The sequence below is a fragment of the Lutjanus erythropterus genome, chromosome 14 (genome assembly GCF_056507025.1).
Source record: "Lutjanus erythropterus isolate fLutEry1 chromosome 14, fLutEry1.hap2, whole genome shotgun sequence".
NCBI lineage: Eukaryota > Metazoa > Chordata > Actinopteri > Lutjaniformes > Lutjanidae > Lutjanus > Lutjanus erythropterus.
Genome location: NC_139330.1, coordinates 14,726,570 through 14,862,754, shown reverse-complemented (window position 1 = coordinate 14,862,754; position 136,185 = coordinate 14,726,570). Strand labels below are relative to the sequence as shown.

The window sequence follows — 136,185 nt, the reverse complement described above, 5'->3', positions numbered from 1 at the left end:
TTCAAATTAGCCCTAAAAAAAAAGCCCACTAAATATAATAACTCATTTATTAAAAAGATGAAGGTCTATTTAATCTCACAAAACCTGCCCTGAAAGAAAATAAATAAATAAATAAAACTACCCAGAACCATTAAATATCCATGTCCACCCTACTCTGAAACACGACATAGCCTTTAAGTTAACCATAAAATATCAATAAATAATAATCATTCGCATCAGCATCTGCAGCTTGTGGAGAAAACAGGCTGCACACATGCACAAAAACACACAAACTCCAGCTGCTCTAATGGTCACTTCAACTCTGCAGTGTCAATCTCTCAGACTTCAAGGACATGCGTCTAGTTTTTAGTGGCATTAACTGGTGAGTTTGCTGACTGCAAATGCCTCGCCTCACTCTCCACGTCTAACGTGCAAAAGAAACTACAGTAACTAAGAAACTTGGCAAAAAACATGAAAGACCTTCTCTAGAATCAGTGTTTGATAGGGATGGGCATCCTTAGGATATTACTCTTACTCTAACCGATACTGCACATTGATCTACTTTATCAACATAGTTTAATGGAACTTTTATCGGTTCTTATATAATTGCTTTTTAAAAATATATATAATTTCAAGACCAGGAGTAGGACTGAATATTGAGAATATAACCAAATGCTCTTTCTAGAGCAGCAACAGTAATGGAAATATGCAACAGGTGTACTGATAAAGTATAGTCTTTTCACTCCTTAAGGTTTTATTGCACTTACTCACAGTAACATGCGTAGCTGTTGTCAGCTCGAATAATCTTCAAGTTACTTCACCTGGTTCACTTCACTGTCTCAACCGGCAGCTGCTCTGCTGTTCACTGATGTCACTCTGCGTGTGAGAGAGTAGGGGAGAGAGCCTGCAGCGTGAGAATAAATTACACCGAAACATTAAAAACTAAAAGAACCGATGTCATCAGAGCATATCAATACTCCAGTCTTTAATAATTTAATAGCAGTGCCCATTTTATACTGGATTTCAGTACTCATCCCTAGTGTTTGGTTTGTCTGTTCTGAGCAAGAAAGCGGTGGTGCAATATGGTGGGTTGAGTATCATTCAGAAATATTTGATACTGGTACTGATACGGGCTCCACAGCAATCATTTTTTCGACCCCCCAGTTACAAACATTTGAACTAAAAGAAAATTATATTACAGTACAATTTACTAAAAGGAAAGAGCTGGTGGCAAAAAAACAGAAAAATGACCACTCTCTCTTGGTGACAAAGTGTTTTTACTGCATGCATCTACATCTACATCTACATCATGTGACAGCCATTCAGCAACATTGTTAGATCATGGTACAAGTCTGCTGCTTAATGGCTCATTGAAATTGATTAGATTTAATCCTTAAGTATCAACATTTGGTAATAAATGACAATGCATTTTTCAATTGATAGCACTGGAGTAATTCAGTCTGCCATAAAAGTATCAGTTCAGTACTCAGCCCTGACATAATCTCTTATTTTCAGGTGATTATACACTAATGAAAACATACTTGAGAATATTATATTCCATTTCTGCCAATTACACCCACGTAAATATTACACACTGGACTTTTAAGTATAAGACACGAGGCTGTCATTGACTACAGATTAAAAACAAAGTTATTTAAACTCCTCAGTTGCTGATATTGCCAGCTGGCGTGAAATTCATGCTGTTCACCGACAAAAACAACATCAAAACTGTGGTGCAGATACGTGCATTGTATAAGTTCCAGGCAAAGCTTCACCGACGCACTTGTATTTATTACTGGACTTAATTAGTCAAATGAATGCAGCTGCTGGGGAACATCAAAGGAAACTTCCTCTGTGCACACCAGTGAACCAGTCACCACAAATCTGTCATTACAAAATACTTAAAGCATCTGTGTGACACCTCTGTCTAACCTGCAAGAAATACACTGACTAACAATTAGCAAAGCAATGATTACAAACTTTTTTAATGCTTATAAAAACACATTGCACAAAATAAACATTACCGGAGTGTAAGACAAGCTGCTGTCTTACCTGGAACAAGGTGTTTGGTCGCTTGTTTTGGTCCTCCTCAGTGTTGTGGCATGGCAACATCTTACTTTTCTTCTTTTTAATAAACAAATCCTGTAGCCAGCACGTGTCCACCAGCTTGGATTTGGTTTCCCCGCCAGGTGAAATGACCAGAACTACTTACATGATCATTACTGCGTGTGTGCAGCAGCGCCACCCTCTGGCGAGGAGGAAAAAACACACGTTTTGACATTAGGAAAAAAACAGGAGTAAATAACTCATTCAATTCATTTCCGTGGTGGAAGAGGTATGTGAGGTTTTACTCGAGTAAAAGTGGGATTAGTATGTACAAGCAAAAGTTCTGCATCTCTTACTTGCTGTATACCAGCTAAAACAAAACCATTTTTTACTAATCAAATGAGGAAATTTGCAGCAAAATAGAAAGAAGTATCAGTTTAAAAAATAATAAATAAATAAAGCATTATAAACAAAGGGGCAATAGGAAAAATATAAATATAAATTGATAAACTGATGTATATTTTACATTAATAATCAAAATTTGCATGGTAACTGGTAACTAATGCTATCAAATAATTAGTGGAGTAAAAATTTTAGAGGAATAAAAAGTCCAATATATGCCTCCAAAATCTGGTGGAGGAGAAGTGTACAGTAACATAAAATGGAAATACTAATACTAATACTAAAAACTAATAAGAAAATACAAGTACCTAGAAGCTGTACTTAAATAAAGTACTTGAGTAAATGTAGTTACTTTCCACCACTGATTTCCACTGAGCATAAATGACTAACTGGGATACTTAAATATAAGGTAGCTGTTAATGTTATTAGTCACACCTGTGCTTTTCATGTTATGACAAGTCAAAATTTCAATGGGAAAAACATTTATAGAGCAGTTTGAATGCCTTTAAAAATCAAGCATCACACATCCTTGGTGCTTTTTATTATCCGCCTACATTCATTCTGTGATGTGAAGCTTGTGAGTTATTATGAGGTATGTAACACATATGGAGGCACATTCAATCTCATTTTATTTATAACACAGCACCGTTTTCACAGCACACATCATGAGCATGTATAAATATCAAGCACAGGTGTAATTAGTGACATAAACGATGGCGCGCCTGCTTCAGGACCCTGGTATTCTGCATGCCGCCACACTGACAAGGCTTTTACTCACACACTTAAATGGAATGGATTCATGTTATTATAGCAACACCTGTGCTTCTCCTGCTATGACAAGTGAAAATGTCTGCAGTGAAAAACAGCTTATACAGTGAACCGCAAGTTTAACGGTGAATAGCTCATTATGAGGGCGAGTACAGTTAATTATTTAAAAGCATTATAATACATTACATCCTGATGCAATGGTATTTTAATGCCCTCGTTCACTGAGTCTTCGACTCAGCCAATGTCAATGAATTTTTATGTGATTGTAAAGCTATTCACATATGCCAATCAACCTCAGTGCTTGCACAAATCTCTCACATTTTCTTCAGGACATGCCTCTCTAGTTAAAACTGGCCATTCAGACCAAATATCCTTTTATCTCTAATATTGACCGTCTATCAGATATGTTTCATTAGGACAGATGGAGGTTACTTGGGGTGGCTGTGCTACCAAATTGAACATTTTTAAAAAATATTTTCAGATGTCATAAAAATAAAGCACAAATGCACATGGCAAGTTCCAAAGGAAAAAGTGTGTCAGAACATAGACTTGAAAAACAGAAAACCTACATTACATTTTACAGGATTTTTTTTGTTTTTCAGTTGTTAACATGCAGTGACCATTGAGGTCACATTGTCAGAATTCTTCACACAGTCAGTCTGTGAATCATTTTTCATTGCATCACACAAAAAATATTCAAATTACTACATTTTACAAAACCAATGAATTCATTCATACTCCGCCAGCTGCAAAGCGCTGTATATTTGCAGCACAATTTTTAAATAACTGTCACAAACACATTCAAAACAGAATGACGGCAAATTTCACGCATATTGAAAGTCTTACTACTGGATTATAAATCAATTTTATGGTGACAGAACATTTACAATAAAATGAAAGAATGATCATGCCAGTCTAATTACCAAACAGACAAAAGGCGATGGCTTTGGAATGATTTTGTTTGGAAACATGGATCAAGGAATGCAGGATTGTGGGAAAATTGAGAGTGGCAGGGAGAGAGAGAATGCAGGGAGAACAAGGGAGAGAAATACCAAGAATTACTGCAATTACAGCATTGTAATTGTTATTGTTTGTAGTAGTTATTATAAGCAGTATTATAGCAGCCTTGGAATGTCAAGAATCTTCTTCTTGTTCCATATTTTACAGTTAATAAAGTGAAATGTGTAATTCTTATGGAATGAAATACCAATAATGTTGAAATTATTTATATAATGCTTGTAATCAGTGGTGTTTTTTGTCAGTGTGTCAAACAAGCTTATTTGAAGAGTGTTTTGATGGTTCGGGTGAGTTTTGAAGGTAAGATTAAGTGTTTGGCCAAGAGGCATATTGGTGATGCAGACTGTATGAAAAGTTCTGAGAAAGTGGCTTCAGTATTGACTGACGCTTGAGGGCAATCGAAAAGAAAAGTGTGGAAGGAGAAACATATAAAACATGAACAAATAAACTCAGCTCATTAAAAAAAACAAAAGAGAAACAAACCCCATACCAGGAATAACATAAGCACATGTTAGTGTTCATTAAACATCCGACAGATTTTCAGGCTCCCTGTTATTTTCCACTTTCTCAGTTTTAAAATCATCGTCCCCAGAGAGAGAGGGCCAGGCAGCAGGAGGGAGAACAGAGGAGCGTCAAGAGACAGAGAGACAAGGGATGAGTCCACAGGGGAAATTGACAGACACCCAGAGATGAATCATCTTTGCACTGAGAATGAATTGGCTATTTAGCTCAGTGTGTGTGTGTTGAGTGGTGAAATTGTTTGTGTGCAAGTGTGTGTATGTGTGTGTGTGTGTGTGTGTGTGTGTGTGTGTGTGTGTGTGTGTGTGTGTGTGTGTGTGTGTGTGTGTGTGTGTGTCATGCCGGTGCTGGAGGAGACAGCAGCATTTGCCCTGTGACGAGGCCGTGCAGATTGGTGTGAAGTGAGAAGCCAGTTCAGATCTGCGTAGCAGCACTGTGTGTGTCACATTGGATCTGATGGCATTGAATTAAAAGGGAAACAGCGGCGCCGTCACATTTAACAGAGCCTCTGTTCTGCTGATGATGAGGGAGGGACGAGTCCAGCAGCACGCACTGTCCACAAGGACAAGCCAGAGGTGTCAACCTCTGCTGCTGCTGCTCACCACAAAGTGACAGAGACCAAAGTCATACCAAAAGCTATTGTATTTACATGTGCACATGCACCTTAAAACGATGACCTGAGGGTAACAGTTCACACTCTGACCAAATGGAGTATTCTTGGTTCCATAGAAGAGATTTTGACTGCCTGCTTGTTGTATAAGTCAGTCAGCTGGGCTTGGCTCCTCCCTCGCCACTTTGATGAGGCTGCCGAGGCTTGTTTCTGTACCAAGCAACAATACAAAACATTAAAACTGACTCCAAAGACTTCTATAAGAGAGTCACCGTCTCTGAGGAGACATTAAACGATTATATTTTTGTCAAGGAAAAAAGACACTGTCATAGAAGCAGCATGAGATTCAAAGTAAGTATGGGACTAGGAGAAGACTTTGTGAAACTGATAAACACGTCTTTAGTTTTTGACATGTTTAATTGGAGGAAGGCTTCTTCAGTCATTCCCTTCAGGAAGGCTTATTGTCACAAAATAACTTGTAAATTTGTTTGTGTAGCTGCTGTGACAGTCACTGGTATACAGGACGAAAAGTAGTGGAGAGAGACAGCAGCCTTGAGGAGAACCAGCTGAAGAGTGCCACTGTTTGGTCAAGTCAAGTGTCCAACCAACTAAATTATACAGTTTGTATATTATATAGTCTGTTATTTTTATTTTTTTTAATGTTTTTAAGGCTGTGATTGGTTGTTTGCTCAGGCATGGTTAATTCTTGCAAATGTCATCAGCAGCAGTAGGAGAAGCCAGGGGAACCTGATTTTTCCTCATATTATCTGTCTTATGCACTACAGTCAGGATACAGTGACAGCTCCAGCTATATGACAAGAAGTAATTTTTTATAGTTGTCAACAGTAACCTTAATAAAGTAAACAGAGACAAACTTTTCCCCCTCAGTGGATAAATGTGAAGGCAAACTTTTAGTTTTAAACTTAGTACACATATTTTTTTCTGCATAGTGTTGCTCAAACTCCCAAGTGAAGAAACGGAGCGGCGCGGAGCTGAAAGTAAAATTTTAAATTCATCGCTTTAACATTATTCATTTGCACTGTATTGATACTTTTACTTAAGCAAAGGGCACCCGCATATCCTATAACTGTATTAAGTGATTAATGTCTTATCTTTAAACTTTCAACTCTTAAGTCATATTTAGCAACATTAAGTAAAAGATTTTGAGTCAAATTGCTGAGAGATAAATGCGCATTTGTGGTATTTGTTATAGTCTTAGCTGTCAAAAGTGCAAGGGAGGGAAATTATGATGCAATTATGTGAAAGCTCACAGCTGTCAATCACACCTCTGACAGTGAGAAATGGAGAGGAGGTGGAGAGACAGACAGAAAGATGGAGAGGAAGTGATCAAAGAGGCATAGTGGAAGAAGATAGAGGGCGGAGGGGGCAGAGGAGAGCATCAGTTGTTATGCTGACTATTCAGATATGTACAGTGGAACACAACAAAATGCAAGGTTTTGAAATGAGGCAATGAGCCCCGCTGCCATGCAATCACATGCTGGTGAAAGGAAACCGCTGGCTGTGCTCTGCTGGTGTCATTGATCGGGGCTTGAGGCCTCAAGATCACTCTGATAGTGTTAGGAATAACAGACATCACACACAAATACAGATAAAAGTCGCTTCTTTTTTGTCTTTTCTTTCATTTTGAAACCACTTTTCCTGACAAACAGACCTCAGACAGTTCAGATCAGCAGCCTCACACCTCCTGCACTCAAAAGCCACGACTGCAGCCCCTGACATGGAGAGAACTCTGTTGTGAAGTTTGCAAATGACACAACCATCATCAGATGGATTTCAAACAACAATGAGACTTAAGATCAGGAGGAAATAAACAGTTTTGCAGAGTGGTGCACAGAAAACACCCTACTGCTCAAAGTCAGCACAACCAAGGAGATAATCGTTGATTTTCAGAGAAAGGAGGCAAACATGCAGAGGTGAAGTGAGGTGAAGCAGGTGAATGGTTTTAGGTTCAACATCACAAAGAACCTGTCAGGGCCAGCAGACATCTCCACCCTATCAAGGAAGGCTCAGAAACTGCCATATTCCTTAAGAAAAACTTAAGAAGGCAAAATTCCCATGCCTTGTTCTTGTCACTTCTACAGTGGAGCAATTGAAAGCATCCTCACTGGAAGCATCACAGATTGGCATCATGGGCATCAGTGAGGTGAAGTGGCTGTGCAGATCCCAGAGGATACAAGAAGACAACACCTACCCCAAACACAGCCTATTCACCCTGCTGCTATGTCATATTTAACTTTTAATTTATTTAACTTCTTCCTCTTGCTGACATTTTGTTCTGATGCTCTTCAAAGCTTTCCTTTATCTTTGGTTTTAGCTCAAAGCTAAAGGTAAGTTTTAGCTTTGTGTAGAAAAACAACCAGAAAAACAGTGTTATGCAACAGTGACACGCATCTTCAGAAACAGGAGTGAAATGCTATATTGTTAATAAGATGGTCAATATGACTGCTGTGGCCGTTCTAGGCAGAAATACTCAGAACTCTTTTGTGTTTTGTACTTTTAATATAGTAGCATTTAAGAAAAGTCAGGGTCCTATGGTGACATGTGTTATATTTCAACAAAGTTATTATATTGCAAAATTTAAAAACAGTTGAACTGACTGCCTTGGTAGCTCCCATGTTATTTCATCCTCAGCACTCCTCAATTTTGAATTAATTTATTCTATATTTTTATTTATCTCTTCAGCCAGTTCAGATCAGTCAATCCAAGAGGGAACTATTTGAAATCATTACACAACCTTGTTGCAAATGATAAATAAATCGCCTTGTGACCTTGTATTCTTTTTGTTTGTCTTGATTACAACATCATCCATAAACTTTTTTTTTTATGTGTCCTTCACAACTAAGCTGTTAGTTTCCAGCTCTCTACCTTGTGTTTGTTGTGTCCTCTTCTTTGCTGCTGGCTGAAACCCTCTCTCTGATTAAAGCATAAACAAAGTTGTGAATGAATGTAGCATCCTGGCTCCTGTGTGAATGCTAATGAAGAAAAAAGTTAAGTATTCGTGTTTGTTTGAAGACCCATGGTGATGCGTGCCCCTCGTCCATCATTTGACGACATCAGAGCAACTACCCAGATGGAGGGGTGCATTAAAATTTCCTGCTCTGCCCAAAAAACTTCCTAGAAACCCCGGAGATTTAATTAATCTTCATTTCCCCCCTGCTGGAGTGCGCTGTGTCCCCATCTCTCTTTGCAGCATCACCTCTCTCCATCTTGGAAATGAAGCCTCATGTGGAAGAATGTCCTGCTGAGCGAGGTTGACACAGTGTTCGTGTTTATGTGAAAAAGAACCAGCCTGCGTGCATGCATGGATTCACATCACCGACGTTGTGAACATGAGCCATTGGGTGTGAAGGAGTCATTTAAACCCACTTCTCTGGAAGAATTACAATCCTGGATCCAGTTCAACAACGCAAGGACTTTGTGTGCTCAGAACAGGAGAGAAACCAAACCCGGGTGGAAGTTATTACCTTGCTAACGTAAATAGCACCTGTCATCTGAGCGCAAGGGTTTAGTCATAACATCAATATGCATGTAGCTCTCAGGGGCTCAGTGTGTCCCACCACATTAACCATGAGGACAAGTGCAGAGCAACAGAATCAGATGAGCAAATCAGACTTGAAACTTTTTCTTTTGACACCAAAACGTCACGCCAATTCCTGTCAAGCTTCCTGACCTCTCACCTGTGCTTTCCTCACTACCACCTGGGGCACCTAAATACCCACCACATGTGATTTACAGCAAACCAGCGGGCCTCTCCCATAGCTGCATCCATCTCCCTGCCCTCTCAGCCTGTCATTGCCATCTCCAGTGTGGAGCCAGACTGAATAATTGAACATTGAACAGAAGATTCATGAAAAGATTGGCTGCCAGAGCGCTCCGGGGGCCCGATGCTCAACACAAATCTCCAGAAACTGTGAGAGAAAGCAACAAACTCATCCATATTTACTGTCTCATCACAGCGCTGTACTCTCGGTGAGGGAGAGGGCTGGAGGGCTTTGATGCCCATATAAATGTACAGGTGTGAGCCAAATAAAAAAATAAGGCTGTGGTTGCTTTGGAGTGCTGTACTGATGTTTGAAATGCCAGTGGAATAGTAGTGGTCCACTGCTATTAAAACACCCTCAAGACCGGAAAACCATCAAGTTAAGCAACATAAGAGGTTTACGGAGAGCGTATATGTGCATCAGAGGAGGACATAGGGAGGTGAAGACAGAAACAGCTACACAGTACAGTGTAGAGCCCCATCGGGAAACAGATGGTGAAGCACCTACTGCAGTGCCACCACAACCAGCAGAGATCGGCAAAGTTCTGCCAATGTTAACATGACTCCCACATACGTGCACATAGCTGAAATAAGATTTTAAACTGACACAGTTGTTCACTTGTGGCCTGTAGTGGCTGGTTAAGAAGGGTGAAAAGTCAACTGTCAATGTCTGTATAAATCAGAGCAGACACACAATAGAATTACTGTCTCACAGTTGTATGTCTCCACCAATCAGTCAAGTCGTAGTTTATTAAAACTTTGTGATTAAAAAAGTGTCTTCATTTTACAGTATGTAATTATTCTATAGATATTGATTTATAGTATTCAAATAAATACAGCAATGCCTTTTACTTTAGTTGAATAAGTGTTGTGATAAAAAAGAATACAGCATGCTGATATTACTGTAGTAACAGTTACAATACTGGGGTACTGCGATTAATTTACTGTAAGAGATTCTGGAGAAATAGTTATTATATTATATATATATATATATGTAGTTATTAAATAGTTGATTGTTTAGTCTCATTCCTAGGTTGTCTGGGAATGAGGCTCAACAGTACAAACCAAATCAAACCAAACCAAATCAACAATAAAAAAAATTAACCTGGTTCATGTAGGAAAGTGTGTCACTGGTAGCAGGAGGTAAATCATAGAAATATATACTACGCAGACAAAAAGTTCGCAAGGCTCCCTTCATTCTTGTTGTTTGCTTCACTGAGATACAAAAAAGTGGTGATTATAAGAGAAGGACTGAGAGACAGTGAGCAAATAAGTTGGAGACAGAGGGGTGAAAAAGAGAAGAAAAGGGATGGCATGAAGAGCGAGAGGGCAAACATCTTGCCAACCATTTGCTGATGTATTTGTTGACTCTGTTCTCCGCCTTCAACCCCTCTGTCTCCTCCCCTCGGTCTATACCCGGCTCTGCTCTGCACAGAAGAACCCCGCGATCAAAGTTCGGCCCCCTGAGTCTAATCCACAGCCACACAGGCCCAGTGTGACACACACACGTGCGCGCGCACACACACACACACACACACACACAGACAGCGTGAAAACCAGATCATCACACTGAGATTCAGCTGGTTACTTCTGAAGTTTCACAGGGCTTAATGAAGCAAAGTCAGAACACTAAATCACACACACACACACACACACACACACACACACACATACAGTAATGTGTGGTACAGCTATATGTTTCTGTGTAATTACAGCAAATCTGGTGTGCAGTGCCACAGTAATGGGTAGGTGTCATGACAGAGATTTAGGAGAAGGAGAGAGACAGTGAGACAGAGAAAAGGACAGGGAGAAGTGGGAGTGGTGACACAGTCATCCAACATCCTGTCTTTGGATCTGCAAATGTGAAGCCACTTATACACAGTTACTACTACTTGTAAAGCCAGCTCCCTGTCAAAGCTTAAACATGTTTTATTTTTAAGACATGCATGATAATAACACAAGCAAGTAACACAAGCTGTGTATTTGTGTTTCATTATCTCTATATGTGCCACTGCACTTAAAGCTGGGGCTGGCAGTTTATTTTTGGCATTATTTGGGAAAAAAACATAGTAATGTGATTCAAGGTGTCTGAGAGAAAACTAGACTTGTGCTCTTCCCCTTGCTCTGCTTTAGAAAATCTAACCTGTGACAGAAGACTTTGGCCGATCTCATGTCGGTAAGATAGTTCATTGTTGAATCTCATTCCCAAAATGTCAGTATTTGTCAATCTGGGACTGAGACTCAACAGTCAACTACCTTTCTTCAGAATTGCTTGTGGCTCCTTTAACCATCATTCACTGCAGTGTCTTCAATACCGTCAAGACAGACATGACAGCCACAAATATACTGCTCTTCAAAGTATGTAGAGTGTAAATATGTAGTTCGATTCCAGTTGGACGATCTGGACACTTTGAATCAATAACACATTAAATCAGTAAATCTGGACTACCTGTACTCTGGATGTTACTACAGTTTCCAGGGGTTTAGGGGAAAGACTGGACTAGCTCAGCCAATAGGAAAAATTAGGACACGTCCCACTAGTATTAATCATTAATTGATTAATCGCTGTTAAGAAATTGACTGATTAAACTTTTACTAACTGACAGTATGTATTTTATGTATCATTTCACTGGAGGTTTTCTCACGATTTGGTTTGGTCTGCCTTGTTAGTCTAGAAATTGCAGTAATTGCTGGCCAATACGACGTTGTTTTGTTTGACAGAGCTATATGTTGAATGAGGACAGCTGAACAAGAGCAGCTACTAAGCAAGAAGAGAAATCAAAATAGACAGTGAAAAATGTTGGAGATGTCCTGCAACCCCGTTTATAGATGATGGATGGATAGATGGCGTTTCCAGTTTTTGCCTCTCTTAAGTGCTGGTGAGTAAAAATGGAAACTGAAAAAAAAGATCAAGATACATTTACAGTTCCAGGATCATAATGTCATTTATAAGGAAAATAATGTCACAAGTCTATTAATTAACACTGCTGAAAAACCTCCAGTTTAAAATCTGTTCAAACGAGCACATTGTGAAGATGATGGCTTGTGTTGATAGCTCTACTGGAGTGCACCGGATGAAAAAGGTTTTGGAACCACTGCTTTAAATGATTTATTCATAGTGCACAGCGATGTTGACAGATATTTCTAATCTTTCTAACATGCAGACCTACATTCAGTGAGTGAACATGTTCTCTGTAGCTCATGCAAGTCAAGGACACTTCAATAGCGGTTCCACTAAACTGACTGCTGCCTGGCATTGAACATTTTGCACGTCTGTCTGAACACAAAGACACTGAATCATCCCAGAATCCTGTTTATAACTCCATTATATTATTAGCAAAGGGATAGTTCAGATTATTTGAAGTGTATGAGGTACTTCGTTAGTACTTCAGTACTCAGTAGTCACTGTGTCAGTTACAGTAGATGCCAGTCGACACGTCCCCGAGTTTGGAGAAGCAGAGAGGGGCATCAGCACGGAAACAAAGCAATGTACCGCTGTGGTGAAAACATATTTTTGACACTTAAAAAGTTCCACCTAAAAAAAAATCTTTATCATTTTAACTGTATGCCGTATTTAGAGTATTTTCACAGCTTTACTTTACTGTCAGACAGCACTTTAACCGAGCTGTTAATTTGTTTGTGTTATTGTGTGACTTCAGTGTTTTAAAAGGTTAGTTAGGATTCACAGAAATTATACAATAACAAAACAAACCAACAGATCAAGTCAGCAGTAAATGAGCGCCTCGTGTTCTGCAAGGTAAAATTACTGGTTTTGCCTCTGTAGTTTTGTACATTTGGTTTATATGATGGCGGTTTTCTGTCCAAAAACTGACAGTCTGACAGCAAGATGAAGTGATGAAAATATTCTAAATATAGCGTACACTTAAACTGATGCAGATTTTTTTTTATATCGCCCTTTTTTAAGTGGCTAAAACACCTTTTGTTGCTGACCCTGTCCACTGAAGTTTATTGCTTTGCTTCTGAGGTGATACTCCTCTTCGCCTCTCCAAACTGAGGTTGTGTCAACCAAACTCCATAGCAGGTAAGTACCATATAAAAACCCCAGTTTAAATAATACAAACTATCCCTTTAATTCTGTTTCAAGCCAAGAGTACAAAGTTCCGCACTTCATGCCATTTTCTTTTCTTTTTTGTGAGGTGATGTGTGAAAATCAACAATTATAAAGTCCTAAGTAAACTTGCTATTAACCAATCAATGCTACATGTCATTTTGGTAATTGTATTCTGCTCATCAGCCGCCTACTTGTTACTGTGTGAAAGAGGCCATCAGTCGCACACTATTGTGTTTCACAGGGCAATTCAAAAACATTCAATAACCCTCACAAAAGGTTTCTCTTTGCGTGTTTGATGGACTGAGTTAAACGTGACTGGATTTTTGAACGTCTGTGAAATAGGGGAATCTGATTACTTTTCAGCGACTGAAGAAGAAATTCTCCTGCTGGCTGGAGTGAGGCGGGGACACAGTTATTGCTCGAGTTGGTCTGAGCTCAATAAAGAGCCATTTTCACGATAAACTCAAATAAATGCTGCAAACCTCTCCAGGGCTAAAGTGAATAGAGATGAAAGAGGCTGATAAACGTGTACGGTGAAAATCAGCTAACCTTGAAAGCAGTGTGAGATGACAACCACCCTCCCCCCCACCTCTTCACCCTCTCATCTCACACTACACCTCCTGCTAATGTCCTGCTATCACAGTCTAATAATTGATTGATGCAGCTCGCTAAGGGATACAGAATGATAAAGTAATAATCATGACTAATGCAGGGATCCATTAGCACCGTCTGAAAGCGTCATAACACATCATGACAGTCCAGAGATCTGATGCATTAAAACTGGGTCGGACCAAAGGTGAGGCGGGTTAAACTGGGACATGACTTGCTGCCTTTGCAACTGATTTTCAAAATGTCCTGCAGATCTAAATCCTGATAAAAGTCAACAGCTGACAGCTGACTTTCTAACACGGCTGCTCAGTTTGTTTCCAGCCCTTCCTGTCACTCATTTATCAAACTGACCACTTTTTTCTCCTCATAACACATCACAACCAATTACATTTCCTGTACAACATGTGACATCTTGCCAACCTAGGCCCCTTACTGCCGTTTAAAAGCAATTTTTGGCACCAACCACCGACTTGTCTTTAGCGCTGCGTCTCAAATAAGTTCCCTCTCTCAAAGTGACAACGCCTGCAGGGAACCGTGTTCAGACGTATTTGCGTTCGTAGCGTTTGAATTAGCCCCTTTGAAGAGAGTAATGTGAATGCAAAGTGATGGAGGGGAAGACGCCTGTGAAGGTACAGGGTTTTATCTGCTGCACACGTTTCTTTATGTCCTCGCATCGGATCGGGAGGGTTAGAGGGCTTCAGGGGTCTTTTTCCATTAAGGATTTCATTCACTTTAGCGCTCTGTCACGTCCTCCCTGTGAGCAGACTGACTGACTTCAAAGGTGTTGGTGGAGACTTAACAGGGATCTATTATTGGCCTGCATCCTTTCAAGTGGTGGTTTAGCATGTCAAACAAAACATGCTCAAATCTTTTGCTCTTGTTCTAATTTCTGAAATTAGTGTGAAGACTTATGTGACAGGCAGAACGTTTATCATTACATATCTACCTGCATGTGAAGAATTTACTTCTTAGGACACAAGGACTGCCAGCTCAAATCAATTTTTTGGCACATCCAGATTGTATCCAGATTGATTTTTAGAAAGTCTGGGCAGCAAAAAACACAAAATTTGGAATTTGACTTGATTTGATTTATGCAGATTGGATCCATCGAAGTCACATTTGGAAGGAGTTTGAAATGTGAGTCCAATGGTTTCTCTGCAGACGCATACCAGCCCAGATGCTGTGGCCAGATTTCAAAGTGTCTTTTGTGTCACTCGCAACACAACACACCACAACTATGTCAAATCCAGAGTGATGGAAGTGCGTCAGTGCAGCTGAGCAGGGTCCATGTTGTTACCTGCAGAGCAGTATGGAGGACAACACAGAGAATAACAGTTCATGGACAGTGGAGTTTGTCTGGTGCAATAGATGAGTTAATAGAACGACTGTCTGGAGGACAAGATGCTGGAAAGCAGTGTGACCAGCATACATAGTTACTGATGCCTACATCACCACAGCAACCCATGTTGGCCATGGTTGCATGCTGGTGATGTCTGGTCACACAAATCTGATCTGATCATTTGCAAATAACAGTGTGGACAGTCTGTCTGAAAGATCTGATTTAGCTGCAGTACTCAGACACAATGGCGCTTTTAGGCAAATACAAACAATCTGCATGCCCACAGTGACCATGGTAATATGCTGAAATTAATCTGGTTTATTGTGTTCACCATCTTAGTTTAAAATATTGGCATGTTAATGTTGCTGGTAGTGGAAGTAATACAATAAATTACTATTTAGAGCTGCTAGTGGTGATCATTGCACTGGACCAGATTCAGATAAAAGACAGGAGGTAGAAAAGTTTTTTTTTTGTTGTTGTTTTTTTTTGCAATATTTAATGACCACACCAGAGACTGTTGACCAGTACTTTGTATTTTAGAAAGCTAATTTAAAAAAGATGAATGTCTTTATGTTTAGTTTTATAATATCTAATGTTCTGTTCAACTCTAATGTACCAAAATATACTCCTAACGAAGATTAATTTCAGTTGAGCACAACCACTCAGAGCTTTAAATGACTTTTCTGCTGGACTGAGTGCATCTTATTATCTGAACTTTAGAATTCTCAGTCACCTTTTATAAAGAAAAGAATTTAACTGTACAATGCATATATCTTTAAACAACCATAGAGGATAATATATGAACTATTTGGTGTAAACATTACACACGGTTTTATGTTGAGGTAAATTTCTTTTATTTTAAATAGAGATTAACTACACCACTGACAATGACTTAACTTAACATTGCACTTTGTGTGGATTTTATTAATTTATTTCTACTGCCACCCACTAATGTGAGTCTACAACACTTCTGCAAGCTCACAACACAGTGTAACTGTTACTGTTCATAGTTGAAAATGTTATATTGTGTTTTTGCTCTTTTCTATTTTTTTTGTTTGTTTGTTTGTTTGTTTTTTACTGTTCAGCAGCAAGTTTTCCACTGTCTAGTGAGCATGTGCATCTCTGCCCATGGTGCCATGAACCTGCATTCTGATGGCTAACATTTGCTAATTAGCACAAAACACAGATACAGCTGAGGCATGAGTCATGAGCAGTCAAAAACAAGTCAAAATTTCAATGCGGGATGAAAAGTGAGCCGAAAGTTATAACTAATGATAACTAATGTGAGCCTTGTAGTGATGCTAGAGGAAAACTTAGAGCATCAGCAAAGTTGTTAGGATTTGGCTTCTAGGGTCCATGAATGTCTGCATAAAATCTCATGGCAATTCATCCAGTGGTTGTTATAATATTTGAGTTTGGACTAGAGGCTGATATCTTCTTGGGAATCCTTTGGGATCAGAGTCAATTTCACCACTCATCATGGGACTGGGACAGGGCAAGGGAAAAAGTTGTGGTGGGAGTGGAGATCATAATAATAGGTCATAACAGGTCAGTTTTTATATACAGTATAGAAATACTCAGTTCTGATATAAATAAAGACTATTTTCTTTATTTTGAACATTTTTTGAACAGTGCATGTTGTGTGTGACTGCAGACTGGAGGTCTTGAGTCATTCTTTCAGGACTGGGATGTGACGTCTGTCTGGGATGGGACAGAAGCATTTTTGTGGAGTTACTCTCGTTTGCACCAAATTGGTGGACCGACAGACTGCATGACTTGTATGACTAAAAACAACAAATACACATTTTGATCTGTGCTTGTATATAAACCAACTCTGTTTTTGTACACTTTATCACCCCACACCAGCATGTAGCTCCGCACAGCAGAGATTGGGGAGTGGCCATAATAAATCCCTTGAAACTGCATACAAACTTTTCTATTTTTTTTTCTAGTTTTCTCATATATATATATTTTTTAATGTAGTTCCAGTCTTGCCAATGTGTTGGTTTTGTCCCTGTAAATATGCTCTTTCAGTGACACATTTAAGAGGTGCTCTGGGGTATACTACAGAAGGATTATGGGATGACAATGAAACCATTAATCTTTGTTCTTTTTCACTTTTTTTTTCTTTCTTTAATGTTCATCTTAATGCACTTGTGACTTTGATGTTCAGACCAGGATGGGGATGTTTAAAGTGATGGCTATATATAAATATCTGATGTATTAGTTCCAGGCTTTGTCTGATGGGGTGTGGGAATACTTTGAGGAGAAAGGGGGATAAATGAAAAATGAAATTCTCTGAGGAACTGCTCTTCATGTGCGCTGTTCTTTCTTCATAGAGATGCATTGCAAAAAAATAGAAGAAAAAGCATTAAAATGAGCCATCACACTATATCACTTGCGCCTGGCAGTAAGCACTTTTCTTTTCAACTATTCAGCACCACTTTTCTCTCTAAAAAACCCTAAATCATCACACCCACTGACCCAATGCAGAGCTGTTTTTGTACTCACAGAGAAGGGTTCAGTGTTGTGTCCCTTTGTGGTTAGGTCTGCATGCAAGCAGCATCGGCGTATGTGCGAGTGAACCTTGGTGTATTTAATGTTCCAAAGTATCCACATCCCTGAGTTTCTATAGTTGTGACAGACCCTGTGAAATTCAAAAAGGTCACCAAGCAAACTTCTGCCCTGTGTTCTGTCACATGTTGAACAGGTATCATCCTCCTCTGCAGGAGAATACGGGCCAAAAGGGCAGCACAGTGTCTCACAACATTCATGGGTTCACATTCCAGCTTGGTCAAGGCCTTTGTGTGTGGAGTCTGCATTTTCTCCCTGTGTTAGTGTTCTCCATGTGTTCCCCCAGCAATCAAAAACATGTATGTTGGGTTAATTATCCTGTCAGTGCCCTCGACCAAGTCAGTGAGTTGCAGTTAGTAGCACAGAAGCCGCCCACTGCTCCTAAATTAATTAAATGCAGGGAAAGGATTTCCCTACCGGGATCAATAAAGGATAAATTAACTTAACAGGGCTTAAAGCATAGTTTGGATTATTTGAAGTGGGGTTGTACGAGGTATTCATATCCATATCGATAGTCAGTGTAGTAGTATATGCTGGTCGACACACCTCCAGTTTGGAGAAGCAGAGATGATTACCAGCACAGAAGCTAAGTAATGTACTGCTGTGGACAGGGTCAGCAACAAAAGGTATTTTAGCCACTTAAAGAAAGCCCATCTAAAAAAAATCAATATCAGTTTGATGTACAACAGTACATTGCTTAGCTTCCTGCACCGGTACTCCTGCTGCTTCTCTAAACCGGGGGCTTGCTGACTGCCATCTACTACATGTAATACACTGACCGTGGATAAGTACCTCATGCAGCTCCACGTCAAATATTCTGAATGTTAAGGTAGATTGAACTCTTCCATGGCATTGGGATGTTAGCTGCATGATTTTAAGTCTGTGCAGCCATGCAAGTTGCTGCATGCGTGCAGCCAAAAGCACTGAGTCTGCATACACAGATGTGTGATATGTCTGAGGCCTGTTTTGAACTGAATTATTCAGATGTGCTTTCCCTCTTATTTCCGACCCAGTGGTACATGTTAATGTGAAATTGTACCCACTTTACCCTACTGATCTTTATGTGCACATGCTGTTTTTACATTTCACAATAAATCAGCCCCTGCAACCAGATCTCTGAATAAATCAAAGTCTCATCTTGTCAAGTTGTGTGAGTCAATGGGAGATGAGAGCAGAGTTTTCTCCCGGTGTTGTTTGAAACAATTTGCACTGATTGTGCCGGCATGCTGCACTGGAAATGTTTGTACACACGCAGTGAAGTATGTTAACTATTCACTACTATGTGCTTGAAATTACCATAAAAACAAACAAACACCAAGAAATGTAGTGTGAATTAAACTAAGATAACACAAGGGACTTCTTGCACTGCCCTCTGTGCTGCTATTTTACCAGGACCAACTCCACGTTTAATAAAAGCTAAAACTACAGTACAAACTGAGGCAGAGCCTCATTTTAATCTAGTTTTAACTATATGTGGTGCAGCTCAGGCACTATGTCATTGAAAGTTTTTGTGCCCCTTTCCAGATTGAGCAGTGTCACCTCAGCCATAAATCATAGAAACTGAAAGCCTTCCCTCTTTTGTGCTCCAATTTATATCTTTTCCTCTGAAAAAATATACCAGGACCTTGATTGTTTACAGTAAGGAGTACTAAAAAAAATCTGTACTCATATAGAAGTATTGTTGTTAATGAAATATTGCTCCAGTACAAGTCAAAGTGATGGTAAAAAGAGACCTATGTGCAGGTTTTTGTGGCGTCTAGTGGTGAGCTTGCAGATTATAAACACATTGCATCAGCCTCCCCTTCCAGGCGTATAGGAGAACCAATGGTGGCTAGCAGCTGTTCCTGTTTCTTTTGGGTTGATTTAGCCATTTTAATGCCAGAGCTTGCTTCCCTATGCGTCAGTGTTCCACCTAAACATGTTCCCTTGCAACACTATTTTGCAGCAGCACAGTTGCTGCATCCTGAGCTTAGCTCGGCCCACGATGATTGTGATCGCTTTAAAGAAATGCAAACAAAGCAGGGTATTTTTTCCCCTGTAGCAGTATGTGTATTTGAGGAGCCAGCCCTTTCTCCCACACTGAGCACTGTGGAGAGAGCTCTGGCTATGCAAGAGTAACTTAAGTCAGGCAAAATATTAGACACAAAAAATCTTAGGCCTAATCACAGTGACATGAGTTGTTGCTCCACCCGTGCATTGGATATCACAATAACACTAACCATTGGAAGTGTTTATGGCCTGTGCCGGGGTCAGCAACTTTTACCATCAAGGCTCACAAATTTGCAAAACATAAACAATATAAAGTGTATGATTTTGCTCCCAGCTTGTTAGTTGTTATTAAAATGAAAAGTTTTCTTGTTTATTTTTGATAAAACTTGGATACTTCGTAATTACTATTTATAAACCAGGGACCAACAACGAAAACCCAGATGGTCTTTGGAAAATATTCAACATGCATATTGCTCTTCTAAAATATGGAGAAAAAAATAGACCTGTACTGCCAAAAAGAACAAGAATATCTCTAGCGTGGGTTCAGAAAAAGGACAAAGAACAAAGGAGCGACATGATCATCTGACACGTGACCCTACCTATGAGGGTACATGGAGGCTGCTTTTAAAACTGCTTCCTCCCCTGTGCCTCTGTGAGTGTCTCGGGCTGCTGGTGTGGGCAGCGCAACATAATATGAAGTGATGTGAAGTTGGCTTTGCGTCCTGAAGGCAGGCAGAAAGGTCTCAGATGTGGAAATCAGTTTGACCTTGTGCATACGGCTTGAAGCTGGAGTCCGTTTTTATATCAGAGAGACAAGGTTCGACTTTCATTTCATGACCATGTGCCACTATTTCTTCTTGCACGTCACATGTCTCCTTTCATAGTTTGGAGGATGATCATTCTTTCCGCCACGTCAATAAAGTAGTTTTCATTTCTAAAGGTTCAATAAAGGGTTTTTGTACTTGAGTCCCTTTAAATTGAGTAAACTGAAAAGGTGCTGGCCTTGGCTCAGCGGGACACTCTTGTTGAATCATGTTTGATGTTGTGCTTTCACCTCAGAAGGAGGGCAGGGAGGCAGCATTGTTCCCATGTTTAGAGACTGAAGAAGCGAGCAAGAGCCTGAGCCGTACAGTACTGAGAATAAGAACAAAGCACTCGGTGACACAGAGGAAGGAATAACAATGAGTGCTGTGCTGCAGTGTTATGTGATTCTACCGTGAACAAAGACACAGAGTGTGGCACAGAGGTTGTGTGTGTGTGTGTGTGAGGGTTTGGGATTATTATCAGAGCACGAGGAGCATGTACTGTATATATCATTTCACTAATTACTGTTCCATGCTCTAATTACAATGCAGCAGGGACACATTCAACTCTCAGATCCTAGCTTATGTAAAATCTCTATACAGCTTCTGTTGTCAATCACACAGGCACAAGAAAAAAAACAAAACCTTGTTTCTTCTTCTCCCCGTCTTCCTTTTGAAAATCCGATCTGCTCCCCGTGCTCTCCATATATCTGTCACTCCTCTGTTTCTTCATCCTTTGTCAGCCTCGCCTTAACTCATCCTTGCTAAAATGTCTGGAAAGCAACAACAAAAAAAACATAGCAGACAAGCATATTCGAAATCTGAGAATAAGTTTCAGATTAAAGAGCATCATAAAAAGTTGTTGTCCCTCAACATGACAGTCATTGGGTGGATTTAGGTGACAGGCGGCAGTGTAAACGTAGTTTACGATCGCCACAAAAAAGAATTTAATCAAGATGCAAAGTAGATGCAAAGTTGATTGTCCGCTGCAGATTTTAAAGGATAAACTGTAAACTTGGCAGCCAGCCTTCTGCACATTTTGTTAACTTTATTGTGAAGAGGCTGTGCTGACCAGAGAAATGGAGCAATAGACATTTGTCACAACAATCGCCATGAAAGATCCAAGTGGTGAGTTTGATCTACTGTTTCTGGACAGTCCAGCTAATGAGCAGACAGCAGAAATGCAAATTTTTCCACCTACAAACACCAGAAACGGCCTGTATAACTGACTTTATGTCCCTGTATTAATCTGTATGAAAAGGAAAAAGACAGCAGCACAACCTGCAAACCTTTGTTTGGTTTATTTTTACCTACTTTGGTCCACAATGGCATTTTTACCACAAAGGACTGACCAGTGAGTGCCAGAAATACAAGATAATAGGACAGTACAGTTGTATGCTAAAACACAGGAATACATACATATGACCATGGGGAAAATGTAAAAAAAATGCAATAGAAAAAATGTGTAAAATACCATAAAAAAGATATGTAAACATATGTACAGATAAAGATATGTGCATGCCATTTATAAAACCAGTGCACAGAAAAAGCCTTCCTCTGTCATTTTCCATTAACTACTAAATTGGGTTCATAATTTTGGAAGCACATTCATTTATATGCACATAATTTAGAAAACTGCTAAGATGTGCATGTTGCCTGAAAGGCAACAATGTACCACAAAGGAATCTCAGCTTGCCACCATACTGCTGTTGTGTACAGAAGTATAATAGCTACAAGTACAAAAGTCAGCATGACTAGAGTCTTCCTGCAACTCTGTTATAATTTAACCTAGATTTAAAGCATTAGTGTCTAAGTGCAATGTTTTTTATTTAATGGCAAAGCAGAAAATATGGCCAGAATTTAAAATGTTCCTAAAATGGACTAATATCATCAGTGGTGTTACAGACTATGCAACTGGATTTTAGCCCTGATCTGGAGTGTGTAGCAGAGGAGACTGGATGGGTTTTCAGGAACACAGAAACAGCCAGGAGGTGTATTAGCTTACTGAGAAGCAGGCTAGCAGTTAGGACGTCCCTCAGACCAGGCCTCGGCAGTCCCTCCTGTTGTGAGCGGCGAACTCCACCTTGTTTCTTCAGTTCAGTTTTAGGTCGGTGTTGGATGGATCTGGAAGGTGGTGAAGCTAGAATGTGTCATCAGTGGAGGTTTCCACAAGCTGGCGTGAAAATATTCTGTTTCCCTGCTGCCTCTTTTGCTATTTAATTAAATTCAGTTCATTTCATTGGTTTTATTGGCATGACCGCATAAAAGACAGTGTTGCACATCTTTCCTGTCCCCACCTGCCGTCCTCATCACTCCTGAAGTCCTGGTAGGAGCAGTGTTACCTCTGGACAGTATTCCCTGCCATCAGTCTCGGAGGCTGCGTTCAGCTAGTTCATGCAGCTAGTAGGCCAACATGCTCCAACATCACAAACAACGGTGATTCTCTGAGCTATTATGCTTTAGACTAAACTTAGGAGCAGCTCCTGGTGGGTTTTTACTTTTCTAAGACCATAATGGGAGTCTTACTGAGTCACTCTTTGTCTGAGCCCTCATGTAAGACCAGTTCAGGTCTTTCTGTCTGATCCAGGCTTACTGTGGCCCATGAACCTCAACACCATAACCACTGGTGGAGACGAGCTGCAGATTCTTCACCCAAGTGAAAGTAAGAGTAGAGCATTGTAAAAATACTCCAGTACAACTAAAGATCCTCCATTCAAAACACAGAGCAAAGAGGTATTCTTAGCAAAATGCTTGTCTTAATTATTATTTTATTTTATCATATTATATCTTAGTATATATTTTTCTTTTAAATTGTTTTAATTTTCGTGTTTTATTAGTTTCACTGGTTGGTGGCTGGTCTTCATTTTATTTTTAAAATATCTTAATGGTTTTTAACTCATGTATTATTTATGCATCTATTTTTAATTGTCTTCACACCATCCACAGTTTTTGTGGCTGCAACTTTTGTGGCTCTCGCTCTGTGCAGCACATTATTTGCCCACCTGGAATTATATATAACTTTAAATAAATAAAGTTTTGCTTGCTTGCTCATTTAAATGAGCAATATGTAACAATTATGGGTCCAGAAATGAGTGCCGCAGTCCCGGTAGCAAGTCTGGGCTCTAGACAGTATATGAAATAGGTTTAAATTATTATTTAATAAACAGTCTACAGTTAAAAGGAGTTGTTCCCTTCCCCAGACTCGAGGAAGCTCAGGCAGGCTGCAAGAACACTGCAGGAGTGCAGGACAACTGCAACATTATAATTTGGCAATAACAAAGCGACGACAAGTCCTACACCGCAAGCTGATTGGCTGTTTAGAACTGTCACTTGTCTGTCAATGTAAAGCTAAGCCTGTTATCCTGAAAACAAAACCCGACTGCTCTGAAAGTAACTCTGTATTCACATATTTGTGACTAAATGTTTTGACATACTAGGGTTTTAAAAGACATTGTAGTGACACTTGCAAAGAGAGAGAGAGAGAGAGAGAGAGAGAGAGAGAGAGAGAGAGAGAGATTCTGCCAAAATTGTACTGTTGAGGTTTTCAGGAGGTCTCAAGTGTCAGTGAAATATTGACTGTGTCTGTATTTTGCACCAAGATTGTAGGTTTATCAGATGTTTAGTTTAAAATCTAATTTTAGTTACTATAGCTGCCAAATAAATGTGAGGGAGAAACATATTTTCAACTGAAATATAGTGAAGTGGAGGAATAAAGTAGCACAAAATGTATATTATGATATATACGGTAAATATGTAAGGGATGATGCACAGTCAGCAGGTCATTATTGCAAAACAAACCCAGATAGAGTGATGCCGGACTCCAAATCCATTATTTGGCTTATTACATGATTACTACCAAAAAAATTGACTCAAAATATTAATTTTAAATTTATTGTATTGTTCCTCCAGGGTCTATGATCAGAACTGTGTCCATAGTAATGAGCTGTCCTTCATAGGAACAGTCTGTTATACAGAAATATCAGACCTTAGAAAGCTGTAATTTTTTTTTATCAGAATCAAGTATTTAACAAACCCATGTAATAATCCTGATTACTTTCCACTGCTCACCGATGGTGTAGGAATGAGCTGAGGGACAAAGCAAACCACTACTGTAAATCCAGCTGCAGCTATATTATTGCTGGATCATCACACCACATTTCATGAGATTTATGGAGTGAATGAAAGGTTGAGATAACCTATACAGGCACTAAAATGAGGTTTTCTGTGCAATGAGCTTATTTTACACAACAAGGTGAGAAGCTCAGCAAATTGAGGATTACCTCAATCTGCTGCTTTCTCTGAACCAGGGGAGTCAGCTGGGGTTTCTGCCCTACAGATGCCTCGGTCTGCCATTGCACCAGCCAGGCACTGAGTACTGAGTAGATTCAGGATACACAGAAAGGACTTTATCTCCCAGATGATCTGTGAATCCCTCTGCATCACCCAGGAGGAGCTGGAGGAAACCGATGGGGAGGAAGACATCTGGCAGATGCTGGGTAATCCTAGTCCAAATATCCAACTTTACATGTTAACTAGAAGATAAAGTCCTTCCTGTATATCCTGATCTACTTAGCAGAGTTTCCTCGTTTCTCTTCTTGCTGACCTGACTGGGCAGTTAGAAACTGGATGGAAGGATGGATAAATTAAAATTTTTATTCCAAGCCTGTCACCATTTTAGAGACTTGTTGAAATAAATCAAATTCAATTTAATACATTGTTCTGCTATTACGTGACACTGCTTGAGGGTTTGGATATTTGCATTCAAGAGGAAAACTTTATCCACCACCACATATTCAAGTAATTTGCTAGAGCTGGCAGAACAAACAAGTCAAACAAGTGAGAAACATTAAGATGATCTATTTGTCTGTTAAAATGAGTCTGCCCTTTAAGATCACAGTTGCATACTCTGAATTCTTAAGTTTTCTGTGGGAAAGTCTTGCCATGCATGACCAATTTGAATCTTTCCTCGCTCTCTGTAGTGGTTTGCTATTTCAAACATAAAGCCTCCTGTGCCATCTAGTGACCACAAAGTAATTGAACGTGATGGCATCATTACTGCACATGACCACCAGAGGGCAGCATTTGTCTATATCTGCATGAAGCACACTGAATAGCCCCTGTGTATGAAATGTGCTATAATAATAATATAGCACATTTCATACCTGACATACTGCAGGTAAGAAAGCAAACAAATTTATTCATTTGAATAAATTTGTTTGCTTTATATGTCAGGCCTATTCGATTAGCAGCTCATGGGCCAAATCTGGCTTTTAAATTACCTCAATCCTGCCCTTTGATCATTTATAGCATGAAAAAGTGCATCACTGTGATTTTATTTTAAATAACCTGCTAATGTTGTAATTTTATGGGTGTTTATTATTATTGTTCATTGTTCAGAGGATCATCTTTTTTTCAGGAGCTGATAAACCCATTCAGTGGTTATCAATATAATATATACTATAATATAATCTGTTATTAAGCAGGGACACACCTTATTAAGAAGTTTTGAATTAAAGTAGTAAGTAAACTGTATGCACTTAATGTAGGACAACAGGGAAAATGAGCATCTAAAAGAACTGACTTCCCTCAGCTAAATGAAGTAGAAGCAGGAAGAGGAAGTGTTTTGTTTGTTTTTCTATTGTCTACATGTCACAAAGTTTCTGAACATCCAACACTGACATTCACTTTAAAACTGGGTAAAAACTGTCCCCAAATTATAAATGCAATTATTCTGTTAGGTAAAAAATGTATATTTAAAGCACAGTGAAGAACTTATCTGAACGCTGAGCTTCCTAAAAATATATTGCAAAACCAATTCCTTTTGGAAAAAATAATTGCTACAACCAATTAAAAAGTAGAACAATATAATATGAAATTGGAAAAAAGATTTATTCTAATGAATGGTGGGACTGAATGGGCTAGGTGTACTATTTTACATGACATATTACATCCTTTATTGTTATGAATTGAAGTTATAACCTGCACATGAATTTTGAAGGATTTTCAGCATTTTCTGAAGGACAGAAATGTTTTTCTGATTTTTAAAAGGTCACCATATTGTTATGTCTAAATAAAATCAAGGAAAAAGGCAAACAATACAAAGACTTCTTTATTACCATAAATCTAAAAATCACACATCAAACAGTATCAAAAAGCTTCATTGAGATTCCAGCAATCTGATAAGGTTGGTGACATACAGTTTTCACAGGCACAGCGGGTTTTCACACTGTTACCATGAACATTTTAATATGAGAACTTTGCTGTTTCAAGTTTGTCTTTCCCTGCACAGCAAGGGGTTTTTCTCAGGATTTTTACCCTGCAGCTATTATTTATTATTCCTGGTCTCTATGCAGAGTTGACCACCAGACACTGTCACTTTCAATAATTACAAACCAGTGACTGGCTTCATGTTGACTCAGAATCAGTATGTCTGAGGGCAACATGTCTAAATGTGAAGTGACGTCTGTTTGGGCCTGTATTTCTACACCTCATGACACGTAACACACCCATTTATAGTGTTTATAGTGTAACATAACACACACACACACACACACATAACCAGTGATATGGTGGGTAAACCTTAAACTTATCAAACCTAACAAAATCAAGACATTAACTTCTTTTCAAGCTAATATACATACAGTATATAATCTCACATGTGTATATCTATATGGATTTATATGGAAACAATTGATAAGTACATCCACACATAATCACAGTGAGGTCAGACAGAAAAATGGGTAAATTTTTTAAAGAAACTTGACTGTGCAGTGATTAATTACAGTTTTCCTCCTTTGCTTTGGCTCAATTTTTTGAATTAGAATTATTATTATTTTAAATAAAGTTAAAATCGAATTAGTTTGTTGTTCACAACTGATCCGATTTTTTCATTGCATGTATTTTGGCACATGTTTGCAAGAGTCCACGAAATTGTCTATAGTTTGCACAATAACAGTTAAATGAAAGATCAAATGTACATTTCTCTTCAGTGTACATGTAACACATTGCTACATAAATAAATATACTGTATGCACACAAATGCACGTATTCTTTTTCTGTGTACTACAGTATTGTACAGTACTGCCTTTTTCAAGTAAACCTTTACTCCAGTTGACATCAGAATCTAAAAAAAGCTCAGTGTGATACACAGCAGCATTCAGCAAGACAAAAGAGACGTTCTTGTACTGTGCAGTAAGAAGTCAGTATCAACGACAACAAAAAAATAGAACAAAACAGAGATTTGTACATAAGAAACATTTCCAGAGTTTACTGCCATGGTGAAGGGCCAATTTACTGACATGACTGGTTTTGAAGAACGTATGAAATGCTTTGGGCAAGTTACTAACCTCTGCCAACATATAATAGAGTTGTGATGTCTCGTGAAACAGTTGCCACAATTGTACTTACAGTTCAGAGAATTTTAGGTCTCAAAAAATGAGCCAAAGTGACTGAGGAAAAACTGTAAATAAAGAAATAATTACTAACTTGTTCACCTTTTGAGCTACACAACTGAACTCCAAAACTACTTCAAGTCACCTTATTATTATGCATGGTTAGTGTGAGTGTCGGGATGAATTTAGGGAAACACATAAGGCAGTTTATAGAGGCAATCACGATATAAAGGTGTGAGATACCAGAAGCCAATCAGAGGTTTGTGCTGCTGCCTTTATCATTCAGGTGGAGTTGTGTCTGCAATAAGCAACAGTGCAAAGCCAGTATACTGCCATCTGATCAGTGCCGTTAAAAGGCCGGAGAAACCATTCTATTGTTTTAACCTGCGATACAGTTTCATTTGTAACTGTGAAGGTGTTGAATGGTATTCAGCAGCTGGTAGACTCTCAGACGTACAGTCAGTTTTATCTTCTCAGAGGTCGAGTCAGTGGAGTATTCTGTGCAGGTATCTCTCTGGGTTGTTCTCTCCTCCTCTCCTCAGTCCTGAGCCGATTCTAACTGGTCTCTCAGATGTCCCTGCGGGGCCCTGGTTGTCTGTGGCCCCTGCACCTCTCCCTGTCGCCCCTACGGAGGAGTGTCGGTGTGGCTCTGGACTGCTGCGTGCTCCTGCCTCAGAATCGCTCTCCTCCCCGGGGTCCTTCCCCTGGCTGCTCGGCGAGCTCTCCCCGATCCTGAACAACATGAATAATAATAATCAAATAATCCAAACCATCTCTTTAAAAAGTCACTGTGATTAATGCTGTGACTGTATATGAAGTTGTAACAGGTTAGCAGTTTTTCTACCTGAGGTGATTGAAGGCTCGTAGCCAGTGTGAGCCCAGTGCGTCCCTCCCGTTAGTCCTCAGCCCTCTCCTGTGACCTCGGGCCCTCAATCCGATCAAGGCCTGAGCCAGTTCAGCCTCGTCTCTGTGGCCCCAAACCAGCTGAGCCCTCTGCTCTGCATCCTGGTCCCCCGCTGCCCTGAACAGTCTCTGGAGCTGCCAAAGATTTACGTTGCTGAAAATGTTCCCTGAGCCAGCCTTCCTGCTCCTCCTCTCAGCCAGCCGCCACAGAGAAGAAGGGCCCGCCACCATGGAGGATGGAGGGGGGGCGGGTCCGGTATCCATCCAGAGAAGGATGGGAAAAGGTGGCATACACTGGCTTTATTCTGTAGAGAAGCAAGAGTTTACATTTGTTATAATGTGTTCACAAAGAAGAAAGATTCATAAAGGAATAATGCACAATATTTCCCTAAAAATCAATGTACAGACTCTGCAGAGACTCAGCCTGCACCTGTATTTCCTTATTTTCTTATTATTCTGCTGTGCTTGAGACGCTTTACCAACACAACATGTTGGTATTTGACACCTGGGAATGAGACTCAACAATCAGCTGTTTCTGGTGCATTTACAAACAGCTCGCACAAATCCTATGAAATCTACCTTTTAGGGACACTTTACAAAATTAAATATACATATTTTTCCTCTGGTCTGTAGTGCTATTTATTAGGCATATAACAATCCATCAGTCTCAATCAATATAAATCGATTCAATGATCAACGATCCAATATTATTGATGAAAAGTGAAAACACTGATCCATAAAAGCATATTAGAGTTAAAATATATATTTTTTTGATTTTGGGGTGAACTGTCTCCTTAAGATTTGTGATTAAAATGTGACAGGAAACAACAAAGCAGACATATAAAGAACATGAGCACAGACTGCGTCACAACACCTATTGACAGCTGCCACAACTAAAACAGTCAGCCAGTCAGCTGCAGGTCTTGATTCTTTAATCCCTACTTGAGGAAGTGAGTGACGAGCTGTTCTTTAAAGCCCATTAAACTGCAGATGGCAACTTTATCTCTCTTTAGTCACATATGGTTTGAAGTGGGACACTAACAGCTGAATGACCAAGACCATGTGGGTCAGTGGCATTTAAACTGACACAACTTTCAGCTTAACAAAAGCTGCCATGAGATAGAACTTTATTCATCCTGAAGGGAAACTCTTGTGCCATAGATTGCTCCAAAGTTACAGTAATATAAGAATAAAACAATAGGGTATTAAATAGTAGGGTGTCATGATTCTCCAAATCCATGATCCAATTTGACTTTTGATTTTAAAGTCATGATTCAATTTAATAAAAAAAAAAAAAAAAAGCTGGATGGATATGCCGTTGTTAGACTATCAAGTTTTATTTTGTAAAGACCGACAAATTATTTTATTTATACCCTGATAGCTGTTATTCACAACACAAAATTCTCCTTTTTTATAAGGTATCAAGTTTGATATAACAGCTGGTAAACTATGCTGTGTCATCTTTAAAATGCTGTTTTTTTTCTCTGCAGATGCTGCAAATAGGCGAGGCCGGTGAGGAAAAAAATTACTGGGAAACACAAACAAACAAAAACGGAGGGAATTGTTGATTCTAGCACTCATTTTGATTATTGAAATTGAAAGCTCATGTTGATCAGTTTTTGATTTAATATTGAAATTCTGACACCCTTATTAAATATAAAATGGAATATAAATTGTAAAAGGAGTAAATGCACCAGCTGAGTGCCTAGAACCACAATAGAAGTTAAGACAACAAGATTAGATAATCTATAGTAAATCCTCATTTACTTGGTCAGCAGAAATGAAGTTTCTCTTTTAGTCATTTTCTTTCTACAGGCTCTCTCTCCCATCAGAAGTCCAGATCTCATTCTTTCTCTCCACACATTAACTATTTAGTCCCTTATGTTTGTTTTACAAGTCTAACCAGGAAAAGAAAGGAAAACAATCCAAGAATTTTCACTGTCCTGTGCATAACTCCTGTGGTACAGTATTTGAACACATGCATGTGATTTTTTGCTGGGAATTATCATCATTATGTGATGCAGCTCCCCACAGGCGGACGCTTAAGTAACGCCTTTCCTTTGCATTAGAAGTAGGTTAACATTAACGTCACAAACGTCACCACCGTGTCCCTCCCCTTGGTGTTTACATAGCAAACTGTTTCGGCTCGCTGGTGCAGAAATACCGGATCCCCGTCAACGCTAAAGATATGATTATGCCATTAAGAGTCTCTAAAAGGGGAAGTGGGTAACACATAACCTCTGACATGTTCGCGGTCCTTGTGGTAAATGCTGAGGTGGTTACACGCTTGTTGATCTGAAAACAGATGCACAACTCTCAGGCTGATGACAAAGAGGCAGATGGAGTGAACTTACTTGGGTTTTCTCCCCTCTACACCACTGCTTGTAAGAAAATGTGCAGTGACTTGCAGCACTGTGCAGCCCATGTTGGGTGCCATCAGGTTGCGGGGGGAAAAGGCAGTAAACACAGTCTTGTGAGAGTCATGTGAAAATGAAAGCACATCTGCTCACCCGGAGATGAAGCGTTGTGTCCAGCGGTCTCTGCTCCTACAGCATCTCCCTCTGCTACGTGTCCATCCCGGTTCTTTTTACAGTGAAGCGTCCACAACGGCCGCAACGTCTCAGGACAGTCTGTTTGTCCACCAGCGTCACCTGCAATCAATTTGTGTCCTTGAGCCGCCTGCCAATCACAAATCAAAGTCGGTCAAACGACCAATGAGGGTGGAGAAAGTTTGTGTCGCCTCCTGAAGGGGTTGGGAATGAGCTTTGTTTGGACCAATCGTGGATTTAGGGAGGAGGAGTAGGCTCCGCCTCCTGGCCACGTAGGGTGAAATCCATTGACGTCAATGAGCCTGGCTGGCACGAGAAGCGGCTGTCAATTATATGAGAGGGAGGCAACATGTGAGCATCTTGCGCTGCAGCACGCAAACAAGATGACGCACTGAGTCCTAAACATCTGGGCTGCTATATGGACAGACAGAGCTAATTTACTACACTGCTTCTTTGTTAGGTTTTTCTCCAGGAGGATAGAAAAAATATTTAATTACTGGCTTCAGTTAAAGTAGAAGAAACTTAGGTTTTGCCCAAATCTCTGGCTTGTTGTCTCTACAGACATTTACATTTTCCCACTGCACTTTCATAAACCCCAATTTTCTCCAAAAAGACAGGAAAGGAAAGGTACGGAAGCCCATCTCTGCCAGTAAAAGAAAAAGAAAATCCCCATGAAAAATCATAATTATGAGATAAAAAGTCAGAATTATGATAAAGCATAAAAATCATGCATGTAAAATGCTGTTAATTTTGAGCTAAAGTGTCATAATTCCGAAATTAAAAAGTCAGAATTACGAGATAAAGTTGAAATTATGAGATTAAAAAAACTAAAAGTCAAAATTATGCAGCAAGAGGACAGATTTTCGGTATAAAAGATCAAAATTGAGGAAAAAGGTCAGAATTATAAAATAAAAAAAAATCCATATTTCTTTATCTCATAATAAAACTTTTTTATGTCATAATTCTAACTTTTCATCTCAATTTTTCAAACATCTTTTTTTAATCTAACAACTTCTATTTTTTAAACTATCAAAATTTAATATATGATATCTTTATCTCACAATATATCTCAAAACAGTGAATTTCTTTATCACATTATTTCTTGTTTTTATCTCATAATTTTAAGTTTTCTTTTTTAATCTCATAACTGTGATTTATGTTTCACTGGCGGAAATGGGCTTCCACAGAAAGGTCACACCCCCCCAGAGGAAAGTGCTCCGTGGGGACATGCATTAGCAGATGAGTGTCCGCGGATGAATCCAGCAGTCCAGCAGAGGAGGAGCAGGCTTTGAGTTACAGGCCGCCCCCTCTCCATCACCCTGCCCCCCAGCACAGACGCTACATTCAACGGAGGAAACGGAAAAGACGAAACATACAACAAAGTTTTTCATTTCAAAACCCCGGGGCTGTGGAAAGAACAGAGAGTTCCTTTTTATCCCAAAAGTTGTCCGCTTTTGGCTTCATTGTTGGACCGCAAACCCGGCCTTCCATCCCGTTATTTCCGCTTTTTGCCCATCTTTTCCCCAGCTGTTTGCAGCTGGCAGAAAGCACCCGCCCTGCTCGGGAAAAAGGGACCGACGGTGACCGGAGGAGGAGAGAGATGCCAGACCAACCTACTCAGCCGCAGGTGAGGGAGAATATCCTGAAGTTCCTCAAAAGTTTTCTGGGAATCATCCGGATCCTGCAGATCGTGTTCGGAGCCGGGCTGTGGGTCACCATCGCCGCCAACAAATACGAGGGCTCCATCCACTTCGTCCTGTTCGTCGCGGTGCTCTTCTGGCTCCTCACCCTCGCCCTGTTCTTCCTCACCCTCCTGGACAAGCAGGACCTGGTCCCGCTGCTGGGAGGGGACCGCTGGTTGTGCACCAACCTGGCGCACGACGTGGCCGCCGCCGCGCTCTACCTGCCGGCCATCGGGGTCATGATCTTCAAGACGCATCGCCACTCCTACTGCAACCTGGAGCAGTACAAACACTACTGTCTGTACAAGGTCTACCTGACGGCCGCCGTGTTCGCCTGCCTGTGCTGCCTGGCTTACCTTCTGTCGGTTATTTATGGGGCGTGCAGGAAGTGTCGACGAGAACAAACGGTCATCTGATGAGACTGGAGGGGGGGTGACGGCAACAGGGACGCAGGGAGGGGGGGTATGGTATCCACAGCAAGATGAGGAATAGTTAACTTCACTGTAATTTAACTCAACAGCTACTCTAATAACAGCTTTATCTCTATTTTCTCCCCAGGATCATCCAAAGTTACTCCTTATTGTCAGTGTAGCTTATGCAGGAGTGGCTGACATGAAGCAGAGGCCTATAGCTACCAGGGATGGGACATTATTGTCCCCATTTATTAAGACACAAGTGATGCGTTTGTAGTTGTAGTTAATGCCATGCCTCCACCTTTCAAGTTTAAAGTGCTGCACAATATAGTTTTAAAAGCCATATAGCGATTATTTTGAAAGATATTGCCATCATGATGATTCAGGGTTTTTGCATAAAAAAAATCGCGATCGCTCATTTGTTGGGGTCTGCATTAGAGCTGCAACAATTAATCGATTAGTTGCCAACTATTATAAATTACATGGTGGCCATTTTCCTCTGACATCACACTCAGGGAGGCTCAAATGTTGTACTGCATTGCCACAGGTTGTAGGTCATTTGAACATATGAAATCTGACTAATTGTTATCATTTCACCGACTTTCAATTTATCAGCAGCTGAAAAGACAATGGACAGTGGACAATCTGGAGGGACATCGGGAAATATTTCAAGCTAACACAACATATTTGATAACACTGATTAGCTTTTAGCATTTTCGCCTAGCTAACTGTGCGGAATTGTTATGTATATGTTAAACAATACGACATAAAGTGTAAATTAATTCCTCCGCTGTCGTTCATGCTTTTCCTACTCTATCATGTATCATAACACTATCAAATAGTGCTGTTACCCAGGGGTTGAATGCTAACATTAGCTTTTGTCAGTGGTCAGTATGTTCTCTTAGCTTGAAATCTGGGCCCATGTGCCTCCAGATGTTCACGATCCATTGTCTTTTTGGTTTATGAAATTATAACAATCTGGCACATTTTGTTGTTTAAAGGCCTTACCACAGTGAGGATGATGTCACAGGAAAATCTTTGCCCTGAATATAGCGAATTGTGACTATTCTGATAATCAATTTATTGGTTGTAATGAATGAATGAAATGAAAAATGTCAAAATGTGAATATTTTCGGGTTTCTTTACTCTGGTATGACAGTAAACTGAATATCTTTGGGTTGTGGACAAAACAAGACATTTGAGGACGTCACCTTGGGCGTTGGCAAACACGGATCCACTTTTTTTTTTTTTTAAACCATTTTCTGTATAAAATAACTAATCAATTAATTGAGAAAATGATTGACAGTGAAAATAATCATTAATTACAGCTCACATCTGTAGGTCAGGATATCTCTGCAGCACTACAGCACTAATATAATGCTAATACATGTCACACATTTTAATCAAGACTTGCAGCTTCTGTGATTTGGATGTTGCAATTTGGATAATATTTTGATTAACTGTGCAGCCCTAATTAATTCCTAATTCCCTAATTTGCTCATAAAGAATCAGTATGAATGTCTTACAGTGTACCAGCAATATATTCAGTGTTAAGTTTACATTACAATGGCCTTAACTTTTGTAGATTTGTGTTGGTACTGGATCCTTCTAAAACCTCTTTAAGTATCACTACAGTGGTTTTCACAAGGGATTTTTTTCATTACCTTTTTTTAAAGTATATATTTTTTATGTGTTTTTGTACAACAGCAAACTATACTGAAGCGTGATGGACTAAAACACTTGTGGATATCCTTTTGACCGGCTCTGATTTTGTTTTGTCCGACTCGATCAGTTTTCTTACGAGTGCCTTCTGTCAGAATGCTGTATACTCAACAAGGTTGTGACAACAACAACAACAACAACAACAACAACCCCACATTACAGATGTGATTGGTGCTACAATGTGTATGCTGAACAAAAAAATATTCCTTAAGTGTTCATTATGTAAAGCCAAAGAGCAAAAAGCCTATGAATAAAGACCAGTAAGTGAGAGCCAGTGAGATGTTTCTTTGGTTGTCGGTACAAAGAAGTGTTTAGACAAGCTGCTTGAGAAAAATGTATTGTAAAATGCTTTGTTAATTTTGAGTTAAATTTAGAGAGAGAGCTGGGCTGCATGCTCATGTTGTGCTTTTGGTGGCTTTTCCCAAATGAGACACAGATTTAGAGGGACTGGTGACGGAAGCCCTCAGGAACTTCCTCATGGGAGATAAAAGGCCGATCAGCAGGGATCATTTATATGCTGCCACTTGACCACATGAAAGACATACAGATCCTTAGACCTATCTGTGGTCTAATACATGCACACACACACACAGAGACAATGTGTAATGCATGTGCTGTATGATGAGAGGATGCATGTGTTGCATGAGAGTTATCCCACTGTGAGTGTGTGTGTGTGTGTGTAATAATCTGGAAGGAGGCTTGTTCTTACCGGAACAGTCTGTTGGGGTTCTGGAGGTGGGCTAACATTCAGCCAATGAAAATGAAGCCAAGCAGTGGAAGATGATTCAGTGTCTCGTCTATTCCAGTCAGCACTCTTAACAACATGCTGCAGACAAGTTGCTTTTGGTTGCATTTATACAGTCAGCAGCACCAGTGCTATGTGTGAACAGCTGTGCAATTCTCTGGCAAATTCTTTGTATTTCCACTTTGCACGTTTGTTGCTGGCATGAGACGTGCATGCGGTGAGAGAAGCTGCAGATAGCTCATGCACATCTCTGTTTTTTTTTCGGCACTTGTTGAATGCGGAGAGTTATTCTTGGAGAGAGGCACCAGAGATAAAATGCTGCATTGTCAGGTCCAGATTTATAATCAAGAATCAAAACAATGTGAACAAAAATGCAGAGACTGGATTACAAAAGCAGCAGCAACACCATGAAAGTGATATAATAAGTGCAAAAGAGAAGTATCTATTCCTTCTTCTCAAGAATATCTGCTGTTAAATGATTCATCCTTGACTTACGTAGTGCCTACATTTCAGAGGCTCATTAAAAGTGACCATATAAAGACAGACAGAGACAGATCAGACTGCAAACAGAGAAACTACAAAACTTTGCCTGATTTGTACCTAATTTGGGTATTTTATTCAGTTTGTACTTGTGAGTTAATTTATGCTCAAAGAAAAACACTACAGTATGTCTTCCTTTGGGTCAGTGGTGGAAAGTAACTTAAGTACATTTACTCAATTATTGTACTTAAGTACAATTTAGAGGTACTTGCACTTTACATAAGTATGTTAATTTCATGCAACTCTATACTTTTACTCCAATTCATCTCAGAGGAAAGTTCACTACATTTTTTCTGGCAGCTTTATTTACCTCGCAGATTACATTTTTAACACCCTCCCTGCAGCAGAAAAGTACAACATACACAGTAATACAGCACTATTATTGGTCCAGAAACATCATATACAAGGACCATTTGTACTATACAGGATTCAACGAGAGGGCCTGCCTGCTTGCTCGGAGCAAGTAATATTCCATGTCAGGTTAGTAAATCTAGCAACTCAATTAAACAATTTCAATTATTGATTTATCTTTAAAGTAATTTTTCATGCAAAAAGGGGCAGTGTTGTTTTTAGACTCTCAAATACTGAGATGTCTGTTTTTCTCTGTTTAATCATATTAAACTAAATATCTTTTGGTTTTAGGCTGACAAAACAAGACATTTAAAGACATCATCTTGGACTTAGTGAAAAATGTCCATCCTAGTTTTTCTACTTTCTGAAATTTTGTAGACCAAATTGATTGATTGATCAATTAACCTGACAAATTTTGGGTTTATTAATCAATATTAAAAATCAGCATTAGTTGCAGCACCAAATTAAACATGGCAGTTAACTTTTGTCTTTGTTATTTGAAAGGGGCAAGTAAAAATTTACACTGGATTTATGATTTCTCATTTTGCTGAAAATACTTATTCTTTTACTTAAGTAAGTTTCTGAATGCAGGACTTTCACTTGTAGTAGAGTGTTTTCACAGGGTGGTATTCATACTTTTACACCAGTAAAGGGTCTGAATAAATAAATTTCTATGCAATGAGGACAGGAAGAAAAGTGTTTGTGTGTTGAGGTGACATCTGTGGCCAGAGTTACAGGAGTGGAAGGGTTAATGTTAACCAGCTGCAGCAGAGGAATATAAATCTAGCACTTCTAAAGGAGGAAGGAGCCCCCCCAACACTCCCACCCAGCCCTCCCTCCCCCCCGGGATTTTCACAGAAGTGTTGTCCTGTCCACGTGTCGGCGCCTGTGGAAACACACTGGTGTATACAACCAAATGGAGGCAGTACACAACACTGCATAAACAAAGCACTGACTCCAGGGCTCAGTTTGATATTGACAGTAACCATGGTGAATCATTTAAGTTTTTGGATGACTCACAACTATAACGTATGCTGACAATTAAAGCCAGGAAAGGATTCTCCACATTTACCCTGAAAATCTCTTTGAGCTTGCCACATTAATAGGCTCTTTATTATTACACAGGCTACACTTTATAGATGCTTCGTCTCTTCAGATTTTGGACATGAGCCCATTTTGGAATTTGATCCTCAAACATCACACCCCTGTCCACACAAGAAACCGTTGTAATCACAGGTAATAACACGAATTGGAATCTTTGCAAGTATAAGAAGGGTGTGGGCACCACAAGAGTGAGGTTGTTGTATTTCTTTCCAGCTTCACAGACTGTAAAGAAAACCGAGACAACTTAAGGATGTATAGAGCCAAGCGTTCCTCTGTAATGCCAACTGTGTGATATTTATGTTGGCTACTCAACCAAAGAGACATTTCCTGTATGCGCTCTCCCACCCGTCTGCGAGAGACCAAGCGTCCAATAGTCATCATAACCCCACCAAATGGTTCCTCTGGCCCTCCCTGAAAGCATCATGCAGGCTGTTGCCATGGACTGATGTCAATTAACTGAAAGACTGATACAGAGTTCCTGCCAGAAGATCTAAATGTGACTTCTCAAGTCCAAATGGATAACAATGACATGACTGTGATTCATGGCTGTAATTAGATCTCTGGCGAGATAGCCATGGAGAAATGACAAGAATGTCCCTCTCAGTAAAAATGCAAAAATGCATTTTTCTTTCATCCAGAGGTTTCAAATGCAGAAGTACAGATATTTCTGTAGAAAAAGACTGGTAAAAGTAGAAGTGCTAATTCAACTTCTTTAATTCATTTTTACCCTATGATGTCCTTTTCATCTTGTTCAATGCGAAATAAATAAATGCAAAATAAAACTAATCAGTAATTCCCTTCAGATGCATTAAAACTAAAGTGATGAGCCTGTTTTGAAAATGTAAAAAGAAGAAAGACCAGACATTTGTGTTGAAATGTAGGAAGTAAAAGTGTACTCAAGCAAAGTACAGCTACCTGAAAAATTTACTAGAGTACAATAATGATATTTGTACTTTGTTACTCTCCACTTCTGCTTTCTTCTGTGTCCCAGCGTAGTGGTGTAGAGAACACAATGTGAGCTGCAGAAAAGCATCAATGGAGTTGGCAGGGAACACGTCTTGTTCAGATCTGTTTTTACCAGGCCAGATGATTGCCATAAAAGGTATTAAATTCAGGTCCTCTTGCTAAGATAAATTTATACACCACTTTGCTTCAAGAATTTATTTGATTCTGTCATCAACACATAACACACTTGTCCAAATATTCGCAAAACAAAAAAAAAGGACAAGACTTTTGATTTTAAAGGGTAGGGTCACCTTTTTTCCAAGTCAATCTTAAAACAATATTGACATTACCATATGTGCAGTGGAAGGGTTTTTGGTTGCTGTAATTCCTGTTCTTCGTGTCTCATAAGTTGGCACTTGGACTCTGGGTGCTCTGATTTCCCCCAATATCAAAAACTTATATGCAAGGTCAATTCACCAGCCAGTACCCCTAGTCGATGAGCCAGGACCCCTAAGTTGGGCCAACAGTACCATCTGGAGGAATAATTCTCAGTAATTTTTGGAAGTGTATAGACCTCAAGTACTAGACAATATGTGATAGCATTGCAGCAATTGTAGCTTTCTGTGTGATATCACTTGAATTATATCACCATGCCAAAAACTATACATAGAACAGCATAAAGCACCTTACCTCAAACTCATGGTTCTCTCTTGTAGCACAAAACTTTCTTCTGTACATAACCTAAAGAATGAATGTCATGTTGACATTGATAAATTCAAAATCTATTTCAAAATTAAATAAATTAATTAATTATTATAGTGTGTAAGTCTGAGGCATAGGATAACTTTTACATCACCATGAAGACTTAGAGACTCTGAAGAAGAAAACATTACTGATGAAGCTGATATACTAGTAGATGAAAAGGCCAAGTAGGAGATCTTCATCAGAAGCAAGGGTGTATGATCAAATCTGCATCTTTTTGTATAAGGTGGAATTTCCGAAGAACTTTAAGTCATGTGAAAAGCTTGTACAACATGCACAACTCAGAGCTGACCAAACACTATGAGCATGTGCCAGAAAAGATTATAGCAATAACAAACACAGACATAGTTGCTGCAGAGGCCCACTATCATGATTTGATCATATACCCCTGCTTCTGATGAAGATCTACTTGGCCTACTGGTCATCAGCAATGCTTTCCTTGGCTTCTCTTTTCAGATTTCTTTTTTACAGTATGTCTGCATGTGTTTTTTGTGGACTAAGAGCCGCCTGTCCATGTAACCAAAGTGAGAGCTCTGTCTGTTTCCTCTGGAAGTCACATTTCCATGTGGGTGTTGGACTCCACCAAGGCTGCCCTTTGTCTCCAATCCTGTTTGTGATATTAATGGACATAATCTCAAGGCGCAACCAGGGTGAGGAGAGTATACAATTTGGGAACTTCAGAATTGCGTCTTTCTTTTTGTAGATGATATGGTCCTGTTGGTTTCATCAGACCGTGATCTTCAGTATGCACTGGGGCAGTTTGCAGCCGAGAATGCCAGCCATGGTTCTCTGCCAGAAAATGGTGGATTGCTTGCTCCAGGTGGGGAGAGTTGCTGTCCCAAGCGAAGGAGTTTAAGTATCTTGGAGTCTTGTTCACGAGTGAGCCCAGTGTATACCCAGAACTTGCTGGGGGATCACATGTCTTATTTGGAATGGGAATGCCTGGGGATCTCCCAGCCAAAGCTGGAAAGCATCCCTTGGGAAAGGTACATCTAGAATATCCTGCTTACACTAGCCTGGACGGATGGATGGATGGATGGATGGATGGATGGATGGATGGATGATCACATGCTGCCTCCATTGTCTACTGAGCTCAAGTTTTCATTTGCTCTGTCAGAGTCACTTTTGTGAATTAAGGGCCACCCACACCAAGAACTCTAAGTACAAAAATATCATTGTAAAAATCATTCTCACTGAAGCGGATGGTGGAGTCCACACCACAACTATAAAGCTGTGGTCTGGACTCCTCCATCCACTTGAGTTAGAACGATTTTTACAACAATATTTTTATAGTTCTAGTTTTTGGTGTGAATAGCCCTTAAGTCTGATGATGCCAGGCTGGTTTTTATTGACTTTTCCAAAGTAAACAACAGAAAACTATGAAATTAATCACAATACTTACATAGAGCAGCCACGATGATGTGAAATAATAGATTTAACACAGGTGTTACCAACACTAACACTTGAGGCCCTGTCCCATTCAGTGTAGCAGAGCCAAAATGCACAATAGCAGCACCCTGCTTTTGTTTGAACTGAATGGAATGGCACCTTGATTAGTATCATTGGAAGCATGTGTTTACCCACGTTTTTCACATTAAAATGACTACAATGAAAAAAGTCTGTTGGACACCGTTTCCGCCAATGTGCCACCAGTGAGAGATCTGTTCCTAAAGTGACTTCAAGTGACAGGGAACAAAATCCACAGGCCTTGTGTGCAGAATTCTTTTCTGAAGTCAGCCAAAGCTAACATGAAACTTCAGCAGTCTGAGTTGGTTAAATCAAGTGGGTAATTTCCAAAATTACTCACTTAAGTTTTTTAAGACTTAAGGCTTCCTCTTTCTGTTACTATTCCTCCATCACTCAGCAAGGAAACACAAGAAAATTTTGCTATAAAAAGACTTTAGCTGAAATGAGAAATAAACGTTTTGGCGTAGGACTGTGGACTGGCTCCCAGCTAATATGAACAGAAGGAGCAATTACAGAGACCAAAAACTCTTCCAGGTATTGTTTTAAGACAGACTTGAAAAAATGTGAACTTGTTTTTTGAATATTTTGGGTCCTAAAGTTAATCTCAGAAGCCTTGTTTTTGCAAGAATCTTCCTCACAGACCAGAGCCTGGTGTTACTGAATCAGGTTTTAACCCACCTAGCAGCTGGCCGGGATTGGGAGAACCCCACCGTCTTTCTCAACCACCCAAAATTCTGGGTGGGTAATTCCCAGTGGATGTGACCCATCCTATCCAAGTCTATCTCCTTTTTTCCCCTGCTGACAGTCCTTGTCTCCTGTCTCATTTCGGGAGTCTGCATGTACGCACATGAAACATGAAAACACAGACACCGGCACACAGCAGCGCCCTGTTAACCACACTTTCATCAGATACTGCTGAGATGCACATTCCACTGCAGAGGAGAGAGAAAGCGGAGCTGGGAAAACAGATGGAGACTGACAGAACAAGTGAATGAGCAGAAAAAGCAAGGCGTGAGAGGGGGAAGGTGTACGTGAAGATCTAAGCAGGAATCTGAGACTGACATTTCCTGTCTGTGTAAGGCATGAATCGGTACACTGTTCCAGGCGTGTAGGCTTAGCCGTTTGCCTCTGTCACTCGCCAGTTTATAGTTTCCTAACATGGTGACTGAGGTTACTGATTCAACATCTGTTACGGCACAATACTTCTGAATGGGCACAGTGTTCGTGTGTTGCGTGAGGGCAATGGCAGCCAGTGGTGGGAAATGATGCTATTTATAGAGCCTTGAAAATACCACTGCTTCCCTCATTCTGCCAGTCTTTAGCCAAGATGTTGAGAGTCTGTTATAGATTGAATGAGTCTGAGAAAGTTACAGAGGAAGGGAGGGGGAGAATTTTTTTTTCACTAATTTCCTGTCTGACATTTACTGAGTCTTGGGCATGTACTAGAAACTTACGTTAGCAACACCTCCGTCATTCACCACCTGTAATTTTTACCTCAGTAAAACATAACATTTAAGAGGGAATTAGAAGTGGTGATTACTTTTTCCAGTGACTAAAATCCGAGGTGAGACGGTCTCAAAAGGGAAAAGTCTTTGCGAACGCTAGTGCAGAGGCAGCCACACACTGGGAAGTCAAAACAAACATTCCTTCCATTTGTTCCTGATAATAGCTCACATGGCTCAGAACTGTTCCCAAGCATCACTTTTCCCACAGATTTCACACACAGAAGTCCAAATTCTCTCTGTTACATCACACTGCTGTTGTAGGGACAAGCAGCACATTTCAAAGCTTATTTTCTCTTCACATTCGAAGGATATCCCCTCATTTTACTCAATTTGAATGTGTGTAAAACCATGATATTTGAAAAAAAATTGTATTTTACATTATTTAATATTGCAAAAAAGTTGGGATGTTGTGTAAAACGTTAAAAAAACAGTATGCAAACATTTTTCCACTTATATTCAGTTTAATACAGTACAAAGACAAAATATATAATGATTAAACTAATCCATTTTGTTTTTTGTAAATATACACTCATTCTTTACACTATTCCTCAATCCAATCCACAGCTCAAATTTCATTTGTTTCTTGTGGTGGCTTAAGTGCTCTTTTCACCTCTGCCATGCATTTACATGCAATACAATGATAATACATATGTGTCATTACAGCTTGAGTAAAGAAATGTAACAGTCACCTCACTCATGGTTCAACAATAAACCAGCATAACAATGAGAAGTCGATTACAAACGTGTGACAGACACTTGGCTGTTTAAAGAAAAGTTAGAGCTAGCCGTCATTTCCCTTGTTACTCAAAATGACAGTTCAGTTCAATATTTACTCATGTAGTGAACTGTTGAGATTTAATGCATCTAATAATATTATATCTGTAATGTTGTTGCATGGTTAGTTAGGAAGAATATAATGCCTGTTTTTGAATATGTTATTGTTAAGTTTGGTATCTTAGGTAAAGCAGAGATGGTGAATTTGTAATAATATTTTGATTATGGAAAGATTTTATAGACTTAAATTTAGATTTTTAAAATGGGCTTCATTGCATTTAAAAATGACTTCAAGATTCTCTTCATTCTTTCGATCCTTAAAAAACTGAAGAAGAAAAAAGTGCCTGAAGACTATCTGGTTTACTTAATTATATATTGATTAAACCTGCTTGAGGTTAATTTTATTTAGTTTATTGAATTTACAAATTGAGCCTTTAATTTTCCCTTTTATTATTTATATGCTTTTTCAATGTATCTATATTTATAGTTTTGCTCTTGGCTTTTTTATTTTATTTTATTTTATTTTTATGTATTTATTTATTTATTTTTTGCTGTCAAAAAGATTTATAATTTATGTTCAATTTTGTCCAGTAAAAAATCACCACAAGATGGCAGCAGTGAAAAAAACCATGCAAACAACAAGAAGAAGAAGACTTCCTGTGCCACAGGGTTGTACTTCCTCTGTCGCCATGCACATGCGGTAAACAAGCATATGAATCCATGTGAGTGCAAGCATGGACTTCTCAGAAAAGTGGAGTAATTTGCCCACAGGTCCGAGTCTGAAGAACCTGACAGAGGGCCGGTTTGGGGTCCTGAAGGAGTCTCAGCATGGCGCCGTTCAGGATTTAACCAAAGCCCACATCGAGTCGTTTGACCAGGCTGTCACTGATGGACTCAGCCGCGTTGTGCAGGTCAGTTCAACCAGCCAGGTTACTGGTTTAAGATAAACTAAGACTTATGTTTCAGTTCAGCAGCTCATGAACCTGAAAAAACTTTAAGTAAATCGAAACGACAGCAGTTTGTCTGTAAACTGAGATGACACCCAGCTAAGTCAAATAAATATGAGCTTTTGAAAGCGTGAGCTGAGCCCGATGAAGGAAGAAATCCTTGTCCTATATTTGCTAAGATGTGGTTCGAGTACTTCTCTAACTTAATATATTTGTGACTTCTGATTGGAAAGCACCGGACACATTGTAGGGGAGACTGGGGACCATTGCAACACTTAGTTTCTCAGACATTAGTTGGACAAGTCTAAGAAACTTATTGGATGAGAGGCGAAACATCTTCAAAGACATATAACTAAGTCCAGTTGCCTTTGATTAAATCTTTTCTTGAGATTACCATGACCTGAACGAATGAGAACATTCACGGACGAGTTTAGCATAAGTTACAATGCTGATGTAGCCAGGTTAAAAGACAGCCACCTTTGTGACACTGAAACCCCTGGTTTTAGACTCAGCATACCTCGCTAACATACTGCTTCGTAGTCTACCTCAAGTCGATATGCAGATGTTACAGGTGCAATTCAGTCAATCTCTCTATATGTCAATGTGAGACTGGAAGATTGGAGCAATTTGCAATGCCATAAAATACTTTTCTGTGGTCTGTTTTGATATGGCTGCTTAGGTCAAATTCTGCAAGAGCAGCCGGTACCTGCAAAATGTTTATATTCTTAATTTTTTCTCATTTTTGTGGCGTGACATTTCTTCCTCAGTCTATCCCTCCTTTGGAGTTCACATTCAGAAATGACAGGATTAGCTTGTCATTTGTCGAAGCCGCCATCTACAACCCAGTGGTGGCCAAAGGGAGCATCTGCAGGGAGATGAAGGTGTTTCCAGCAGAGTGCAGGGGAAGAAGATGTTCATACAAAGGAAAGCTGGTGGTAAGTCTGAGACGTGTGCAAAGAAGCGCTAATGAGAAATCTTAACTGCATACGAGAGGCATGAGGTCAGTTCTTCAGTTGGTTGTATTTTGCATCATCTCAGGCAGACATCAGCTGGTCGATCAATGGCATTCCCAAAGGCATTATCAAACAGTCCCTGGGTCAGGTGCCAATTATGGTGAAGTCCAAGCTGTGTAACCTGCACGGCATGTCTCCCAAAGAGCTCGTAGAACACCACGAAGAAGCAGAGGTAAGACGCACATTCATGCCATACAAGATGAGCAAAAATTCATCACATGCATCCACGTTTATTAACAAAGTAAAAAATCTTCAACATCAACAGGAAATGGGAGGTTATTTCATCGTGAATGGAATTGAGAAAGTCATTCGTATGCTGATTATGCCGAGGAGGAACTATCCTATCGCCATGTCAAGACCTAAGTGGAAGAGCAGGGGTCAGGGATACACTCAGTACGGTAAATATACTCTCTTAGATAATATGCAAAAATGCAGTCAAAGTGACGGTGCAATTAGTGGTTTAAGTTCAACAATTGAAACTGCATGTTTTACAATGGATGTCATCATCATCATCCTCCTCTTCTCACAGGTGTCTCTATGCGTTGTGTGAAGGAAGAGCACTCAGCCATCAACATGAACCTGCATTATCTGGAAAATGGGACTGTGATGCTGAACTTCATCTACCAGAAAGAGCTCTTCTTCCTCCCACTAGGCTTTGCACTAAAGGTAGTAATCACTGTTAATGTATTTTAGAAATGAACGAGTCTGCAGGTTTCATTATTGAAGGGTAACTTATGTGTTTTTCAACGTGGGCCCTATTTTCTCATGCCTTTGTGACTAAGTGACTATTGGGGACGAGAGTTTTTGAAATTGGCCCAGTATTTAGGGAGCGTGCAACAGCTGTCAGAAGTTTCAGACAACCTGGAACTCCAAACTAAAAAAGTGGAATAAAATAAATAAAATAACATCTTGTTCTCCAGATGTCTGATACAGACCCCAGCAAATACATTTACATGATATTATCATGAAGCCCTAGTTGAAGCTTAGTTTCACTTCTGATGGCTTCAGTGGTCTCATTCAGTACTGGACCAAAAAAGTCGTTGTCCCCATTAGTCACTTGGGAAAATAGGGTACAAGTTAAAAAATACTTAAATTACCCTTTCAGTGAAAAAGAGAGAAATAGACCAGAATATATCAGATAAATCTTAATAAAATGAAAGGTTTTAACTATTTTGGAGCCATATGATGTGTTAATACAGTTCATTGTTTCTGTGTTGTCTCTCAGGCGCTGGTGGACTTCACAGACTACCAGATCTACCAGGAACTGATCAAGGGCCGTGAGGACAACTCCTTCTACAAGAGCTGTGTGTCAGAGATGCTGCGCATTGTCATGGAGGAGGACTGCACCACCCACAGCAAGGTGCTGAACTACCTGGGAGAGCGCTTCAGGGTGAAGATGAACCTTCCTGAGTGGTACACAAATGAGCAGTGTGCCAAGTTCCTGCTAGAGTAAGTCTCGATGACAGTTTTTTGTAATCAACATCGTGACAGAAACAACGGTATCATGTTTGTTTTTTGTGCATTTAGTAAAACGGGTTGTGTTCTGTTTTGACCAGTGAGTGCATCTGTATCCACCTGAAGTCAGACGTGGAGAAGTTCTACCTGCTGTGTCTGATGACCAGGAAGTTGTTCACATTTGCCAAGCAGGAGTGCATGGAAGAAAACCCTGACAGCATCATGTGTCAGGAAGTGCTCACTCCTGGTCAGCTCTACCTCATGTTTCTGAAGGTGAGCTCATAAATGAGCTGCATGTCCTTTACTGGCCTCTGGTGATGAAAGAAGGGAACTGCAGTATCTATACACCATTGTATTCAAAGCTGAGTGTGGACAGTAAATTTCTAAAGCCAGATAGAGCATCACTTGGCAAAGTAAACACCAATCATTGGCACAAATCAGCAGTTTTACTAAATCTAAATCTAGCCCATGACTGGAGACTTTAGCTTATCACTATTCATTTCAGTGGTGGATAATTTTGCAGTTGTATTTCCAATAACTCCTTTGCCTACAATGACAAAAGAAATGTATGTGCAAGTTTTTGCATTGTGTAAGTTAAATTTTTGCCTACTGGAGCTTTGACTTAAAATGACACATTCCTGGTTAAACACCTGGCATTTACTGGCAGAACACCAAAGGATACTGTTATTTTATTTTTTCGTTAAGATCTAAGTTATGGATTTAAACCTTACAATATTGCCAACAGGAGAAATTGGCTGGCTGGTTGGTGTCTGTGAAAATAGCGATTGACAAGAGAGGCGGCAAACTAAGTGGAGGATGGAACATGGAAAACATAATGAAGATATTCAACATGGGCTCTGACCTGACCAGACCCTTTGAATATCTGCTGGCCACTGGGAACCTCAACTCCAAGTCAGGTATGACCATCTGAGTCTAGTATGAGTACATGTTAAGTCATAAGAGTGTAGTTAATCTGTTAAATAAATATTGTTTCCCTCTCTGTCCGCAGGTCTTGGCATGCTGCAGAACACAGGCCTGTGTGTGGTAGCTGACAAGCTCAACTTCATCCGCTACCTGTCCCACTTCCGCTGTGTGCACAGAGGAGCAGCATTTGCCAAGATGAGGACCACTTCCGTTCGTAAGCTGCTGCCCGAGTCCTGGGGCTTCCTGTGTCCTGTCCACACTCCAGATGGAGAGCCCTGTGGACTCATGAACCACATGACAGCCAGCTGTGAGATTGTAGCACCAACACTGTCCACCGTATCCCTGCCCGCTCTGCTCTGTTCCCTTGGTGAGTGATTTAACAACTCTAAAAGGGTATTATGGATCAGATGGAATTATGTCCTTCTTTTCTTAAAACATATCTTCATTGAATTTTCCACATACTCTTGTATAGATAATACAGAAACCTCATATAACATTGAAAATATGAAACTGCCCTCACCTTTCTCAACACCCCAGTCTTTCCTACTCATCTTCCCAACGTACTCCACGACCCAGTTGTACCCTTAGCCCCACCCCAGCAGGCTACAACTAGCTAGAATAATAACAATGGCAATAGTAAAAGAAACCGCATAAGGTGTGTAACAAAGAAAAAGAAAAGAGAAAACAAACAACAAAAAAAACTATCCAAAGAAGAAGTAAAAGATCATCATACATACATACATACAGCTACACATAACGTTTTACTAAATTCAGTCTTACACATTCTTAAATTGTATGAGCATATGTCTGCCCTGCTGCAAGGGGATGTGGCATGTATTGAATTCCAATTTTAATTTAGAAGAGGAGAACCTAAGTGTTCCCATTGTACTCTAAGTATATCTGCTGACTGGAGATTCAGCTCACCAAAGATTGCATAGATTCTGAAGATGATGCGTCGAGAGACCTTTGACTTTTAAAGTGCTGAATTGTATAGGACAAACAATTTTCTGTCTGTGGTGTGTCAGGTGTTACTCCAGTGGATGGATCTCCTGGCCAGGCCTTTTCAGACTGCTACCCTGTGGTCCTTGACGGGGCTGTCGTGGGATGGGTGGAGACTGAATTAGCTCCAGTTGTCGTTGACTCACTTCGCAGGTTCAAGGTATGTCAGCTACATAAGATAACAAATGTCAGTGGTTTGTACCTTTTCCATTATTTGTGCAGAAAACTGACATTTTAAAAAATTATCTTCAGGTGCTGAAAGAGAAGAAGATCCCTCCTTGGACTGAGATTGTTCTGGTTCCAAAAACAGGCAAGGCCAGCTTGTATCCAGGCCTGTTCCTCTTCACAACACCCTGTCGTATGGTGCGGCCTGTGCGAAACTTAGCTCTTGGCAAGCAGGAGTTGATTGGCACCTTTGAACAAGTACGTGCAAATGATTTAAAGAGATTCTGTGGTAAAAGACTGATTTGTTTTGCATATTAGTTGCTAAAGATTTTGTTTAATCATCTTTTTCTCTTTCTTTTTACAGCTTTACATCAATGTGGGCATCTTGGAGGATGAGATCGAGCCCGGAGTGACCACACACCAGGAGCTCTTCCCTCACAGCATGCTCAGCGTGGTGGCTAACTTCATCCCCTACTCAGACCACAACCAGAGTCCTAGAAACATGTACCAGTGTCAGATGGGTAAGTCTGAGGCCACCAGACTTAGAGTCTCTTAGAGTCATGAAGCGTCAGAGATTAAACTCATTCTCTTTTCAGGTAAGCAGACTATGGGTTTCCCCCTGCACTCATTCATGGATCGCTCAGACAACAAGCTGTACCGGCTGCAGACGCCTCAGAGCCCGATGGTCAGGCCCTACATGTATGACCACTACAATCTGGACAACTACCCCAGCGGCACCAACGCCATTGTGGCTGTCATATCTTACACAGGCTACGACATGGAAGACGCCATGGTGAGTAAAACACAGTAGCTACATATAGTAGAATTTTTCCCCGCTGATAGAAGTGGAGTGGAACGCTAACACCATTTTATGCTCTTAGATTGTGAACAAGTCATCATGGGAGAGAGGTTTTGCCCACGGAAGCATCTACAAGACTGAGCTGGTGGACCTGGCAGAAAAGGTGAGGGGAGAAGACAGTGTGGTGTTTGGGACCAAGCCAGGTGACCCTAAAGCCACTGACAAGCTGGACGCTGACGGGCTGCCACACATTGGATCAACACTTAAGTATGGAGACCCCTTCTATAGCTACATCAACCTCAACACTGGCCAGACCTTCATCAACTACTACAAGTAAGTGTTAACATTTGCGTCAGTGTTTCTCCATCCAAACAAACATTTAGTTCACTAAAATACAAACAAGGAAAAAGAGGGCAGTGGTTGTATTGTAAAACGTATTCTGAACATCTTAAATCTTGCCCCCTACCAAAACCCCAAGATATAATAAAAAAATAATTCTTAAACTAATAGAAATTAAACAAACTAAACATTTAGACTATAACGCTAAACTGAAATGAGCAAACCAACACTACAATAACTCTGGTATTACCTACATATCTTAATAACAAATGCTTCAGTACAAATTAAAGTCTACAGAATATTTATTTTGCAACTAAACTTCAAATTACAATCAGTACAGGGTTTAATGTTAGTGCTTTTTTTTTTTAGTTTTGTCCATTTGGGTTAGTGAGTCACAGATCTACTTGCCCAAAGTCAATTTTTACTTAAATGATTAATCAGTTATCATTATAGTTCAGTTCTTTTTCACCACTTGACCAGTTGGACAGGTGGGTTGCCTTGGTTAAAGTGGGCAATTCTTATTGTTGAGCCCTGCAATAATGTGTTTGGTTTTTTTTCCCTATTTTCCCTCAGGAGCCAAGAGGCCTGTGTTGTTGACAATATAAAGATCTGCAGCAATGACGTCGGCTCAGGCTCTTTTAAACGTGTCTGCATCACTGTACGAGTGCCACGAAACCCCACCATCGGTGACAAGTTTGCCAGCCGCCACGGTCAGAAGGGCATCCTGAGCCGCCTGTGGCCGGCTGAGGACATGCCCTTCACAGAGAGTGGCATGAGTCCCGACATCCTCTTCAATCCCCACGGCTTCCCTTCCCGCATGACCATCGGGATGCTGATTGAAAGCATGGCGGGCAAGTCTGGCGCCCTGCACGGCCTGAGCCACGATGCCACACCCTTCACCTTCTCAGAGGAGAACTCTGCGCTTGAGTACTTTGGTGAAATGCTCCGGGCAGGTGGATACAACTACTATGGCACAGAGCGGCTCTATAGTGGGGTCAGCGGTCAGGAGCTGGAGGCAGACATTTTCATTGGAGTCGTCTACTACCAGCGGCTGCGTCACATGGTCTCCGACAAGTTTCAGGTGAGGACGACGGGAGCACGAGACAAGGTGACCAACCAGCCAGTGGGAGGGAGGAACATCCAGGGAGGCATCCGCTTCGGGGAGATGGAGCGAGACGCCCTGCTGGCCCACGGCTCCTCTTTCCTGCTTCACGATCGACTCTTCAACTGCTCGGACCGATCAGTGGCTCAGGTGTGTGTCGACTGCGGCAGCCTGCTGTCCCCTCTGTTGGAGAAACCACCACCGTACTGGTCGGCCACACGCCACCGAAAGACTGTCTGCACTCTGTGTGGTAAAAGTGACTCTATTGACTCCGTGTCTGTCCCATATGTCTTCCGCTACTTTGTAGCTGAGCTCGCAGCGATGAACATCAAAGTCAAATTAGATGTCAAATGAATTTTGCAGGACAGCCAGTAAAGGTACATGCCTTAAACGTGATAGAGTGCAAATCAAGAGTTTATTGTGAAACTGTTCCTTTTTATCCAATGAAGCTGCTGAAATTAACCAGGCTGAAGCAAGATTAAAAAAACATGATGTGTCCGAACAGCCAGGTGCCACCTTGTCGTAGGTGTATTATTCACCAAGACTTTGCAAAAAGCAGCTTGTGATGGAATGAATGTGTTGACGTCTGTTAAGGTGTGTGGAAACAACCCAAAGGTCTTTTTGTACAGTCATTCTGAGCGTTCAATAAAAAATATGTGCTTTATCATTGTACCAAGAATCCAGATCTTTTCCTTAAGTAACTCTATATTCCAATACAAACAGATAAGATTTTAAAGTAGGACTACTTGGTAAAACAACAGGAGTATCGTCAGCAAAATGTGCTGGATAAGAGAAGAACCCATTCTGCAGGAAAATGGCCCATGATATATTAGACTGTTATGATTTAAAGTATTAAAACGGCATTTTATTTTCAACCTGTTTCCAAGTGGGACTATTATTTGTGCTGCTGTCCCTGAAGAGGTCAGTTGAAAGCTGTTGTAATGAATGATGTGCATTACACAGGCATAACACAGTTTGAGTTACATTAGCTTATTGCTTCACACAAACAAGTAACTACAGCAGGAGGTTGCGACCAGTGGAGGAGATACTGCTAGAAAACATTTGAAGAAAGATGAATTTAGGTGATAGTGGAGACGTGTTGTACCCAATGGCAGACAGTCAAAGCGTGGCTTACAGGGAGCCACGCTAAACATGGACGGTGTCACTCTATAGCCATTATACTGCAGTCGACATTTACTTAATACAATAAATCAAAGCAAAAAAGTTGACTATTTCAACTTTCATTATGTTGTCTGTTTAAAAGGTTTGGAACCACTGGTTTAATTGTTTGTTAAGATTATGTTTTATACTCTTAATCTGAAGAGTAACTAAAGCTATCAGATAAATGTAGTGGAGTAAAAACAACTATATCCTTCTGAAATGTAGTGGAGTAGTAATATAAAGAATAGGAGTATCACAATTCTCCAAATCCACAATTTCATCTGACTTTTGATTTTAAGGTCACAATTGGATTTTCAACATAAACATTTATTTCAGCAATTATGGCTATGCCACTGAGGAGTTTTGATTTGAAAGGATCAATAGATGAATTTATCACAAGGGGGACATATGGTAAAATTGAAATAATTTATTTAAAATGTAATAACAATAGGCTAACTTACTTCACAAGTCAATTGGGAACAACAGACGTTGGTCGATTCAGCGATCCTGCCTTTGATTTATTATTGAACTCAAAGCCCATTTTGATCCGTTTTTGATTTAATGTTGAAACTGGGACACCCCTAAAAAACAGCAAATAAAAATACTCAATTACAAGTATCTCAAAGTTTCACTGAGTAAAGTATGTAATTATTTCCACACTGAGTCTCAATAAACCATTAATTCCCAGGTGCCCACACTTGCACTGACCACATTTTACCATAGACTCAATTAGAGTTCACAATTAGTGGTAATTATCCTTTTAGCATCACTATTTTCACTTTCACTGAAAAAAAAATATTAAAATCATGATGTGACATTTGTTTTGAGAACAAGGTTTGTAGACAAGGGCATCCATGCAACACCACAGTACTTCATTATAATGCTGTTTGTCACACATTTTTCCTTTATCAAAAAAATTGCAGCTTCTGCAAATTGGATATTACACTATTCCATAATATTTTGATAAATCGTGCAGCTCGGACCCCCTGTAGTTGGAGCTGAAAGTTGGAAAAATCATGACGTTTACTTTTTACCATAGATCCATAAATTAAACGATAGGTTTCAATCACCAGTTGTCCTTATTTCAGTTGTGCCAGAATATCTGGCAGGTCCAGCACAGTGGGAACAGTGTAGTCTGGTTTCACTGAACCGTCTGCCACAACACTTCCTGCACTGCTGATCCACACTGTAGCCCGTACTCCGGCATTAAACCCCCCCTGAATATCTGTGTCCAGAGAGTCTCCAACCATAACACAGTCCTGGGCCTCCACCTCCAGCATATTGAAACATAATGTAAATATGGAGGGGGATGGTTTCTGCTCTGCATGCTCTCCACCAACCACGACAGCATCGAAGAACTCCTCACATCCGACCGCCTCCACTTTCTCTCTCTGTGTCTGAGATTCCCCGTTGGTCAGCAGCAGCAGCTTGTACGAGCTGCGCAGTTGTTTCAGGAGGCTGCATATTTCAGGGGACAGACTGAGAAGTTCCAGGCGACTGCTTTTCCACAGATAGTAACACTGTGCTGCCAGAGAGGGTGTGGAACAGCTGCCCGCAGCCTCCTTGATGCTCTCCTCCCAGTGACCCACACGTACCTCATCAATGGATCTGCCCGCCGAGGGGTCGAAACTCTCATGGAAAAGCTTCTGCTTGAACTTGCCGCAAATGTCGCTGATCGTCGTGTCATCGAGGTCCAGTGCGGTCTTCAGAAGTTCACTGGTCTGTAAGATTCAAACACAACAGATTACAACCTAATGAAACGTGTGTCTCTTTCAGCTGTGACCACAAGAGGTCAGCTTCCAGATAGTGAGAGGTTTAACCAGAAGTGCAGCGCAGTGGTGGGAGCAGCTCAGTTGTAAGCACCATTTAGGCATTTATTTTGCAGGATGTGTGTGTTTTAACGACCTGCTGGTATGTGTAGATGAGCATTTCTTTGTTAAACTCAGACTTGGAAATTCTGGTATGTCAGATTCTGTGTTTATGACTTCAGAAAAAGTGGGAAAAAGGTTTTGGCAAGTGAACTGAGTTTTAATCTCTCCATGCACTCTATATACACTAAATACACAGTACATACTTTTCTGATGGGTGTTAACAAGTTATTGGTAGTGGTGCACTGCAGCCTCTTGTGGCCAAATTGAGTATTACAACAACACTTTGAGACAATCCTGACAAAAAAGAAAAAGAAAATCACCTCTCAAAACTTTTTTTCACCTGTTTCACACATTTTTTTTTTTTAAAGGAACTCTCTCTGTATGCGAGCAATACAAATACATACAAGTACCAAGACCACAATGTAAAAACTGGACTACATATAAACATCCAGCATTAGTAATTTTACTTTAGCAACACAGGATAAGTATTATCAGGCTATTATTAATGCATCAACATAAGACCACATTTAGTGTTAATTTGTCAGTGTGGAACAAATTCAGCCACTGTACTGAATAGTTTCATCTACAGAACTTCATCATAGCTTGTAAGCGTTTGTTTTGTGTGCAAAGTTTCAAATGAATGTAATGGAATAAGGGGCACCATTGCCCTCTGAATTGTAAAATAGGTAAAGGAGGATCACAACTGGCATTAAAATGAAACATGTAAAGGCCATGAACACCCACACAGGTACTTTCATTTATCCTGGCTGACTGCACCTCTGTTCATTATTAGTATTAGTATTTCAATCCTGTACTTCAGTAACAATAAAACAATGTAACACAACATTCAATTAAAAATAAAGAAGTTATATCAGCAAAATGAACTTAAACAATCAGTAGTCAAAGCACTTATAAAGCAGATCCTGTAAGATGTTATTATCATTATTGAAGCAGGCCATTGTAACTGTTGCACAAACATGTTAGAAGCATTTTGTTGGGCAGTTTAATCTGTAACATTAGACATTTGCACAGATCATCATACATTAATCTGCAAAGTAACTATAGCTATCAGATAAATGTAGTACAGTAAAACACAATATTGTCTCTTAAATGTAGAATGGTAGGAGTGGCAAAAAATGGGAATTCTCAAGTAAATTACTAGTGCCTCAAGTTTTTACTTAAGTACAACACCTAAGTGAATGTATGAATGCATGTCCAGGAATAGAATGAGCCTTCATTAATTAGCAATGTTGGAATGTACATTTACTCAAGTACTGTAAGTACTGTAAGTTTGAGGAAACTACTTTACCTAAAAATTTCGATTCTCTTTGTTTTGGTGGAGGCCCACAGTGCCCGACTTTGAAAATCCTCGCTAGTATTCTCTGCATGTATTTGTTCATGTTTTGCAAATGGTTTTTAGAGTCAGGCCATACAACTAAAGCCATCATATTACATTTACACAGGTTAGAACAAGGGTGGGCAAATGTTTTTCATGGGGCGCCACATGAGAAATTGATCAGGCCGCTGTGGACCAGACACAAATGATAAAAAATCCTAATAAAGGCCAGATCTCTAATAATGGAATGGTCAATGGTATTTCTACTGTTGGTCACCCTTTATGAATTGTCATGTAATGAATTGTGGGCTAATATTTTACTGGCAGTGTCTGAGACGTGACGTTTTACAGTAAACGTACATGTTGTAATGAGTTGAAGAAGAACAAAATAAACAACATGGATGCACAGCACTGAGTAAATAAAGTTACAGTTTAATATAAGAGCAAAATAAAGGTTTGCTAATGATTTAATGGTAAGCAAAATGCTACTGACTCTCTAGAAGTTTACTAGATTTTTCATTTTTTGGTATGCCAACGATGGCCACATGAAACCACTCAGTGGGCCGCATCTGACCCCCAGGCCACACTTTGGCCAGGTCTGGGTTAGAAGTGTACAGCTGTTCGTTTAGTCCAGGTATCAGAGTTGGTATTGTCACCTATTGTCACCATTGTCACCTATAACACACCTTTATATAAACACAGACACTATTTAATAACTGCATAATGGACAAATTATATTTTCAGGCTAAATAAAAAACTTTGAATTGACACAGTGGTCCACTTCATTGGACAGTTGCATTAATCTGACATCACGAATGAGGAAGTAAACTTAAAATACTACATGAGTAATATTTAGACTTTATCACCTTTTGAATGGCCACTCCACCTGCCCGGCTTGTTTCAATGAGCGTGTTATCCAGGTCAAATAATATCGCCTTCACAGGTTTACCGTCCATTGTCGCCGCGGAACACTGTTCATTCATAACGTCGTGGCTCAGTTGCGGAAGTGCTCCAACGTGAACTGCATGATGGGAGTTGTTGTTGCCACAGATCTTCAGTACCTGCAAGTGTCAGCCTCTAGAGGGCGCCAATATATATATAAAAATAAAATTAAGGGTTTTTTTCTTTTGTTTTGTTTTGTTTTTTGTTTTTTGCCAGCAGCTCATAAGTTTCCTAATGAGCTCTGACCAAGAACTGATTTTAACTGCCCCAGTTATAATAAATGAATAAAATAAATTAGGCTTAAACCTGTCGTGTGTTATTTTAATAATATGCTGCAGACCAGTTCAATAAATAAATAAATAAATAAATAAACATGTGAGTGACAGATGTAAGATTGTTTAAAATAATTTAAAGATTTACAAAAGCTCTCCAGATTCTAAAGTTATTGTAGAGTCACCATGTTATAAATTTATTATGTAGGCTTAAATAAATTATTGTAAGAGCACAATAAAGTATTCTAATTAAACCAATTGTTTTTGTTAGCAGAAATTTCCGTACAAGACTATAAAAACATATTTTTTTTGTAAATATGGATGATGCACACATGAAACATTTAGATTAGCTGGTAACCTGGAAAAAAGGCCTGAGGGATTGGGGGAAAAAATCAAGCAAAACTAACTAACTAAATAACAAAGTTGTGTGGTAGTTTAACTACATTAAAATCTCAGTAACATTTTCACTTCACTATTTTGGGTCACATGTTTTAATTAATTATTTACAAACCACATATTCAGACTATTCTCTTAATGTTTTTGGCCAAACAATATGACACAATGCCACAACTTATTGGACACAATTGTCATTTAATTGCACCACCAAGACGTGTGATTAAATACTAAAAATTTATGTAGAAATCGAGCATTTTTCCAACTCAGCGATTGTGACTTCTCTTCCCCTTAAAACACATCCACAGGCTGCCAGTGAGGATCGGCCTGCCTGAGTCCCTAAATCAAACAAACCTACCCTTTATTCAGTGTCAGTTCAGCTATACATCCCTGTAACAACATGAGACTCCATGTTGAGATTGTGATAATTTAAATAATATATAACTACTTTTTGAATGCAGGTTCAGTTTGACCAACTAAATTTTTTGACATGAATTAAGATATTGTTTAACTACGTTTCATTTTGAAGTAGCCACACTAATAAACCATTTGTTTTACTTAAAAAAAGTTAGAGTCTGGGCTGCATTACAATTTTAATTTGAATAAGTTTGAAAAGACAAGTTGAAGTAATTTTGTAATCATTCAAACCAAATAAACTTTTCTCATGGAAAAACTTTAATGCAGTTGTGCCTGATAAAACAGTTAAAATACTGATAGTGTCTCTGTAAAAACTGGCTTTAATGAGTTGATTAAACTCTTTACATTTGTTCTAAGTTTTTAAGTCAAAAGACGAACCAGAACATTAGAAGAATTCATGTTAAGTAGTCTGAAAATAAATACAAAAAATTTAAAGTTTAACTTGATGAAATAAAATGTTTACATTTATGAGAAACTATTAGGTAATTCCACTAAATTCTTGTGTGTGTGTATATATATATATATATATGTTTTTTTCACTGTAGTAGTTTAGCAAACTGCAGTTTTGAATTAATTTCCCCAGCACTTTGTATTTCAGGCACCACATAACATTTTGTGGACTTGTTTTCCATTTGCTGGTGACTGGACTGTGGGTGAAGTCTGCTTATGTTACACAGCAAAAAAACTTTTTTTTAGAAAGGTGACGCTACTCAAAATGAGTGTGGAACAATCAGTGTCATCACTTTTCTAATTAAATTCCCTACGTGACTCTTGACCATGCATATTGCCAATTTAAACACATATTCCGTGACACACACTGTTTCAAAATCAAAACATACCGCATTTCTTATGCAACCTGTCCTTTAACTTGCTCTCTCATCTGGCAACGGGCCAGAGGTTCACACGCAACAGTGTGCAGGCCTGTTGCACCACCTAACCCAATCAGAAATCACAACAATCGTTTCTCACATTACCTGAGAGGATTCTGATTGTAGCTCAGGTGCTTGTGTCTTTAAGAGAAACCTGACCTAATTATTTCAATTACCTTGGACAAAAAAAATGCCAAAGATAAACTATAAATCAAGAAATGGTGTGAGAGGAACAAACAACACCTGCCGCTTGCATGCGAAGGAGGAATATGCCTGTTAAAATGACAGACGTGCAGCAAATGAGCTCAAAAACTTTTTTTATTGCTCTTAAACTTAAAAAAGGCAAGAGAAACATAAACAGTCAGTGCGTGAAGAGTGAACCTACAAGTGTAAAGGTGGAATTTCCCCTCCTATGTGAAGGGGGAAAAAAGAAGAAGAAATGACTTCCCTAACAGGCTGCGTGTGTGACTCTTCCAAGAAAGAGCAGGCATCTGAAGGACCGGTGAGGCCTGGTGTCTTTGTCTGCACGACACCATTCCTCTTTTATCTCTGTGGGTGGCCACGGCTGCACATAGTCACACGCTGTCTCTCAGCTGGGCCCGAATCCCCCGCAAAGGGCAATTATTAAGGGTGTCATTCCACCAACACCTTCTCCAGAGAAGGAAGATAACACTGGAGTGTACTTGATCTGCTTCATTTTCCATTATTTAAAAGATTTTACCATCACCTATTATGTTCTTGTGACCCTCCCTTGGTTCTTTATAATTGGGGCGTTAATCTGGGTCAGCCGGGTTTCTGATCTATGGGTGATTCTGTAGGTGTGTATGTGTGTTTATGAGTGTCCAGGGGACAGGTTTGCTCCTCAGTTGTGACAAACTCTGGGTCAGGCATGGATAGGACAACTGCAGGGACAGGTGATTTTTCCAGTTTTTGTCTACAAAAGACTGCACTGTAGAATAAAGTGCAATCACAATTTAATGCACATATGAAATACATATGAAATCACTTTTTTGCCGTTTTGCTTTTTTTTTAATCATATTTGTGATGACGTGACCTGTCAGGTGACCTCTGTGGATTGGTATTAGTAAAATGTGTTCACATCTGAAAAAAGGCTTGCACCTGAAACGCCACATATTGATAAGAATAAATGTTTGTGGGAACATTATCCTGCGTGCCAAATCTATTTTTCCTTTTCTCACACATGTGTAGCTCACTAGCCGGCCACTCTTGACCAGGGGGCACAAAAATCATCACATCTAACCTAAAATATTGAACATTCTTCAGATCTGACAGATTTGGATCAAATATGCCTACGATGCTGCTGTGAGAGCGATAACTGGAACTCGGCCGACCTTTCTTTGCCAAGGTGCTCCCAACGAGCCTTGCCTCTGATTTAGAGACAAACACACACGTAGATGTGAGATTTTATCGAGGCCAGGGGAATGTATGAACTTCGGTCTAAATAGAGAAACACTAGTGTGCCTAATGGCACTTGTCATGGTAACAAAGAGAGTCTGGCAACCTGCACGTACACACAAACAAAAACAACATGATCTGGGGCAGGACGGTGCCTCTTCAGGCCGTTATATAACGCTCTCCATGATCAAGGAGAGATATGCTTTTCTGCAAAGCTTATGTAAATTGTGTACTAGGGGCCTCAAGCAGCCTACCACCCAGAGACATCAGTATCATTGTCAGTTCATAAGTATTTTGCATCAATCAATCATGTCAATGGTGGTTACTCTGAGTGAAGAAATGTACATTAGCATAAATTGGCCATTTCCTTCTATTTTGTCGACACATTTTTTGCAGCAGTCTGAGTGTTGACTACACTGAGCGTTCCCTATGAAAACACAGGACCTCCCATAGTTGTCTGGCAGATTGCCAGGGCTTCCAGCAGCCCTCGTCTCTGTGCCGACACACCTGAGCTCTCCTGACCGGCCACTGAACCAGCGCAGCCACAAGGAGGGAGACAAACTATGTGTGGTCACTGGACCCTGGAAGATCATCCTGTCCCGGTCCAGTCCCGGCTGGAACACAGCAAAGACAACCATCAGTGGGGGATGTGTGTGTGAACTTGTATACTTTGAGTACAAAATTCTTTTCACACAGTCACATTTTGGGGACAAAAAGCTGGTGCGACTGAATAAGGGTTGAAGTGAGAGATGTAGTTATGGTTAAGTCTAGAGGGAGTTAAGTCAGCATGATGGATTTGTGAAGAACAAAGAGAAACAGGCACAAGTGAAAAAACCTTGTCAGCAGTAGTTTTCTCATTTTGCCCAGTGAATGTGTACATTTTGAAAAGCGTTATATTTTATGTCTGCATCTGTCAGTGTTAATTGCTGTTACAGGATGTTAATTGCACTACAGGAGAGACTTGATGTTCTCAAAATGAGTTGGGGCACACTGGATATGAACAAAAATCCAATGCAAAATTACAACATCATGCATCTCTAGTTCGGAGCCTAAGTAGGTTTTTCCAAATTTTAGACAGCATTATCCAGAAACGCAGAAGATATTATACAACAGTTGTCACAGGCTGAGCGGGCTGAGTTCCCATCACTGGACAAAAAGTGTGAGAGTGACCCTATGAAAATATAAATGACACACAAAAAAACAAAACAAAGAGTGGGAGAACAACACACCAACAATGTTGGAAAAAGACAAAACTTGAGTATGTTTGAGGTAGATTAATAGTTTTTAACTTGATAATATTTATATATACATGTGTGTGTGTGTGTGTGTGTGTGTGTGTGTGTGTGTGTGAGAGAGAGAATTTTAAGGACTAAAGAATAAAAGCTTAAAATCAAGGTGAAACGATTTCTAGTTAATTTTCCAAAGTAGTAAAAAAAGTGATAGTATTTTGTATAAAAACTAATAGTAATAGTCATTGTGTAATGTATTGTCATTAATTGTTTAATGTAAATAATAATAAAAAAACTGATCACTTCACACTAAGGCAGGTTCACAGAAGAAAAAAAAAAAGACAGATTTCAGAAGAATCGTGTTTCTACTGCTTTGCTTGAAAGAAAGTGGAAGTGCTGTTGATTCCCAAACTAGTAAAATATTGATTGACACTCCTGAATGATCACTCACTTCAATGTAACACCAGTTTCCATTTCAGTGGAAAATAAATCATATATAAAAAAAAATCACCCACTTACAAGAAGCTGTGTAATTGTTACTCTAACTCTTGCAGAAACCTGAACAGTTCTCTAGAACTGCTCTGTCAGCATGTCACTGACTCTTACTCTCCTTTTGTTTACAGCCTGCCTTTACGACAGAAGCGATATTCGCTTCTCCGAAAACAATGCTACAACGCTACAGCTGCAGTTGAAGTTCTTTTTCCGGAACTTAATTAGAGTTAAACTTAATGCAGATTGTTTGCTGAATGAGTAAGTGTCTGTTTATAAGGCGTAAGAAATCATTAATAAACTTTCAGAAGGAGTAGATGTTCTGCCTGTCTGGCAGTCACTGAACTGAAACTCCAGAGTGTGTATTTTCAGAACAGGAGTCTTCTGTTTCAGGATAACAGGCTTAGGTTTACATAGACAGAAAACTGACACTTATAAACACCTGATCAACCAACCTTGTGGCTTTTTATTGTCAAATTACAATGTTGTACTTGTTTTGAGCTCCTGCAATCTTCCTGCAGACCATCCGAGCTTCCTTTATAAGGGGCAGTGCTCATTTTGGACGGTAGTTCTCATGTTTGGATGAGCAATTAAGTTCATGAAGAAACAAGAAGCATCAGCAGTATATACTGATATGACAGACTGTTTGAAAATGACCCTTTTTTTAAGCTGAGTCATTATCAGGTATGAGTAGCCTGGAGTAAATCGATATGAGTGTATGTATACGTGTGATGGAGCTCCGCTAACCCAGACGAGTTGTACTACACGCTCTACATCACGTCACTGTATCCCAGAGGTGCAATTTTCAGGCTGACTGGACGAGGACGAGATGGGACAGGCTGAGACAGGTGACTGGACAAGGCGTATCAGAGGCTTTGATGCTTCTCCCTGACACACGCAAGGCAAACAACAAGAGACACAACTTGCCGTTACCAAGCTGATAGCCTGTGAGGAGTAATGTAATCCCCTTATTAAAACACAGCTTATTAGTCAGGTTTTTGAGAGTCAACATGCATTGATAGCAATAATAAAGCTCAAAGATTCAAGTTTTGTCTGGAAAGAAGAAAGATAACTGGTTGTTCTGTATACTCAACTATCAATGAAAAATGTATGAGGCGCTCTTAGAAAACGGAAAAAACACAGGATAACAATTCACAAGAAATACATTGTTGTGATAAGCAAGAAAAAGACGAAAAAGCCTTTATTATACTGGGTAAATCATTTAAAATGTGAACATATTTCAACCTCTAGATCTTCATCAGGGCTTTAAAGTGAAAAACTTTATCCAGAGAAGAAAAGTAAATTATGTCAACAAAAGATTATAGGCTGGCTTTTCAACGGTGTTTATTCGAGGCTGAAAGAAAAAGCTGAAAATCACAAAACATAATTTAACAGTCCATTTTGTGGAAAACAAGTATCGTGTGTGATTTTGAAATTCTGACATCATGGGTTTGTACACAACATTTGTCTTGGAAAAACCCTGCAGGGACATTTAGAGAGTTAAGATGCTTCAGTCAGTTCGTAACCAGCTTTGCCCCGTCATGTGTCGGATGATTACTCATACGGGGGTTGCAAACTCAGAGCATATCTGCTCTTTGAAGTTCAATATAAACCGTCACGAAATGTCTCAGATTATAGAATCCTGCCCTGGGTCATTCTTCCCAACCTGGGGGTGACATGACAAATTTAAGTGATCAAAATATGATTAAAACTGGGGTAGGCAGTTTATCTTTGGCATCATTAGGCAAAAGATCCATAATAACTTTTAAACATAATGTAATTCAAGTGATTTGAAAGAAAATTAGATGTTTATCTGTTCTTCCTCTTGGCTCTGTTTCCAGACTTCAGAAAACCTACCTCGTGATGGGAGACTTTGGCCAGTCACAAGTCAGGAAGTTAATTAATTGTTGAGTCTCTTTCTCATTGTCTCATTCTCAATTGTCGGCATCTGACGACCTGGGACTGAGACCCAACAATCAACTATCTTTCTCCAAAATTACTTACGGTACCTTTAATTACAGGCAGATTTGAGACCACGTTTTGAGGCTGTTATCTTAGTTAGTTCAGCTGTGTTCAGTTTAAAAAGATTTGGAACCATTTTGGAAATAACTGCTCCATTTAAATTTAAATTGATTTCTTGTGGTGGATTGAGATGAGTGGATTGATGTCACTCTCATGGCTTTGTACTAAATATGAAGCAACCGGGAGCAGCCCATTAGCTTAGCTTAGCATAAAGACAGGGAGAAACAGCTAACCTGGCTCTGTCCAAATTGTTTTGTATTCTGGTTTTTGTACAAATTAAAAAAAGACATAACATGTTAACTTAAGAGGTGCTGATAATTAGTTTTTTCTACCTCTAGACAAAGCCAGGCTAGTTGTTTCCCCCTGATTCCAGTTTTTATGCTAAAGAAATCAGGATGAGCCACCAACAAATCGCTGTGTAATTATGACTTTAAATAATTTATGGCTCCAGTGACTGTTGCAACACCCTCAACAGGTCTCTGGCACTACTCTGTTGGCGTGTCACTGACAATAATTATGTCACATTTGTATGAGAGGTACGTTAACAATCTGAGGAAAGAGTTATCTGACAGATCTGTCTGCTAAAGATACAATAAATTACTGTATGAAATACTATATCAGTGAGAGAACTATTATCTGTTGAAGGGAGTTTAAAATCCATCAACCTAAAGGGGCAGTAAGAATGTAATGTTTGGTCTTTTTCATATTAATTGCTGGCTGAAACATTTTGGATTCACTTTGTGTTGATAAAGTGGAAGCTTTTCTTGCTTTAAAAACACTATCACCTATTGAAGTGAGTTTTAAAAGCTAGCTGAGCTAGCTGTAATTAGTGTCCCATATGGTTTATTTACAGGAGACTTCCTATGAAAGTAAATGGATACAATACACTGATACAACACTTACTCTTTTAGATCTTTCTTGCACCTTACTCTCCTTTTGTTTACACCCTGCCATCTGCCTGTGGTTTACACTGGATATTTCTGCAGGATTCTGCTCAAGGATGAGAAAACAAACCCAATCAGGTCCCCCTTTCCTTGCACTCCCTGATTGGATCATGATGTGCGATGCAGACATGAAGGGAGTGGAGAGAACAGATGGTGTGTAGCTGCTTGACTCTGACTGCACCGGGCGCTGACACTTTCCATCTGAAGGTTTTTTTCCTTCATCAGGGAGGAGTGTTGATGACATGACATGTCCCGTGTCAGTTGCAGAGGTTTAAAAGAGGCTTCCAGATGGAGGGTCTGGTGTTGACGTAGAGGAGACATCACTCCATGTGTCATTCCTGCCCGTCCTTGTATCATCAACCCGTAACCTCAAACTTTGGCATGAGAGTCAAGAAGAAGAAAACTGTTTTCTCTTTCCGCATAGACAGAAAGTCAGACATTTAAAGGAACAGACTGATTTTAATATCCATTTTTCTCCTCCAATTTGTGTAGATTTAACAAACTAATGTGAAGATGCACTGCTTTTTAAATAAATGGAAATTATTTCAGTCACTGTATCAAATACCTGCCTACTGTTATAACCCACATGTTGTTGCATAAATCTAATGATACAGACAAACAGTAGGTCTGATGCTGATACACTTCCTCTATCTAGTGAGCAGCTCAAGTTTCTGTTCACGGTGCCAAATATTCATGATACTTGTCCAACTGTCACAGACAGACTGCCAAAGCTGGTTTGATCATTTTCTAAGAAATAAACAGAACATTATGACAGTAGACCCATCCCCCCCACACACACACATACACATACACACACACACACACACACACACAGCGTAAAGTCCCACATTTCTCTGTTGTACAACATCAGCAAAATATTCTCACCATTCAAAATGTTCTCATGACGAACATTTATGAGCCTACTCTATTAAAAAAATATTAATCTTCCCCCACACTTCTGTTAGTAAACTTGAACTTTATTTTCAATCAATCATATAGCATATATAAGGCTTTAGGATAGTCTGGGAACCAGACGAATCTGCGAACTCATGTTTCATTCGCTCTGGAATAAACATATGGCCACCCTCCCTTTCAGACAGATTTCCAGCCGACCTGTACTTCTCTGGCCCAATCAATCAGAAATGTTTATCATTAATATTGGGCAGGTTTGATACGATGACTGACAGAAGGTCCAGATTTGAAAAACTCACATGTTTCGAGCGCAATGCACCAGGCTCACAAAACTTAAGGCGAGTTCATGAGACATTGTTTTCCCGCTGGTCTGGTTTTCATTCACAAAACTGAAACAACAACAACAAATCTCTCAACCATTTCAACTTTAATCCAAATACAGCTTGTAGACTCAGCTTCACTAGACAACAAAAGAGTAGTGGCTTCTCTAAATAAAGAAAATACACAAAAAAACCCACAAACAAATACACTTGTTAAGCCACATAACATATAAAATATCTTCCAGTAAAGTGCATTAGCTCTCTGTAAATTTTATAGTGCATCCATGATCAAAATATATTTTTTTATAAATATTTATACATGAACTGCAAAATAATTTTTCTCATTGTAAAATAATGAACCCACTGTCACTCCAGGATGCAGTCTGTGCACAAAGACACCTGGACCTCAACACGACTTTATATCTCTAATCCTAACCAAAATACACGCAGTTAATTAAAATAGTCAGTTTATACCAGTAAGGTATGACTCTGTTCATGTGGGTACTTTATCAGCACTAACTCGCTGTTCAGTCTTTCTTCAGTGTGGTGGAGATATCACACAGCCAAAACTTTTTATAAATCTACTGCAATCGGCAAGAATATAAAGTCATCCCTCATCATCCTCGTTAAACTCTCATCTGCTGGCACTGGCAACCATTTCTGTGTTTCATCAATATTTATGGGGTATTTTCCCAAACATAAACAAAAAACACACACCTCAGCAGTCCCTGTTTTTTTCCAGCTGCTTCACGTCTCCAGTTCTTAACGAGCACTCAGCACTCACGCATGATCTGAACCTGCACTGCTCTTAAATTGACAGTGTTATTTCACAGAAAACACCTTTTGCCATAATAATTTCACAGGGAGATCATATAACGCTATTTAAACACTTTACAAACACACTGTACCCCTTGTTCACCCGGCTACATGAGCGTACTGTTGAGTTGTAACTTGAGAAAGTTTACGACCAGGTTTCCATTTTTTTTCCTACTTGAAAATGGACCAAGCCGCACCCCAACTTGCATGTGTCACTCAGTGCTACATCTCATTTCATTGTTCTGATTGGTTATGCTGCGCGTCTATTCAAGGCATATTGGTTTGCTAACACCCCTTGGAGGCTGAAAATGAACTGAGACATTCTGGACTAATTCACATGAATTAGTCTGGTGATGCCAGATGACACGAGTTTACTAGATAAATCATAGTTGTGTAGTGAGTAATGAGACGCATCTTAGATCAATATTCTCAAGCATCTGTGAGTGACTGAGCAGACAAACTGACTCCGATCTCCATGCCAGCAGAAAACACTTACACAATGTGATTAAATGAAGAGAAAAAAAAATCTAGCAGGCTGGCATAAAGTGTCTCTGTTGTTATTTAGCTGCCTTCATTGTGTTTTGTAATGTTTATGTTTTGGGTATATACATTTGTATATAGGCTGACATAATTTGCAGTATGCACGGAGGTGTGTTTGTCATGCATCCTTTGCTGCAGAGAGTTGGAAAACTGCAACGATTTCTTCTTTTAGCAGTGACTATATGGCTTATGTCATTACGTAATTGGATCAAATGGATTTTGTTTCTAGGGCGGTGGAAGAAAGCATGCTCCAAACTATGCTAACCAGTTCCCAATAACACACCACTGCAAACACAGTATAGTATAAACTGAGAATGACATCGATCTACAGCACATAACGAGAAGACAAATAAACATTTTGCTGCAATTTTAAGGATACTCTTACATCTAATAACTCAGTGGAGATAATCAAAGATGTTTTAGAGTGCTGGTGCTGCTACATTCCACACTGAACATCCTGGGGGTCTTGTTGCAGCGCTGTCTGATGAAGCAGGATCCCAGATGCTGATAAGGGCTGGTGACAGATGGCCCCCAGGGAGACTGATAACCGGACCTGTCTTTTATCTCACCTGACTGAGAGGAACGGGACCTCTGACCTGGCCCGCAGTGATTCAAGGGAACCTTTGTTATCAGCATGGTACGGTGGCACCAACGGACAACAAAGAGACCCTCTCTGTGGGCCATCAGCCTCCTCTTCTCATCAGTAACCTGTGCTCTCGGGACAGGTACACCTGCATCCATGATGTGGGCAGAGCTGCGGTGTTTATCTGCTGTTACATGGCTGAGGTAGATCAAATGATCAGCCCTGCTATGGCTCACTGAGCTTGCACATCACAATATGAAAATAATAATAAACTATTACAGCATGTAGTCTTTGAAACAGTCTCATAGGAGGTCATAAAGAAGTAAAGTTATCATAAGGCACTTAAATGAAAGTATGTCTAGTTTGTTTTAAAGTAATTAAAGCTGCATTCATCCATATTTTTATTAATAATGGATCAAATAACTATGTATAATGTGAAAGGCACTGCTCACAGTAATGACACGCCACAGAATCATTCTCAGGTTTTTTTTAACACCACCTTAGCCTGTATGTATTACTTTGTTGGCCAATACATAGCGTTAGGTGGCAAAAATACTCTTGTAGCACAGCCCCTGGCTACCCAGAGGTCGACACTAGAAATCTAAGCTGAAAGTTCACTTGATGAAGAAAAAAGAACAGATTTTGCAGCAGAAGGTGGTCCGCTGGGCTTTTAAATTGGTGTGCTGTAAGTTAACCTATCATTATCCCAGCTTCAGTGTTTTCTTAATTGTAGTATACCCTACAGATATTAAAATGTCATGTTAAGTCAAGTAGATTTTATTTATATAACCCAGTATCACAAATCCTAATTTGCCTGCAGCGTACAGTGTGCAAAACAATGTGAGAAACCTCAGGGAGAGCCACAGAGGAGAAACCCACCTCTCAGGATGTACAGATGTGCAAAATGTACAGAACAGAATGGCAAAGTCATAATAAATGCAGGATTTTAATTAGCCAAGTAACTTCCTTTTATTTCTACTTGACTGGGTTTCTCAAATGGTAATATTCACTTATGTAAAATAATTGCACTTTTACTCAAGTATAGATTTTCAGGACTCTACCTACTACTGCTGATAGCACAAATTCACGCTTGTGAGTAAATGCTGCAGTTCGACCGGCATCAACCTTTGCCATGACCAAGAATTTCTGCCTGCGTTGCTGTGAGCGGTGTAACCTGAGGATACGTAAAGCGAGTGCTGAAAATGATTTTAGGACTCATTTTCCATGACTAAAGAATGGTGAGTAAGCTTGTAATGATGTGTTGGGACTTGGGTTTGTAAAAGCTGGTATGGTGTGCTAGTATAAGCTAATGATGAGCCAGACTATGGGTACATTCCTGGAATGATGTTAGTGAGTCAAGCTGGCTCACAGAGGGAACAGCATGTTTGCAGCACAGATAATTATTGGGTCTTATTGCCTAATCTTGCCTGTGGATTATCTTTCTCATGATATGTGTCTGTGTGTTATACAGTAAATATGTATGCTGTATTAGGTTGAGTCACCATGGCTTTGTTGCATTATTGCACCTGCAGCCTTATGAATGAAAATACAGTTTTCAAAGCCACTGCGGGGTAATACTACCCTATTTATACCTTATTTGTGGATGAACCTTTATCCACAACAGGCCAAATTGATGGTCGTGTCTAGAAGGTAACCCCAGACCTGCAAAAGCTCTCATGAGAGTGATCATTTTAACCTAACCATGATCTTTACCCGACACTAACCAAGTGTTTTTTGTCCCTAAACCTACCCAGATCTTAAACACACAATGTGTAAGTTCTTTCACTAGGCGATGAGGTTTGATGAGATCATGCAATAGTGAAGGGATCAAACATAATTAGTCTGTATAACATGCAAAAGTAGGTAACATGCACAAATCTTCTCAACTAGACATGACCCAAAATGACCTCAGCTGCTGCCTATGTCATTTGGAATTTTTTTTGCAGGTAGTTAGATAGCATCTCTTATCTTTAAATTCCTCAGATTAGATCGATTAGATCTGACTGTATCTCCTCATGTATATCACAGCATTCTTTCTGGTCGATTACAGCTCTTTACTAATACCACAGTGTTGATAGACCCATGGACATGGATGCACACACACATTCACTTGCTGCATTTTATGTTGACATCATTGGGAATTATGTGAAAAGTCAGTTAGAAGGTAGGGCAGAAGTCTTTTTTTCCCTCATCCCCCTAAATCCAAAACCAGGAAGCTATAAATGGTTTGATAAAAACAGACAGACAAAATGGCACCACATTGTTATTTACTGTATCTGGCCTGACGGTATTTTCCGAGCATCATCAAAGCAACAACAGCGAGCCAACTGTGCAAACACAATGGCAGCAGCCAGCGAATACATCAGCGCTAAAAATAGAAATGTGGCAATATCACGTACTGTTCAGGTAGACAATCACTTTTTAGGAAATATGTGAACTGGTGCATGGGGTTGGGCGGGATATGCAGACTGTGACACGCATGGATTTTTATTTTATCACCATTACCCAGGAGGTTTCGGCTCACTCTTTCACACCAGGTTCCAGTTGAGGTACATTGCTTTATTTCCCAGGGCGGGACAGAGATTACTGTAATGCACCTAAATGATTGTAAAAACATAATATCCATGGTGATGATTACATCGAGGTAGAGTCACGTCATACTTTCGCAAGCTCTATTTGAAGCTATTGATGTAGAAGATAATTGAGCTTTGCGAACAAGAACATATTAAATTAGCAGTTTTTTGGTGAATTCTGCATTAAAGATATTTTACCTTCTTTATCTATTTATTATCCATATTTTCCTATGATCTTATGTGTTATATTTAACCTGCAGTGGAGGAAGGAAAGTAGCAGATGTTGACATCAATTAGCAACGAGTAAACATATGAAAACAAAGGTCTGTCACTAAGTCCTGTGGAAAGTGTTAAATTCAGCACACACATGTCAACACCAAGAGGGACTGGCAGGGCTTACACAACACAATGAGAAGCTGTCAATGCCACAATCAGCAGTCCGGTAATTACCGAATACTTATTTCAGTTGGTCTGTAGGAGGAGGCCTGCTCGAGTATCACTGAAAAGGCCTCGATCAAAGGGATTACACTTACATGGTGGCTCTCAATGAAGCAGCACAAATCTTTGCATTTGGAAACGACGTGAGGCTGGATTATGGCTAACAGTGACGCAAACCCAGCAGGCTCTCTGCAAGTCAACAGATATTTTTCCTGTGAAAAATAGACAGCGGGGAACTGTCTTCATCAGGGCATCATCTTTTGAACTTAAGCTACCAGAAATTGCAAAATCAAGCAAAATCAAAGACGTTTTTTTGTCTTTCTTTCTTTCTTTTTTTTCAGATGATGGTTCATGGCTTGCATGACAGCCCAGCGTACCAGTTTGTAATGAACAAATCTGCACTACGGCTGCAATGTATGGTTATTTTCATCAAGGTTTTGTTTCAACACTGGAGGTGACACATATATAGTGTCAAATACTTATTTTTCTGGTGACTTTTTAGGCATCATTTTATGCATAAATTTATAGTGGGCATTGGGGACAAAATTCAGGTGCCAGGTGACAATCCAGAATTAATGCAATATAATGCAGCTCTCAGGCAAGCAGTTTTTCAAAATAAAAGTGTTCTAAATATTGACAGGGACCTGCCCCCTCCATCTTGCCAAAATCTACGGCTATGATTATTTATTATTTTCGTGATTAACTGATTGTTTGATTCATTTATGAAATGACTGAAATGAATGAAAGAAAAAGAAGAAGAAGAAATTGTCTCAAGATAATCCACAGACCTTTTTTGCGAGCAGTTTAATGTGCTACTTCTTTAAAATGAAAATAAATTGCTTTTGAGTTTTTCAAATGTATTTTTAGTTCCATTATGTTTAAGAGAGGGCCAACATCTCTACAGTCGATATCTAATAATCTAGATAGATAAGTAGCATGGATTTTGAGTAATATATCCACTAGATGGTGCTGCTCAGAGTCAAAAGTTACCCCAAACAAGAAGAAGTAGAGTCCAGAATTTCTGACAACAAACATGGTGATGCCGGAGGAGGCTGCAATAATGTACCTCTTGGAAAAGAGGCAAAAGCGGAGTCCATGACAGATGGTGGTGGTCTGTATGCCCATTATATGCTAATAATAATAATAAACTAACTGACAACAAACGTCATTTTCAATACTTTCACATTTTTAAAACTTCTTTGTCCTGTGGCTGTGTCTTGCTTGAACCATTGGCTACACTCCCCACAACTGCTGGCGGTACTGCACTGTTTCTTCCGTATCCGTAAGCTTTCTGAAAATGTGCACAAATACCGGTGAAATGAACACAGAGTACGGACAAAAGACTCTGTCTGTATCCTTATCTTACACAGACCATAAATGAGCTTTAAGGCTGATTTGTGTTGGAGCTGCTATTTAACAGACACAAGGTATGATGTCCTAATTGTAAAAAAAATGGTTTAACCAGCCAACGCTCCTCTGACACTGTTTTAGTGTTTAAAAATGTTTAAAAATGTCAGATTTGATGTTGAAATTGAACACATCATCAAGTAGCTGGTGGTGCTACCTGTAAGTGACATAACTGCCCAATTCTAGACGTACTGTCAGCGTCCTGCGAGTCTTTTAAAGTGAGTGATTCCAAAAGCAGTGTGACATGTCAAACACATTGTCTACTGTACATTCACTTTGATATGTGATGCCACCTTGACTCAGTGAAACATGCTCCCTGTAAGCGTTCGTCTCATTTTCCTGCTTTATTATTACCCTCCTGAGTGTGCCACAAACACGCCATCCAGCTCTGTCCCACTGAGTTGAGCTCCTCTAAGGCTTTCAGCAAAATCTTGATATCCATGCAAGCTCACCACTTATCTGATGTAACAGACTCTAATAGCTACTTCTGAGAGATTCTTCATTAGATATTGCACTGCGCTGGAAATCCTCCCCTCCCTCGCTCTAAATTTTCGTGAGAAGATGGTGCAACAGAGAGTTGTCAGGGCAGAGCCACCACACGTGATGGTTGCGCTGTAACAATAACTCGTCGACAGCTCATCTTACCTCTGAACACCCCCATCTGCTCCCATCTACTGAGCAGCCAAGGCCAAGTCCTGCTATTCATAAATCATGCACAGTCTGTGAACGATGAGAAAGCTCATACAGTAGTACTGACAAAAGATTTCAATGCAACTTAAATATATTTTATTTGTTGAGCTATAAAAATAGACAGACTTGCAGTGCAAATTTCCGAGGGCTTTGAATGTGTTTGAGGCTGCAGAGCAAATCTCCCAGCAGGTGTGTTTGCGTGCATACATGTATGCCTGCAAGAGTCAGAAAATTGCAGAGCATCGCGTGCTTCTGCCGCTACAACCTTGTCCATCCAGTTTGGTGTGTTCCATTCAGCCTGACACACACACACACACACGCACGCACACACACACATGCACGCACGCGCACACACACACACACACACACACACACACACACACACACACACACTCTCTCTCTCCATTACCTGGTTACAAACAGGAATGTAAACTACAAAGAATGTTGATGCAAAAAAAAAGACACTCAGACACACAGGGCAGAACACAGAGACTTTTATGAATGGGAAAAAAAAAAACTTTTCTCACATACCATTCATAAATCCACCTGAATGTACAGTACATGCATCATGAGCCTAAACAAACTGACAGAGGTGGGAAGTAACGAAATAACAAACACTACTTTGTTGTACTTCAGTAGAGTTTTCAGCTATCTGCACTTTACTGAAGTATCTCTTTTTTGACAAGTTTTTACTTTTACTACCTACATTTTAACACACATATCTATAAATATCTTTCTACACATTACATTTTTAAAATAGGCCCATTACTCATTAGTTCTAATGCATTTGTGGGGAATTACTCGTTATTTTTATTTTTGCATTATTGCAAAATAAGTCAAACATCAAGACTGATTTCAACCTAAATGGACGGGACAATAACACATAGAAGAGACAATTTCTAAAAGATGTAACAAGATGAAACAGACAAGAGAGTCAGGTTCAGTTGGTTTTGCCCATAAAGAGACTGTAGAAATGTCCTACAGAGGGCCACTTTTTACTTTTATATTTTGTGTACATTTCAGAACCTGTGCTTGATTGCATAATCCACCTTGAGTTTTAAATTTAAAGCCAAATTTCTCCCTAAGCTAACTAAGGTTTTTTACAGCAGTTAGATGGTGTGTTCAAATGGGGTTGTATATTCTGTGGTTTTGAGATGAGCCCATTTGAACTCTCCCCTCATGTCATGTTCACGACATTGTGAACTGTACATTTTCTGTTAGCTCTGAGTTCATGATGTTCTGTTCACATCTCCTGTGACATAGTTAGAAATTCACAAGTTCCATTTGAATGCAGCAGCTGCCATGATACAGCACATTTGCATTCAAGTTAGCAACACTGCGCTTCATTCTACAACTAGACTGTTATTACTTTGCTTAGCTAATACAGTTGTATTGGCTAGCTTCTCCAAAATGGACAATAAAAGGAATAAAAAGAAAATGACAGTGTTGTTCTCCTCGAACGTACATCTCTCAAACTAAAACGTGTATAGCTCACACAGACAATAAGCTTAAGTCACAATAGCTGGTTTTCCCTCCTGGAAAAGTTGCAATGCTTGTGCATTTGCCAGTAGAGTCTGTCCTGTCCATGGGAGCCAATCCAAACACAGAGAGGAAGCATATGTTCCTCCAGCTTGTAAAAGTTATCTGAGGCTGTCAGTGCACATCAAAGCCCTGCTGAGACAGAAGTAATCCAGAGTGACAGGCCAGCCTCTCACCTCTCTGCCAGAGTACCAAAGCCATGACAGCACTTCTTTTTTTCAATCTTAAGACAGAGAAACAAAACAATCCCCCATGATCCTGCCAGTGCTTTGTTAAGTACACCTTGTTGGTGCCTTGGCAACCACAGCGTTAAAACTAGGAGTGGATACGTAGTGCGGCAGCATGGGAGACCTGCAGATGACTCCGAAAAGATGGACTGTGGTTTGTGACGTTCATACTCTAAATGTAAGGTTGCCAATCCTGTTAGAAGGTTTTAGCGGATATAGAAGAGGTGGAAGTTCTCAGTGTATGATGTATCTGTATCTGTCAATCCAGACGAGAGGGAGGGACCAAGTGGAGACCAACCAACGCTAGGATCTAATTAGAGTTCAGTCTGAGTTAATAGAGCATGTCTGTCTTTGTGGCACTGACCGTTAGTCACACCCAAACACTGGCTGAGGACAGGCACCTACATATGTTTGGCCTCAATTAAACCTGTCAACATTTGTGTCGTAGGTTCATCCGGACCACAATGACCATCACACACGCATTTTATTGAATTAGCTCAACATGCAAACATGACATTTGAGAGGAAAGGATTCACAGAAATTGTGTCGTAAATCCTGAAAATACTGATTTTAGCTTGTACTCAAATGCAAAGTACGCTCACGTAGACATTGGGGTTTTTTCAATTAGATTTCTGATTAGTATAGAAAATAAGCTCTGAGGCAAACAAAAGCAAAAGTTTATGATACTTGGAACCTGTATGCACATAGCATTTTTTCAGTAGGGTTGAGGGGAACTTCTGAAATGTTTGTGAGTTTGTCATCGGGGTGACCATTTTAACTCTACATGCAATCATTTAATCAGATTCTAACATAAAAAGATATTTAAAAGGGCAGCTTTAAAGTTTAAGTTATTACATTTTTCTTCTTCATTTCAAATTAAAGGAACCTCAACATTTAGAAAGACTTAGTGAGGCGACTGACCGTTGTTGCACCACACCACTACAGTTGACAAAACGGTTCAGTGCTCACTCCCCCATGGCCAAAAAATCCTTTTGCCGCTTTTCAGATTGATTGTCCAAGTGTGGCCGGACCCCCGGCGTCACCTTTATCTGCAACATGTTGAGGAGCTGTGACATTCTGACAATGTTGTGGCAACATGATGAGAACGTCATGCTTGAGAGATCCATTGCCAGTGTCTCACAGTCAGTTTTGAGCCATTCTTGTGTGTGTGTGTGTGTGTGTGTGTGTGTGTGTGTGTGTGTGTGTGAGAGAGAGAGAGAGGCCGTTTCCCCCCAACACAACAGGGGATCATCAGGGCGCTTTATGGCTTATTTATTTAGCGGGGGTCCTTTTGTCATATAGGGGCCAAATCACCACTATTCTTTTATGATGTGAACTCCCACAGCCATCTGTGGCCTGGAGTCTTAGTTAGAACTCTGCTTTAGTGCAAATATGGGAAATAAAATTAAATTTTAAAGAACTAATACTTGTCAGATAATGAGTCGCCAGATTTTTACCACAGAGAGAACGGACAAACGAACTTCAGTCATTGTTGTTGATAATAAATAATTGTTCATTTATATTTGCTTAGCCATGACAGCTGCCCTAATGTGCCAACCCACCAAGCACACGTTTAACAAGTTTAAAAGCTGCACCTTGTACTTTTTGTTTTATTGCTAGTGATTATATTTTACTGTTCATTATTGTGTCATCCAAATGAAACAGGCATCTGTTTACATTTGTTCCTCTCTTAATGTGATAAGAATAAGAAGAACTTTATAGACGCAGTTGCATCACACTGGTCTGTTGGACTGCAGCCTGATCACACAGCACACACCCTCAGACAGTGATACAAATCTTATCCTGACACCTGAACAACTGAAAGACACTTAAGGATTCCTAGAGGGAAGCTGCTTGTTGCTAAATCATAACAGTTCTTAAAACTGAATGTGAAGTTACTCTCAGTGGTGGACTGTAATTAATACATTTACTCAACTGTAGATTTAAGGCATTCAAAACATACTTCTGCTCCACTAAATAGTCCCTCCAGGAAGTTGTGATAGCAAAAATTGATGCAGATTCAACCAGTCCCTGTGAATTCTGCACATCTTTGCGATTTTGTCCAGTTACTGCAACCTTTCTGCAAATCTGACCACTCACCCTGCACAATCGTCATCACTGTACGTCTTATTGAACCGACTCAGTGTTTTATTATTTACTGTTTCTTATTGGTATTCGTTTTAGCCCCAAAACGTGTATGTTTCTGATAAACTAAAGGATCAAATGTTCCTTTATGGTTTGAAAAAAAATCCCCTATCTAACTATTTATTTGTTTATTTTAAAGACCCTTCTTGAATACATTGTCACAAAGCTGAAAACAGGCTGTTTTTGGACAGTGTAAAAAGCTGACTTCTTAGAGATACATAGTTTGCAGTGGACGTCAACACTACTAACATGATACATTGCTGTAAACTATCCAACAGTATATAAGGTAGTTTTATTTTTAATGATTTAAGTCAGTTTACTGATAATACATACTTTTACTTGAGTAAAGTTTTGCGTGCAGGACTTCTACTTGTAGCAGAGTATTTTCACTGTTTGGGTTTCCTACCACTGGTTACTTTGAGTTTGATTTAATATAGTTACTTAAAGGTAAAGTAGAGGTATATAATAATGGATTTAAAGCCACAATTTTTGAATGAACTAAATTTAAGCACGTCTGCTCAAATTAAGCAAATAAAAGTGTGCGTGTGCGTGTGTGTGTGTGTGTCTGTGTGTGTTTGGTTTTTTTCAGATGATGGTGAGGTATGTTTTGCTCTGTGCTCTGTCTGTATTCCTCCACCCTTCCTTCTCTCAATAGAATCAGACCCACTGGGACCATTTTTTATTTCTGTGAGGGGTTTTTAGCGTTTGGGGGGGATGTGGGTGGAGAGGAAGTAGCTTGTTTCCACCGTAGGATATACCAACATATTGCACAGTCTGGGTCTTCTTTTTTTAGCACAAAGGATGTTCACTCTTCTCAATTAGCAATCATTTATAAGCTATTATAGAATAAGAAAGATTATGAAAATTTACGAGTTTAAATAGAGAGATGAGATGTACCACATTTAAATTTAAGAATGAGGGACAACAGCTGAGATATTTAATACTAGAGCAGTTATATTTATAATTAGAAAATATAAATGTTATGACATCAATTTTGCTTTCAGTGAAAATATTAACTGTTTAAACTCTGAACATTTCTGTTTTTGTTTGAGCCTGTTCATCCTTTCCACTCTTTAAAAAAAAATAAAATATTTGTTTTAACTTAAAAAAAAGTTAGTCTGGGCAGCCTTAAGATTTTAAGTTGACTGAATTTGAAGTTGAGATAATTTTGTAATGTTTCTAAATGAAAAAAACAACAACTAGCCAAATAAAACTTAGAAACTAAAATTAGCAATTAAATAACTGAATATGAGAAAACATGTTCAATAAGCTTAAGATATTAAATTGAACAAACAGCTATTTCAGTCACACTGACAAATGTTTACAATATTTATAATAATTAATTAAATTGTAATCCATCCTGTCATTCTGAGACATTACTGAATAAACAGCAAAGAAATGAAATCGGAAATTGACCCAGTCTGTTTCCATATGACTATCTGATGGACTGTGCTGTATCAGCAACAATACTGGCGCGGAGGAAATGCCAATCCCCATGTGAAACAATAAGCCAAGAACATACAGTTCAGAGTCTGAATAGACTCTCAGGGACTACAGGGCAGGGATCTCATGTGGCTTCCTCCTGCAAGACTCATGATGCACACAATGACTTAATGAACTGCACACAACCACATTTCATATGAGCTGTTTTTTTAATTACTGCATCATCTGTTTTTTTAATTACTGCATCATCTGTAAGAAAAAAAAAAGGATTCTGACTGTTAAAGTTCCATATCAAAGGTTTTGCACATTTTTTTGCCATTACCCACACATCACATTTTCTTTGAATGGTAGCAAACTTTTTCTACCATTTCAGGGATTCATTTCTGTACAAAATGAAAATCTTTTGCCAGTTCTTAAAAGGACAGTTCATTCCAAAATCAAGAATCAAAAATACCATTCCATTTTGATTCTTCTGGTGGAAGTTGTTGAGCTAGCAAGGGACGTTAGGTGTTCTGACTGCAGCTAAATCCAAAATAATACAGCATGCATTTGAAAATGGTCAGTAAAAGTAAGTAAAGTATATAGAATTTGTAGTTATAGAGCTAAAGGGTCCTTTAAAAAGCTTCACTTCATCAAATACATTTTCCTGTGATTGCCTTCCTAATTCAAATTATCATAATGTGCAATATAAAAAAATGTTCATGTAACTATAATCAAGCACTTATCATCTGTCAAATCCAGTCTTACTTCCAGCAGATGTTTGTCCAGAGTGTTCCAGTATGTCGGTGCTTCATTCAATCCAAAGTGTTTCAGCAGAACAGCAGAGAACCACAGAAATCCATCCAAGGTGAGATAACAGCAATTAGCAGGTGATGATTTCTTGCATCTTCATCATAGCTCCAAAAAATCCAGGACGAAGATGATTCGCTCTGCCCGTTTTTTGTTGTGATCGGAGGATGTCTAGTAGAAGGACCCTCACAAAGGAACCTCAGGTGAGAGTGAGCACACAGTCAGATGAAACACGGAACATGTAAGACCAGCTGAAGAACATCTCTGGAGGTAAGAATGGAACCAAGACCGGTAGACTGGAGAAAACGGCTCAGACTATAATACAGTCGACCATCTGATTACTGATTACATTCATTATGACCTTCCTCTTAAAACACGGTCCCTGAGATGCAGCGTCCAACACTAAAAAATTTAAAACAGGAACAACAATCCATACGAGTGTCTCTGTGTAAACAAACACACTGCCTGCAACACTCAGATCATCCCACTGTTGTGGCTGGGTATTTTATACACCCTTTGTTTTCACATGACTGGCAAAATAAGTCACAGTTTAATGCTTCAGAGGACTGATGCTGGATTTGTTTGGGCTTTTCCAGCCATGAAGACACAAACATAAGACAACAATTTGTAATGTGATACAAAGACTGAGAGCTCCTGAACAACCAGGGCATTTATGCCCTTTGATTTTTGCACTGTTTCATTCATTGAAGCGTTTCTACTAAAAGTGCCCCAACTCCAATTTTAGTGTCGTTTATAGTTGTACTTGAAGGTGAACTGATTTTATACAGTTAACATGTCACAAGGAATATTATTCAGCCGGTGAAAACAGAAGAGAAAAATAACCCCTAATGATGTCATTAGGGTCATCTTTGATTCGACTTAGAAATACTTGTAACAGAAAGTCCATGCTACTAATTGTGACGTGTGGATTTTTAAAGAACTGAAAGAGGGAAGCAGTATTGCAGGAAATGTAGTATCCAGTGGTTTTGGGGCTTGAACCATACAAGAGACTAAAAGGCTGTGTCCTCCAAAGCTCTTCTTCCTGAGACCATTCTATGAATAGACACTTCCTAAGTCCCGCCCCTTTTTGCTGTTTGCTACAATAATAGTTGAGCAAACTTGGTACCTTGGTCAACTCTTCCTGTAAAAGTGATATATAGTCACATGTTAAGTTAGCTAATGTAAGCAGTGTCAGCTAACTAGCTATGTAATGTGAGATGAGATACCTAACTAGCTAGCTAGCAATTGAAATAAATTAGCTAATGAGTTAGCTAGCTTTTTGCTAACATTAGCTCAATTAAGATGTGAATATGTACTGCTTTTACAAGGTTTCCAAGCAACAACTTCAAACCATCTTTAAAATTTGGGTTGCTTTTCAACATAGACAAGCCTAGCACATTGCATATTTAAGTACCAACACAGGAAAAGGAGAAAGTTGACTGAGATACCAACCTTGTTCAACTGTTGCCGGAGCACAGAGCAAAAAGGGAAGACATAGGAAGGGTCAATTGTTTACAAAGGAGCACTGCATATTTACACTATACTACAAAGACCCGCAGCATGATGAGGCATTGAACAGTCCACATTTTTTTGGATGTTGAGAGCTGTAAAATGCTGCGCTTAGGTGAACTCAAGGCCTTAGTTTGGGGATCTCAGCCTCTGCTGCTTTAAGTACAAGAAGAAGAAGTACAAGACTAAATTGCTAAATTGCTTCTCAAAGTATTTTTTATCATTTCTTTAAAAGTTTTGAACTGAGAACAAGGCTTTGTTTTACTGCATGTTGCAAGACAGACAGGCTGTATAATCTATAATATAGTCCTCCATCCTACAGTGAAAGTGTTGCCCCTGAGCTCTCTGCTGGGCTAATTACCGTTCATCACGGCTCCCTACTTTCTGTTTCTTCAAACGTTCCTGCTTCGCTAGATAGACGCTCTGCCTGGGACAAAACGCAGCACCTTGCGTGACTTCCACCTCTGCACGCCGCAGCCCATCGTGCATGACTGTCCGTCATCATTACTTTCTTATAAAAACACCAAAGACAAGCCTGGGGAGGGGGTCGCTGAGGAGAGGCCTAGCTCCCCTTTGAGCGCTGCTTCACCTTCGACCTCTCACAGGGGGAAAGAGATAAACACAAGGGGGGAGACGACTAAGCTTCAGTGACTTTTAATGACAGACTTGGTTTGGGTTAGAATAGCAACACTGTCGTCATGCAGAGACGAGATAAGATTAGGCCTCATCAGGCACGGGAAGGAGAAGTGGCAGCCTCTGGTGCTCTGTTTGCTTTTACATTCATATGTATGTGTGAGCACAGATGTGTTTTTTGTGTGTGTTCGTGGAATTTGAATTTACATACACACAGCACTAACATCAGATGTGAGTTGTGCCTCAGAGGTCACTCAGTTCACAGTTTTCAGCATTTAAATGCATAGGACTGACTGTAGCTGCACTTGCTAGATGCAGTTTGGTACAAAAATCTCAAAGAGCAAAAATATGCCTTCACCAATTTTTAAATCTGAGGTCCTGATCAAGCTTGTCATCGACATTCATTTTCACATAATCCTCTGTTCATTCCTTCTACACAGTAATCCACAAAAACAAAACACCTCTGCCTTCATTATAAGCTGTTCGCTGGTTCTTTTCCATGGGCTTCTTGTCAGTCTCTTCAATTAGGCCAATAAAAACAAAGACTGATGACAACAGTTACGAGGGTTGAAGCGGGCAAGGCTTTTTTAGTTGGCGTGGATTTGAAAAGCGCAGTCATGCGGCTGAACACGTAATAAGCCCCCATTCTTTCCAATGAAGTACCAACAGTTCAACTGGACTCCGCAGACCCCTGAAAAGGTTTTCCTCCAGTAAGACAAAAAAATCCGACGTGCACGCCGATTCAGAATTCAGGGGGAAAATGCCCTTTTAGTGTGAGAATGGAGGGGAGACGCCTTCACGGGCTGCTGACTACGCTTTGGCAAGGGCCTCCGTAGCACTTGGCCGGACAAAAAAAAGACCATACAGATAGAGGTACCTCAATGAGCGCTCAGTTAATCTGCAAGGTCATTAGGATACTTGAAACACTCATTAGCATCATTCTCATGAACTTAGACGGAAGGCTGTTTTTTTTTTCCGGAGTTTGTAAAGAAAAGGGAAAATACAGGATTTGTGGACTTCTGGGAAATATTAGGGTGAGAGTCGATGAGCGGGGGTGAGGGGGACAGTTTGACATTTGGAGTCACCGGGGTCATTCAGTCGTAATGAGGCGCTCGCGGTCGGACCAAAGTAAAAGAGTTTGCCCCAGCGCTCAACTCTGCCTGATTCATCGCCAAGCCAGATGACAGTTTGGTTTGGTGGTAGTCAGACCAATCACGCTGCGGCAGGTTGATTCATCTCTAATGGAAAGTAATTAACAAGATGGGGCCATACGGACAGTCGTGATGTGTGTGTCTGTGCATGTCTCTTTGTGTGTCTACATGAGTGTGTGCACTTTTCTATTTCTACATAGAATTTCCTGTCTGTTAAATGTTACATGTGGAAAAACTGGACATGCAGTAGACAAAATAATGTAAACAGTTCATGAAAAAGGAACTCATCCTTGAAGCACATACTGAAACAGTGGTGGGTTATATCAGGTTGAATGCCAAGCAACAGCATGTGTCAACTTATTATATACATGTAGCTCTCATGATCAATCTTTAATGGTTCATCTCAGGTGTTTTTTATAGGTTTTTGGGATGTTATGCCACTTGGGGGCAGCAGAACAAAGAAGTGCTTGTGCCATTTGCTGTCTAGGAAAATGGAATGTCCCAATTAGCATGGTATGCTAATATTTGCTAGTTCTGTGAACCTTTATGTACTTTAAAGCAGCATTATTTTATCTTGGCCACTCAGGGGCAGTGGAACAATCTGCAAACACAATATTCATATATTGTCACTGTTTAAATGTGCTAGCAAATCTTACACAGCCAGCAGTTATGGAGCAACATTAGCATTCATTTCGAGTTATTTTTCTGGCCACCTGGAAAGTAAGTCTAGTATTTAGTTTCCTTTAAACTCTGGTTTGGTTTTCACCAACTCATTAAAGGACCAGTGTGTGGGATTTAATAGCATCTAGGGGTAAGCTCGTAGGCTTGCAGGAGAACATAGAAAACTAAAGCAATGCAAAAGACATAAATGTTACTTTATTTAAATCTAGAACATGATGCACACCCTGTATTTATGTTCTTCTTGTATTAGACTTTAGCGCATCCACATATTAAAACATCAATTATTTAAAATTTCAACATGCTCAACATGCTTTTAGAGTTAAATTAAAGGTCAAAGTTAAATTAATAATAATAAAAATTGTGTAGTAGATTTATCTTTTTGTCTTTTGTCTTTTTTGTGCATTTTATATTCATCCAAAAATATGGACCCACCACCGAAAAAACAATCTACCTACTCTTTATTAAATTAAAAGCACAAAACCTGGCTGACTTCAAAATGAGTAAAATCATATTGTCAGAGCATTTTTTATGTTCTAGAAACAACCAGTGAGGACCAACACTAAAAGCCATTGCAGAATAATTAAAGGATAACAAGATGAAAACATGTCCAACATCAAATAAATTTAAAAGTAAAAATAACATACCGAATGCATGAATGATGGGAGAGGAGAACTAGCAAAGAAAGAACAGAGGATAGGATGCAGAGGTTGATTTTTGATTAGTGCTATTTTGTTTATTTTATTATGCTCATTTGCTCTCGCTGTGTTATGAATGTTTACGTTGGTTTGATTGAGTTGTGGTTGTTGAAAATGAGGAAAAAAGTGGAAATACTCAAGCATTTCACATATAAATAGGACTTGATAAGTATACACTTCTTCCTACTCCTTTTTGGATGTCAATTATTTATTTCTGCTGAAAGTTTCCTGTTAAGTTCATTTGTTACTTTTAAAGTTAGGTTAGGCTTTTGTTTTTTTCATACTGTTACATTCTGTTTTATTTTATTTTAACATGTTTGAAATAAAAATCTAATCTAATCATTTTTATCAATCACTTTTATCTGATCTATTTCTCAAACTAAAAACGTTCCCAAACTTCTTCTGCTAACTTATAATCGTGTGGTTTAAATGCATGCGTGTTTGAAAGACCCTCACTGGCATGTCAGCAAACCAAATTTAAGTCTGACAGCAGCTCCATTCTGTGCTTAAACCTGACAAACACACAGAGGTAGACCTGCGTCTAGTGAAGTTATCAGTGACTTTTCCCTCAGTTGTCACCCCTATGATGAACCACATGTGCGTGACTGCTCCTCACCTTTAGAAAAGCCTTGGGCTATGTTCCTCTGTTTTCCCCACAAGTTCACAGCATTGATTCAGAGAGTCAGATAAGCCCTGTAAGTGCTGTAAAAGGCGTGCAGCTCTTCCGAGGTCCTGCGCATGCTTCCACTAATTACAGACATAAATCAAAGTAATGGTCTGTGTGCACATGACGTAACTTCCTGATATGGCTTCCTCTGATTTCCTGTGTGCAAAACTATGCTCTGAATGTGAGAAATGTTGTTGGAATCAGACGTGATCACTGCCCTGCCAGGCAGGAACTTTGCAGTGTAACTGTACCTTTACTGTCTGAGCAAATCATCACCTGTACACACCTTCCTGAGCTCCTCCCTGACCTCCATGCTCACTCACACGCGATGAGCAATTGAGCTGTCAGTCATGCAGGAAGGGAAACTGGTGTTGAAACTGAACTTGCTCACAGTGAGGAGCTTTGGGGGGCCCACGGCAGAGAGGCCACTGTGCGGGCCGTCTACCCTACAGGTTGTTCTGCAGCTAAACTCACCTCAGTGCACCTTTGAGGGGATTACCTAAAGGGCTCGGCATCCAAACACAAACAAACGTGGATTTAAGAGCTTTATTTAGGAGTCTCACACAGAAACAGAGTTTACTGGTGATTAATTCTTTGCATGAAACTGCAGATATCTATAAACGTTAATATTTGCATTTCAACAATAATGATTTCCAAATGATATGCAGGCTCATCTGAAGACGGTATATGTATTCTGGTCCACTAATCTAATTAAGAAGTTCTCAATTTTTTTCTCAGCCAAGGACCCCTTACAAGTTAGAAAATATACCATAATACACCTGTCCTGTAGAATAATTTGATGTAACCTATTTTTACACTTAGATATGTAGGAGAACAACAATAGAGAAATGCATTAGAAAGATATCAGACATGTATTAAAAATATTTGCACCATCTCAGCACAAAATACCCTTCAAATAATGTAACAGGCATCAACTTTGTTCATTTCAAATAACACTGTAATTAAACAAAATATCAAAGGCAAACAGAGAGAAAACGAGAGATTTTAAAGTGCGTATCAGAACATACAAAGCCACACATACCAAGTAAAAGAGCCACACTATCAGCTAAATTAAATGCAATTAGGCAGGTTGGATCACCTCATTGGCAAGACACTGCAGGCATATAAGACATTTTGGCTGCCCGTACAAATTGAGTAAAGCCATGGTGGAGGTGCTTGTCATCGTATTTCCTTTTGTTTATTGTTGCCATAGCTGGTCGTGTTAAAAATCTGTGCATCTTTGTAACTATCAATACCTTACTTAGCCTTTATCACACTGTTGTTTCCATGGTAACAGGTGATGCAAAGTTTCTAAGAGTTATAGTTTTATTAGATTACAAATATAATCTATTGATTATTTTAGATTTAAGAATAAAATTTTAAAAACGTTTTCATGAGAATCACTGGTCTTATAGTTCATCTCCCTATACTGAAAAGTAAGGGTCAAAAGATCTCTGAAAAAGACGATATTCAGTATCAAGTTTCAAAACTGGAAGCTAATAAAGATTACAAATGGAAGTTGTGTTATTATAATTATTTTAGACAAATCTTTGAATTAGGAAGATGATGTCCCACTTATATTAGACAAATCTGTATTTCCCCCATCTTGTCTTTTTCCTTTCAACTTTAATTTAATAAGACATTAAAAGTCTTGGAAAATTAATTAATCTGTAGGAATTTTAAAAAAAGAAGAGATTTTGAGCTGTTATGGATTAATGGGGTGAACTGGAGTGTTAAACCAAATACTTACTGAGTAACAAGTCAGTCTTATGACCATGGGATGTTCAGGATCACTAGTTCAACCACTGAACACACACACACACACACACGCACCCACACACAAACACACACACGAGAAAGACGGAGAGACAGTGTGTGTGAATCAGATTAATTAATATATTCATAATTTTCTATCATATGCTTGCAGTCATAGGTAATGTTACTTTCAATAATTACAGATTTATAAAAATGCAGTTAGACCACATGAGAGGATTTGAGTAAATCCAGCAGGCTTGTACCCAGCCAACGACCAGCTGGGGTTTGGTCTAATAACTGGGTCCTGGCGGTGAAGGAGGCTGTGACCAGTTGTTCATTCACAAGCTTGTCTCCACCCTCCTGGATCCATTTACTATTGGAATAAAGCAAAGTCACACACTGTCACCTTGTGAGTGGTTCATCAAAGGGAGAACGACCAGAGGGTGAGTGTCTGTGTGCTTTATATTCACTTCATCTCAGTGAGGGAAGGGGTACTGCTCTCAAATTTTTACTTAAAAGAACAAAAGTATTGGTATTATACTTACAGTACCAAAATATAAAAGTACTCATTATGCCGATTGGCTCATTTCATTAAATTAATATTATTGGAATATAATTATCACTTTAATGTTGCGTTAAAGGTGGGGCTGATTGTAATTACTTTATATGTTACTGGGTGTTTTAACCTACAATAATGCATTATAATTTATCAGTTAATATATGTTTTATATTAATAAATCAAATCTTTTTCAAAAGTAACTGGTGACTAAAGCAAATTATTGCAGTGAAGTAAAAAGGACAATATTTGCCTCCAGTAGAATAGAAGTATAAGTGTCAGAATAAATAAACAATAAAATTTAATATATATATATATATATATATATATATATATATATATAGAGAGAGAGAGAGAGAGAGAGAGAGAGAAAATAAGTAGTAGTAACAAGTACCTCAAATTTGTATTTCAGTAGGTATAGTAACTTATCTGATTTAGATCTAAATAAAACAGAGAAGAACTTCATTTATAATGCTATAATTTATAGAATTAGGAAAGTAACTACTAACTAAAGCTGCTGGATAATTACAGCAGAGTAGAAATACAATATTTGCCTCTAGTGGAATAGAAGTATACAATATCAAAAAATGTTAATACTCAAGTAAAAAAAACTTCAAAATTGTACTTAAGTAGGCCTACAGTAGTTGAGTAAATTATAAATTTGTAAATTAGTTACTTCCACCTCTGCTTTACCTGAATATTTTTACTACCTAATTTAGAATTTAAAACAGGCTAGAACTTCATTTATAATTCTGTAATTTGTCTTTTATGATCATATGGTTCTATTAATATTAAATTCAATTTATTATAAACATATAATATAATTAATTAATTAAACATATATATATATAATTATTATAAACCTACCAATATTCTTTGAAAGGCCAGTTATGCGATAATTTTCTAAATGCAATATGCTTTGTTAATAGTCTGAGAACTCATAAACAATGATTTACAATGATAATAATAATAATGCTGTACTCTGTAAATCGCCGAATCGTCCAATAATATACAATATTTGACAATAGCACAAGAAGATGGCGAAACGTATAGCACATCATTTCCCATAAGTTATTATGATATTATAGAGTTTGTAATACAATAAGGTCACTGAATTAAAATAGGACATATATTAGAGATTATTGTAGATGGTTTAATTAATTAATTTACTTCAAATAAATTGTATCTTGTTTATTCATTTAAATGCATAATCAAAAATAAGTAGCATGAAATGTCGCGGTAGTTTGTGGAGATGCAGCTGAGGGTCAGAGGACATGAGCGGGTTTATCTGAGCCGCTGTCCGCGGTGCTGAAACTGGATCCCCGAAACACATCCCGACCCGACCGGAGCACAGCAGAGGACAAAGGACAGAGGACAGAGGACAGAGAGCCAAGGATCATCTGCAGACTAAACCAAAAAAAGCATTCAAACAAACGAGCAGAAAAGTAAAGAAACATAAATCAGGTTCAGAAAATGATGAGGTCTGAACCCCAAAGCCTGGCTTTAGAAGGAAGCTACACAGAACCAGGTCGACAATACTCACTATGACCCGGTCTTCACCAGGGACATCCAAAACCATAAACACATCATTGTTTATCTGCCTCCTACATGTAGTCTTCTTGTCCATTATGAACGATACCAGAGATACGCCGGGTGTTGTGTACGGGGTGATGTGTGGTGCAGGACCGTCTCATGTTCGGCTGCTTTGTTAATTAATGAGAATTAATGAATTGGAAGACGGGGTTCGCCTCCTCCTGGTGGCTTGATGAGAAAGCGCAGTTTCAGTTTTAATTCCATGAAAACAACTTCAGACGGTGAAGCATCAGAGGAAAGACTGCGAACACTTCATGCAAATGAGACTGAAACTGTGTAGGAGAGGATTTACTTTCAGTCCGGCAGATCAAATGTTTGTTCCGAGGGGAAGAAGACGTGTTGATTAATTTCTGTCGTTAACAATAGACTGTACTCACTCGGTAATGGTTGTTTATAGGTGACAAATAAATATATACACACGGACACAAACGAGCGCAATCACCGAGCCACAAAATGTGCATACAAAAAAAAAAAAAAAAAAAAAAAAAAAAAAAAAATTAAGATGTGTTCTTGACTTACATTAAATAATCTGATTAGTGTGTCGTCACACCCACGTAAAAGCACCGGTTATAAATAATAGTTTACACAAATTGATTAGATTTGAGCGGTATGATTTATTTTAAACACTTTGAACTCCGGTGACTTGTCGGGTGTTTCCCCCCCCGAGGCAGCGCTGTTACATGGGCCGTGACCAGCCTTGTTTTCTAACACCGCTGAGGAAGCCATAAAAATGACAACAAATCTATCTATCTATCTATCTATCTATCTATCTATCTATCTATCTATCTATCTATCTATCTGTATTATTTCTAATGTTAATTATGACTTTTTGTTTTTTTCACATTTCTTATAATATTTTATCACCAATTATTACCAATACTACTACTACTACTATTTATAATAATAATAATGAATTAAGAAAAATGATCGAATATACATAAAATGCTGCCTGTAAAAAAAAAACAAACACACACACACACACATACACAATGATACTGATATAGACAGATACAGCTGTGCCAGGCCAATATCGGGTCAATATCAGCCAACTGATATATCTATTCTATGATTTAGAATATTATAATTAAATCGACTTTACTCTAAATGATTTTATTATTATTATTATTATTATTATTATTATTATTATTATTATTATTATTATTATTATTCGTTTATACAAACTATTAAAGTATATATTAAGTATGACGGTGCTTGCATAGACCTCTATTATTCTTTTACCAAGAAAAAAAAAATCATTTAACTCTTTCAACTGTGCACAGCTGAGTTTAAAAGGTCCCATTTACAAGTCGGTCATTGACGCCTGTTGCCTGCAAGTGAGTAAGTACACTAAGGGAGGGGGAGACAGGGTGAGAGAGAGAGAGAGAGAGAGAGAGAGAGAGAGAGAGAGAGAGAGAGAGCTGAACTGAATGGAGAGAGAGGTGGGTGGAGGAGGAGGTGATGGTGGGAGGGTGGGGTGACACCCTTTGCAACAAACCTGCCCACTGTAACAAAGCTCGGGCACACATCGCACACACACACACACACACAGACACAGTCACACACTCACACACATACGCCATGAAACCGCGCTGTTTGAGGATAAATGACTTCAGTTGGTACTGTGGGGCTTCAAAGCATGAACAGGCTGCGGACACACACAGACACACTATGTGTGGATGCTCAACAGGCTGCACACTCTGAAAGACTTATGACTTAATGACATTATATCAAACAGCTGGATCTGTTTTTTTTTTATTTCAGACTAATAAGGGAATATTCTCGCTGGTAAAATGTAGTCTTTTCACTCAGCTCATGGAGAAAAACAGTTGAAGTGAAGTTTACTAAAACAGAAACTTTTGCATATTGTGGACTAATCGTGACTTTTTTTCGATGAACCAAGGACACCAGCAGGTATTTAATCACCTCCTGATTCAACAGAGTATATTTTCCCAAATTTTATAAAAAAACAAAAAAAACAAACTACATTCTGGAATGTGCCATATATTTTACACCTTAAATAAAATGTGCCTTTAATGTTGATACTATGATTTTATCATCAGCCCGCCTGCAGGATCCCCATCATGGATGTGACACTGGAGGGGGTTTACCCAGCGACTCCCAGGACTCTGTTACTGGCATGTGTGGCTATGCTGTTCTCCCTCCACCTGTGGCGGTGGCTCCGGCAGCGCTCGACCCGCCGCCCGCCCGGTCCGATCGCCTGGCCGGTCATCGGGAACGCTGCGCAGATGGGCAGCGCGCCGCACTTGTATTTTGCGCGCCTGGCGAAGAAATACGGCAACGTGTTTCAGATTAAACTGGGCTGTCGGACCGTGGTGGTGCTGAACGGGGACTCCATCAAACAGGCGCTGGTCAAGCAGGGACCCGAATTCGCCGGCAGACCGGACTTCACCTCCTTCAAGTACGTCGGCAGCGGGGACAGCCTCGTGTTCAACTCCATCACGGACTGGTGGAAGATGCACCGTAAAGTGGCGCAGTCCACCGTGCGCATGTTTTCCACCGTGAACCTGCACACCAAGAAGACTTTTGAGCACCACGTCCTCTGCGAGATGAGAGAGCTGCTGCAGCTGTTTCTGGACAAAACCAAGGAGCAGCAATACTTCCAGCCCATGACTTATCTGGTGGTGTCCATGGCCAACATCATGAGCGCGGTGTGCTTTGGGAGGAGGTACTCCTACGACGACGAGGAGTTTCGGCAGGTGGTGGGCAGGAACGACCAGTTCACCGAGACGGTGGGGGCAGGGAGCATTGTGGATGTGATGCCCTGGCTCCAGTACTTCCCAAACCCCATTAAAACCATGTTTGACAACTTCAAGAGGCTCAACCTGGAGTTTGGTATGTTCATCCGAGATAAAGTGATGGAGCACAGAAAAACAATCCAGTCCAGCACCATCAGGGACATGACGGATGCTTTAATACTGGCGCTGGACAACCTGAGCGAAAAAACAGCACTTACATTTGGGAAGGACTACGTGACCCCAACTGTGGGGGATGTATTTGGAGCGAGTCAGGACACTCTGTCAACTGCTCTGCAGTGGATCATCCTCGTAATGGTCAGGTGAGCAGCCTCTCCTCACAGACCATAGTGATTTTATAGGCGAGTGATCATTTTAACCGTCTAGACCAGAGGTTTTCAAAGCCCAGAGTGGCCCCTAACAGTTTCAGGGGAGGCCCAGTGTATGGAAGTGAAAAACAAAACAAAACATTACATTAGTTATCAAAAGGAGATCACATAGAATAGTCTGTTTAATGTGTGTGATTTGGTTACAGAGAAAGTTTAGAGATACTGTTTTTCCCAGAGTCAGAAACTAACAAATGCCTTTGAACATACCATTTTTTTTATGTTTTGTGTAGTCTGAAGTTATGTAAACGGATCTATTAGGCTTTCTTGGCTCCATTGTTGAGTGCCTATGGGATCAAATAACATAATGATGATTCCATTGACTTCCAGAAATTAAACAAAATGAGCGAGTAAATGGAGGGGGAGGGTGCATCTTTTACCAAGCTCTGTCTGAGGGCAGGCCCGCAGTCTCAGACTTGGTCTAGATGCATAAATGATTGGGGAAATAACAGGAGATAATAAATCAGAGTTGGCTTCCATCCTGCTGTTAAAGCTGCACAGACTTGAGGAAGTTCAGTAGCATTTCTGTTATGTAACAACCTAGTGGGGGAGCTGAGGCTCAGACAGATACTGGCAGCGTAACATAAAGAGCTGAAATTGTACACCACTGAAAGTGAATCAAGTGCCCAGTCAGCATGTCATGGTACAGGTAGCAAAATCTTTGTTAGATGTTACTTGAGTTCATTTTTTGATCTGTCTTGATTGTTTAATCTCATCCGTACCTGAAGCTGTGATCAGTAGGCTGGTGTCATACAGTGCCTGGAGCCACTAATGTTTTTAGAAAGAGATAGTCATTTTTAGGGCTGCAGTTCAATTAATTGATTGATAGTTTACTCTATAAAATGTCAAAATATTGTGAAAAATGGTCACAATTTCCCAGAGCCCAAACTCCAAACCAAAAGACTCTTCATTTACTACAATAAATAACAAAAAAAAAAAACAGCAAATGCTTACATTTAAGAAGCAGGATGATGAATGATCGAAACAATTAATTATCAAAATACTGTAGTTGGCAACTAATTTTCTTATGATCGACTAATCGATTAATTAACTAACAGTTGCAGCGGTGGTCTCAGGGTTTAGTGATGGGGAACAATAAATGTGCCCATGCATCATATTCTCAGGTGAAGTGACATTTTCTCTGGTCACAAAATGTCAGGTACAGCTTTTTACAGACATGATTCATATGTTGATTAATCTACTGATAATTTCTTGATTAATTGATCAGTTATTTGGTATGTAAAATGTTGTAAAATGGTAAAACAAATATCTATCAGTACTTCCTAAAGCCCAAGATGACTTTTTGTTTTGTCCACAACTCAAAGATACTCAGTTTAATCTAATCAAACTAATCAATTAATTGTTGTAGATCTAGAGAGTAGTCACCTAAACGTAGGTCTCACCTGTGAATGTAGGTATCCTGAGACGCAGCTTCGTCTCCAGCAGGAGGTGGACAAGGTGGTGGACCGCAGCCGGCTCCCATCCATCGAGGACCAGGCGCAGCTGCCGTACGTCATGGCCTTCATCTACGAGGTGATGCGCTACACCAGCTTCGTGCCGCTCACCATCCCGCACTCCACCACCACAGACACCTCCATCATGGGCTACACCATCCCAAAGAACACGGTCATCTTTATCAACCAGTGGTCCATCAACCACGACCCAACCATGTGGTCCCATCCCGAGACCTTTAACCCCGAGCGCTTCCTGGACCAGGACGGAGCGCTGAACAAAGACCTGACCAGCAGCGTGCTCATCTTCTCCCTGGGAAAGCGGCGGTGCATTGGCGAGGAGCTGTCCAAGCTTCAGCTGTTCCTCTTCACGGCGCTGATGGCCCACCAGTGCCACATCACTGTGGACCCAGCCAGGCCGGCCAAACTGGACTACAACTACGGTCTGACTCTGAAACCTCATACCTTCTACATAGCACTGTCTCTGCGTGAAGACATGAGGCTGCTGGATGAGGCTACCAAAAGCGAGTCCTCATCAGACTCAAAAACAAATGCATAAATAAAATCAAAACTGTAATAAGCAAAACAAATGAAGGCTGAAACTCAAAAAGACTTAAGAACCGTAGCTCATGTTTGTGGGCTGAAAACTATATTTATAAGCTGAAATCTCAGGCTAAATTCTTATCACTGATTACCTACTCATTTTTAAGTGTTAATGTGCCAGATGTGATGTCTGTCTCACAGTGCTGCGTACACACCACATGCAACACAACCAGCAGTTCACCCAGGATGAACAGTCTCTTACGACAACAAACACAATTTGAGCATCTTCTTTTGATTCATCAAGGTGGAGGACTACGAGCTGCACATCACTAGAGATGAGCTTCAACCAGACCTCAGTACAGGCAACACTGTGGTTACAGGAGTTTTGAAAAGCTGTTGCAACACACCCTTGTGATTTTAGCGTGAATACCATTGCTGAAACCATCAAGCTTACAGGGACATCGTAGCACTGTCATGCTTTCTATTAACAACTTGCAGTCAGATAAAAAAAACAAAAAAAACATTGTATCTCCAAGCTTTTTCAGGAATCTTTTTTATTAGTTTCATTAATGTTTTTTTTCCTATTAAGGGTTCCAAACCATTTCTAATTTAATGTCAAGTACGTGATATTAAAGGAGAAATATGTCAAATATTTACTGTAATGAATCATAAAATTACCATGACATTCCCTCAGAGGTTAAGGAAACATGCTAAATTTGAATACCGGCTTCTTCGACAACAACCACACAGCTAATAAGTTCTCATTTGAAATTTCCATTCTGGGTTGGAAGTCTCTTTTTGTTTGCCCATTTCACATTTGTTAGAGTTAAAATTAATGCTAAATGTTTTCCTGATGACTAAGAGTCTGTTTATGAGTTGTAAGAAATCTATAATAGTCTTTTAGAAGGAGTAGATGTTTAGAATCATTAAATTGAACAATATGTTAATGGAGTCAGTCAGTGAACTCCAATTCCTGAGTGTGTATTTAACGGGCTTAACTGTACATTGACAGACAAGTGATGACTATTAACAGCTGATCAACTAACAGTGTCAGACTCGGCGCGTTTGTCATAATCAAAATATAATGTTGCACTCGTCTTGCACTCCTGTCGTCCGTGCAGCCAGCAGGCAACCTTGCCTGAGCTTCGTGTCTTGGGAGGAGGAGACGGGGAGGAAACAACTCGCAACCATAGATCATACATTAAATAAGGTTTTACATATTTAATATATGTTGTCCATGGCTTCAACTCACTATCTTTGAACACAAGGTCTTACATATTTCTCCTTTAAAGCTCAACAATCAAAACTGGAGTTACAAGATTTTTAATGTGACAAAAACCCTGACTGATGCAGTGATTCTGCATGAGGAGGCGAATAAGCTCGGTGGCATGCATCAGCCCTTCTAATGTCTACTAAAATAAAATGTTCAGTACTAACATGTAGATTTTGATGTGTAATGTAAAAGCTTAGTTGCTCAGGAATAAGGCTGGTGATATGCCAAATACTATTTTAATTAGAATGCTTTTAAATGTCATCTAATATATCTGAAACCTACTGTAGATGCTTTGTGAAAGGCAAAGGAGCATAAAGGGTACACCAAACAGACCTGCTGCATGTACTGTTTGTGTCTGTGAACTGCTGCCCAATGCATGTATGGAAAGATCAGTGTTATTTAGTCATTTATTTCTCTTTTTATATCACTCAGAGGTTTTTGTTTTAAGTGTGAATGTTGTAGAATGCTGCTCTGTGGAAAAACTTTCACCCTGTTGTATAATTGCCATACTCAAAATGCCAGTAACCGAGTTATTTCTTCTCCGTGATGTTTTATTGACAGAAATATTCATGCAGTCAAAAATAGGGCTGGGGCACTGGGGGTGATTTTTGATTTTATTTTCTTATTATTATTTGTGTTTTTTTTTTAGACTCGTCTTATTGCTGTCTCAGCATGGGAGACTAATGCACTGACTGTGAAGTCTTGGATTTGAGCATTTGTTGGCCTTCTGCTTCTTCCTAACTTTTAAAATAACAGGTGACTTTAAGGAAGTCATTTATACCTGGTATAAATAAATTATTTGTATATCTTAGTTAATCACAATATATCCACTGAGCCCGGTGACACAACAACTGACATACAGCTTTCTGCAGACAAGTGAAAAAACTTAAAATATGACCGTCCAAGACTGAACTTCAAGAAATAAAAGCATAATCTTTATGAAACTGTACCACTGATAGCATCATGGTGTAGTTCAGTTGATAAGATTAGAAAAGTACTGCATGAGCCATGTTCCCTTTTCTTCTGTAAAACAAATGATAAAATGTTTACATGCACATACTAGTAACAAAAAGGTATATATCAAAATTCTAAGACGCAGTTTAAAATAGCTTTTGTTACCCAGAAATAAATTTAAACACTTAGAGCTGCTTAAAGTGTTTGTTCCTCTCAGCTAATATCCAATATAGTCAACATGATGGGGGTCAATAAATACCTAAAATCCAAACATTTACAGTGTCTTTACCTCATATGATTCTTATGTAGAACTATACTAAACACTAATTAAACAAAAAGACATGAATTACTGCTCACTGTAGCAATGCAGTACTTGTAAAGTACTACACATACTGTAACTGCAGCTGTGACGTTGGTCATGTGAGTATTTCTTCAACCTGCTTGCCACAAGTTGTCTTGATGATGTTATAGTTATATAATAAAGAGACGCTTGAACTATCCTTGGGTTTTTTTTTTAATGAAGTTTTCTGTTTCAGGTGACATTAATTAAGCTGTAATATGTAACATTTTTGCATTAAAAAATGTTTAAAAAAAATGCAAGACGCTATATATATTTTGTTGAGTTGTGTACTTGCATTATCCCAAATGTTTCTAACAATGGCCAAACCCAAAGAATTCTACAGTTTATTTAAGGCAATGGTTTATGTCCTACTGGCTGCTAATTGCTATAACGCCATTGAAAAAATAAGTAAGGAAGTAAGTCGGTGAATGAAAAATGAAATATAAATAAAACTTAATGCATTATCTTGTCAGTGAACGTGAGTTCTGCTCGAGTTAGGGCTTGATCTAGGGAGGTGGCAGTGGTCATGCCTAAGAGATGCCTTGCCACCCCAGCTGTCACCCCAGTTGAAATTTCTGGTTCAAAAGTTATATATGAAAAGTTGTGGTTGGATGGAAATTTATAAGATTGAAACCCTGAAGTCAGAGTGAATGCAGAGGGAGGTGAAGCTCTAACACATACAATTTAATGATCTGTACTGAAAAAAGTCACGTTTGGGGAAATGTTTGAAAATAAAACAATATATTGCTCTTTATTGGCACCTTTAGATATCTGTATTCAGTGCCTTACACATGTGCCACAATAACATGTTTTTGAGTTAAATTATCTTCACTTGAGGCTTTTCTAAGGTCATATGAAATTGTTTGCAAATAAATCTGTATATATTTTTGCTACCCTCTTGCCACCCTATAAATATTTCTCTAGATTCGCCCTGGCCTGAGTCACTTCAGAGATTTTCATCTGCAGTGGTGGTGGTTTAACAAAGAAGACAACAACTCTCATGATCCCACGCTACTTAATAATGTCATCAAACTGCATCTTTCAAAAGATTTTACACCGATGTGACTTTGCACTTGATGCTGATTAGGCAGCGCTGATTAGCAGTTCACACATACAGTCTCAGTGTGGACTCAATAGTGAACAATATTTAAAAAAAGGCAATGAACTCTTGGTATCTTTCTCTGTCAGGTGGGAACAAAAGGGAAGTGTTTAGGAGATCCCTTTCCCTGCACGGTGTTTTATCTCGCCCTGCCAGAACATCCTGTACTTGCAGCCAGCCAGCCAGCCAACTTTCGTGAGTGCGTGACAAATTCAGATAAAACTACAGTAGATGATTACTGATATGGCTCCCTCCATGCTCCTTTCTCCCTTTTTTTTTTACAGTACAAAATTAAATCTGAAGACTAAATAGTGCAAGTGAAGTCATGTGTGGCACTGCTCCAAGCATAATCTTTATGAATCAGAAGGAAAACACCAAGTTTGTTTTTGCACCTCTCTGCTGAAATTAAGGAGCCAAACTGAGCTGACAGATCGTCAAACACAAATGAGCTAAAAAGTGCAGAGATGCTGACAATGTCATGGTTAATATACCTGATTCAGTGGGATAATGACTTGAGTTATAACAGCAGACGATATCAGCCTTCAGGGGTTGTTGCTTTTGTTGCGTTCCTCTTCTTGCATTACAGGAAACTGCAGAAGACACAATGCGACCGCAGAACTGACATATTCTGCAAATTATGGAAAGGAAACAGAAAGGAAACGTGAATATCTGAGGTACATGCTGATTTAAAATGAAGATGACGGGAGAAATGTCATGGCAAAGCAGGTGCCTTGTATGAGTTTGGCAGACATGCATCAGAAGAAGGGCTGTGGTGGAATAAGCCTGCTGAGAAAGATGAAATATCACATGAAGTAGTGGTAAGACACATCCTATGTCATTACAGCTTAGACCTGTCAAGGCTGCATTAACAAGATTAGCACGAATCTCTCTATTTAAGCTTGTATCCTACACTGGCTGAGGAGCACATACACACAACAAGATCCCTCTGCTGTTGACTGCATGTTGTGTAACTTGCATAGCTGAGCTTAGACTGTGAATGGAGGGATATGTGGAGATCTGAATGAATCTCAGCAAGGCTGCAGAGACGTGACGTTCAGAGAGTTCACTGGCTGTTAAGACTGACTGATAGGAGCTCAGGAATGAAGGAACAATAGCGCTGAAGTGCCAGTGCAGGGCTGAAGGCAACACTATCTCGGCTGAATCTGAAGCAATATCAAGACCAGGTAAGGTGCAGGCCAGCTTGGGTCAAGGCCACACCGCCTGAGCGGGTTGACTTCAGGACGCTGAGTTCAGGACAAGATGGAAGCAGATAAAGAAGACGAGACATGAACAGAGATCTGTGAATTATCCTCACGATGTTTAGCAAAGCACGTAAACAGGTGTCCTATGTCCCCAAAGCCTCAGGTTCACTGTGTGGCAATTAGTTTGCAGTAATTTGATTCTTTGTTTTGTAATCCTGTATGCATGAAGTACTGTCCGAAAATTTTTATTACACAACCTTGAGGCCTCTTCTTGTGGAGGGTCTAGCATGAAAATCTAGTTTGAAGGCCTGTATTTCAGGTTATATTGTGTTCACATGGTACATATACACATATGAGTTTGTGGTTAATGAAGTTACCACAAACTAATTAATAGTTCTACACAATGCACATCAAGTGGGAGAAAGACCTCTTTGACTTGAGAAGAGTTTTAAGATTGATACCACTCTGATATCTTTCCGTTAAGATCCAATGTGCAACATTCATGGAGATTTATTGGCAGCATATGGCAGAAATGGAATATGATATAGTGTATAATGACTTGAAAATAAAACCTAAAAATAAAATAATACCTACAGAGGGAAAAGGTGCTCTTCCAGAGTCTGCCATGTTGCACCAATGTTTCTGCAGTAGCCCAAAATGGACACGCCAAACACTGGCTCCAGACATAGCCCTTGGCGTTTTTCCCTGGCTACTGTAGGTCCTCCTGTGCACTGACACGAGATGTTTGCACTCTGCAAGACCCCACTAAATCTCACACACCAGCCTCTGTGGAGGAGGACCCACGCCCTCTGCAGATGGAAACAACTCATTCTAACGTAACGAAAACATGATTCTTATTTTCAGGTGATTAGACTAATGAAAACTAGAAATTCTGCCAATAAATCTAATCTAAAGTAGATCTTACGCACCGGACCTTTAAATATAAGGCCACAGCCAGATTTTGTCTAACTTATCTTAATTTACCACAGTGGTTCTCAAACTGTGGGGCACAGAACCACTGCAGGGGGGAAATCATGTAGGGAAAATAAACAAACAAGAGCTGCTTCCCCTATCAATGTTAATGACAGATTTAAAAAAATTGCGGGGGACGTGAACTTTTTTCACCTCCTGAAGTGAGGCATGCCATGAACATTTGAGAACTATTGATTTAACATGCTATTTCCACACTTCTAGATTTTTTAGATTAAACATACCAGATACAGGGTTTTAATCAGTGAGCTTTAGAGGTGCTGGTTGCTAGTTCTTTCCCCATTTCCAGTCTTTGTTCTAAGCTAACAGTCTGGCTGTAGCCTTATATTTAAAGTGCAGATATGAGATTGGTATCGATTTTCTCATCTAACTTTGCCAGAAAGGGAACGAGAAAAACTCCCATTCAATCTGGCCAGCTTGGATCTGCATCAAGTGTTTGGGGAGAAAAACAACAACAACGAAAAAAACACTTTAGTCCAGGAGTGCCTGAGAAAGACCAGCTGGCATTAAGAGGAGAAAGATAATCTGAAAGCCACAGCCTCTAAATTCTTATGCAACATGGAGTCCTGTCTTATAGGCCAGCATGTACAGACATCGAGATTAGATGCAATCACATGCACAGACATGCTATTCTATATAATGCCTGTAAATGAATATAAAATATATATATAAAAAAAGATTATATTTGAAAAAAAAAACTGTAAGTGAATTCTGCAGCTGCCTCAGCAGAGGTTTTTAATTAAAGTGTGGAGGAGGCCAATAAAATCAAAGTAAAGGTGAAGTTTTCATGACTGTATAAACAAACACCTGTGCTCATTTGGGAGACACCCATTTAGAGTGGATCTACCATGGAAAAAAAGAAGCTAAAACATGACTAGACTAGTGGGAAGTTGGCCTGAATGTGATGCAGTAACAAATTCCCAATTATGCTGGCACAAAATGTACAGTCTGGAGAAAATGGAAGGGATGTCTTAAAACTCTACAATCACTGGTAGTCATGCAGGAGCCTGCTTGTTACATCTCTGGTTGTTTTTGGATTTAGATCAATTTAGGAACCAGAAAAAAAAAATACAGGACATTTTTATAATAACTTACAGTTTACAAACCTTAGAGTGTATTCCTCATAAACAGCAATAAAACTAACGAGTACACAAACAAGCTGAGGTATTTAAATAAGCAAGACAAATGACAAACTGACAACGTCTATCACAATTGCACAGATTTAATTATAGATTCCAGTACCATTAATCATTTAGTGCACTCTGCCTATGATACAGTACAGTATAATCTCTATGTAGTCAGTTTTGATAGAACCGTAAGGAATATTATTCTTGCTTTGGCATTTGAAAAGAAAAAAAACCTAATACATTCATAGTGCTGGTAGAAAAATCTGTAAAGTGACATGACAACAATTCTTGTAATCTTCATCATTTTCACATATCCTTGACAACAAAAAATTAAATAAAGTAATCAGACTCTAAAGTCATAGGGTCTTCCAAAATAAATCTCAGAGTAAACAAAACTAAACCCTTGTGTTTTCATACAATATGCCTAAAATCCATTACACTTAACAAAATTGAGTTGAAACATAGGAATGCATAAGATAGTAATAAAATCAAACATTAAAACATCACTTCAGTTCGATCAGATCACTTTTTAGTGGATATTTAACCTGGAATGCGATTGTTCGCGCCACCACAGTACGCAAAAGCAGTCTGCTTGCTCTGCTATGTTCATTATACTTTTACTAGAGAGCCATCAGTCCAAACTTCCTGTTACAGATGACCAAAAACCACAACAGGCTCTCCAGTTTCCCAGTCAATGACTCCATTTACATGCACACCAGTAAGGTCATTTTTAAAAACCTCAGTCTAACTATGTAATTTGTCTGTCAGTGAACTGATGAGGCCTGATGATGATGATCTTTTGTCACTATATGTATGAAAAATGATGGACCACGTGGATTTAACTGGGGTGTTTTTTACATTAATTGAAACCTGAGCGAAACCTTATTTGAACTGTAACCAGGATAATTAGGTGTTGCATATATTCAGCGCAACAGGAGCCTTTAACTTGGCATACCAAGTTCAAGTGGTGGGCTTAAAATGCCTGTCCACTTTTCTCTGACACTGGAAAAGTTCATAATAAAACAGATGTCTGCACAAAATAGACTTTGGTTTGCGCAGACTTAAAAATAATATTAAGACCAATAAAATGTAAGGGAGTCTGAGTTTCATGTAAAGAGTTTTGCTCAAAATAAGGAAAAATATGACAAACCTGCTGCACCTACGGCTTTCTACTACATCTTCTTTAGAAAATCTAGCCTGTGACGGGCTGCTAAGATAAGTGATTAATCAGTCTCATTCCCAAAATGTCAGTATTTCACAATGTGGGAATACAAACAAACACCAACACAAATATAGGGAATACACATGCGAAATACCGAATATTTTAGAGGTAACATTTTGACATGCCTAACTATAATAAAATAATGAAAATAATAAAAAGAAGAAGTTTTTCAGTTGGCACCAAGTTTAAAGAAACAGAGGGCCAACTGACCCGGAGTGAAACTCTGTTGTTGTTGTGAAAGCTTGCATTGGCTGCATACAGGTTCAATTAAATATTATTAACCTATGAATTAATTACATTAAAAAAAAAATGTGTGTCTCGTGTGAAAACGCCTCAAGACTCACCAATCAATTATCTTCCCCCAGAATCATTTACTGTGCCTTTAACTGCACCTATACAGGAGTGACATTACTGTCACAGGAGCAGAGTAGCAGGAGGTAACTGAATAAAAAATGTCTTCAGTGGACAGATGCCAAAGTCAACAATCACAGTTCATCAGATCTCCTGAAAGACATCATAAAATAAAATCTGTGTGTCAAATCATTTGACAAAGTCTGCACGTAAATGTAGTCAGAGAGTCTGAATGACGGCGGAGGGAAGAGGGCAAGGGGTCGTTCAGTGGTCACAGCATTCCAAGATCTTTGTTTGGGTGTGCGCCATTGTTTGATGTGCTTTTGTTATTGCCCGTTGAATGTGTGGTGGGAGACGCAACAAAAAAAAAACAAAACAAAAAAACAAAACAGGACGGAACAGGACGGAACAGCCAGTCCTGTGGGTCACTTTCCCAAAAAGTGACAGATCTTTGTTGTCAAGGAAACATGGTATCCTTGAGATGCTCGCTCTCAGAGCAAACAGAGAGATCTGAGAGAATGTTTGCTACACAAAGAGCAACTGGAATTATAAATATGCACTGATTTTACAATTTCTGTAAAAATTAAAATCAACAAAAATCTACCTCATGGACTTGATAGACTGAGAGAGAGGGAACTAATTATCTCACTGATTTGATACAACCAGGTACGAGTTTGTTTTCCACTATAAAAAAAACTTTATAATTATAATACAAGTCTGATTTAAAAATACATGGGACGGTCCAGACTGTGGTAGCCTATTGCTCCCATTGATGATATAATGCCACAGCACACCTCCCTCCACTCTCAGAGTGAATTAACAGCATGGCCTTTCAAAACACACCATATCTGCACACATGCACACACACACACACACACACACAAAGCACATGGAAAATACATTTCCAAAAGAATGTGCTACTGCTGTCGTCACACTCCAAGCGCAGGGCAGAGCAAGTCCAGCTCCTTTTGCGCCTCTTCATCCTAAAGAAAAAAGGATTGTGTAAAAGAAAAATATTATTCAACAGTGTATTATTTTGCATTAAAAGCTATGACAATGAGCGATGCCTCTATATAATCTACATAAGCAAATGAGACTATCAGCAAGAAGATCTGCTATTTCTATATTACTATTCTTAATGTCTGCAACCAGGACAAATTCCTTGAAATCAGATAAAAAGAGCCTGTGTTTACATTTTTAGAGTCACTAAGTTACGGTGAGTAGCATATTAGCCAGTTAAAAAGGAGACAGAAACAGTGGGAGATTTTTATTTAGATATTTTTTTTTAACATTATATGTTGTGGATTTGGTGAAACACTACCACTTTTGTCCACAGGGGCCTCCAAAATCAACAAAATATGAAGAATTCCTTGTAGTCAATTCCTTAGACAAGAAAAGTGTGATGGAAAAAACCAATAAGATGGATATGAATACAGTATTGTAATAAGACAATGAGGAGGTCTACCTCTTTGGACACAGCATCCAATGAACAAGCAGATTCACACATCTTCCGAGCCATTTCCGTCTGCCCCAGGTCTTTGTAGCACTGCCAAAGGAAAGAAGAAAAAGGGTCAATGTATTGTTTAGTTTCAGTAGGATCCCACGTAACAGTGACATCCATAGTGTATTACCAAAACAAAAAAAAATGGCAACAACAAGTTCATGGTACTGACCTTAGCAAGAAACACATAGTTGAGTTTGGAATACTTTGGTTGGATCTCCTCAACCTGGATTAAAAAAAAGGTTTACTTTCAACCTCTAAATATAGAAATATAGAATTCACTGACCAGAATAAGATTTATAGGAGAAATATGTACTATATTCATAAATTCATCATAAATTGTAAAATAACCACAATATGTCATTACAAAACATATTAAACTGAAACACTCACTTCTCTGACATCAACTCTACAGCCACAATGTCCTCCTTTGCAATTTCTATTCCAGTCCAGATTAAATGTTTTAGTTTGTGTTCACGTTAATTAGAATTCCTTTTAATGCTGAATGGCTGTCGAATGAGTAACTGTCTGTTCATGAGTCACAATAAATCATTTAGAATCCGTTAGAATGAGTAGATGTTTACAACGGTTTAATTGCGCGGTATGTTAATGGAGTAAGTCAAGACAGTGAGTCAGGCAGCCACTTGACTCAAAGTCCAGAGTGTGTATTTTCAGAGCAGGAGACTTTTGTTTTCAGGACAACAGGCTTAACTTTATATTGGCAGACAAATAAAGTTATAAACAGCTGATCAGCTTTGAATGTAGAACTCATTGTCGCTTGTTATTGTCAGTTTATTTATTTTATGTTGCGCACATCCTGCGGTGCTCCTGTGGCCTTCGTGAGAAAGGAGGCAGGGAGAAACAACTCGCCTCAACCATGAAACATATATAAAACAGCATTTCAACCTATTTAATACACAGTCTATGGCTCCAACTTGCTATTTGGACTGCTGTACTCATTTCTGCATGCATAACTGCTACATATTGCTCCTTTAAATGTTCTAGATTTGAATGAAGAAGACACAGATCTTTGTCCAGGCATGGTCAACAGTTCTATCTGTATCATTATAAAACCCTAAAAGCAGATATTTTGTTTGACTCATTCTCATTCAACAGTTCTCCTACAGTTAGTAACAGATAACCACTGATTAGAGGCTGGGGACCTATATAACCTCGTAGGATGTTTTTTTGTTTAAGCTTGACAGCCACACCTGAGGCTCTCCTCCAGGTCACGAGCGACATGTTATAACAGGGTTCACTTCAATGATGGTTGAGATACACAAGACACAAGGCAGAGACATGCACAGGAATATTGGCCAGGAGCTAAATCGATTGCTCTGCTATATAAACATTTGAAATGAGGGAACACAGATTAAGCTTCTGTAAATATGGAGTGCTTGGTCTTTGAAAACTGGTACAGGAGCGACCTGGAGGCAAGTTACAAATGAACATGTTTCATTAAAGCCTCTGGATATGTGGTTTTAGATAGTGAAATGCATATATCAAAGTTTAGTTTCTTATTAAAGATCCACGAAGATCTGAGTGAAAATAAACATTCATAACTTAGAAAACCTAGTTTAAAAAAAGGGTGTGGGTGTGGAAAATATTGCTTTGATTGACATCTTCCTCAGGATTACCAACAGGGTAGCAATGTACTGCCGTAGAGTGTCAGAAGCTAAATTAATTTAACCACCTGAAAAAAATCAATATGTATGCTATATTTAGAACATTTCCGCCACTTTTTAATTGTCAGAGAGCCTTTTCTAATGGAGAACTGAAGCCGCCGTCTTTGCTCTCTTCACAGCCAGACTCAGAACACATGAGTTGTGCCTTGCCTTCAGAAACACTTTCCTTCCTGGCTCCAGGTTGTGCACCCCCGTGGTGGTGACGAGAAGATGCACCGGAGCTTTCATCGCAGCAAACAATATGGTGAAGGGACTGATCAGTGAGCTAACAGCTTAGCTGTACTGGCTAGCTAACAAGCAGCACTTAGTTATCTGAGCAGATAAGTAGTTGGCAGTACAAAAAACAAAAAAAACAAAAAAAAACAAACAAAACAAACAAAACAATGATCCCTGTCTCTGGGCGTAACATCATGTACTGTTTTTCCTGCATGCCTCAACTACCTGTAATATTAGACAGCCAATCAACAGCATAAGTAGATCTTGGTACAAGCAGAGTGCAGACTTAATGGTTCACTGTTGCTGGTGATATTTACCCTTTAGATAACAAAATTTGGTGTCAAATGACAAGGCATTCTTCTTCAGTGTGATTGAAGCAATTTGCTCAGTGCCATGGATGGTTTTTGTAATTCTCTGTAATGTAAAGTTGAGCCCACTTTATTCAGCGTTTGTTCAAGTGTGCAGAGGTAAGAAATGATGCAGGATTTGAACTTTTCTTTCAAGTTTTACTCTTCACACAGCATCTGCATGCACGACTTGTGTGTATTAAAGATAGCAACATGATTACCTTGAATGTGTGCTGTTATCCACATTTATATGACTCATTGCATCTCATCCCTCTCTATGATGGCTTTTCACAACACGCTTTTAATGTGGTGCAAAATAGCTATAAAAAACCTTTTCATTTAGATGCTGTAAGAACCGGTTCATTTTTTACCATACCCCTGCCTTAAGGAGTAGTCCATAAAAAAGTTCAGGTGAGAATGATTGCAGAATGAATCACTGTACCTTAAGAAAATTCTTCAGTGCGTCTTCAACTGTAGCACTTGGAGGCTCTCCAAATAATGTTGCAGCCACTTTCCTCTCAATCCAAGATAACTGAGCCACCTGCAAAATAATCAAACACCTCAAGGTAAAAGACAATTCTGCACATTATTTTAAGAGGAACTCAAAAAGTAGTGTCTCACTGGTTGAACATTTCTCGGCTGTTTCACATGCTGGGTGTGGTTAGATGACTAAAGGTTAAACCACTGGAGGTCAGTAAAAACAAGAATTTTAAAAATTACACTTGAAGACATCAGAAACAGCTGTTGGAAATAGAAATGGCCATCAACTTCAGAAGATTTTTCTGGATACAATTCTGACAAACTTCCAAAAAGGGTCAACATAACTTCAGATTATAAAATAAACAACTTTTCAATGATATGAAGTGAAAATTATATTAAACTTTTCAAAAGTTAACATGATTATTTTCATATATTTTCAGCACATTTTGCTTATGTATATTGCTGCTATCTATTGTGACATTCATGTATTGTGTAGGTTTTTCCTTTTTGCATTTTAATTACATCTCGGAGCAACCAACTGTACAATGAAGTCCTTTAATAGAGAATGGAAACAAAGTTAATGAATTTTGTGGGTATTTTTTACCATGAACAAATACCCACAAAATTTCCTAGCTGGTTTGGTTGCATATTATCTTTCCGAACTATTCCAGGCCAGAAAAACACACTTTCCCGACTGACTTTTCCAGTATTTCCATGACCACAGGTACCCCGTACACTGATGTTTTTCTGCTGACACTTTTCACAGAAGATGATAATGGCCAGGAGAAGCCGGGGTCAAACATGTAATGTTCCTGCCTCGCACCATTCATCAGAGCAACGTCTAATTGCAGGTGTAGCATTGCCTTGGCGTCATCGCAGGACCTTTCAAACAGAACCGCTGGCTGAATACAAACAGTAGATCATTGTTGAACATGAACGCGCCACAGACAGCCCATAAAACTCAATCCCTGAAAATATCAGGTGTCACTCCTCCACTAAATTTGCACAGTCCCTCGCTCATTCTCTGTTACCGACAGTGCAGGTGAGTATTATAAAATTTAATCAGAGCAATCTCTGTAATAGTTTCCTTCCTTTCAGGCAGTTAGTTTAACAGCTGGCACCAAGTTACTTGATGAACAGCTCATTAAACAACAGGAACAGTCAACAGCAGAACGTCTATAAACCTTTATAGCCAATGACAGTAATTTATCATCACAAATTATTTTCAAAAATCCCAGTAGTGTTTACTTGACTAAATTATAAAATGATCATGATATGCCATCAAAGATTAAGGAAACATGCTGCTTTCATGATGGCAGTGTTACTACTTCTGAGATTACAGATTATTATATACTTACTATACATATTTTTGATTCCCTTATCTTATTTTGTAAGGAAAATATTACTCAATTTCCAGCACTGAGAGCCTGTAAACATGGCCACCTGCCTTGTCTACAGCAATGCGCACTGACTGACTAGCAGACGAGAGGTGGTGCAAATTCAAGCATAAGAACTAATCAAAAACAGTGCTCAAAACTTGAGCCAATGGATGGAGCCTGTCTACACATGGAGACAATATGCAGTCAATATGCATCCTGCACGGCAAATGATGCAAGGCAAAGGAATTGATTTTATATTCTACATATAAGCTTTTTATGTAAAATAATGTATTCAGAAGTAGGCCTAAACAATTAAAGAGGATCAATATGTGTTAAAAGCGACGTGTGGCAAAATACCATTTTAAGTTAAATACTGACAGGCTACAGAGCTGTCCTGGCCTGCACATCATATTCTACAGACAAAACAAAGCATCTTTGTTTGGTACAGTTCCCCTAAAATCACAACCTGATCATTTTAATATGTTTGTCAATGAAAATTAGAAGAATGATGTAAAAATTATTATTCCCTCGAACACTGCAAATCATATTAGGCTTGTAATATCACTCACAATAATTATATGTGACCAACACCGCATGATGGTCACAGAAATAATCATCAGCTGCATCAAAAACAACCGCTTGAACTGAAAGAACACAAGCCGAATAGAAACAGGATGAAAATATCTCCCTGGTACAATCTGATTTAAAGCAAACAATGGCTGGTGTTAACCTCCCGTGGAGCTTTCTGCAAATATCGGAGAGGGGAAAACAAACCTCGGGGAAACCTAAACAGCGGGAATGAATGAGGGGAAACCGTGGGTGGGTTAGCAAACAGAGGGGAGAGGCCATGCAGACGTGTCAGCCTCCATAAATTCACTGTTTGTCTGTGTGAGGAAAGATGGGAGTGATATACGTCTGTCAGTAGGGTCACATACAGCGTAGCACCAGCGGCCCAGCAGGTAGTAGGACATGGGGTCTTGTGGCTTCAGCTCAATGGCTTTATCCAGATGATCCTGGGAGGGGAGTCAGACAGACAGGGAGAAGATTTTCACTGTTGATTCATGACACGGCTGCTATTTCCACTGCCGCCTTCTGTTCTGACCTGATCTGTCCTGCTTCACCAACCCACAAGTATTTCACAAACACCTCTCACACACGCGATCTCGCAGAGCGACCACACACTCCTGGCTGTCACACACCCTCCCTCGTTCTTTTCCATGCTCCCTCTCTCTGATTCAGGTTTTTTTTTTTTCATATCTTCCCTCCGCTGCACTCTATCTCTCTCCCTTTCACCTGTCAAGAGTTTTGAAGGTACACAGTGTTTGGGGGAGGCTGCTGACAGAAGATAAAATGCGACGTGCCGTTGTTCCACACTTCTTCACGTCTTATGCAACTGACTGACTGTAGGAGTGGCTTACTGGCTTAAATGATACAAAAAGACTATGCCCTCTACTCTACAGTACATGGATGAAGCAATGTCCAGTACATATACATGTGAATATATACATAACCAGCAAATTACCTTAAAGATGTATCCATTCTTTATCTTATTTTGTACTGTGTCATATTCTGCCATTATTCCACACATGATGGCATACCTGTGGAGAGACAATATTCTATTGATCATTTCTGGTTTTTTTTGTTTGTTTTTTTTGTTTTTTTTTCACAGATTTTCACAGAATAAAAAAACAACAGATTTATTAAAAGAGAAAACTGGTTTGCTGTGTTTTCTGCTGCAAGAGCACAGCTGGCACTACACAAAGAAAAAACTGCATTACAAACAGCAGTATTAAAGCCTCCCTTATCATGTCTTTTATCTACTTTCAGTTTTTTAATATTCAAAATAAACACAGGTGTTTTTTATAGACAGAGAAAATAGCGAGGTCTGATTATGCCCTATTGGGATGGATATGCTTGGATGGAACACAAAGGCATTTTTTTTCTCCTTTATTTATTCTGGCAAATTGAAAGGAGCAAGCTTTTGATACTCCAACACCACTCTGATTCTCATACACACAGATTATAGGTGTCAGCATATTTCAATTTAAGTGCTTGTTGGACGGTTGAACAGAGTCTGAATCCAGAATAATTAAAAATAGCAGAAGAGCTGTTCTTTTTCACCACAAGGTCTTAGTCATCAGTCGCCACCAAACTGGCACCAACTAATATGAGGGTTCCTAACACCTATCTAGGGCTTTGTCTGATTGAAGCTGCAGATAGACTGACACCCCATTTACACCCAGGATTAAAATGTAATCTGAAAACAAATACAGTATCCACAATTGCTGTACAGATTTACACTTTAGTAAGTAACAATGCAAGCCAGACTACCTCTAGACATGGACAGCCAGATCTGACCACATTCCGATCACCAAGGATTTATACTTTACATTAACATTTACTTTTTAAAATCTGGATACAGATCACAGTCTCATATCGGGTGTAAATGGGTTGTGAGTTTCAGTGGAATTAACTGGACTGAAAGTAGAATAAGGTGCAGAAGAAAGTAGCAAAAGAAAGGAATGCTTTCACTGCGCAAAAGGTCACCAATAAACCATGTTACTCTCAGTTGATACTGTACCTTTATGAAAGTTGAAAGTATGATCAAGCTGGAAGAATTTTACACTTTAAATCTTTCCGGCAACTTGGAATTAAGATGAACTCTACAAATTACAATTATAGCAGTGTGCTGGTGTGCTCAAAAATATCAATATGTCAGTATAATTAATTTATATATATATATATATATATATTTTTCACAGTATCGATACTCGGGTAATGCACTTTGATGCTCTTTCTTCTCTCCAACAGCGAGCTGACACACACTGCTGCAGTCCCATCTGGTCCCATCTCCTCTCCTTTACTCACAGTGCTGTCTCCTTCTCATCACTTGTCTCATTTTCTATATTGGTTGTCATGTTACAGCCTTATTATAGTCAACTTTTAATAAAAATCTAAATTTTATGCCCTCAATATTGAGTCAATTTTTCCCTGTGGTATCAAAAATTGTACTGAGTATCTATATTTTTCAAAGTATTGTCATGATACTGGAATTTCTAATATCAATACAACACTACAACAGGCACAATTTTTTGTTTTTTGGACAAGTAGTGAAGTTTTGCACAGATGGGAAGGTTGGAGAGAAGTTCGGCCTTACCTTTCAGTCACACCACCTTTTGTTCTGGGTCATTGGGGATGAGAAATCAAAGGGGCACTGAAAACCTACCAACGCTCGACCTTCTTTAGCGAGACTCCTCATTAGACAACATCAGCAGAGATAAGCTGCTTCACATTATTCCCTCACTCGTTAATTAATAGACTGACTTGGACCAACGGGCAGGTGGAGGGGAAACAAAGAACGATCTCAGCTTCGGGATCTGTAAGTCAGCATGACGCTGTGGGTTAGAGGAGGAGAGGAGAGAGCTGATCAAAGTCTTTTCACCGCAAGGCTGCTTTAATCCTGCTGGTACTCTGTCAAACACCACAGAGGGACATAAACACCTTTTTATATGAAGGATCAGCGGGTACAAAGGCCATCTGACAGTGTCGTCTGACATGGTGGTGCTGATGGTAGATGGAATCTGCAACTGTGCGTGTGTGTACTGAGGTGTCTGGTATGTATGAATGGATTTTTTTAAGATTTGCCAGTGGGCTACTGTTGTCTGTAGTCGCTCTCACTCTTTCTCGTCTCAGTCTTTGTAATGTGATTATGCGCAGCATGCCAACACAAATTACAACACCGAGATAAAAAAAAGAAAAAAAAAAAAAGAATGAGATGTAGTAAGCTGTGGTGCAAATTGTACTATATGATTAGTAGGTAATTACAAAATTAAGATAAAGTATGATCTTTCTTGATGAGTAAGTAAGAAAATGATTTGGATTCAGCTGACAATCTTCCAAGCAGTAACTGATCAAAATGTGCAAAAAGAAACAAAAACATAATTCAGGTGGTTGTAATTGGCTGAAACATCATACAAACATTAATCTCTGTGCTAACCATCATTACCCCTACTTACTGTGGGCGGTGTGGAACGTTCACAGCGATAAGTCAAGTGCTAACCACATCACTCCTAAGTGCCCTAAATATTCTCTGCAAAGCAAACAAAGGCGGATGAATTGTGTGCAACTGTAACCAAAAAGATCTGTTTATTTTTTTAAGGTAGCGCAGGGTGCGGTCCTGCTGCCGCTGGTTGGCGCTCGATGAGTGGAGAGCTCCACAACATCACAGGAGCAGAGATGCTATCTGTCTGCAGTTGTGCTGCCTAGCTTCCAATGAAAACACACTGCTGGATGTAAAGGCTTTGTGCAAATCCATCACCGGAGACTAAATATCTACTGTGAGGAAACAGAGCCAGGACACAGTTGCTCTGTGCTTGGCCACCACATTTCAATCAAATTTGGAGTAGTATGAGTTGCTCACATCATCAAGTGGGCCCATGATTGGGCTAAAGGATATAACAAATTTAAACAAAGTGAGAAAAACAGCAGCAGCGGTTAAAAAATTAGTGTGAAGTGAACAACTCTTATCTGAAGCTGGTGTATTGTTTTGGAAGAGAATTTGATAAAAATATGCTCAGGGGCCATTTGCTTGATTTAACACTTTTAGACATGCTAAAACAAACAGTAGTGTTGTTACAGTAGGTCAGCTACTTTAGCAAATTTTTTACAGGTATTCAGCAGAAACTACTCTCTTTGTCAATCCCCTGACTTTTCCTCGAGCACCATCATGAAGTGTATATTTGTGTTCTGGAGTGAAATGTGTCAAAGACCAGTGGGTGAACTACAGACACTCATGTTCCCCTCAGGATGACTTTCATCAAGCTCCATCATTAGACCAAACTTTCACTCTGTGGTTTATGGTCAGATTCCTGCAAATCCACTGACATTCAGACTCAGCTATACCATCTATTTAGTGTCCACCATTGGCTATAAATAAAGATGGACACCTGGTCCCCACTTCCTCTCATTGTATAAAAAGTCACAGTCATAGTCATAATATCTCAGAACACGACCACTGCGATCTTTCACTGGTGACACCATTTGATCTCTGCTACAGAGTTAGGGTTGGAGCTGTGATACTGAGATCCCACCCATACCCCCATCCTACTCAATAATGCAGGGCTCAGCTGCAATCACACGAAAGCCCCTTTTTATAGCATCAAATAACTAATTAAAAGCAAACTTATCACCTGTATTTATGACCTATACTACAGATGGTGTCTCTGCTTCACTTTTGAGGAGCTCTCATGTTGTTCATCTTTACATATGTCAATGGTGCTAACTAGCAAATATTAACATGCTAAACTAAGATGATAAACATGGTCAACTTTACCTGCCAAACATCAGAATATTACCATTATCATTGTGAGTATTGGTAGATTCAGCATTTAGCTCAAAGCACCATTGTGACTAAGTACTCACCTCACAGAGCTGCTGGCATGCCTCTAAACTTTAAGTCTTGTTAATACTTGCAGTAAGGTAATTCTATAACTGAAACAACTGACAGCTGAATCGATGATTCATCAACAGAAAATCCACTTACAATAATTTCATTTCTGATTAACTGTTGGAACATTTATTGTAATAAATATGTAAAAAATGGATGATCACATCTTCTTGAATGTGAGGATTTGCTGCATTACTTTCTTTTAATTTTTAATTGCTGTAAACTGAATATCTTTGGGTGTAGGGCTGCAAATAAATCGCTAATATGAACTAATCTTTACTTAGAGGACCAGTGGCATCTAGCTTGCAGATTGCAAACACCTTTTCTCATTCTCCACTTCCAAGCTTGTAGAAGAACCTACGGTGGACTAGAGCCACTGTACTGTTCATCCTTTCTGGGCTACTATAGAAACATAGCTATGCAAAATCTGCACCATCTGTAGACATAAACAGTTCATTATACATACACACACACACAAACACACACACACACACTGAAAACATTATTATACTAAATTTCTGCCATATTCTGCCATAAATGCCCATAAATCTTACACACTGGACTTTTAAAGCCTTACACAGTATGTTGTTTAACTTGTACAGGAATTAACAAATTAAAATGTAACTCACTAATCCTAATTAATAAATGAGAAGCAGTCCTAATTTCTCTTCACTCCTTGAAAATCACTCACAATGCCCTGTGATTACAACAAGTCAATACTAATGATCTCAGCTGAGTGCAATCTTCCTCCACTAGTTAGGCTAACCAGTTAGTAATTTCTCTGTCTCTATGAGCATGCTGTAATGTGTTGATGTGATTAAACGCAATAAATCTTACTAGTGGTGTGATGAGGAGATCGACCAGAGCAGCATACCAGAGGGGAATAGTAATCATAATTGAGATTGAGCATTGCCCAGGTGAGGGCTGTGGGAGAGATTGCTCAACATCCAGGCTACCACAAAGCATATTTGTACTTCCCTCTGATTGGCCAACTAACATTATTCAGCATGTAGCAATTCTGGCAGTGTTTACTGAGAGGTATGTGGACACAAGAGTGCCAGTGGCAGAGCTGCTTTTGATTGGACCAGCATATAATAGCGTTGGCTCACTTGCACTTTCCCCTGTGGAGTTAGAGCAAGGGGAGTGTGGATTTGTCAAATTTCTTCCTCATCCTGTGCTTCTGTCTTCTATACGCACAATTTCCAAAAATAATCACTGTAAGATTAAAGATCAGTTTTGCAGGAGATGCAGTGTGTGCTGTTTTTGGTGTTATGCAACATTTGCATAGTCTTTGTGTGAAACAGCACGAGGCCTCCAGTGGAGAGGCGGAGACAGGTGAGGGGAGGGAGCGTATAAGGAGTCGGGATGTAAAGGTGTAGAGAGGTGTGTCTAGCCTCAGGGGCAAACGTGCTGTTGTTTATCCTTTCCTTTCTTCTCCGAGTTGAAATATTATCTCTCCTCAACTGTCTGAGGCAAGAAAAGGGAAATATCATGAGGAGTAGGAAAGGTGGGCGGTGGCAAAACATGACAGGGTGAAGATGAGAGGACAGAACACTTAATTGCGCAAGGTTAGTCCGCGTTTTTATTGTGGCTCAGTGAAATCCCCCACTCTACTGGGCAAAAACAAAAGGGCCTAAGTGTCAGCTGCTTGGCGGAAACAGCAGATTGATTTCAGCCTTCAAATCCAAACATAGAGAGCTCATTCAAGCCAGAGAGGGCCAGGCAGGACTCCAGGCTAAAACTTGTACAGAAACAGGAGGAGGAACTCGAGGAATTCAAGGACAACCTGTGTGAGATAATGTGTGGGAGTGTGTGAAGTATGTGATATACTTGCCCCATGACAGAATTAGCTGATAGTGCTTTCTCTGCATGGGATGGGAGGTGGGATTTGTGGCTGTGTGTCAAGTGTTCCCACAGCGATGAACCAGAGCACAGTGAGTTTATGCACACACCGGGTTTCCACGGCTACTGGGAACAGAGCACAATGCTGCCACGGTGACACCAGCGATGGCCGCGACAAACAGAGGCACGTGCTTTAAATTAAAGTTGTCTTTGCAGAGGTCAAAGTGACCCCATCCTCCCCCCCTCCTCTGACTGGCACTGCAACAGGCTCCCTGCTTAATCCGTGGCCCTTTGTACTATCAGAGAGGCCCTATAGTCAGGGATTTACATGGGCTGAATTCACACGGTGGGATCACTGAAAACGCATCTATAAACAAAGCCGGCGATACAAGAATGCAATCACATCTCACAGCCGTCAGCCTGCTGAGATTATACAAATAGGCTTCACACTCACTGTCACGAAAGCACCCCTGTAACCCAACACATGCAAACTGTAGGCTCCTGAACATACATTCATGCACACACTACATCCCACTTCTGGTCCATGCATCAGCTACTTTTTGCAAAGGAGTTTACTATAAAGCTTTATGGCATGCAGGATGGCTGCACCTTACTGGAGTGCTTTTGAAGAATGAAACCTGAGAGGAAAGAGAAGGAGGCATCTCATTCTGATGTGCCTCGAGAATTAAAAAATTTAAGGGGTGACAGTGTGGAGAGCTGTGGAAATGATGATAGCATCCATGTCAATGGTGCTCTTTGACTCAAGGGCCTCAGTAACACATTCAGCTTCAAAAGAGTCCTCATCCACCTCTTCTGGGAAAAGCACAGAGATTTGGTGCATGACAGAGTGGGGAAGTATGTGTAATCTCTTGTGAAGTGATGACTGTTACACGGACATCACATTCATTCATCACTTCAGGTCTTCAAACAGCCAGTATACCAGCTCAGAGAGGATGTTGTAGGTTTCTGACTAGGAGGTTCACAATTGTTTTGCAATGTGGAGCTGCACATCAGCAGTTTTAAAAAGGTAAAAGCTTTTAGTTATTTAGTGTAATCCCTGATTGTATGATAACAGTCTGAGAGCTTTCACTACGGGGCTCGACTTTCTGCTATACAAATAAATACAAACCCACAAAATGAGATTCACAGTTTTTTAACTTGTAGTTAAGTATAAACTTTAGTGAATGTGGGAATGATTAATATTGGATTTTTTAGGTTGATAAAAAATTTAAATATTGACATCTGAGAGTTTAAAAAATTCAGATGATATGACATACTCTATATGCAGTATGATATATATCAGCTGGATAGAATACCTTAAATTTGAATACCTGTTACTTACTCAGGCTGCCCCCTTATAGTCGTCTTCACTATTGACAGTTGATTGTTTTTTTTTTTTCATTATTCTTTAGTTGCAGGACTCCCACAAACCCTACCCCACACATACACTATTCATCATTTTGATAAGTTTTGCAAGTATTTATTTTTGTGAAGTTGGAAGTGATTTATTCTTGTGTTTTGAACAAGGAGGTTAAATTGTGTTGAAATAAATCAACAAAATGCTCAGTCTTTTTGTTGTTGTTTGCATTTAACAGGCAGTTCACTTGATGTGCCCAAAATATTTTCATTTATATTTTCTTTTAAATAATTAAATTAATATCACAAATGTGCAACGACATTTGAACAAAATGCAATAAGAGGTTGCCACACTGCCTTTCTGAAGCATAACTGCAATGTTTGAAGATCACTTTGTCAGTACAGTGGTTTATGAACAAACACCTGCAAAACAAATTCCATTCCTAATTTCAAACATATTTCAGGGATTCAGGCCTTTAAGAGGTTGTACATTTTGCAGAGAGTGTATTCACTAACATCTGGAAGCTACAGATACAGCAGAGGAGGGTTTGGAACCTGTCGTCCTCACCCTACCCACTGTACCCCCACAAATTAAAAATAATTTTAAAATAATTTTAATTTTAAAACTCATTTGGTGGGAACTGTAGTTGTATTATTTGCTCCAAACTTGCAGCTATTTATAGATCTTAAACAGTAATTTGATACTTTGCAATTAGAGGCGTGTTAAACTGGTTTAACACAACAGAGGTTGTGTGTCGCAAAACTTAAAATACTTAGGGTACTTCCACAATAAAGATTTTGGTGAAGATCCATTTGTACCTGCCTTGCTAGGACTTAAGCCAGCTTTGTGGCACCAAACTATGAAGAATGAGTCAACGGGCCTTGTTTTGGTAACACATAAAGAGCGCTGACGCTGAGGATGTAAACAAATTTGCTTAACAGTGGGAAATTAACACATAATATTTGTGTTAGTCTGTGTTAGCAGGTCTCTTCATGCAGGGACAGATGTGGCCTCATTTTTTTATTTTCTCATCACCCTGAATACTCATGAAAACCAAAGGCTCTCTTCTGTAATGTACAGGACAGAGCAAACAGTGGTTCTATTGTAAATGTCTACTGTGTGTCAGTAATAAAATTTATCTGCATATATTCATTTCAGAATTACAATATTTTGTTCTGCTGAAATGTTAAACATTTCATCAGTATGTTGCATGCACATAGAAAAGTTCAAAGTTAAAAATCAAGATCTTGCACATTATAAAAAGTATTCAGCATTCATTTGAACCCACTGAATGTTAAATTAGGGCAGATGGCAATGAAAAAGTTTCCAAAAGACATCCATTTACTTGACAAGTCTTTATAAGTCTCTATTTCAGTGGCAGAGCAGGAACTGGGTGGCAGTGCGTCTAAACAACATCTGCCAAATTGTGACGAGCTGGGCGGCATTCAGGAAAACAGGTGACAAGTTTTCTCACGGCATCAGTACACTGAATAAACAGTTACCTCAGACATAAACTTCCTTGCAACAGTGCCTGGCACCGTCCCCAGTCCCTGCCTCCTCCCTTCTCAGAGTGCGGCTTTACCTACTTTGCCCTGTCCATTCAATTTAGACAGCATTTCTGCTCAGTTTAAGAATCTTACAAATTCCATTAGTGGATATAGGATTAGGCATTAAGCTTTTTTAAAGCTGTTGCTCTTAATTAACTAAACAAACACGGCCTTCTATTTCACTTGACATCTCGAGTGCTGCGGTATGTGCATGAGCTAATGCTAATTATTCCCTAACGAACAGAGCAAACAGGGCTGCTGGCTCGAGCAGGCGGTTTGGGTCTGTTTTGCATGAGAAAACTTCATATGCGTGTATAGAAAAGTAACCACATGATCTCTATTACACCGGGCACTAATTCAGGGAATGTAATTAATGGCAACAAATACACACACTGGGGAAACTATTAGTGTAATCTAAACATTCAAATGCAGTATGTCGTTAACTGTGTGGAATTCATATATGCTAAATACTGAACAGGAGTTAAATAAAAATAAATAAAGGGGGATTTGTGTCATGTTATTGTAGCTGCACCCAAAGCAAACCTTTCAGTTACTTTCAAATCCCAACAGTTGCAAGTGAAGCTGCATCTGGTGCAATCTTCATCTCTCTATCCCAGTCATGGATTCCGTGTATGATCAGCAGTCAAGTTTTGACATGAGCAGTGTTCCAGATGAGGAATGCACCAGTGGGGCCTGCACAAATACAAACGGGATTCATGCCATCAGGCCCACTCCGAACAACTAATTAAAAGCAAGGGGATTTTTCCCTGAGTCACAGCGCAACCGGGGAGGTATACAAGGGGAGAGGAGGTTCTCCCAATTTCCTTTGTCTGAGAATGACCTACGGCAGCGAAATTCCCCTCAACTTAAGGTTACACTCAGGACCACTCAAAGAGAGGATTATTGCCCATTTTGACCCCTAGCATCAGACAGATGAAACAAAAATGTCTTTTAAAATGTGTTTTAGTAATTTCTGGGAGACGAATCAGACAACAGAAAATCAACAAGAATGCAGTATAGAAAATGCAGACAAATATTATGAGTTGGAGAAAAGTCTGTAATACTGTTGCACCACGTGTCACCAGCATAACCCCAAAAACTAAATATGCACAGCTGTAAATATACAGCTCATGCTGTGGGGCAACCACCAACATAAAGAAGCAGACACTGCAATAACAGAAGACTATTTATCACATGAGTTATTCCCGTGTAAATGTCAGTCTATCGGAGAAAAGTTAACCTAGGCTGTGTTTACATTCCTCAAACTGGATGTGATGGTATCAGGGGGCTGAGGGGGCGATTTGCAGGAAGGAGATGTTTTGGAAAGTAAGCTACTATTAATTCACAAACATGGATGTCTGCCGAGCTCTCACACAATTTCTCTCATTCATTTGCCAAAATATGCACTTTTCTTTGCATTTTGCAGTCCGCTGTGGTTTATGCTGACCAATTAATTGTATTTTCAACGTTGTGATATGAATATGTGTGATACACGCATCACAAAAGACTGTCTGAATATGAAAAATCATTTCGTGCACATACCATCCATGCATTCACACTCAGTATGTGAACATGGGACCTATCAGACGGAGCCCTGGATATATGAGCCATGCAATCACACAATTTGACCAATCAGATGAAGCCCGAGCTAGGTGTCAGCGACCCTCAGATTAACTGGTCTCGAAATTAGCTAGCCTGATGGCTGAGGAAGAAGAAGACCAAGGAAAATGTGGCTGATCCAGATCTTGTGGTGAAAGAGAACAGCACTTCTGATACTTGGAATTATACTGGATTCAGGAGAGATGACATGTTACAAACACACATAATGTGTAAAGCATATAAATATTTATTTATTTATTGCAAATCATTGCAATATTGAACAATGTTATTGCACTTTGCAGATTTTCCTCATGCCGTGCAGGCCTACTTTGGTTTTGTTCATAGAGAAAACTCATCCGTGACATTTTAGTCACTCTGTCTTTTACCCCTGAGATGTTCCTCTGGATTCATTCAAGTTAGATTTGCTCTGTTCAAAGAGATGCCTGAGTCAAACTTCCATTCAAGCACTGAGGAACAGCTGCTCCAGGCCGACACGTCACTCAAAAACACCTCTCATCTGGGGAAAGTCCCCGTGTTTAAGCTTTCACTGCCTCACTGCATTAAGCGAAAAAGTTGGATTAGAATTCAGCCATATGTGATTCACGTGTGACTCAATGACAGAAAGTCACATGCCGTCAAACTGTTTGTTTAAGTGTCTCTGATTGATTTGCTTTAAGACTTTATTGAACAGAATATAAAGTAGTGTAAGGACAGAAACAACTCAAACCTACCACTGATGACTTTCAGCACACGTAGGGTTCAGGCTCACTGCCTCCTCACCAACTTTCTTCCCTAAGAGGAATGAAAAGATAGACAACAGATAATGATGCTCCACTGAAAAACAAACTCGACACACGCAATTCACACCGGATACTCTTGTTCACACGACAAAAGAAGAGAGCACGGATTAAAAGAGTCAAGGGGTGTGTTGACTGAGAAAACACAAGAGGATATACATAAATCAAGAAGCAACACTGGGCACTGGATTAAAGCGGTAAAAACAGAAGTGATATGAAACGCAATCCAAGGAGTGAGCTCAGTTTTAAATCCTTCATCACTCAGTGGAAAGTGTCTAATTCCACCTGCTCTATTAATATCTAAATGAATGTTAAATATGATGCCCTGTTGCTTTAAATATCCATGTCTCTAACGCTGTCAAATGCTTTGACACAGGTGTTGTTGCAGGAAGCACCTGGCCAGCTCTGATTAAAGGAACACTGATGAGGAAGGATTACAGAGAAACAGGTCAATCCAGTCTGAACTTCAGTAGAATCACAAAACAGCCTCTGTTTGAGGAAAAAAAACCTTATGGCCTACTGTGGAAAGTGTAACTTGTATTCTGCTTCTGAAGAGCCAATCGGAGATCACTGAGAAAAATCATTTGTCATGAAGTTGACTTTCAGATTGTAAAGTGTCGTCTTTGTTGAGAGCATAACCTATTTAGAGTATGTAGAAAACACTCTGCATGGTAGTTTCACGCTGATAATTTAGGGTGGTCAGATTTGATAACATAAAGAAAACTACTGGGAAGCTACGGAATGATATTTAAAGCTTATGCTTGCAGTTAACATTTTCTGTTGTAGACTGTTATTACAGACAGTTTGTAAGTTGCAAAACATATTTCCTGCTAGAGTGATTCATTGTGGGCCAACAACTCAAACTAGCTGACTGAGGTCATTGCAGGAATACAGACTTGCGTGGATTATGGTTTTCCAGACGAGACACTGACATTTTGGGGGTTTGGCCAGTATAACAGCTGTGGTTATGACATTACAGGACCTTGCATCCAGAGTGGGATGCTTGGCAAATGAGCTATGACACAGAGTTTAGTATTACCAGTTTCTGCATGGGTCTTCTTCTCCTCCAGAGTGGAGCTGATGTCATGAACATCACAATAAGCTCGGATTAGCCGCCAAAGAAATGTTGAGTTCTGTCCAAACTACAAAAGTAGATGAAAGTGTTAAGACACACTGTTCTGTATTGAGCTACAGGATTGTTAACATCTATCAACTGCATATATGCAGGGAGATACACACCTCCTCTCTCTGCTCCAAAAGGATGTTGAGACTTTCCCTTTTGTCAGATTCAGCGCCCTGATGCAAACAGTCGATCCTCTCGAGGAGGGCAGACAACTTATCTGCAGGTAGTTCTTCGTCCCTCCATTCTGCATCACTTAGCTCTTCTTCCTCAGAGTCCGTCAGTGCAGTCATATACCTGAAAGAGCGAACAAACATGGAGCACAATGTGTTGGTAAAAAAAAAGGGGCTGTGAGCATTTGCAATTAAATTTTACTGATGTGGATTAGAAAGCTGACCTGAATACTAAGGTGGTTTCAATCACCAGGCCAGACTGTCTCCATCCTGCCATCAGCAAGATGTGCAACTTGGCCTCAGAAAGCATCAATAAAAGGCCAAAATGTTGCCAATTTCCCCGAGTTACAAGACGATGGCCTGTGTCCCGGTGGCTCAGTATGTAACCATCTTCTACTTGTGAGGTGGAATGAAAAAAACTTCAGCTGAGGGATTTTTCAGATCAATCAAAATCCTGTCTTAACGAGCATTTTTACAGTCAGTTTTCTGCCAGGTGCTGATTATAAAGGATCAATCTTCACTGCCTGTTTACACACAAATGGCGCTGGGTTTGTTTACATAAGTGGGTCACTTAATTGTTTATAAATACTAGCTGTTAAGAAACTCTTGACGTCTTACCGTGGATACCTGAAGGCTTTTCCACGAACACAGGGAGGCTTGTTTGTCAGGGTGAGGCACGCAACACTCACATTAGATGTTTTATGGTGCCTTTTCAACTTATGTAAGTATGTGCAAACACCCTAAGCTAACACTTAAGAAGCAGCAGTAAAAAAAATAGCTATATTAACAGTATAGGTTAAAATGAAAGACATAGACAAGGGTGAAAATATGAAAAGCCTCTATTAAGTCTTGGCAGCGTCTGCATTTGCGTCATTGGTGGTTAAGGGAATATTTTGGGCTGCGAGCCATGGTTCTGGGGGGATGTGTCAGAGCGGGCCACTGACTGAAACACCGTGGACCCAACAGGTGCCTCGTGCCGGAGGCTGCTTCCTGACTCCACCCCACAACACACACCTTCAACCCTGAATGCTGTGATTACAGGAGTAATATGAGGGCGTTTGAGCTGCAGTCAAGAAGGGAACTGTCAAGAATAACGCACCGCGGCTGACAAAGTCAACAACACAACTGAAGCCACGACGACGTGCTGAGATGAAGGAATGCTGTCCCACTTTACAGAATACAGTGTTACACTGTCTGTCACCACCAAATGTTCTCTAATTTGAATCACAGTAAATCTGTAGCTACATTCAATATTTTTATATAAACAATGGATCACATGACAAAGTGTGTGTGGAAGGTTTCGCTCACAGTGACGAACCCACAGAGAATTATAATGTGTCATCTTCTTTCAAAACTCACATATTCTCCCTTTTATAAAACAGCTGAAAGCTTTTAGCGAACTAATGTGATTTTGATGGAAGCATTAGCCAGTGGTTGAACTATTTTGAGACTAGAAATGTGTGCAGGCCAAAGATGACATCTAGTAAAACCAGAGCAGTTTGACAGTGTTTCTAACTAAGAAGAAGAAAATGAGGCTGTATGCAGGCTATGTCACAATAAACTGGCATATAACCATTTGATCAAAGAAATGTGTAACAGAATACAGCATAAGCAGGTGTATGTTAACCTTCAAGGAGAGCAGGCAGCTGGCGCTAGCACTGCTAACCTTAGCCACATTCGGCAAACCAAAACAGCATAGTTTACCACCCCAGCCTGCAGAATCTGATGCCACTCAGTCTGAAAAGATAATACTGTTTAAAGTATTTTCTTGAGTGAGTGTTTTTAAAACGGGTCAACTAGTCTAACTTTAAATTTTAGTTTCGACAGGGAAATTAGTTACAATTTAGTGAAAAAGTGATTGCACATCATTCAAATCCTACAGTTTAGTAGGAAATGGAGAATCACTCTATGAGAGAAACAAGACTTTGCAGTATCTTAAGTTTAATCTCCATCTGTTTTTATATCATCATTCTGAGATAGTGTGCAAAGCCTTTCTACAATCCCCCTATCTGCACTAACCCTTGAGTAAACCCTAAAACCTGCAGGCAAGGCTCAGACTATTTATTGGCCAATACACCCCAGCTTAAAAAATCTGAATGGGTGTGCTTTTGTGTTTACTCTGACTATTGTGGTCTCCCTTGATTGTCTGCCTGCACCATATTATAGAGCACTGCCCTGCAACAAACAGACCTGGCTTTTAATTATAGCAAGATGGTTACATTATTGGACTTGTGTCATTCATTCATTCACTAATTCATTCATCCTTTTGTCCTGTTATTCATTCAGCAGTCCGTTTTCCCTCCCTCACTGCAGCTATTTACTCAGTGGAGCTGGAGAGACAGGCAGCGGAGTACTGAGTGATCAGCGCATTCCTGTCACGCCATTCCACGGCTCATGAATCACTTGAGCTGAAAGAAAAAAGAAGCTAAGGATCTATTTGTATTACTGTGTGTGTTTATGAAGTGTATATATGTTTGTGCAGGAGCCCCTATTATCTTTGTAATGTTACTAGCAGTGTGCAGCTCTGAAAGAAGAAGTCCAAATATTGTCACAGCATTTCAGCACTGACTAGGTACATAATATACCAGCAGGCCCACCTATGACTCACACATGACAAGAAATGATATCATTTACTGCTGCCAAATTCAATTTGTAAGAGAAGACAAAAAGAATATTTAATACTTGTTCTTATGTGCAAAAAAATCATTTAGAATTTACCAACTTTTGGTTTGTGATGCATATGGAAAGGACAAATGTATAAATGTAGTAAATTCAACCAATAAATTCTTGTGTCTGTAATATTGACAGAGAGGGTTGAGTTCTCCTGCAACTAAAGCTGTTGTTCTTCCTGCATCCTGCAATGTCTCTGTGATGTAGTTGGGGTTAAGGAAGAACTAGAGGCGGTTTCAGCATGGATTTCTAGTCTCTGACTCTCTAAAGCTTCTAGTCTCTAGTATTTTTGTCACCTAACACTTTGTTTTGGACAACAAAATAATAGCTATAGATTCAGGTGGTAATACATGGTAACATGACCGTGGGCACGCAATGCATCCCGGTACATGTAGACACTGCTGACAATTTTCCCTTTAAGTCTGAAAGGAGGTCGTGGAAGCATTTGTTAGCTAATGGGCAAACAATATGACTGTTTCACATATGTGAGCAGTTGCTTGCTTTTCTCTGTTTAATCACTGTAAAAAAAAATCCACTACTGATCAAACCAGATAAGCAATTTGTCTGCAATTAACTATGTTCATTATGTTAAAATCTGTCAAACTGATCGAGACTGAAGGGGGACGATTTTACAAGATGCAAATGATTGGCATTTTTGCATTTATATTTACAGAGGGTGCAGGTCCTCTTCCATGGAGGCGAACATGCTTCTAAAGTAGCCCAGAGAGGACAAACCAAACACTCTGTCTAGATATGGCCTTTTCCATTTTGTGCAAGTTTCCCAGCCACCGTAGTTTCTCCTACAAGCTTGGAAGAAGAGAGTGAGCTGGGGAGTTTGCAGTCACTGCCAGATACCACTAAATCCTACTCACTGGTCCTTTGTCTCTATAGACAGATCCTAAATATTTAAACATTTCAGTATTATAGCTATCCTATTATACAACAGGTATTTTCAATTATAACCAAAAATGATCTGTAAATCTGTGACTTGTATAAAATGCAGCTGACTGCATCATTAGGTTTTATCTTCCACTTTGTATTTAGTGACAAGGAACGGTACAATACATCTAACCACGCTGTATCCAGCCTCGCTACACTCTATGTACTATGTGAAGTTAGAGTGGAAAGCTTTAACTTTCACTTTCAACAGGCTGTGCTCACCAGAGGAGATCATCCATTCAGTACACAGACCCCAAGGGGCAATGACGAGATCTCTCAATAGAGCTAGGCAAAGGCAGTCTCCGAGGTTACACCGTTCAAAACAAACCCGAGTTACCATCCCAACATCACCGGGCCTTGGAACATGCAGCCCAGTTTATTCAGTCTGTGTAGCTGTGGTGACAGGACCAATGAAAGCCTCCTCTACAACAATGGCAGACTGACTGGAGAGAGTCCAGTTTTTTATACTCTATCCCCCCCAAAGGCTGGGCAGGGATCGACTCTTTAGATGTTAACTCTCACTGATCAGCCGCTGAACCGCTGAGATGACAACATCACTGGATTTCTAACTATGCTACCCTTTGTTGTGGTAAATAATACAGGCGGGAAAAAATGTGGGTGAAAAATAACCTGTCATTCATTTATCACTATCACATGATGACACTACAGTAATGAACGCAATAATTCATCTTGCATGTTCAACCATAAATAGCACTTCTGTTCAGATGTTGTAACACTTTGTTCCTAAAATAGTAAGAGGAAGAAGCAAGTTTGGAAATTCCAGTTTGTACACAACTGTATACAAGTGATGTTTGGCTTGTATTTTTGCCAAGATGCAAGCAGGTGAGATATGAATGTGACAAGGAGGAAGGATGACACCTGCTCTTACAGAAAATGAAACTCAAGAAAAACAATATGAAAGAAACAGAGTCATGGCTGGTGAGAGTGACCTAAATAAGAGAATACTACTCTAACCATCTTAAGAGTATTAGATTATGATATATCAAGATAGCAAAGCATCCAAGGACAGTTCATATTATCTATGCAGCTGTCTGCTGCAAGTGGAAATACTATGAGAGTGAAGGTCAAAACAATGAACTAATCCTAAAACGCTCCATAGAGATAAAAGAAACTGCGGAGTCAGATGATAATTTGCATCATTCCTATCATAAAGAGAGATCCATTTCATATGCAAGCAGTCATGTGATCAATCTTTATCTAGAATAATACTGACTAAAAGACAGCAGCTAAGGTTTATTTTCAATGTTATTTTAATTGATCAGTTAATTGTTTGGTCCATAAAGTGGTTGAAAATGTTGATCAGTGTTCCCAAAAACCCAAAGTGACCTCCTTAAATGTTTGTTTTGTCCACAACCCAAAGATATTCAGTTTACTGTCAGAGGAGGGGCTTTTCATCAAAATTAGAAATGCTGGTCTGGTCCACCTTAAAGGCAAGTCCATCTAAAGTGAGCCTGAGTCGATGTTGTTGCTAACATCAGAGCTAAACAGCTTCATAATATGAGTAAGACAAGGGAACTTGGGTTGGCTTGAGAAGTTAAAGCATTTATTCCTCAACAATTAGCCAAAACTGTACACACACTATACTGCTACAATCACAGCTGAGCAAAACTTGGAGAGGCAGCTTGTTGCTAAAATGAGAATCACTGGTCCACCTTAAAGATCAGTCCATGTTCAAAGCTATAATTTCACATACACGGTCTGTGACTTCCTAATGCATACAGCCTACGCACTGAGGAGGCTGCTACTTGTATTTGACATTTATGTTTAAATCCCTGATGGTTAGGCCTGCCAGGGAGCCAACTTAGGCCTGGTGGACTGCTGGGCTTGCAATACACTGGCAAATATCCTGCTGGAATCAGAGAATTTTGACTTTTTCCTTAAAAAATTACTAAGAACAAGTAAGCGATTATAAAAATAGTTTGCGATTAATTTAATCGTTAACAACTAAGTTGCAACTCTACTTGATTAAAGAAATTAGCAAACAATTCAGGGAGCAAGATCAGCATTTTATTGATACCAATTTTGACATGAAGGAACCGTAAGCAATCGCGGTTGTAGCCAGCATTGGCAATTAAAGCAAACATGATTGGGAGGTGTGGGTGGTCAGGGTCAAACTCGACAGGGTGACGGGGATACATCAGACAGCTGAACGTGTCTGCTCTGTGCGCACGATATACATTGTACGCAGTTCAACAAATGTGTTTTGTTTGGCTAAAAGCCTTTCAGTGAAGTATGAATCTGAGGATATGCATGTGAATGTGTTGGATACGGACAGCTGTGGAGCAACACGTACCATGACGTCACAGGGAAGTTAGACTAAAGCTTTTAATCTCAAAGCAGACAATGAGCTCCTTTTTCTCTTTTTAAACATTTCTCTGTGTGTTGATCAGGCTTGCCCGTCACTAAACAAAACTCCTGCTTAAATCTGCTTAAATCAACAACTATCCAATATCCTAAATGCTATTTTTTTGGAAAAGGAAAAAAGAAGTGGTAATGTCCTTGAGCTACGGCGACGTGATGTGAATAAACTCAGTGGGAACCTGTTCAAGGAATTACAAGTTCCTACAAGACACTTTTAAATGAGGCCTCTGACAGCTTGGCACACAGACAGGGTGATTGATGGGTCTCCTTACCTGCAGAGAGGTAGCTCTGAGGAAGCCGTTTTGACACATGAGGAGAGAATAAACAGCTGGAACTTTCAACCTTTCAGTGGCTGGGTCTACACGTTTCCCTGTTTTGATCGACACTACCCTGCCCCATAATTTTGGCATTATGTCACGCTAATTGTTCTGTTCGTTGTGAACATTTGTGCAGAAGTACTATGCATCGTTCAGCTCCAACCTGGGTCTGCTTGACTGTCTTATCAGACACTGGTCACACGTGAAATGTCTCCAAACATCCAGGACAAAGTTAATTCATAAAAATATTATTTCTACTGTTTTTATCTGTCAAATGAAGTTATGCAACTAGAAAAAAAGTTCAGTACAACTATTAGAAAACAATTATGATTATTAAAGAAATCAGCTCCAGAAGTGTTCAAAAACAAGCCTTTGCCGAATCTTGACATGCATCTATCAACTTCTGCAGCAGAGCTTACTGCAGGATTGTTGAAAACCCTGTTCATACTTGCATGATGCCCCCTGTTGGAAATCTGCTGCCCCACTAAAGCCTTTATTTACCCTAGTTCATTAGACTGTACCATTTAGGATATATTTTCCTCTAATTTATTAAATCACTTGCTGACAGTATGCAACATCTAAACTTGACTTCTTCTATTTTTTATGTGACAACATGTTGAAATAAGATGCCTGCAAACTTGCACTTAGCACCAAGGACTAAATGCACTACTCTTGCTAATCTTAAATATATTCTTAAGGCTATAGATGTCAACAAACGTGCAATAACTATTGCCCAACCGTTAGCATCACGGCTCTCATTGGGATACTGTGTGGAGATATGGTAATCCAAACACTTGCAAGCCAGCCGAACAGACATGAAGAGCGCTTTAAATGGATGTGAGGATTAGGGGTGTAGCTGGCTCCTCTGGGGGGAACGCTGCACATTCCCTAAGGGGCTGAAATTTCTTCACTGCACCATTCCCACTATCCCCCCACACCCTCTGCTCTTACAAATAACAGAGCGGCAGGAAAGGCTCTTTAATTATGGGAGGTGTGTGCGTGATGTGATTTCTTTTAAAGCATAATAACCAGGGCTGTAATTAAGACCATTTGATGCGGCCGACGACTGTCACTCAAAACCTGTGAACCACATCTGCTAGAGGGCAGTCTTATGCTTCCCTCTGCTCCTCCAGCCAATGAGGAGTCTGATGGTAACGCAAGTAAAGGTGGGTCGACCTTAAATGTTTATCCATTATGAAAGACGGCCGTGCTGATATGGTGAGATATGGTGTTATTACCTGTATATGAGCTGTCTTACTTCCAATGCCAATAAATGTACATGACTTGAAACACTATGAGTGAAGTCATTACTTTTCATGCCAGTTCTGTCACAATATCACTGAAAAAGTTTGTAATTCATCTTGTATGTTTACAGACACATGCATGAGGGTGCATCTGAAGTATCTCTTGTATCTTAAACATTATATAACAACTGATGCTGGCTTATGCTAAACAAAAAAAAAAAAATACTTGACCCAACCCTTGTGTGGAATGCAATTCTTAGAGGACACAGACGGTAAAATACAACACTTATTAATCATACAGGGTGCTCTGGATGTTCAGTTGGCCTACTTTATGTTGTTGTAGTTGTAAAAAATGACTCCAAGGCATTGATTAATCACTGTGAGGATGGTAACAGACATGGGGAGGAGCCGTACAGCTCTGATCTAAGGCTCACTGCCCACGTAAAAACTGTGTGGTTAGGATTTGAAAGCAGCTGCACTGTTATGATGTCTCTCTTGGCACTTCACATTCTCTACTTCCTACACAAATGAAGCATAGGTCAATCCAGGTTAAGTAAGACAAAATTTCCATCTAAATCCTTGGAAGATTCTTTATGTTCTACTATATCCAAATGCATTCCCTAATTTGGTACAATTCCTGAATCGCGTGTTTAAAATTTATTCAGTGACATCCAAGAAAAACTTAAGTGTGCCTGGCTGACTTCTGACAACATGAAAGCCTTTGCTTAATCATCATAATTTAACCATTGGTATTTGTTTTTATGAGATGAGATTTAAAATGATAGTCCATTCAAAAGAAACACATCTGTTGTTTATGTTATCCAAGGCTGGCATGAGTTCAAGGCATTTGGCTGAGGATTGGAGGTGGATGACTGGGCATGTGGTTCTTGATTAGTCTGCTGTTCTCTGCAGCACCTAAGGCATATGTACATACTGTCACAGCAATAATTTAACACGCAAAACGAGCAAACTATTTTAAATGGTAAAGTGGGACGGCCCCAAGTCTTTTGAGTTGCATACTGATCAAGAGATAATATTTTTATAGTAGAAATTAAGCTGCAATCCATTTACAGCTTGCCACCTGTTGAGACACTTATCAGTTGTTCATCGTCTTGAGTTCATGTACTGGAATTATTTACATTAACCTGCTGAAATTTTGTGGCCGATACTGACATTAATAATTCACAGAAAAAAATCGGATCCTAATATATTGGCCAATATTTAAAATAAATACAAAGGATTTCTGTGATCAAAAGAATGCAACAAAGATACATACCGGAGGCAGATATTTACAGCTATTTTAAAATCCTTTACACCAACAATCATGACCAGCAGCAAATATTGTGAACAGCGAAGTCTGCTGGACAAACCATGTGATGATGACACTGATTCTACATTATAACAAGCTCTGTTTCTGCTCAGTGTTCACATCTGGGTATTAACTAACTGAGTTAGAATTGTTAGAGTCTCGATATGTAAACTACCTACAGAACACGCAGTCGTGTACCACGCATCTACCTCTGCAATAACCTTCTTCTTTATCATATTTGTCGTCTTCTTTTTATTCTGTATTCCATAGAATAGGGGTGGGCGATATGACCTTTAAACGATATTGCATTATTCTGCGATAATGATATTCTTGAAAATATGACAAAACTGATAACTATTTTTGGTTTAGAACTCATAATAGCTGTTGACTTCTGCTTCTGGTTAAGTTTTTAATGCTGACTAAACAATAAATGATTGATCATTATCGCCCCTAAATGCCATAGAAGATGACTTCACAATCCTGGGGAAAAAATGGCTTCCATGACACTGCTGGGGAGTAGCAGGGTCCCATTTCGGGGATAATAAATTCGGTGGAATTGGATCAGTACATAGACATGTGTACTTGCTGATGCTGATACTAGAATTTTTAGGCAGTATAGGAGGCTGTTACAAATACTGGTATCACTATCACAACAACCTTGTAAAGCATACAGTGTGTACATGATTTGCAGTCAAAACTGATTGAAGATATTACAAAAGTCTTAATGGTCTATCATTTTGGTGCCATTCATGTGTATGAGCAATGGGCCAGCTCAGTCCAAGAAAGACCCTTATGTCCATGCATTAATGATTTGGCAGAACTGGTAGAAGAATATATAGTATATTCATGTATGTAACGGTGTATGATTAGTGTATGAATAGATGGCACATGTGATGAGGCTACTGCACTTTGAGAACAAGCTGACTGGATTAAAAATTGTCATAGGAGCAATGATCCAAATGTCTGTGATCAAAGGTCAGGCAAGGACAGTATGAGAGTGTGTGTTTTTGATTTAACAATTGTTAACATTTTGTGTTATTCTGTGTGTGACTTCTGTAAACTGGTGGGTTCAAATAAAGCAGGGAATCTGCGGTATGACATTTGTGGCTCGCTCAAAGGGAGGAGGAGTCATTTATAATCATTGGTTATACAACTGGAATACTGAAAATCCCAGCTTTCAAAGTACTCACCCTCCCTCACTCTCTGCTTCCTCTGAGCTCTGACCTCCAGCTCTAGGCCCAGTGAGAGTGCCTGCAGCCCTTTTCCTTCGTGTTGGTGTGGTCCTGTGGAGAGGGCTGGCTCGACGTGCTTCACTGTGTCCCCTCAGCTCTTCCCTGACATGGTCCTGCAGTGTTGGCAGAGCGTTCTTCAACGATTTCATCTCATCCTTCAACTCGGACACGCACTGGATCAGAGCCTCAAGGCGCTCCAGCACCTCAGCCTGACCTGTCGGCAGACCTGGCCCATCCACCAACATGAGGCCTGCCCCCTGTCCATTAGTGCGATTGAGGTAGACCCCCGGACATGAAGCTCTTCGTCTTGACCTAAAACCCTGATAACACACCACAGCCAAACTGATGCCAGCCACTCCAGCCAGCGCTCCCAGAACCAGCACCTTGCTGTCTGCCTGGGCCATCCTGCGGGCCTGCAGACAACAGACAGAAAAAAACAAGTCTTGAGTTACTGATTTCATAAACATTTTGCTGAAACTGCAAAATGGAAAAATAACAAATGTGGGCCTAGAATTAACAATTATTTATATCAGTGATTTGATTAGTTTTGCAATTGGTCAAAAAGTAATTTAGTCTAAAAAATGTCAAAAAATAGTGAAGATGATAATTTTCCATGACCCAAAACGATCCCTTAAAATTGCTTGTTTTTTCTGATCAACAATATTAAACTCACTTCACAATGATACCTGACAGAACAATGAAAACAAATCCTCACATTTGAGGAGCCAAAAGTAGTACATATTTGGCATTTTGGGTGAATAAATGGCTTAAACAATTACTTTATTACCAAAATAGTTGACTATTAACCACCTGATATTAATATGTAACTCTGCTGTTACTGGAGTTTAATGTTGTTAATATTTTGTGTTAGAGTCGGGTATTATAGCGCTGTCATTGTGTGGCCATGGTTTCCTTTGTAGCCATAACATAACAGCAACAAGTGATAATCAGATGATACATCCTTTAGATTTTATTACAAGTACATCTGTGTTGACAAACACAGGGAACAGCAGCTGGAAAAAAGATCCTTGTCCGATAGTGACCTCTCAGTGGCTGACTGGAGCAGTGTTCGCTGGCGTAACCCCTAACCTCAAAGACAAATTTGTGCCTTCTGCACACAAAGGGTAGACAATATTCACAATATAATAAGTATTTCTAGGGCTGGATGAAACAGTAAAAAATGACAGATTGCTATATGATTAGTGGGAGTGAACATTTTTGGATCACAATATTCAAATTCATTGTAACAAAAAAACAAAAACTGTTAAAATCATGATGATAAGATATTTGTTCTGGGTCTGTAGCAAACAAACATATTTTCTTACATCTGGAAGTCAAGGGCCACACATTTTACCTTTATCAAAAATAAATAAACAAATAAAATACAGCTTCTGGGATTTGGATATTGCACTTGCCCATGTTGCCATTTCTATAATATTTCGACTAACTGTGCAGCCCTAGTATTTTGTAGTCTATTTTACTCTGCAGCCGGAGATACTAGTGAGCGACAGTTTGCTGTAAAGGCTGTGTGTACGGTGTCCATACCAACAAAATATAACAACCCACACCATTTAACATTTCACCTCTGCCCTGATTCGAGTTTTGAGTCACTGTTTATTTCACAAACGATATGGTGAAAAAGGACAATATATCTAAAGATTGCGTGTCCGTCTGGAGACTGACCGTCAGTTGTCTGCAGCACAATGTTTACTAGGAACTACTTTAAGAATGGCTGGCCAACTAGCTCAGATAATTGGATCAACACACTAATCACTGACCGAGGGTGTTAGCCAACAGTCAGAGAGTAACAACAGCATTATAAGCCTCAACACATTAAGAAATTCACTGTCTGCCGGGATTTCAAGCATTCCTCAACCTGCACAACTTCAGACTGACATTATTTAGATGAATAGTGCTAATTGGCCGTCAATGACAAAGTGTTGCTGCTAGCTAAAACTCGCCAGTGTAACAAACGTGCTAACACAAAGTCACTCGCCGAGGTTAAACGGTTACAACGCGTTAACGTTACATCGTTCACTTTGAGAATCACAACAATCCCTTCAATAAACTCCACTCTTCTCTATAAACACTAAAATGACAATTTAAGAGACCTTACTGCACAGGTAAGACGGGAGGCACTTCTGTTGGTTTTGACAGCTCGCTGGTGTATCGGTCAAAACACGCCGTGCGGGCTCAGGCGCTGCAATGAAACGTTCCGGGTTTCATGTGCGTCCGCGTCACAATATAAATACTTACTTACTTACGTCTTATTTGTAAGTTTGGTGCAGAAGAATCCCCAGGAAAAATCAGTTTCTCATCAAAATACACATTTTTGACCAAATTTGATCCTTTTATGAGTTTGGAAACTCATGTCTTTCTGTGTGGAGTTTGCATGTTTCCACTAAATGCTCAACTCTCCTCCAAACCTGATGCATATCAAATGACAAACAAACTCTAAATTTCAATTAGATGTGATGTGTCTGCTTGTGTGTGTTAGATCTCTAATTTCTGACTGATCCATAACTTACCACCCACTACTTGGTTAAAAGGATCATTCACCCCAAAATCAAAAATAGATATATATTTTTTAATATTTTAAAAATAAAAATATCTAAGTGCTCATTCAAGACGTGGCTTGCAGCAGCAAAATTATGCAGGATCCGGTGATTTTTTTCTGGTTGTTTGTTAATTTTAAAGAAACAAACAAAATCGATCCTATTTTGTGAGCATTTTGCTGAAACTGCATTTGAAAAATAACAAATGGGAGCCTACAGTTAACAGTTATTTATATAATTGATTTGATTTTTGCAATTGATCAAAACGTAATTTAATCCATAAAATATCAGAAAATGGTAATGATGATCAAAGTTTGCCAGGACCCAAAATGATCCTTCAAAATTACTTTTTTCTGACCAACAATATTAAGCTCAAAGATATATCAATTCACAATGATAAGACAATGAATAGCAGCAAATTTGAGGAACCAAAAGTTGCAAATATTTGGTATTTTTGCTCAATAATTGAATAAAACAATTAATTTATTACCAAAATTGTCTATTACCCATCTGATGTTAACATGTAACTCTGTTATTACTTCAGCTGAACACTTGCAAATATTTTGTGTTAGAGCTGGGTATTACAGTGCTGTTTTGGTGTGGCCATAGTTCCCTGTTAACAGCAGCAAGTGATAACCAGGTGATACTAAGTAAAATATTAAGAGTGATTCAATTACAAAATTTAACTCACTCCAAGCTCAGGTGACACTTTGGTAAACAGTAATATTGGCCAGAGAGGTTACAGCTCTGCTGAGGAGGACAGCATTAATATCTCTCATCTCTTTCTACATTGCACGCTACCTTCTGCATGTTGATATGGTTGGTAGGTGCAGCTGGATAGAAAGACAGTAGTTTCTATATGAAACTGCTTGCAACAAGGTCTGGGGATTTGTTAAATGCATGTAACAGAACAAACAAAATAATTTGTCTTCATTCTTATTTTCTCTTCTCAGTGCACAATATAAGAAGCAGTAATAAAACATCTGATTAGTCAAGGTTTGGTATGCACTGGATGTTAATTAGCTTATTATCTATCTACTGTATGCTGATGTAGTAATACAGATATGAATGAAATCAACTGGCACACTTAACCCTGTTGTGAGTTTTTATATTTCAAAGGGAGTCATCAGTCATTATAAGTCACTTTACAAATTTGTATGTTTGTATTTTTCTCATTTGTACGTGTTGCACTCACTTCTGTCTGTAATCAATATCAATATTTCATGATATTGTATATTCTAAAAATATAATAATAAGAAGCTCAAAAAAGACCTACCTCTATGAGTCCTGTCACGAGTGTGTCTCTGCAGTGAGCTTGAACAGAAAGAGCATCGGGATTTAAAAAGTTACCAAGCACACATATTATCACATCAACCTTGGACCTGCAGGCCTTACTGGGTTTTATTCAAGTGTTACACATGTCAATTTCTGAGGAGGAGAGTTAGAACGGTGAACAAGTGATTTACTTCATGTTTTACCTGTTATATTTGTATAACCCCACTTGAGGTGCAACACTGCTATTTTTATTGATTCTTTTACTTATCTTTACATGTTTTTGTCAGATGCTTGTGTTTTTTTTCTAATTTTATCTCTTTTTCTCATTTAATCTTATCTGCACATAGAGACAGGTTCATGACTAACAGTTTGGAAAAACTTTCCATCTGACAAAAACAAACAAACAACAACAATGACCTTGATGACCTTAAGAGTGAGTTCATTACGTAAGTGGTCCCTGGGATGTCTGTGTTTATTTGATTTGGCAGAGGCACGTGAACTCTCTAAATGGATATTTCTTTCAGCCTATAGAGAGGTAGAGAGCCATACTTTCTTGGAAACAGAGGTAACAGGGAGTTCCCTTGCATAATATGATGAGAAGATCGCTACGTGCAGTTTCTTCCCTGCTCTCTGAACACAGTATTGTTCCTTAACCCACAGCCTGCATTTTGCCTGCACAGGGAACAAAAAGCCCACCTGAAACCCGGAGGCATGGCGGTGTAAAAAAAAAAAGCTTGGCCAGCGGTTCTTGGTTGGCCCCGCAGACGTAGATATGGTGATAAGGGAGGCGCATCCAGCCATGGCCTTGCTCCCATCGGGTCAAAGCCGGCAGATAAGCAGATATTGTCAACACTGTCGTTTCATCCACCCACCACACATCAGCCTGAGCTCTCATACCACAGGGGGAGAAATAAAAGCAGCCACAGATTTGCTTTTGTGCACATAAATAAGCCCA

The 136,185-nt window shown here is 39.5% G+C and overlaps 6 protein-coding genes across 9 annotated transcripts; 3 read left to right on the top strand and 3 right to left on the bottom strand.

Annotated features, from left to right (window-relative positions):
- Window positions 1–28,155: 28,155 nt before the first annotated feature.
- On the bottom strand, window positions 28,156–32,073 carry LOC146315328 (uncharacterized). Its single transcript, XM_084736548.1, has 3 exons — window positions 31,313–32,073; window positions 28,744–29,107; window positions 28,156–28,631 (listed from the first exon to the last, which is right to left on the bottom strand). Exons 2-3 carry the CDS (start codon window positions 29,091–29,093, stop codon window positions 28,385–28,387), a joined length of 597 nt encoding a protein of 198 aa, XP_084592674.1. The 5' UTR covers window positions 29,094–29,107; window positions 31,313–32,073; the 3' UTR covers window positions 28,156–28,384.
- A 530-nt stretch (window positions 32,074–32,603) lies between these two features.
- On the top strand, window positions 32,604–33,846 carry marveld1 (MARVEL domain containing 1). Its single transcript, XM_084736598.1, has one exon. It carries the CDS (start codon window positions 32,952–32,954, stop codon window positions 33,447–33,449), a length of 498 nt encoding a protein of 165 aa, XP_084592724.1. The 5' UTR covers window positions 32,604–32,951; the 3' UTR covers window positions 33,450–33,846.
- Window positions 33,847–44,088: 10,242 nt separating this feature from the next.
- polr1b (RNA polymerase I subunit B) lies at window positions 44,089–51,776 on the top strand. Its single transcript, XM_084736074.1, has 15 exons — window positions 44,089–44,272; window positions 45,076–45,243; window positions 45,347–45,493; window positions 45,587–45,719; window positions 45,851–45,987; window positions 46,547–46,770; window positions 46,878–47,049; window positions 47,522–47,693; window positions 47,786–48,067; window positions 48,726–48,859; window positions 48,952–49,122; window positions 49,229–49,385; window positions 49,461–49,657; window positions 49,746–49,996; window positions 50,576–51,776. Exons 1-15 carry the CDS (start codon window positions 44,096–44,098, stop codon window positions 51,456–51,458), a joined length of 3,405 nt encoding a protein of 1,134 aa, XP_084592200.1. The 5' UTR covers window positions 44,089–44,095; the 3' UTR covers window positions 51,459–51,776.
- A 1,316-nt stretch (window positions 51,777–53,092) lies between these two features.
- On the bottom strand, window positions 53,093–56,521 carry nanp (N-acetylneuraminic acid phosphatase). The gene is made up of 2 exons (XM_084736067.1): window positions 56,339–56,521; window positions 53,093–53,986 (listed from the first exon to the last, which is right to left on the bottom strand). Exons 1-2 carry the CDS (start codon window positions 56,453–56,455, stop codon window positions 53,345–53,347), a joined length of 759 nt encoding a protein of 252 aa, XP_084592193.1. The 5' UTR covers window positions 56,456–56,521; the 3' UTR covers window positions 53,093–53,344.
- A 29,752-nt stretch (window positions 56,522–86,273) lies between these two features.
- Window positions 86,274–95,066, top strand: cyp1b1 (cytochrome P450, family 1, subfamily B, polypeptide 1). 2 transcript variants are annotated; one of them, XM_084735422.1, is made up of 3 exons: window positions 86,274–86,421; window positions 90,188–91,203; window positions 92,682–95,066. In XM_084735422.1, the coding sequence occupies exons 2-3, from the start codon at window positions 90,209–90,211 to the stop codon at window positions 93,274–93,276; spliced, it is 1,590 nt and encodes a 529-aa protein (XP_084591548.1). In that variant the 5' UTR covers window positions 86,274–86,421; window positions 90,188–90,208; the 3' UTR covers window positions 93,277–95,066. The 2 variants fall into 2 exon arrangements, with proteins under 2 accessions (XP_084591548.1, XP_084591547.1); XM_084735421.1 differs by lacking the exon at window positions 86,274–86,421 and adding an exon at window positions 89,673–90,038.
- A 5,258-nt stretch (window positions 95,067–100,324) lies between these two features.
- Window positions 100,325–135,359, bottom strand: rmdn2 (regulator of microtubule dynamics 2). Of its 3 annotated transcripts, none has more exons than XM_084735921.1 (11): window positions 135,232–135,359; window positions 131,359–131,813; window positions 121,254–121,431; window positions 121,054–121,156; window positions 119,949–120,009; window positions 108,949–109,024; window positions 108,362–108,439; window positions 106,010–106,108; window positions 103,492–103,545; window positions 103,284–103,364; window positions 100,325–102,801 (listed from the first exon to the last, which is right to left on the bottom strand). In XM_084735921.1, the coding sequence occupies exons 2-11, from the start codon at window positions 131,802–131,804 to the stop codon at window positions 102,748–102,750; spliced, it is 1,230 nt and encodes a 409-aa protein (XP_084592047.1). In that variant the 5' UTR covers window positions 131,805–131,813; window positions 135,232–135,359; the 3' UTR covers window positions 100,325–102,747. The 3 variants fall into 3 exon arrangements, with proteins under 3 accessions (XP_084592047.1, XP_084592046.1, XP_084592048.1); XM_084735920.1 differs by lacking the exon at window positions 135,232–135,359 and adding an exon at window positions 133,517–133,630; XM_084735922.1 differs by lacking the exon at window positions 135,232–135,359 and adding an exon at window positions 133,512–133,562.
- Window positions 135,360–136,185: the final 826 nt, after the last annotated feature.

Bases quoted from the DNA above. Each gene is read 5' to 3' on its own strand.
- cyp1b1 (XM_084735421.1), top strand. From the start codon at position 90,018: ATGAACCAAGGACACCAGCAG. The intron at 90,039-90,187 runs GTATTTAATCAC...TTTTATCATCAG, and splicing joins TGAACCAAGGACACCAGCAG to CCCGCCTGCAGGATCCCCAT. The intron at 91,204-92,681 runs GTGAGCAGCCTC...CTGTGAATGTAG, and splicing joins ATCATCCTCGTAATGGTCAG to GTATCCTGAGACGCAGCTTC.
- polr1b (XM_084736074.1), top strand. From the start codon at position 44,096: ATGGACTTCTCAGAAAAGTGGAGTAATTTGCCCACAGGTCCGAGTCTG. The intron at 45,494-45,586 runs GTAAGACGCACA...CAACATCAACAG, and splicing joins AACACCACGAAGAAGCAGAG to GAAATGGGAGGTTATTTCAT. The intron at 49,386-49,460 runs GTAAGTCTGAGG...TTCTCTTTTCAG, and splicing joins CATGTACCAGTGTCAGATGG to GTAAGCAGACTATGGGTTTC.
- rmdn2 (XM_084735921.1), bottom strand. From the start codon at position 131,804: ATGGCCCAGGCAGACAGCAAGGTGCTGGTTCTGGGAGCGCTGGCTGGA. The intron at 109,025-119,948 runs GTAGGTTTGAGT...GTCTCTCCACAG, and splicing joins TGTGCTGAAAGTCATCAGTG to GTATGCCATCATGTGTGGAA. The intron at 103,546-106,009 runs GTACAGTGATTC...TTTTTAATCCAG, and splicing joins CACTGAAGAATTTTCTTAAG to GTTGAGGAGATCCAACCAAA.
- nanp (XM_084736067.1), bottom strand. From the start codon at position 56,455: ATGAATGAACAGTGTTCCGCGGCGACAATGGACGGTAAACCTGTGAAG. The intron at 53,987-56,338 runs GTGATAAAGTCT...TGAATCTTACAG, and splicing joins GTGGAGTGGCCATTCAAAAG to ACCAGTGAACTTCTGAAGAC.
- marveld1 (XM_084736598.1), top strand. From the start codon at position 32,952: ATGCCAGACCAACCTACTCAGCCGCAGGTGAGGGAGAATATCCTGAAG.
- LOC146315328 (XM_084736548.1), bottom strand. From the start codon at position 29,093: ATGCCACCTTTTCCCATCCTTCTCTGGATGGATACCGGACCCGCCCCC. The intron at 28,632-28,743 runs GTAGAAAAACTG...CATGTTGTTCAG, and splicing joins CGAGCCTTCAATCACCTCAG to GATCGGGGAGAGCTCGCCGA.